The 144,179-nt window shown below is 41.5% G+C and overlaps 4 protein-coding genes, 1 long non-coding RNA gene and 1 pseudogene across 6 annotated transcripts; 4 read left to right on the top strand and 2 right to left on the bottom strand.

Annotated features, from left to right (window-relative positions):
• Positions 1 to 8,457: 8,457 nt before the first annotated feature.
• lmbrd2b (LMBR1 domain containing 2b) lies at positions 8,458 to 22,289 on the bottom strand. Its single transcript, XM_087843436.1, has 18 exons — positions 22,116 to 22,289; positions 18,758 to 18,967; positions 17,281 to 17,393; positions 16,778 to 16,876; positions 16,531 to 16,698; positions 16,129 to 16,339; positions 15,977 to 16,051; positions 15,771 to 15,884; positions 14,774 to 14,957; positions 14,414 to 14,595; positions 14,026 to 14,159; positions 13,562 to 13,667; positions 13,377 to 13,474; positions 12,883 to 12,986; positions 12,742 to 12,788; positions 12,074 to 12,188; positions 11,862 to 11,988; positions 8,458 to 10,791 (listed from the first exon to the last, which is right to left on the bottom strand). The coding sequence occupies exons 2-18, from the start codon at positions 18,929 to 18,931 to the stop codon at positions 10,728 to 10,730; spliced, it is 2,115 nt and encodes a 704-aa protein (XP_087699562.1). The 5' UTR covers positions 18,932 to 18,967; positions 22,116 to 22,289; the 3' UTR covers positions 8,458 to 10,727.
• Positions 22,290 to 31,127: 8,838 nt separating this feature from the next.
• ppp1r3b (protein phosphatase 1, regulatory subunit 3B) lies at positions 31,128 to 36,077 on the top strand. Its single transcript, XM_006782165.3, has 2 exons — positions 31,128 to 31,271; positions 35,031 to 36,077. Exons 1-2 carry the CDS (start codon positions 31,249 to 31,251, stop codon positions 35,902 to 35,904), a joined length of 897 nt encoding a protein of 298 aa, XP_006782228.2. The 5' UTR covers positions 31,128 to 31,248; the 3' UTR covers positions 35,905 to 36,077.
• A 4,865-nt stretch (positions 36,078 to 40,942) lies between these two features.
• Positions 40,943 to 42,125, top strand: LOC102791641 (uncharacterized). Its single transcript, XR_015719274.1, has 3 exons — positions 40,943 to 41,040; positions 41,186 to 41,212; positions 41,987 to 42,125. It is a non-coding gene; the product is annotated as an uncharacterized LOC102791641 (long non-coding RNA).
• Positions 42,126 to 57,067: 14,942 nt separating this feature from the next.
• LOC118453496 (scavenger receptor cysteine-rich type 1 protein M130-like) lies at positions 57,068 to 135,644 on the bottom strand (annotated as a pseudogene).
• On the top strand, positions 78,578 to 81,275 carry LOC148102044 (uncharacterized). Its single transcript, XM_087843435.1, has one exon. The coding sequence runs from the start codon at positions 78,578 to 78,580 to the stop codon at positions 80,987 to 80,989; it is 2,412 nt and encodes an 803-aa protein (XP_087699561.1). The 3' UTR covers positions 80,990 to 81,275.
• Positions 114,869 to 123,855, top strand: LOC102792213 (CD5 antigen-like). Of its 2 annotated transcripts, XM_035914860.2 has the most exons (9): positions 114,869 to 115,156; positions 117,876 to 117,908; positions 118,030 to 118,085; positions 118,242 to 118,311; positions 118,660 to 118,965; positions 120,931 to 121,212; positions 122,010 to 122,336; positions 123,114 to 123,211; positions 123,323 to 123,855. In XM_035914860.2, exons 1-9 carry the CDS (start codon positions 115,072 to 115,074, stop codon positions 123,335 to 123,337), a joined length of 1,272 nt encoding a protein of 423 aa, XP_035770753.2. In that variant the 5' UTR covers positions 114,869 to 115,071; the 3' UTR covers positions 123,338 to 123,855. The 2 variants fall into 2 exon arrangements, with proteins under 2 accessions (XP_035770753.2, XP_035770748.2); XM_035914855.2 differs by having other exon boundaries at positions 118,030 to 118,311.
• Positions 135,645 to 144,179: the final 8,535 nt, after the last annotated feature.

Raw genomic sequence — 144,179 nt, 5'->3', positions numbered from 1 at the left:
ACCTAGCAACTGGTGGAGTCCCGATGTTGCATGATGCTCGCTGGAGAAGAGCCAGAACTTTTACATGTTTTATATCAATCACAGAGACTGAGTACATTATTATAATACACACAACCTACATATAATATATAACATCAGTTCAGTTTTCTATACAGTATAATTCTTTTCTGTAAAATATAAACACACGGATATTGTCTGCAATTCTTATATTAGTAACACGGCCTTGTGTGTTTTATGTATTTATGTGTGTTTACAGTTTGTAAGCAGTTCACAAAGATCACTCTGATACCAAGAATTCGTTTGTGCCACCACAAACAAATACACCACCAGCCTCCTTCAATCGGCTACAGCTCAAAAGAGTGGAAAAAACTGCAAGACTGCAGAAACCACGAGCTCCTGGTTACTGAGTCTGCAATGAGCGCTTAAGTGACAGTGTGCACAATAAACAGGAAACATATGTATTGAATAGCTAATGACAGTATCACATAATATACAGACCCTTTCCAAAAAATTTGAATATCATGGAAAAGTTGATTTATTTCCATAATTCCTTTCAAAACATGAAACTTTCATAGATTATAGATTCAGGGCCCACAACTTAAATGATTTCAAGCACTTAGTTGTTTATTTGTACATAAGTTGGGCTTCCAGTTCATAAAACCCACAAAAACAGGATTTCAAAAAATTAGAATACTATGAAGACATCAGCCCAAATTTTACAGGGCATGAATGATTTAAACTGAGTGTCGCACATAATTCATCTACTAAACACAAAGCACCTGCACAGGTTTTTCCAGGTCTCATTAAATTGCTTCACTTTGATCCAATTGTCTCAGTTAGGTTCAATATGGGGAAGACTGTAGATTTGACTGACCAGAAGAGCATCATTGATACCCTCCATAGGATGGGTAGCAACAAAAGTTCATAGCTAAGGAGGCTGGCTGTTCACAGAGTGCTGCGTCCAAGCATATCAATGGAAAGTCTAATGGAAGGGCAAAATGTGGCAGGAGCAGATGCACCAGAAGAAGAGATGACCGTGGCCTTCAGCGGATTATCGGACAGAAGATCCAAGAATCTGGTAGAGATCCAGAAAGAGTGGAATGAGGCAGGAGTCAAAGCTTCAAAACCCCTTCTGAGCCTGAGCCAACGTCGCAAGGGACTCAACTGGGCCAAGGAGAAGATGGACTGGACTGTTGGCCAGTAGTCAAAGGTCCTCTTTTCTGATGAAAGTAAAGTGTGCCTTTCATTCAGGAATCAAGGTCCAAGTGTTTTGGAGAAACACAGGTGAGAAACAGAACCCAAGCTGCTTGAGGTTCAGTGTGAAATATCCACAGTCTGTCATGATTTGGGGAGGAATGCAGATGTTGGTAAACTCTGCTTTCTTAAATCCAAGGTCACCGCAGCAGTCTACCAGAATGTTTTAGAGGATTTCCTGATTCCTTCTGCCGAGGATTTGTATGGAGATGCCATGCCATCACAATGCTTGACTGGCCAGCCAACTCACCGCACCTAAACCCCATTGAGAATCTATGCGGTATTATCAAGAGAAAAAAGAGGTCCATCAGACCCCAAAACAAAGAAGAGCTGACAGCAAGCATCAAGGAAATCTGGGCTTCCAGGCAATGCCACAGGCTAATTGCTTCAATGCCACGGCGCATCGAGGCAGAGATTAAGGCGAAGGGATTCCCAACCAAGTATTGAAGATTGACATATCATTTTGATCAATTTGATGTGATCCTCATTTATTTCCTGCAAAAAATGAGAAGTAAATGTGATGTCTTCATAGTATTCTAAGTAATTTTTTGAAATCCTGTTTTCATGGGTTTTATGAGCTGGAAGCCCAAATTATGTACAAATAAACAACTAAGTACTTGAAATCGTTTAAGTTGCGGGCCCTGAATCTATAATCTATGAAAATTTAATGTTTTGAATGGAATTGTGGAAATAAATAAACTTTTCCATGATATTCAAATTTTTTGGAAAGGGTCTGTACATGGGATGATGCAACAACACGTAGAGGGAAACAGAGGGCTTAAATACACAGAGAGGAAACGAGGAAAGTGGAAACACTCGGAGAACAGCTGGAAGCGATTTAACATAATGAGGCAGGGAGGAAGCAAAACTAAAAAAAATCACTGAACACAGGACTTGGAACTGTGAAAGTAAAACAGGAAACATGAGACATTCACAAGGACGCGGACTTGACACTGTGACAGCGAGACTAGATGGACTAGAGGGAAACAGAAAGTGAATGTGGAGCACAGAGGCGAGAGTAACTAAACAAGAAACATGGAATACAAGAAGGGCACAGAGACAGAAACCTAAAGACTTGGAACTGGGAATCAAAACCATGAAAATCAACAAATCACAGTCACAGACTCAGTACTGGGACCCATGTGACTTCAGTAAAACTGCTAATTTACAGTAACAGATCCTTTAACAGAGAACAAACAGTAGACACATTCACAGGGGATGTATGCTGGAATCTAATACACACAGAGAACTGTATGCAGAATGAAAAATGTGTCATAACAAGTTAAAAATAGTGGACTTTCTTTAAGCTTTTCTTTGCATCTTGAAAGAATTATTGTTCCTGTATTCCAGCTAGTATACCTTTCCTGGAAACATACTTTGTTTAAATGTATTTTGTTTATGATACACCTCGCAGCACCTTCTACTGGACAGACTGCATTCTTTTAGAAGTAATTTAACCCTATACAAAAATATTCTACCTGTAAGCGGCCTGATAGTGAGGTAATAAAAAATATGCAGCTACATCCTGGCAGCACAGAGAATCAGGAGTGGCTTAATTTGCTTATCAGCATATTTTTAGTTTTGTTTTTAAATTACAAGTCCAATGAGACTTTATATTCCTCCCCTCACAGAAAACACCAGAGTGCGTCACTTCTACTGATTGCTAAGCATATGTCATAGACGAATTTTCCTTTTATTAATTTTACTTAAGTGTTACCAACAAAAAGCAGAAAGTTTCTTAAGCCAGACGTGAGTCACTGCCCCTGCAAGAATTACGTTTCTTTGGTGTCTTTGTGCTCATCATGCTGCCAGACTACACATTTGTGCATGCATAGATCTTCTAAAAAACAGGGCAGTGTTAGAAGATTTCCTGCAGGGACACTCTCCATTCTACGCTCTCATTATATCCATGCAAAATCAACAATGCATGCCAACATTAAAACCTAGCAAAAGAAATACAGGAAATGCATATAGTATGTACTGTTGTAACCTTAATAATACTGACTTTTTTTTAAGGAAAGTCAATTCCTAATTCCATGGGAAATAATGGATGGACTGTGTCACTGATGTTATTTAACTGAAGTGTTTTTTTATGTAATTTCTATGTTTAGATTTTGTTTTGCTATTCAAAGATATGTAAGTCTGTGTATTCAGAGCTTGAAAGTGATAAAGATTAGTGTGTGAAGTGGACTCTCCATTTACATGAACAAATTGGAATTTATTAGCCCGGTTACAGACTCAGCACCCGAGTGCCTTTATTGTGATCTCGGGTGACTTCAACCATGTATCACTGGACAATACACTACCAACATTCAGACAATATGTGGACTGTCCCACCAGGGGAGAGAAAATTTTAGACCTACTGTATGCTAATGTCAAGGATGCATACAGCTCCTCCTCCCTTCCCCCACTTGGTAGATCAGATCATAACCTGATTCACCTCACCCCCCGCTATGTGCCAATTGTGAGGAGGGAACCTGTGACCACGAGGAGCATTAGGAGGTGGTCAGAGGAGGCCTTAGCAGAACTACAGGGCTGTTTTGAGGTGACCAACTGGCAAACACTCTGTGAGCCTCACGCCGAGGACATCAATGGGCTTACTGAGTGTATCACAGACTACATAACTTTCTGCACCGACTCCATTGTTCCAGCTCAGACTGTTCAGGGAGGTGAGAATAGAGCTAACGAGTTGAATCTGTTTTTCAATAGATTCGACACCACAGTGTCTGCTCACACCCCCACAACCTCACCTGTGGTCAGCCTGGAATCCAGAGCCACACCACTGTGCCAGCCTCTCTCTTCACATGGTGTTGTTGCCTCCTGTGAGATTCCTGACACCCCTCCCCCACCCATCACCTTCACTCAATACCAGGTAGAGATGCAAATGAGGAGAATTCACTCCTCTTTCATAAACTGTTTATGCTGAGTCTGAGTCTGCAGAGGGTACCAGTGATGTGGAAGACATCATGCCTCGTCCCTGTCCAAAGTGGCCCCCAGGATTACAGGCCCGTGGCACGGACCTCCCACATCATGAAGACCCTGGAAAGGCTCATCCTTATGGAGGACCACAAGAGCCACGCGCATCGAAATAAAAAATCCTGTGCTTAATTAATGAATTGTAGAATAAAATCTGCATTTGTCAATTCATTTTAGAATTCCAATTTAATAAACTGATTTTTAAAATGCTTTTTAAGTCTTCATTTCAAAAACCTTTTTCGAATTGCACTTTAATAAACTTCATTTCAAAATCCATTTTCCTTTCCTGTTCGCTCAGGGATTAACATGTGGATTAGCAGTTGGATTAGCAGTTGGATTAACAACTTCATTTTAAAAATCCTGCTGCTATTCAAATTAGCCACACCGGGGGATGTAAGGAGCTCTCTGATTGGTTGGTCAGACACAGGCTGTCTGCCAGCCAGTGTTGCCAACTTAGCGACTTTGTCGCTATATTTAGCGAGTTTTCAGACCCCCTAGCGACTTTTTTTCTCAAAAAAGTCGCTAAAAAAAGATGTGAAAGCGCATATCACTTTTACTCTCAACAAGCAGCGGGTGCTGTAATGCAGTCAGTTCTTCTTTTACTCTTTTACTCTTATGCTGTTTTGTGAATCAGGTTTAAAACTACTTATAAACACACACACACAAAGTAACTCCACCAGAGTGCCTATTTCGGGTCACTTTTGCCGGTCCAAGCCCGGGTAGAGGAGCAGGGTTGGAATTGTGACATTAAAAAAACAATAATTGCTAAAATAAATTTAATTTGTAGTTCTAAATAAATTCTAAATGCATTTGGGACGTTTTTTACTCACTTTATGTCTCTTCCACTACATTATTTCTCTCTCCAACAACATAGATTACAATTAAATTAGCATGACCAATTATGCAAATTAGGTGATGACGTCATTTAGCGACTTATAGCGACTTTTAGGACAGCCAATAGCGATTTTCCTTACTGAGGAGTTGGCAACACTGCTGCCAGCCTGGATGTTTCTAGCTCATAGCTTCGCCCTGCTAAGAAGCTTGTGTGCTTGTACAAAGGCCGTTCAGCCTCGGGATTTACACTCGGCTCGACACGGATATGTGAAGAATGAAGGGACCCTGCAGCGAAACGGAGAGCCCAACCTCTGACTGAGTGCCTGTTTACAAAGTCTGACCACCTGTGAAGGTAACGTGCTAACGTGGCTAACGCTAGCATCACCGCACATAGCCCCGTTATTTTAAGGTCATTTTAGCTTATGAAAGTTTTACGTCGCAGCTGTACCGGCTAGCTACGTGTTTTGTAAGCTGCTGTGCTCTTCACAAATAAAGCTGGAAGCAGCTCAAACTATTAGAACCAGCACTGAGGCCTGTTACATTTATACAGTGTTAGAGCAACGGCTGCAGCCTACAGCCTTTAAACTAGCGATTAAAATGCTGACAGTAAACTCCTCAGTCCAGATGTTACCACATTACTTTGTGATACTTGTGAGTTAAAACAACTGAGACAGGCTGATTAAAATAACAGCTGTCAGTTGTCTCATTCATCATATAAAGACAGGAGATCACACTACTGATTTCAGTTCATTTAATATGTGAGTGCACAGATTCATTCTCAACTGGACATAAGTGATGATCAAAGGTTGTATATGTCATGAATTCATCAAATCCCAGCCTCTAACACAGTGTCTGTAACCGGAAGGTCGCCGGTTCGATCCCCGGTTGCTCTCTGTCCTGGTCGTTGTGTCCTTGGGCAAGACACCTCACCTGCCGCCTACTGGTGTTGGCCAGAGGGGCCGATGGCGCGTTATGGCAGCCTCGCTTCTGTCAGTCTGCCCCAGGGCAGCTGTGGCTACAACCGTAGCTTGCCTCCACCAGTGTGTGAATGTGAGAGTGAATGAATAGTGGCATTGAAAAGCGCTATATAAATCCAATCCATTATCATCATTATTATTAAAGTGCAATTCGAAAAAGATTTTTGAAATGAAGTTTATTAAAGTGCAATTCAAAAATGTTTTTTGAAATGAAGACTTAAAAAGCATTTTAAAAATCAGTTTATTAAATTGGAATTCAAAAATGAATTTACAAATGCAGATTTTATTCTACAATTCATTAATTAAGCACAGGATTTTTTATTTTGATGCGCGTGGCTCTTGTGGTCCTCCATACATTCTGGACCAGCTGCGACCCATAGTAAGACCACATCTGGATCCCCTTCAATTTGCTTATCAGCCTCGTCTCGGAACAGAGGACGCCATCATCTACCTGCTCAATCGTGTCTACACCCATCTGGACCAGCCGGCGAGCACTGTGAGGGTCATGCTTTTTGACTTTTCTAGTGCTTTCAATACCATCAGGCCGACCTTCCTGGGTGATAAGTTAGCAGCGATGCAGGTGGATGCTTCTCTGGTGTCCTGGATTGTTGATTACCTGACAGGAAGACCACAATATGTACGTCTCCCACAGTGTGTGTCTGTCAAGGTAATCAGCAACACAGGGGCACCACAGGGGACTGTCCTCTCCCCCTTCCTCTTCACCCTCTACACCACAGACTTCAGCCACTGCACAGAGACCTGCCATCTTCAGAAGTTTTCTGATGACTCTGCGGTGGTTGGATGCATCAGCAGGGATGATGAGACAGAGTACCGGTCTGTGGTCGACTCCTTTGTCACGTGGTGTGAGCAGAATCATCTGCAGCTCAACGTGGCAAAGACCAAGGAATTGATAGTGGACTTCAGGAAGACCAGGAAACACTTGACCCCTGTTTCAATCCAGGGGGTCAGTGTTGATGTTGTGGAGGACTATAAATACCTTGGAGTACACATAGACAATAAACTGGACTGGGCTACAAACACCACAGCACTTTACAGGAAGGGCCAGAGTCGTCTCTATTTCTTGAGGCGACTGAGGTCCTTCAGCATCTGCCAGAAAATGCTGAGGATTTTCTATGAGTCTGTTGTGGCCAGTGCGATCCTCTATGCTGTTGCATGCTGGGGGAGCAGGCTGAGGGTCGCAGATGCCAACAGACTCCATAAACTGATCCGTAAGGCCAGTAATGTTGTGGGGATGGAGCTGGACTCCCTCAAGGTGGTGTCGGAGAGGCGGATGTTGTCCAAGATAAAGACAATGTTGGATAACACCTCCCACCCACTCCATGACCTGCTGGTCAGTCACAGGAGCACGTTCAGTGAAAGACTCAGAGTACCGAACAGCACCACTGAACGACACAGGAAATCATTCCTGCCTGTGGTCTACTACAACTACTACAGAAATGGGGCAAGTGACTTTTATGTATATATATGCCTGTATATATTGTGCTATTCTTAGTTAGTGTATTGTCTGTCTTAATGTTTGTTTATAATGGAGCACTGTAACGAAAAATAATTTCCCCCAGGGATCAATAAAGTATTCTGATTCTGATAGATATGAAACAAACCACTGCAGCGCAGTACCTGTAATACCTACAGCGTGCTCTAATCTCTGTAATAGGATATTATGGTCAACAGTATCGAATGCTGCACTGAGGTCTAGCAGGACAAGCACAGAGATGAGTCCACTGTCAGAGGCCATAAGAAGATCACTTGTAACCTTCACTAAAGCTGTTTCTGTGCTGTGAGGAGCTCTGAAATCTGACTGAAACTCTTCAAATAAACCATTCCTCTGCAGACGATCTGTTAGCTGTTTGACAACTACTCTTTCAAGGATTTTTGATATGAAAGGAAGGTTGGAGATTGGCCTATAATTAGCTAAGACTGCTGGGTCTAGAGATGGCTTTTTGAGTAAAGGTTTAACTACAGCCAGCTTGAAGGCCTGTGGTACACAGCTGATTATTAGAGATAAGTTGACCATATTTAAGACCAAATCTATCTAAATAATGTGAGTAGACTAAAATAATTATTAGAATAGGATGTGCTTAGGTTTACTTAGCTAATGGGGTGTAACTGTAGATTAGAAGAACAGGAAATAACAGTGTTCTGTTAGGATGACTTTGTCAACTCCTGTTTAGAGGACAATAGTGGACTTTTGTTATATATATTTATTTATTTATGTATTATCACTTCTATTTGTTGTGTCTGCTCTTCTGGGTTTCCTTTTAACAGTGAGCGCAGCTATTTCATAAAGTTTTAAGCAGCAGATATTTTTGAAAAATAACAAGAAATAAATGAAGGAAACCAACAGAAGTCATGCGTCATATCTGAGACAATAACCAGGGTTAGACCATGTCTGACACCTCAATCATTTTTATTGTGTAACAACACGGCAGCAAAGGACATTTTTATTTTGTCCTGGGAATAAATCACTACTGTAAATCACAGGACTCAGATCAAGAGACGGTTTACTCCCCAGAACCAGAACAATGTGCTGCGATCATGGCGGACAATAAATATTCATCACCAGAATGATGAGACAGAAACACAGAAGAGCCATTTGTAAAGGCAGGAGGTCACTGAGAGAAGGTACAGTGTTAACAGGCTGCAAGAAATATATATACAAAGTCACATCTGTCTCTATCAGTTATTATCCCATATCATACAAAAGATATGATACATATGTACAGAGAAGTGTCCAGGTTCATCCTGACCATCAACCTTTCTGACTGAAGATCGTTTCTGCCAGCAGGATCTTCATCAACGCCACAACACTTAATGCTAACGCTATTTAAAGGACCAGTTCTGTGTTTTTAGAGTTTCAGCTCACTTCATATTAATGTCATAAACTACTGCTTCATAAAAATGTGACTAAAGAAATCCCCCAAAGCTCACTGTCATGGTTTCTTATTGTTTTTCCTACATTCCAGGCAGCCTCAGTCAGTCTTTCAAAGTCAATCTCAATCTTTAGTTTATAATAAATACATTCATAAGCAGCTTGGTTTAGGAATCAATACAAGCCCACAATGACTTCTGGGGTTCCTCGGGGATCTGCTCTCAGTTCTTTATATTTCCAGTTTATTTTAATGTAAACAAAAACAAATATAAATCTAACAGCACACAGATGAAACACTGCTCACTTTACATGAATAAGTCAGCAGGTTTAAACTTGAACTGCCTACTTAGGTTGAAAGAAACTAACGTTGGCTGCCTGGAAGGTAAGAAAGACCATCTGAAGCTCTAAAACATGACAACTTTGTAATAATGACCAGCCCAGCGGTTACATCTCCAACCTAAAAACTGCTTTTTAAAAGGTCACTTCTCTTTTTCTTACTTCTGTAATCTATGTATGAAGCAAACACCTGTCAATATTTCCTTCAACAGGACACAGTAATGTGCAAAAGTCTTGAGCTGTCCTTAATTTGTTTATAATTTGCTTTAAAGTCAAAATTTCTTGTAATATTTTAATATTTTCTGAACAGTATGTTAATGTCGCGTCCTTAAGAAACAGTTCAGCAGTGACCTGAGAGATATAATACAATAACACCGTCAGTCATGGTCTGATCTTCTCAGAGCACAGAACAACATAAAAAGAGTGGCATCATCATCATCATCATCATCATCATCATCATCATTATCCACAAAAGGGAGAAACATCCAAAGAAGAGCTTTGAATGTCCTTCAAGGAGCCTGGAGAAATGTTCCTGTAGATCCTCACAGAGTTCAGACAGGGCTGAAGGATGAAGGTCGGACCAAACATTCACTTTCAAGCTCATTAGAACTGTAAAAACTCTGTTTTTGCCTCATATTCTTTATTTTTGTTTTTAAAAATATTTGCACATATCAATGAATCGCTGCACCTATTTCCAGTTTTCCTGCAAAATGTAAAGAAATGGGGCAAATGAGGGCTAAAGACTTTTGCACAGTACTGTATATATATATATATATATATATATATATATATATATATATATATATATTTATTAAGTAAAACTGGATTCATTTGTGTTTAAACACAGTGAAGCTGTTGATGGTCGATCAGGTAATTAATCACAGAGTTTACAGTGATCACATGGTTTCAGATACCACCACCTCCCAATCAGCTTTAAATTACAGAGAAATACAGACTCAATTAAACTGCACATTAATCCCATAAACATGAAGCCCTGACCTCCTACATGACTGAAGGATTTCAGGTTTATCAGTGACTGAATCAGCGAATCCTAACAGCTCCCATCATGACAGACAGTTAAATAAATCTACAACATTAAAGAATAAACACTAGAAATTAAATATATTAGCAGGACCTCCATGAAACCTGCGGATAAAGTGATTCACATTCATGTGCTCTGACTGCCTCTCCTGCCTTCATGACATGCAGTAAATTGAGGGTTTGATCTGTTGAGAAGCTCAGGCCTGCAGTCTGTCACATGCTGAGTAAATTTAATATTCCTTCAAAAGTGCTTTCATGGACCTGCAGCTGCATACAGAAACGGATGCAAATTGTTTATGTAGATGTTTGCAGGTGAGAGAAGTTCACCTGAGCGGCTTTTATTCAGTGTGCATGCCGAGTGCTGAGAGATGGAGGTCATGCTGCAGGTGGACATGTGGACAGTGATTCAGACTTCTCTTCTAGACGTCGTCAAATATTCGGCTACGAGATGATGACATGGACAGGTACCGTCCTCCAGAGTGCCTGAAAACACAAAAACACACAAGTTCACACATCTCTGGATACGTCAGTGCAGACACATTAGAAACAGGTGTGCTTTACTCCAACACATTAAAGAGCACTGAGGTCAGCGCTGAAATGAACAAACTGACAGTTATTTATTAGAAAACTTTATAAAAAAAAAACTAAGTTCTTCAGCAAAACTATCCACACTTCTCTGTCTCCACTTCTTCACCTTTTCTTACTGAATCCACCCAAAAAACATCCAAACATTTAAATTATTATTTTTTCCTTTTGCTTTTTTAACAACATTTTGGCCTTAGTTAACCCTTTTTTGGCTGGTGCATGCAGACATCAACCCTGCAGGTCACAGATATTTTACATCCCGCCAACAAACAGGAGCTAAACATGAGCAACCAAAGTCAAGTTATCTGCATTTGAAACTCTATCCATCCATTCGCTTCCGCTTCTCCTTTTCAGGGTCACTGGAGCCTATCCCCTATCCCCACTAACTACATGTCTTTGGACTGTGGGGGAAGCCGGAATACCCGGGGAGAACCCACGCAAACACAGGGAGAACATGCAAACTCCACACACTCTTCACACACTTGCTGTGAGGCAACAGTGCTAATTTGAAACTCCTCTTTAAATTTATTGGGGCAATAAAAACAGCAGGTTAGGGGTCAGCAGGAGGATCTGATGAAAACTGCTTCACACGTACCACCAACACGAGTGTTTGGGTGTCACGTCTCTACTGTGCTGGCTTGGGGCCATTAAGTTATGCACTCTTGTGTTGTACTGTAATAACTTCCTGAATCTCATCCTGGATAATTATCCGTATAAAAAAAAAAAAAAGAAAAAAAAAAAAGCACAAAACAAACAAACCTAAAACTAAGTCCGAAACAAATTTTAAAACAATAAAATCTAAATTAAAAAAAAAATAAACACACTCTGAAATGAAACTGCAGTCAAAATGAAAACTATTAAAATACAAACTTAAAGAATTGAACATTACCAGCAGCTGAAAACAGGGAAACTCTCAAACGTGCATCCCAAACACAGTGGCGTAACCATGACGATGATACCATGCTTACCTTCCAGACTCAGCGTCCAGCGGGTCATCTGTCAGCGCTTCGGCGTTGAAGTCCAAGGGCTCGGCGTCCTGCAGCAGCTCGATGCGGTCCCTCTCTGCTCGGCTCCCAGACCGGGAATATTTAGCCTCTGTTCAAACAACAGGAAGTGCTCCGTCACCCGAAAACCACCAAAAACACCTTCAGAGAGCAGCGCCGACCACCAGCTGACTTACGTCTGCTGTTGCCGGAGCTCACGGTATCTGAGTAGCTCGTCTCCTTCATCTCGTGGCTGCTCCTGTTCCTCGCAGCGTAGTCTTCTCTCGGGTTCCCGTAGCGCTCCTTCCACTCCTGCAGCAGATGACACAACACAAACAGATCAGGACGCTTGAACAAGGATTTCACTCCTGCTGTTTCCCAGTAGACATCAGTTCATGTTTGTACGTGACGGGTTGTGTAACCGCTCTGACACGAGTCATCTGTGTCACGCCATGATTCCATTACTCCTGGCATCAGCTTTCTTTCACTCACACATTCATCAAACAGTCAGAAAAACAAACATTTCAGTGTTTTCACTACAGTTGCCTCATCTGCTGATTCTAAATGGCTGTCTCTGTTTTATTGGCCTGCAGGGACGCTGATGTTCAATCTTTAATCTTAGGTGGAAAACCCAGTGATGAGCATCTTCTGTACTTCCTGTTTCAGTGTTGTTTCCTCTCCCAGCAGCTGACTTTGTTATTTTGGAATATAATATAATATCTGAGGAAACCTGCTGTAAACTACAGTCTGTGCACTTAATAAACAATGAAAATAGATATTATTAAAATAAGATATACAAAGGGACTTTGATGCATGTGGTTAGTTTTCTCTGATATCTAAAAAGAAGAAGCAAACAGGTACTCACCCTCCGTCTGTTCTCACCATCTTCAATCCTCTGCCTCTTCCTTTTCTCTGTAAAAAATATTGTATTTTACTATTTTCATACTATTTTGCTACTTTCATGTTAAAAAGTCAAAGAGAATTCAGATGATGGTGGCAGTCTCACCCCGGCGAATCAGCTCCTTTCCCTCGTCGATCAGGTCAGAGGTCATTTCACTGTCATCCATAAACTGCTGGAAGCCCAGAAGATTCAGACAGCGAGTCCCCAAACTGAGGAGAACATTGATTATAACACAGAGTCACAAACATAACTACATATATAATCAACCACCTGATGGCTCTGTTTAATCCTGCACTAACCAGCAAAGAGAAGCAGGATCTAAAAGACTGCTATAAATGCTACAGCTCACCAACACCCCAGACATGCAAAGGTTTTAAAAATCTGAATTATTTAATCCGTCGGGATCTGTTCCAGTTTTTTGTTTTCAAAGACTTCAGTTTAACTCATGAACAACAAGGAAAAGCAGCAAATTCTGTATGTAAAACCCTGTTCTGGCTTTCAGCTGAATAATCAGTCATCAAAGACTATCTTCTGTCACATGACCAATCCACACTGTTAAAGAAGCGCCCAGCAGGGAAGACTCCAGAGACTCATCTCACCTGAAGTAGGTGGCGATGCAGAGGATGACGATCAACATGGGGTAGTAGATGTAGAAGCCATTAGCAATGAAAGAGAGGACGCGCATGGATCCCATGATCTGTTCCAACAAACAAACAACAGGTGAGTCAGGCAGACACTGCAGCACAGGTGTGTTACACAGGTTTCATACAGTGTGGGTATTTACAGAAGTGTAAGCAGTCTGCAGCTTTTCCTGGTGGGAGATGACCGAGTCCATGTGGATCAAACCCAGGAAGTTGAGACAGAGAGGAGGAGTCAGACGACAGAACAGCCTGCAGGAGGAAAACACGACAGAGTCACTAAACCTCCATCAGGTCAACTCCTCCATCGCCTCCAAGTGAACTTCTGCGTCACATAACATGTTGTTTAATAACCCTGACTCACTACACAACTCTCTGTAGTTTCTGTGCTTTAAGAAGATAAAGAGGAGATCCTTTCTAAAGAACAGGTATTAAAATTAAGTATTTTGAGGTTTTTTGAAACAGTACAAAATGTTCTTCTTGTATATGAGGAGGAACATTCGAGAAAGAAACACGTGTGCTCATGTCTTCTCTTGGTTTACAGCGATCTTTCCTGAACATGTCCCTTTCAGAATCCTTTCAAAATAAAAGCATTCTTGCTGTCTCTTACATGCCGCTGAACTGGAGGCTGTAGGCGTCGGTCTGGTGGTGAGAGGCCAGGTAATAGTAGTTGAAGACTCGGATGCGAAACACGGTGGAGTAAACACAGGTGCACAGGAAGAAGATTGTGATGAAGCACGCCATCTGGTGGAGAGAGAGAGAGAGAGCATAAGGTGATCAGAGGTCTGAATGAAGTGTGATCGTGTTTCAACAAAGAAACAGTGAAACTGAAACACGCATCACATGTCACGTTTCCTTCATTGTAAAACAACAAAGACTCAGCTGTGCAGCACTCCATCACACAGCAGCCTTTAAACACTTTTAGAGGCTCTACAGAAATATGAAGCTCTGTGTCTAAAGGTTTGTGTGTAAACCAGCGTCTGTCTTCTCAGGCTCACCTCGATGTACAGGTAGTTGTAGTCTCTCTCAGCCAACTGGATGAAGATGGCGAACAGCGAGAGGACGGGCCGTGTGCTGAAGAAGGTGCACTCGGACCAAACCACAACCACGCTGAACAGAGTCAGGACGATGGAGAGGAGGCGGTAAAACCAGCGCTTCAGGAAGCACTCCCAGTACCACTCTGTGACACACACACACACACACACACACACACACACACACACACACACACACACACACACACACACACACACACAGGGCAGTGTTTACTCTTCGACGTCACTGCCGCCAGCACCCAAAGGAAAACTGTAGCAGCACACCAGTGCAGGTGCTTACAAGAGTGATCTCATTACACCCACCTACAGTCGGGGTGTAGATGTATCTGCTGAACCAGCCGGCCGGCTCTGATGAAGGGAAGCTGTGGACAAACTGGTGGGTGGAGCTGGTCTCGTTCTTGGCCACGTCCTCCAGGTGGATGGCCTGCTGCAGGAGGATTTGCCACTGCACACGCGTCCGGTTGTGTCTCTGCACGGCGTAGATCACCTGCACACGACAGGTTCGGACATCAGAGCATGGAAAACAGAGTGAACAGGAAACAGAAAACTTCAGCTGTGTGCAGCGTGAGGAGGAAACTACGAGCATAAAGAGAAACGTCAGATTTTTCTTTGTTTCATCGCTTTTTACATCATCGTCATCTCATCATCATCCTCTTCTTTTTTGAAATCATCACCTGTACAGCATCACTGTAACTGTAAATGTTCTGCAGTGGAACGAGGACTATCTTCTCGCTCAGCTGACAGCAGTGATTACAAAGATTATGATTCATATCTTTATCACTTTGTCGATCTGAATCTTACAATCTAAGCCATTTCAGTGCAGCTCAGTTCTGCATTTTCAGGCACTTCTAATATTCTGGCCACCCCATGTATATAAATAAATATGAGGGACAGAAAAAAGAGACATCTTTAAATATAATGAACATGTAATGTACCATCAGCAACACAATTAAAATGGACATCAGAAACTTTGTTAAGGTGGAAATTTTGGGGGGCAGTGGGAGTAAAATGTCCATCCATCTCAGACAGACGGAGCCTGACATGATGGTTTGCTTCACTAGACTGAGCTTTGTAAGATTAGCTGATGCCCCCAACCTTCACTGAGCAGCTTTATCATGTGGATAAAGTTTAAGGTGGACGTGCTCTGTGCAGGTATTCAGGAAACACACAGAAACACTTTCACTGAACACAAAAACATCTGCCACCACATCGTCAGGAGTCTTCATTAGAATCTGTTTCATCTCTTTATTCCTCCAATAAGAAGGCAGCACAGTCTGATTGACTCGTCAAATCCTCTCACCTGTTTATGAAGCTTCACCAGGCTCTTCTCCGTCGGGTACGTATTCTGTTTGTCATCAAAGTCCTCGTAGTCGTCCATGTTCCTGCCCATCTTCTCCTGGTAGTCCAAGGGGCACTGAGGGAAACCACGAGCACGTTATCACACTCATGAACTTAAACATCACAGTTATCACCCATCACGTTCACGCTCAGATTCGCTCTACGTACTTTCCTGAGGATGGTGTCGATGTACTTCCTCAGCGGGTGGTTGTATTTGATGGATTCGCTGACTTTTCTCACCTCCTACAGCAAAACAGACGTCTCGGTGAAAACGGCAACATTAAACCAAATGTTTGTAACTGCTGGAGGCTGTCACTTACTTCCATGACATCCTCCAGGTTCTCTTCTGCATCCGCCTTCTCCGTCATCAGCTTGGATGCCTTGAAGTAGGTCTTGACGAGCAAGTGTCCGTGCCGGGAGGAGTTCCAGTAGGACCGAGGGATCTCCACCAGCCCGTAACCGAGCAACAGCACCAGCAGGAACAAACCCCAGGTGTTGGCGGCAGTGATCCCAATGGTCTGTAGCCCGTACCTGAGTAACACACAGAGCAGGTAACTCCATACAGCAGCCAATCAGGAGGAGCTTAGTAGTCAATTATGTGTTTATACAGCCCTCTGCATTTAATCGTCACAGCATGTCTTTGTCCTGTCTTTCTCTTCACAGACAGGACAAAACAAAACAAAACAAAAAAAAAAAGGGGTTCTTGCTCAGGGTCCACTCACCAGGAGAGGCGCAACTCAGGATGAACGGCCACGTAAATGAGCAAAGAGCCGAATATGAGCAGGTATGTCCCGTAATAAATAGCGTTCTCAATCAGTGCCGTTTTGATCTTCCCGGTGATGGAGAAGCCTCCGGAGCGAGCGTACGACTGCATGAAGGGCAGCAGCAGCCTGACGACACAAGAAAACCTTTAAAACACAAAACCTCAGCATGTGGAGGTTTCATGAGGAGACTCTGGCTCGTACTGACCACGTGAGGCACTGAGACGTCCAGTACACCACCCTCCAGAACACTGGCATGATGCCATCAGGGATGTAGCTCCACGGCTTGTGGCACAGCGTTTGTACACTGAGAGGAAACACAATCAGGAGTTCAGAAACCTGCTGATGTCATCTGGTTTTATTTACTAAGACAACACTTCTTTTAGTCACATTTTTTGTAACACACTCAGGTCTCTCTAAGAAAAGCCGCCTGAGTTTCAAAGTACATTTACTCAAGTTCAATAAGAAGGAGTCGCTTCAAATCCTGCTCTGTCTTTCTGTGTGAAAAGATCATTAATGACTTGACATGCCTTGATGTCCAGATCACAGAGGACATACTGAGTGGATGTGTTGTTTGGGTTCAGCTCTCTGTCCCTGAATTATGAATTATGTCAAACACTTCCTGTTAATCACCAACAAATTTCCAGAAAACTCACTGCAGAGGTTTCAACCTTTACCCTGAAATCACACACGCACACACAGCATTCAAACCTTTTTGTGGGTGCAGCGGTTGTGTTTACTATAGTGCGATTGGACAGCGGTGAGACGAGGGCGGGAACAGACGTCTGCTCCTTGTGGTCCTGCTCACACTGCCTGTAGATTGTCTGTAAGCAGCAGACAGACAAACGTACGCTGACACACATTCACTGAATGAAATCAAACATGTAAAGATCTTTTCCACACATATGGAAGTCAAAATCTGACATTTACATCACAGCCGTAATAAACAGTAATCTTTTGTTGTGTAACAGATGTGCTTGAAGTCCACAGGAGCTCATAAGGCTTCTCTATGAAATGTCATAAAAGTTAAAGATGTCATATTAAAAAACAAAAGAATCTCAAAAATGACAAAGAACAACTAGACAGTAGGGCTGCCACGATTAGTCGACTATCAAAATCGTCGACGACGACTGATTTAATAGTTGACGTGTCGTTTGAAGCTTTGTAAGATCACAAAAGACGCAGGAATAAGTAGTAGGACTTAAGAGTGTAAGAACGGACTGAAACAGAAGATGGCAGCACTGCATGTACAAGGATGCCAGCTGCCGTTAAACCCCGAAGAAGAAGTAGCTGTGTCCCAGAATTCATAGCGCAGCCCAGCTCAGTTTCCAACAATGGCGGCAGCTAGTTAGTTTTAATATTACTCTTATTATTCTTTCTGGGTCACAAAATAAATGTTTAACATATTTTCAGGCGAGAATGTAGCTGTGTAAACCTCAAATATCTGCTCAGTTTATCAAGACACCACATATTTTCAAAAAGCGCTCCGACGTTTTTGGAGACGTCTGTTACCCACTAGCTTGATAGCTAGCCGGGGGCAAGCCTCACTAGAGCCCGTGAGAACACCGGACTCCGGCAAATCGTTTTTAAACCCACCGCCATCTTTCGCTCCTCAGGTTAAATATATATAAGTCACTTAGAAAACTTAAAAATGTTATTGTTTGGCTTTTTTAGTATTTTATTTGTTCCTGAGTAAATTGGTTTGGCTGAGATTAAAGTTCTAGTTTTTACACAGCTGAATAAACGTCAAGCAGACAACTGATTATCAGAAGTGTGAGATGCTCGAGAATATACTCCGGTGTCCCGTTATATTTTAGATAACAAGGAGTTTATTAAACTTTACCGAAACAATCTGCAAATTTCATTAAAATTTAATAAACTATCATCTTGTCTTTATTTTTAGTTAGCACATACCTTGAACACTTAAACCTGTAAGCTAATGATAGTTATATAAGAGCAGATGCTGCTGGTGCAATAAGCTGTACGCTGTACATCCAATGGATGCATGATCTGATTAGTCGACTAATCGCAAAAATAATCGGTGACTAGTCGACTATCAAAATAATCGTTTGTGGCAGCCCTACTAGACAGAAACGATCAAAGTCCTGAGGAGCTTTGTGAATTGAAGGCTTGAACACCTCTGAGGACTTTGGAGAGATCTCAGTTTGATGCTGTGTGTCATACTGACCGTGCTGACGTCCAGAGGCAGGATGAAGACGATGAGGAAGCACAGGTACCAGGCCAGCAGCGTGCCGAACAGCACCATGCGCTGCTGCTTCTTGAAGTCTCCATATTGGTGCAGCAGGAACAGCGCCAAGAAAAACACCACCACGATCTCGATGCCGAGCGCCGCCCCACTCATCCTGCCGCGCTCCCGTCAGCAGGCACTGACACAAACCTGCAGCAGGTGGACAGAAACACCAGCGTGGTCACTTTAACGAAGCATTAATCACTTTTGAATCTTCAAACGCTACATCTGTGGGCTCTGTGATGGATTTCAGTCTCATTATTTGTGGGAGATCTGAAGCGCTCTTGAGCAGAGCACACATCTGTCAGGCTCGACGATCATCTCCACATTACCTGCAGAAAGCTGGAAAAATTAAAAATATTCACACTAAACCTCTGTGGGAAAGTCTGACTGCAGACAGTGACAATAAAGGAGCTGCTGTTGGCTGGTTATTAGGTTAGCTGCCAGTAACTGCTGTCTAACACAATAATGATGACCGCCATCTCAAAGAATCAGGACAGACGTGCACTGATGAGCAGAGGCACACCGACCTTCCCTGAAAGACTCTTTGTGTGGTTTCTTTAAAAAGTTGGGGGATGGAGGTTCCAACAAGCGACACGGGAAACAGCAGTTTTCCTCAGCAAGGGTTACGTAGCAGGGTCGTCAAACTCAGAGCCAGCAAGTCTGCTGTGATGTTTCCTCAGGATTCGGTCACATTGCAAGTGTGCAGAAGCCTTTGGACGAACCGTTGGGTCTTTATGCAAAGCTTTACATCATCTCTGTGTTCCCTCTAGCACCATCACTGGCTAACCCATCACATGGACTCTTCACCCTCCTGCCCTCTGGGAGGCGCTACAGGAGCCTCCGGACTAAGACCACCAGGTACAGCTTCTTCCCCACAGCTGTCAGACTCCTGAACTCTGCCTCCTGACATCTGACCCACGTTAAACTCATGGACTGAACATACACACACCCACAACCACCTACACACACACACAATGGACAACCGTACCCTCAAACACACAATAATAACATGGACTGAACCACCACTCACAACCACTAGCACTTTATATAGCCTCTGTAGAAATTATCCACATATCTCACTTATCTTAACTGCACTACTGTATAGCTCTGTGTAAATAATCATTCTGTACATACGATAATTTTTAATTCTACAATTGTTTATAACCTGCACAGTTCATATTTCTGTATAGTTTTTCAGATTTATATCCTGTTCATAGCCTGTACATAGCTTGTACTCACTATAGCCTGTACATACTTTTATACTAGTTATAGCATATTCATAACATACTACATACATTATAACATCCCATAATAGACCCATTTCTGTAATATACTCACATATCTATATTATTGCTAATATATATTGTAATATATCTATATCATGGCTAAAGCACTTCTGGATGGATGCAAACTGCATTTCGTTGCCTTGTACCTGTGACATGTGCAATGACAATAAAGTTGAATTCTATTCTATTCTAAATGACATCACCTGGGTGAGCTGCTCACTTTTGACTCTGCCTCTTCAAGTCAAAGTTTCTGAATTACAGAATTCGGTTATTACAACAAACAGCTGGATTCCACTCAGGTTTTTTAAGCCTAACCCTTATTTTCAAAGTTCAGTCCCTGCTAAAGCCGACCCTTCCTTCCAGCTTGGTGGTCAGGTTGCTCTCAGTCTTCTTCGGTGGATAAACTCCACCAGGACTATGCTGGGTGATGAGCTCCTGTATTGAACTCACAAAGAGCCACAAAGCAGTGCAAAGCTCATTGCTGCCTACTGCAAGCCCAGCCAGGGAGTTGGATTCTGTCTATGGATGAAGATTTAACTTTTGATGCAGCGGATTATTGCTCCAGAGTTTCTGTCAGAGGTTTATTTTTTAATTTACTCTAAGAAAGCATGGAGGCCCATCCTGTCATCCACACATGTGAGGCCACCTAACACTATTAGTTACCTCACACCTCTCTGACTTCTGTCCAGGTTCAACTGTTCAATCATGAAAAACATATTTTCCTGTCAGTGCTGACAGGCACTGCCTGCAGATGTTCCTTTTAGCTTGCTTTGTATTTTTTTTTTCTTTTACAGCATGTCTAATGTTCTGACGTCCTACTGAAACAAACACACCTGCTCTGCCTCACGTTTCCACTCAAGCTGCAAACATCTGCCACCTAGCCGCTTCTGTTTTAATAACCACAGATCCATTCAGAAACTTTGACTCTGAGGAAGAAGAGGCAAACACTTTAAGAGGAAGCTGGGCTTCTCTGTCTGTGGTCATGTGATACTCCTCGTGATGGTATAAAGGTCAGAGATCTTCTCTCAGATGAGATTACCATTAATAAAACCAAAGTGCCCACACAGCTGTGACATCAGTCTGTGCTGCAGGACTTGTGCCTCTCTTGATGTTTCTCACACTTGCACTTCATTTTATTTTTATTTCTACAGATTTCTTCCTTATGTGAACAGCTGAAGGACCAGGGGTAACATGTGAAGATTTTTATCTGTCCCCAAAAAGACCACTGCTGTTGTGAAAAGTCACATGACCAGTGATGAACCAACAAGCAGGAATGAGCTGAAGGAATGAGCTCAGACTCAACCACTGTAGCCTCAGTAAATGTGTTTTTAACATATCACTCTTGTTAAACAGGCTTATAGTTTGTGTGTCCGGCCTATGTGTGTGTTAATGTGTGTGGGCCCTGTGGTTTTACAATTGTGTCCACAGCCCACCCTGTAATGCCGGGAATGCCTCAGTGACCTCCCAGAAGAGTAAGGAGAGTGGATATGCTATTGCAGAGGCTCAGACTCGGGTAAGTAGCAACCATCACGGTGTCAGGCCTCACTAACATACAGTTAACCTGTGAGGGAGTCAGACAGTCTGAGTGACTGTTCTTGCCTCTGGTCAGGTCACACATGTGCTATGCTACAGAGGTGTGTAAACAGCTCCCAGGGATGATACAGGCTCTCAGTGTGTCGCAGCTACAAGGAGCTGTAACCGCAGACCCAATCACAGACAGAAAGTCCTGACTTCCGCCTGACAGCCGCGGACATCTTCATCACCGTTCCCGGCTGATGAGGAGGATTTCACACCCGGAGGAAACTGCGATTCCTTAGGTGTTATGATGTAGATACTCGGGTGACCCACAGCTGACCTCACAGCCGCGCGTGAACGCCCGCCGACTCCTTATCAGCCTTGGGGTTGTTCGCGGAGACGCGCAGAGCGACAGCTGCCGGATCAACCAGGAACTCCGGCTAGCTGCCGCCGTGGGTTAGCAACCTTCTCCCAGCAGCCCCATCAGCTCTTACCGTGATTCCTGTGTGGGCTCCGGCTCCTCTCGGAGTGACGTCAGAGGCCACGTTTATCTCCGCGAGCTGCTCCTGTTATTATCAGCCACCGGTCTCCGAGAGAAACCTCTTGATTTCAGCTCGTTAGCTCAGTAGCATCAGCCCGTCACATCCCGGCCCTACCGGGAGGAGCAGATGACGTCAGAGCCAGTCTGCGCGTGCGCAAACATCATGTCATTCTGCTGCTTCTCTTAGCGCTCTGTCGTTACTGCCCTCCACCGGATAGATCAGGAATTACCTGAGACAGAAGATTGAAGGTTCCAGAACACAAGATGACGTCATCGGCGTCAACACACCTTATCGTCACACCCTGCTGAGCACAGCTGCACGCACAAGTGCTTTCAGCGGTGCTCTAGTTGAATTTAAGCACTAATCTGGATCTTCACCTCCTAAGCAGGTGAAGACAACACAAGGGCTTTAACGAAGATGTGAACACATTGATGCTTCACTATTAGGTATTTCTGTGTGCACAGCTATTTAGATTCGATTATGAATCAATAAATTGATTTTTATGTTGTTATCTCTCCTCAGCCGGTCTTTCACAGACAGATGAGCTCCTCCATATTTTTAAATCGCACTTGGCCTCTATGTAGGTCTGAGGACTGAACACAAAGGCACTGACTCAGGAGAGCAAACTAATTGTTTTCTCCATCAATGAGGCTGAAGGGATCTTTATTGTCTTCATGTGAATGGAGGCTAATGAGCCTTATGAGGGGGCAGTCTGGCAGTAAGACTGGTATTCAAATAATTTTAATGAGGAGGTGGCCAAGGGGCTGAGGGAAGGTCTGAATGGGTCCCAGTTTGCCGGAAAGTTGCAATCTCTTCGTCAATGTTCCCTCTAAGCTGCGCGCGTGCGCAATCGCGCACTGCCGGCATGGCCTCTGCGCAGAAAAAATCTAACCTGAATTGAAATTAAAGTAAATATGGTAACAATTCTGTTTTGCAGTGTTAGTCAGTAAGTGACTGGCTGCTCCTGTATGGGATTAGAACGATGCCACTGTTGAGACAACGCCGGTCTCTGCGATTCTTTTGGTCCTGGTAGAGATCACGCTGTGATGTTTCCATGTTTTACACAATCCTTTTATTACCCATTATTCTTACAGATGCATCTGTGAGAGATTTGCGACGTTTAGCGCAAATCTAGTTAGTGTGTAGTGTAGTCAATAGTTTTGTTGTGTGTCAGAACAATGAGGCGACTGCTGAATGTTACAGGTGTTACAGGAGTGATACACCTCCTGTTGTCAGGCCTGCAGGTATCAGGCTGTTGTTCTCCTTTATCTCATAGTGGACAGAAATTATTTTTTGGAGTGGCACAAATAATTTGTGTGGCATCAGATTTGATGCAGAACAGCTGATTGTTCTGTAAATAGTTTGAAATGTTTATTTAAAAAAAACTTGGCTGCATTTTTAGGTAAACAGCTGCAAAAAACTTTGTTGTTTACAAAACTCAGTAACTTTTTTTAAGAAGTAACTATATATTTAATTGCCCATCACTGGTCATTATATACTGTATTTTGCAGACAGAGTTACAGGACTCTCTCCCAGACCACAGACTCATAATACAAGCTTTATAAAAATAATAATAATAATAATAATAATAATAAAAAGTTGTGTTTTCAAAATTGGAGTTCAAGTTAATTTTACTTCCAATAGTGTTAACATCCTACACAGGTCATGAACAAGATTTTTTTTTTTTTCATTGTAAGTGGGCTGAAGCAGTTAATTAAAAGTAGTCTAACATAAATATAAATGATGTAATTTGATTATTTTAATAAACCATGTAACTTGGATGGATTCAATGCTGGCATGACCATAGTGCACACGTCTGCTGTTGCTCACAGTGGTCCAGGAGACCGCTCAAGGAGTTTGTGCGTTCGCTCAGACACGTGAAAAATTAGAGGGAACATTGCTCTTCATGTCCTTCTGAAAGCTGCTGATGCTGATGATCCCCACTTCCGTTCAAGTATTCATCAGAGAAAGTTCTCACCACTCTGCTATACCGAGAGTTCAAGAAATGAAATAAAGTTTAAATAAAGAACAAATAAACAAGAAAGAAGAAATTTTAAAAAATAGTTAATAATACTGAGGAAAAAACAGACCGTGAAAAAATAACATTAAATAAATAAATGATTCAAGCTTTAAAGCTTGAAGTTGATACATTTTAAATCCCATTTATTTCATAATTCATAAAGAAATTTATTTTTAATTTCACATTTTGTTGAGTTTAGGGAAATGTGTGAGCCACATGATGAAAACAGACGTTAATGAAAACATGAATAAAAGCAACAAAGTGCTGATTATGAATCAGCCGTTCAAACACATCTGGAGTCTTTTTTTTTTGTCCTTGTCAGCTGCTGTTATTTAGCTTCTATAAAGTTAAAAAAAGTGAAATTATGAATTACATAATTATTTAACATAAATTAGACATTTCGTTTTTTTATCTTAATTAATTATATCAGATTAATTAATTTTTAAACATTTAATTAGAATTATCCTTCAAATAAAAAATTCACTTTTGTCTTTTTAATTAACAGACCAACAAACACATCCAAATAAATCCACAGAATCAGGACAGCAGAGCTACAGGAACTGTATCATAAATGTTTTAAAGTGATACGTCATGTGAAAAGGATCAGCTACCTCAGTATAACTACACAGAGCTGAACCAGCAATAAATCATATACTGTGTGTGTGTGTTTGTGTGTGTAGCTAATTAAGACATCCTTACCTCTGTGCTCATGCATTTTGCAGCTTTCATATGTAAATTAGGCCCATTGTTATTTAAATGTAATAATTTCTTCTTCGGTATTGTTCACTGATCGTTAACGTGGAGGAAATGGAGCAATTATTCCCACAGCTGGTGGAGTTTAGGTGTAAATTACAGATGCGTGCGCTTCTTCTGGTTTTTGCGAGAATAAAACTTAAACTAACGAGAGCTTTCACAGTTCCCCCAAGCTAGACAGAGCAGGTTAAAGACATGAGTACATCCATGTACAGCTGAGGTCCCATAATGGCCTTAAACAAGAAGCACTGATTGATTTGAAAGGTTCAGGATCAAAGCCAAAGCCACTGCACCTCGTTGAAATCACGCGTTGAAATCACGCTTCACCTGATTTCAACTTTTAGCTGCAGAGTCCAGAACACAACTCAACACAGCACTGCACATATACACAGTATGTATACACTGTATATATATATATATATATATATAAAACACCCAGCACGCCCCTGCGGGCGGTTTATCCTTCAAGCTCGGGTCCTCTACCAGAGGCCTGGGAGCTTGAGGGTCCTGCGCAGTATCTTAGCTGTTCCCAGGACTGCGCTCTTCTGGACAGAGATGTCCGATGTTATTCCCGGGATCTGCTGGAGCCACTCGCCTAGCTTGGGAGTCACCGCACCTAGTGCTCCGATTACCACGGGGACCACCGTTACCTTCACCCTCCACATCCTCTCGAGCTCTTCTCTGAGCCCTTGGTATTTCTCCAGCTTCTCGTGTTCCTTCTTCCTGATATTGCTGTCATTCGGAACCGCTACATCGATCACTACGGCCGTCTTCTTCTGTTTGTCTACCACCACTATGTCCTGTTGGTTAGCCACCACCATTTTGTCCATCTGTATCTGGAAGTCCCACAGGATCTTAGCTCGGTCATTCTCCACCACCCTTGGGGGCATCTCCCATTTTGACCTCGGGACTTCCAGGTTATACTCGGCACAGATGTTCCTGTACACTATGCCGGTCACTTGGTTATGGCGTTCCATGTATGCCTTGCCTGCTAGCATCTTGCACCCTGCTGTTATGTGCTGGATTGTCTCTGGGGCATCTTTACACAGCCTGCACCTGGGGTCTTGCCTAGTGTGATAGACCGCAGCCTCTATGGATCTTGTACTCAGAGCTTGTTCTTGTGCTGCCATGATTAGTGCCTCTGTGCTATCTTTCAGTCCAGCTTTGTCCAGCCACTGGTAGGATTTCTGGATATCAGCCACCTCCTCTATCTGCCGGTGGTACATACCGTGCAGGGGCCTGTCCTTCCATGATGGTTCCTCGTCTCCCTCCTCTTTCTTGGGTTTCTGCTGCCTGAGGTATTCACTGAGCACGCTGTCAGTTGGGGCCATCTTCGTGATGTATTCTTGGATGTTCTTTGTCTCATCCTGGACTGTGGTGCTGACACTCACCAGTCCCCGGCCCCCTTCCTTCCTTAGCGTACAGCCTCAGGGTGCTGGACTTGGGGTGAAACCCTCCATGCATGGTAAGGAGCTTTCTTGTCTTTATGTCAGTGGCTTCTATCTCCTCCTTTGGCCAGCCTATTACCCCAGCAGGGTACCTGATCACGGGCAGGGCGTACGTGTTGATGGCCCGGATCTTGTTCTTACCGTTCAACTGACTCCTCAGGACTTGCCTGACCCTCTGCAGGTACTTGGTGGTTGCAGCTTTCCTAGCGGCCTCTTCATGGTTCCCATTCGCCTGCGGGATCCCCAGGTACTTGTAACTGTCCTCTATGTCTGCAATGTTGCCTTCTGGTAGTTTAATCCCCTCAGTTCTGACTACCTTCCCTCTCTTTGTTACCATCCGACTACACTTCTCCAGCCCGAATGACATTCCAATGTCATTGCTGTATAGCCTGGTAGTGTGAATCTGTGAATCGATGTCTCGTTCACTCTTGGCATACAGCTTGATGTCATCCATGTACAGGAGGTGGCTGACAACTGCTCCATTATGTAGTCGGTATCCATAGCCAGTCTTGTTAATGATCTCACTGAGGGGGTTCAGGCCTATGCAGAACAGCAGTGGGGACAGAGCATCTCCTTGGTAGATCCCGCACTTGATGGTGACTTGTGCTATGGGCTTGGAGTTGGCCTCTAGTGTTGTACGCCACATCCCCATTGAGTTCCTGATGAAGGCTCTTAGGGTCCCATTGATCTTGTACAATTCTAGGCATTCCAGTATCCAGCTGTGGGGCATTGAGTCATAGGCCTTCTTGTAATCAATCCAGGCAGTGCACAGGTTGGTCAGTCTGGTCTTGCAGTCTCAGCTGACTGTTCTGTCTACCAGTAGCTGGTGTTTTGCACCTCTGGTATTCTTGCCAATTCCTTTCTGTGTCCCGCTCATGTATTGACCCATGTGACCCAGGAGCTTCCAAGTAGTACTGAGGCAGGTTATTGGTCGGTAGTTGGAGGGGACTGGTCCCTTCTTGGGGTCCTTGGGGATCAGGACCGTCCGACCTTCGGTTAGCCATTCCGGGTGTCCCTCGTTAACTAGCAGCTGGTTCATTTGTGCTGCCAGACGCTCGTGGAGTGCAGTCAGCTTCTTTAGCCAGTAGGCGTGAACCATGTTGGGCCCTGGTGCTGTCAAACTCTTCATACTGGAGACCCTTTCTTGGATATCTGCCACTGTGATGGTTACTGGACCCTGTTCAGGGAGGTCGCTATGGTCTGCCCTCAGATCCACTAGCCACTGAGCATTGCCGTTATGGGTTGCGTCCTTCTCCCATATGCTCTTCCAGTATTGCTCCGTCTCCAGCCTTGGTGGTGCTGTTCTCTTATTATTATTGTTCCCTTGCCACTGAGAGTACACCTTTGCTTAAGAGTACACCTTTGCTATATATATATATATACTGTACATACAAGTTGCACAGGGACAATACTCTTTTTATTTTCAGGATCACTGCCAACAAAATCTCTTCTGACCAGTTGAGATCACAGAAACAAACTGCTATAACTTAACATGACATCGCACATAAATGTTTAAATATTACATGCAGTAAACAAATTTGCACTATTAGTCAAAATCATGTGAACACAATCAAATTTTTGTGTTCAGTCACTTTAATATTTATGTCTATTCACAGCAGATGTTGTTCTCTTTTGCTCTGTTTCTGACTTCATTTAAATTCTTCCACACCGAGAATAATTACTCTTATTATTCCAGCTCATATAGTGCTGATAAAAGACCCCTCCTCCCAACACACACACATGTCCAGCACAAACCGACTCTAAACTGGAAGTGATTGGGAAGCAGATGATGGATTTCTGTATGTTTTATAATTTATTCCCTGAACAGTAAACTCCATTTCATTTTCATCAGCTTCTGACTGAATCCACAGAGAGTTAGAAGCCTTAGAACACAGCGTGTTCAGCTGTGATCGACTGCCGTGATTAACATTTCACCTTTGTCACAGCACAGCTCGGTCTATTTTCAGGTCATGTGGTGCTGCGTTCAGGGTCCTTATCAGAGAGCAGAGAGCTTCTCTTTCTGCTCTTGAACCCCAGCGTTCAGTAGGTTGAGTTCTGAACAATTATTTACATGATACTGTGCCAGAACAGCAGCAGGTTGTTTCCTAACGAGGCTGGAAGGCCACCATTCGTGCTGACATCATTTCATGCTGCAGCTGCTGGAACACAAAGTATCTCTGCAGGGACGTCCTGCTGCTGTCTGAGGTGCTCTGCAAAGACTGTATTTGTGCTTTATGTGATGTTTGCAAAGATGCATAAAGAACAGAATTAATAAAGTTCATTTTTCAGCTGCGGATATCATTCAGAGCCACGCTGCAGACACCTCAGAAATCTATAAGAGTTTAATCTCATGCTTCAGGTGTTTTAGGTTAACGTGTACAGAGGGGAGAGTTTAAGGCTGATCCTGATTTTTTGAGCACTTTACTTTCGGTGTTAAATGTAGTTTAGGTTCAGTTTCATTTTCCTGTATTTGCTCAATTAAGTTTTTTTTTTAACATGAAGGGTTTAATTCAATTTTTTTTTACTAATTTTGGTCTTTGTGATTATTAGAATATGAAGATTATTTATCAGAGTTAATAAATAAAACAGGCATTAATTCAGTTTAATTCAGTGTTATTTATATTGCCCTAATTCACAACAACGTTCAGTCAATATGCTTTATATTATAACATAAAGACCAAAAAAGTGTGAATTAAAAGTATAAACACGAAATGTCAACAGTAGTAGTATTACTATATTTGCTATTTTAATATCTTCTTCTGATGGAATTAATTTAATAATAATAATCAGATAACTTTATCAACAACAACAACAAAAACACAAAAGGTTTAGTTTATAAAAACAAAGAAATTTACAGTCAAAGATGCCAAAAGTGATAATAGTTAATATTTAAAACCTTTAAATACGTGAAGATCCTCACTAAAGCTGCAAGAGCAGAGCAAGGGAAGGTGGAGGAGTTTAAATAGATGGGGTCAACCATTCAAAACAACAGGTGGTGTCTGAGAGTGGAGGCAGGGTGGAGTGGGTGGAGACAAGGGTCAGGGTGATTTGTGAGAGAGTGAAAGGGACGGTTTTGTAAAGTCATAAACTTCACCAGGAACTGTCTTCTCAGATAATCAATCAGCTGTTTAGATTAAAAAAAAATTAACAATAAGTAAAGATTATAATCTCAGAGCGGATGTGGTGATGTTTTCAGATCTCCTGTTTAATCACACCACCAATGCAAACTCCACGCACCTCACTGACAGCACTGAGGTGTAACCTGTGCCTGTGTGTGTTCCAGCTGTGCTTCATGTGCTAAGGTGAAGCACCAAAATAACACAGCCTGTTCTCTAACCTGGGATCGATTCCCGAATCAGAGCTGCTATTTACAAAGCTGTCAGCTGTTCAGCATCGGGAGGTTGTGGTTTCCTACAAAACACAAAGCACTGTTACATGGACACAAAGTGAGCTCATGTTAAAAGAAAATCAATATGAAAATGTCACGTGTGTGTTCATGTTTTTAGAAGAATTACAGAAAAAACATTCAGTGTGTCTGTGATGGGTGTAAAGGTCCAGCTGCACATGCAGCCCACAAGTGCTGCAGCAATGACCCCAAGACCGCCACTCATCCTAAACCCACAGATGCAAACAGAGGCAAAGAGACCCACAGACATTGCAGACACAGTTTGCTGTTACATGTCTCCAGCTGTCTCTTACAGATGTTATTATTTTTTTTATTCTTTATTTTTTTTATTCTTTATTTCAGATATATACAACAAGCCAATATATAAAGATATGTATTCTTGCATTTACATGTAGAAATACAAATATATATGTGTGTGTGTATGTGTACATGCACTCATGTATGTGGTCAGGTTAAAACAAAACAAAGATATATATACAGAATCTAAATGACATGAAATGTTATACATGTTCACACGTGTTTTGGCCCAGTGAAGACTTGAGTCTTTCCTCTTTTTTGTAAGCAGGTTTTGCGTCTCACTTTAGTTTCTTCTCACATAAATATACAAATTTTATTGCTCCTTTTTAAATTTTACACCAAAGAAAATCTGAAAAACAAACATGCACATATTGAAAACTTAAGAGTTTAAACTAAAGTTTTAAGTAGAACTACTTCACAGGCCTTAAGAGAAAACTGTTAAAATCACGAAAATATGAGCCTGAACTCTGTAAAACAGCTGCATCATATTTAATCCAGTTTGAGTTTTTTAGAGTTCTACGTCATAAGTTTAATTCCTCCCGAAAAATAGGTAGTAATAATAATAATAATAATAATAATAATAATAAATAAGTTTCACATAAAGAGATAAATAAATTGGAAAACAATGTCGGATGTAGCAAATATGATATAAATTATAAAATATACATGCAAATTAATATATTTTTAATGTATTTATTTATTCCAGGTATTTTTGTGAAGTTTTACCTTTACAGGGTTAATATTCATGCTTCCAGGTAGTAAGCGGATGATGTTTTATTTAATCTACATTTAATTTACTAAAACAGCACGAGGCGCTAAACTGGGCCCTACGAACCACGATAAATAACTCGATAAATAATTACGGCTTTCTGTCAATCTTCACACGGAGAGACGGCTCTGACAGCAGGGCGCCACGCCGCCGACCACTCCGTCAGTGCACTCTCTGATTGGCTGTGGACGCGTGTCCACGTGAAAGCGGCGTGGCCGTTTGAAGGCACGAGAAGAAGAAAAGCGGCTCACCGGTTTTAGTGTGAGCCGAGAGTTAGCGCCCGAGCAGAGGGCTGCTGCTGCTGCAGAATCCTCAGAGATCTAGGACAGAGACCCGGAACCAGGACCAGGGCACAGCGCGGTGACGGCACAACGGAACCGGACAGACCGCAAATGGTTCTCGGCAGCAGCTCCAGGTAAGACCGTGGTGCTGAACGCTGATGGTACTGAAGTTCTGGTGTGAACACTAGAGTCCAGAGCCTTAGAGGCCCGGTTAGGTTCTGATGACGTCATAAATGAAGCCTTTAAGAGGCTCTGGAGCCATCATGCAGTTACACTGGGAAGTAAAAGTTCAGATACAGCGAGTTTGTGTGTCTGCAGTTCTTTTTCATGATTGAGGTTAACAGTGTACTGCTTTGAACCAAACTCTTTAAGTTTCAAGTATTAATATTAATGGTTTTCAGTGTTTAAAGACTTAAGACTGCAGTTTATTTATCTTCTCTAACTCTGTAGAACAAAACTCAGACTGTTCATTTCTTTCTTCGTTCTTTTAATTTCTTCCTGTTTGCCTTAACCTGCCGGTTCTCTCATCAAACATCGATACGTACTCAGGTGTGTGTGTGTGTGTGTGTGTGTGTGTGTGTGTGTGTGTGTGTGTGTGTGTGTGTGTGTGTGTGTGTGTGACGTAGCGTGGGCCGCAGAAAGCTGTGGTTTTACAAACGTTTTCACGCTTTTGGTAAATGAATGAATGAAACCCACGGACATGGCGGAAGGTGACCACAACGTGGTGACCTGGAGGGTGTGTGACCTGTGGCACCATTTATCTCGCAAGACAGGGAAGTGTGACGAAACTTCCGCTACACCTGAAGGTGAAGCGTCAGAGTGAGTGTGCTGCTGGTGTTGACCTGAAGATAAATGTGTCTGTGGTGTGGAGCTCCTGCTGCTCAGGTGTTTTCACTGAAGTCCGTTTCACCTGATGAGCGGGGGCACCGTGAATGCAACTGTGTTAGTGTAGGTTTTAAGTTGGCGTTTTACTAGGTACACCTGTCCAGTCTGAGTTAAATACAACACGAAGAGACTGTTAAGGATTTATTTTTAGAAATTTAAAGTATTTTCAAGTATTTTTGGCAATTCAGCCATGTTTATCACAAACTCATAATTGAAGTTGATATTAGAGCAGGGTGATATGACCAAAAATATTTATCATGATATACTATGATATATTTGAAAATTTGTGATAACGATATAACTGACGATATAATTGACACTAGACAAAATACTTTACAACTCCACAACGTTATTAGTGCAAAAAAAACAATGTATTTTCACTTAAACAAGCTGCTGTTTTTTATGTGTATTGAAGTTATATAAAAATTTAACAGTGCAAATGCAAATTCCTTGCTGACAGTTTAACCAAAAGGCATTCCAGTGGAACTTAAAAAGAGGTTATACACACACAATACGGTAATATTATGTTGAAGCACAGTACGTATCACTCCGCGAGGCTCCTGCCTACAATCGCCGTAATGCTCCGACAATCCATCAAGCGGTGCGGGTTTGTAGCTTAGCAAATTCGTACTCATTTCGAGGTCAGTAAACACAACCAGAATTCATACATAAGGCACACGGGATTATAAGGGGCACTGTCGATTTTCAGAAAAATCAAAGGATTGATTTTAAGTGTGCCGTATTTTCCAAAAAACATGGTAATAACGACGGTCCGCTAGCATGCTCTACCAAAAAAAGAGCTTTGTTGTGTATCTGACGAACGAAAGCCAAACCAGTGCCACACCACTGAAGTTGCAGCATTTTTACAAACCAATTCTGGTTCATCCGTTTCATTCAACAATCCGCTTTCGCCCTTCTCATTCTCCGCCATGCTTTTTCCGCCATGTGCGTATGAAAACAAAGGCCCTGCGCCTTTTACCTGTATTCTATCACAATATTTCATTTTCTTATCGTTGCCCAACATTATACCGGTATTACCGTGAACGGTATAATATTGCCCAGCCCTAGTTGATATTAAATATTGTCATTCATTGTTTCTTATGTTGTACTTCTGTGTACATAGACTAGGGTGTCAGAATATTAGAAACACCTCAATAGTCTGTTAATATGCATCACATTCACAGTGTGATTGTTTACTAACAGTCGGTGACAAACACTAGTGTTACATTCGTTCACATCAGCCGATTATTCTCATGGCTAACTGATGTTGCTGTTTAACCGTCATGTTTGGAGGTTTAAAGGACACTTATAATTAAAGTGCTTCTGTGCTGCAGTCAGATTTAGAGGTAAGCAGATTGGAGGAAGCTAAAGTTTCCCTCCTGATGGATAACGTTTGTTTCACTGATGCTGGTTTGTAGATGCTCAGTTTTGTTTTCTTCTTTTACCTTAAGCTGTGCTACTGGAAAAGAAATTCTAATGCTGCTTTTGCATTTCTGTATTTTGAAAATATATCATGTTGTGATTCCATATCTCATCATCTGAAGTCTGCTCAGACTCTAAATGTTTTCCCATTAATGAAGGTCGCCAGCACAGACACCTGTGTACAGGTCGCCACCTGGATGACTGGCTGTATGTGACACCAGACTCTAAGTCAGTCACTTGGTCAAAGGTTTCTTCCTGTGTGTTTTAAAGACTTTAACAATGAGATGGTTTAGGTCACAGCTCCTGATTGAGGTGTCTGTCTGTGTGAGAAGGATCAGAATCCCATTGTTGTCCTGACGTGGATTAACGAGGGTCAGATTTACTGCAGGGGCTCAGGCAGATGAGCTCCACCTTTGTCTTCACTGACCTGATTAACTGTTTGTGCAGATAAGATATGCTGGATATTTACAGTCTTCACTGCTGTTGTCACTGTTTGCTTTGCTTCAGATGTTGTCAGACAGAAAATTTACTGGATGTGATATCAGAGACTCAAGAGAGAGACTCTGCTCCCCTCTTCCCAATATGGGCATAATTCATGACAGATATGAGGATTGTTGCTGTTATCTGTAGTTTACACCTGTTTCGTGTTTAGCCTGAAATTTTGACAATTTCACTTTTTTTTCTCTTTAAAAGAAATATATAAAATACATCAGTAAGTATGGCTTTTGAGTTTGAATCTTTACAGCATCGTCGGGTCAAATTTAGGAGCTTAGAACTGGTGTTTTTTTTTTTACTGCATCTTAATTATAATTTTTAAAAAGGGCTATTATCAGTTTGCAGTAAAATGTGGTCAAGTTGGAAATTACATGCACTACAATAATACAGCGATGAACTAACACATAGGAAACTCACATTAAAGACTTGTATTCAGAGCCTCAGGGACAGAACACACTGACACAGTTGCTGCAGGACTTAAACCGCTAAAGGAGCTTTTATACAGAAATCTAACCACTTACAGCATCGTGGGTCACCTGTTCCACAAACATGCATGACATACATTACCATACAATTACAGGTAAAATGTGGTGAAATCTGTAGTGGTCTCACCATGACACACTCTGTTCAATCTGCATATAAATGATTTGCACTCATTGATTTTCTTTATGTTCACTTTTGTTACAAAAAAATGATCATAAAGTTTAAACTTTTAAAATGTACTTTTTGAATATGATACAGACTGTGATGACATTCTTGTTGTGCTGAGAACTTTGTACTGTGACTTAATCACATCATTTACTGTAAATGATGGACTTGCACTGTTTTTCAGTTTGTCCATATGACTTAATTTGGATATTTGTCACCTGTAATAAAGTGAGAGTTTCTAATGTGGAGTGAGCAGCAAAAATTAAACCACTTATATTTCCATAGAAGAATCCAGGTTTATCTGCATTGATTGATCCCGTTGCTCTGTAACTAACGTCCTGGTGTTACAAAGAGCATACAGTTTGAGTCAGCTTTCAGTTTAATGATAAATATTAAAATGGAGTAAGATTATTTTAACAGAAGTGCTCTTTCCTGTGTTTCAGTGTTCTGTGCGTGCTTCCTCCAGAGCCCACCATGCCGATCGACATGACCCTGCCCCTGTACCTCTCCAAAGAGGACTTTTCCTACAGGAAGCCTCGGAAAACCTGTAAATCTGCTCTGAGGTTCCAGCACTCACACCTCCTCGATCAGTCCGAGCTCCAGGACGACAGATCCATGAGCGAAAACGGGACCAAAACCAAAAAGCGCGTAACCTTTGCCGACCACAAAGGCCTGGCTCTGACCCGGGTGAAGATGTTCTCTCCATTCAGTGACCCCATCGACATTCCCGTGAACATCCAGGAGCAGCTGAGCTCAGCTCTGTCACTCAAAGCCGAGGAGGACCGGCTGGTGCTGGGCTTCGCTCAGCCTGCTTCAGACTACCTGCTGTTCCGTCAGCGCTTGGAGGAGAACCTCGTCTGCCTCGAGCACTGCCTGTTGAAAGAGAAGGCGTTCGCAGGAACCGTCAAAGTCAGGAACATGTCTTTCGAGAAGTCAGTGAAGGTGCGTGTGACCTTTGACTCGTGGAAAAGCCACACGGATGTAGACTGTGTGTACATGAAGGACTCCTATCCCAGCCTGCACCACGACACCTTCTCCTTCGAAGTGTCTCTGTCCGGCGAGCTGAAGCCGCATGAGCGCATCGAGTTTGCCGTCTGCTACCAGGTGGATGGCTGCGAGCACTGGGACAGCAACCAAGGCAACAACTATAGCATCACGTGGTCCTTGATGAGGAGGGGCCATCAGCAGGCCTGGAGCAGGCCCTCCTTTAACTATGGGGTTCACTTCGACCGATATGGCAGCCCCACGTGTTCACACGGGATCTTCCCTGATTGGCCGGGCTATGCCGGATATGAGAACATCGGCCCGTACTACTGAGCGTGCTTGCTCTGTTTTTAAAGCACGCACTGCCATGCTGCACATACATGCAGAGTCACTTTTACAAACATGCATCTGTTAATGCCAATGCTGAATCACATTAGATTCACATCAGTGCTAAGGAGGGGGAGGGGTGAGGAAGTCTTCCAAGAGTGGATCTTTTTTTTGGGGGGGGGGGGGGGGGGGCTTTGTGGTTTTAGGTGATTCTTGGCTTTAAAACATGAACTTTAGAAATGCTTCAAAAATAGAAACGGTTCAGAAATTGCCAGAGAAACTTTGTGTGTTTGGGTTGTCTTCTGTTTTCTTACAATCTTCATCATGAAGTTATCTGCTTCACTAATCAAAAATTTAAAAAATAGGAAAAGGAAACAAAAAACTGAAGCAACTGAAACAAGTTTAAAGATGAAAACTAGAAGCTGCTTAACTTTAGGATGACTCAGATTTCCTGGGGGGGCTAATCTCAAGTGATGTGAGGGAGCATGTTTGAGGTCAGGTGGGCGGGGTCTCAGCTGCACCTTCTGGTAAGTTGGATGATTTAAAAGAATGATTTGTGAAAGGATGACCTGCCTGCAGATAATCATCAGTTTTATTTCTCACTGAATTAAGTCTTAATGACAGATTTTTGTCTGGGTGACAGAAATGAGCTGCTTTTAGAAGCTGACAGTCGGTGGGTGGTCTGACTGTGGGGTGGATGGCTGCAGCTTTAATGTTTCTGCTTTCTTTCACAGTAATGCAAAGATTTGCACATCAGTTTGCAGGAAAGTGCTTCTGACATCGGTCACTGATTAATTTAGCGTCTGCTAAGAGCAGCTGGTAAGGACAACATAATTTATTTTTTTAAGAAAGGTGACCTGGAAAATGTGATTTTTACCACCTGTGCTGTGATGAGTGATGTTCATGGATTAGTTCTCAAACTCTGTTTAAGCTACATGTTCATTTAGATGTGTGTAAGTGTGTGCATCGATTTCCTGTTTTTAAAAAGTATTTTTGTACGCACCGATCAGTGTTGGAGGGAATCGTGTGTCTGAAGTGAACAGTGTGTGTTAATGAGGGTTTTAAGGAAAGCCGGTGAATAAAGTTGAATGTTTAAAGTTGGTGTAATGTGACGGTGAAATGTTTTCTGTGGCAACAGCCTTCTGTCTTACCCCTGAGTGACAGAACAATAAAATGTGGATGTTTTTTAGCTGGAGTCTGGTTTATGTTTACACACACGCGCACACCTTTCCAAAGAGTTGATGACCTGCAGCTAAAGACATTCACTCAAATCTGAACAAAGAATCAGTGAAAAGTGAACAAAGTCTCACCTGGATTTTATATTTAAAAAAACAAACAAAATGCGTGTCAGCCTGCGTGATCTATAAAACAGTATTCAGCATCATGACCTAACAAGATGTTCAATGTCACGGGCGGGGAACCCCAGGCCTCAAGGATCGGTGTCCTGCAGGTTGTAGATATTACCCTTTCTTCAACATTTATTAAACATGGGACATGGAAGCTTCTCTGCATAGATGTCACAGTTGCATCATTACACAATGAAACCTCTGAAAGAGACGCTTCTGTTTTGCAAGCTTTCAGGTTAAGCTCTCACAGGTGTAAACAGCCATTCACACATTCCTGATGAAAGGTTATAACATCTGTGCAGGCCAGTCTCACCTCCTAGCACGTCTTGAAGGACCTCCTGGCAATTATTTTGGTAACTTTACCACAAAATAAGTTTTAATAAAGCAGTCAGGTGTTTGGTGGATACAGACAAGGAAAAGAAAATATAGGGTGTGCCATTTATATGAATACACCGTAATAACATTTGAATGGTTGGTGATATTAAAGTCCTGTTTGTGGCACATTAGGATATGTGAGGGGGCAAACTCCTTAAGATGGGTGGTGGCCATTTAGAAGTCGGCCATCTTAGATACAACTTTTGTTTTTTCAATAGGAAGAGGGCCATGTGACACATCAAACTTATTGGTAATGTCACAAGAAAAACAATGGTGTGCTTGGTTTCAGCGTGACTATATTCTTTCATGAGTTATTTACACGTTTCTCTTTGTTCACAGCCATTGACATGTCGAAGAGGTTAACATGTGAGGAGCGGATCGAAATTGTGTTGATATCTGGTGAATGCAGTAACCGGGTTATTGCAGCAGATTTCAATGCAAGACACCCTACGAGACCACCCATCTCCCATGCTACAGTCGGCAAACTGCTTGCTAAGTTTTGTGAAACTGGTTCAGTGTTGGATTTGCCAAAATGTGGACGCAAGAAAACTGTCACTAATGAAGAAACATCAGTGGCTGTCCTAGCTTCATTCAGCAAGAGCCCACAGCGTAGCACTCGCCGCATGTCACTGGAGAGTGGTATTAGTCGAACATCCCGTCGGCAGATATTAGCTACTCGCAAATGGCACCCTTACAAACTCCAGCTACTGCAGCATCTCAATGAGGATAACCCAGATCGGTGCACAGAATTTGCAGAATGGGCAAAATAAAAATTGGAACAGGACCCTCAGTTCACGCAGAAGATTTTGTTCAGTGATGAGGCAAACTTTTATGTGAATGGTGAAGTTAACAAACTATTGGTCTGACACTAACCCACATTAGATGGATCCCTCCAAGACTGCTGGACCAACAAAAGTGATGGTTTGGTGTGGTATATGGGGTACCATCTCTACTTTTAAGATTAGGCTTAAAACTTTCCTTTTTGCTAAAGCATATAGTTAGGGCTGGACCAGGTGACCCTGAATCCTCCCTTAGTTATGCTGCAATAGATGTAGGCTGCCGGGGGATTCCCATTGAGTTTTTCCTTTCCAGTCACCTTTCTCACTCACTATGTGTTAACAGACCTCTCTGTATTGAATCATATCTGTTATTAATCTCTGTCTCTCTTCCACAGCATGTCTTTTATCCTGTCTTCCTTCTCTCACCCCAACCGGTCGCAGCAGATGGCCGCCCCTCCCTGAGCCTGGTTCTGCCGGAGGTTTCTTCCTGTTAAAAGGGAGTTTTTCCTTCCCACTGTCGCCAAAGTGCTTGCTCATAGGGGGTCATATGATTGTTGGGTTTTTCTCTGTATCTATGAAGCGCCTTGAGGCGACTTTTGTTGTGATTTGGCGCTATATAAATAAAATTGAATTGAATTGAATTGAACGATAGTGGGTCCATTCTTCATCAATGGAAACCTCAAGGCCACTGGATATTTGAAATTGCTACATGATGATGTGTTTCCCTCTTTGTGCACTGAAGCTGGCTTTTCCTTGAGTTTTTCCAGCAAGATGGTGCACCACCACATTATGGGTGCCAGGTCCGAGCATTCCTAGATAAACAGTTTCCTGGAAAGTGGATTGGTCGTTGTGGGCCAGTTGAAAGGCCCCCAAGGTCTCCCGATCTGACCCCCTTAGACTTTTATCTTTGGGGTCATCTGAAGGCAATTGTCTATGGTGTGAAGATACGAGATGTGCAGCACCTGAAACTACGGATACTGGATGCCTGTGCTGGCTTTTCTCCTGCAGTGTTGCTATCAGTGTGTGAAGAGTGGGAGAAGAGGGTTACATTGACAATCCAACACAATGGGCAGCACATTGAACACATTTTATAAGTGGTCAAAAACTTGTAAATAATTCATGAAAGAATAAAGTTACGTTGAAACCAAGCACACCATTGTTTTTCTTGTGACATTACCAATAAGTTTGATGTGTCACATGGCCCTCTTCCTATTGAAAAAAACAAAAGTTGTATCCAAGATGGCCGACTTCTAAATGGCCACCATGGTCACCACCCATCTTGAGGAGTTTGCCCCCTCACATATACTAATGTGCCACAAACAGGACTTTAATATCACCAACCATTCCCATGTTATTACGGTGTATCCATATAAATGGCCCACCCTGTAGTTTCAGTAATCAGCTGATTTTTGGATGTCATGTGATGGGCATGTGGACAACCTTTAACCCGTCTGCTTGTACCATCCTCTCGTTATCGTGGCCCTGCAGTGTCCTTCAACTGGCCCTGCTGTGTTTGTTCTGCAGGTTCACTTACATAACCACACTGACCCAGGATCATAGCCAGCAGCTGCTCTTTGCATCTGCCACAAACATGCAAACTTGATCATGAGAGTCCTCTGAGGGGAACAACAAAGCTCTTAATAAGGGGTCATCCATCTTTCCCACAATCATCTTCTAGTCCTCCACTAAAACCACCTGCAGTCGTTTCCATTGCTTACAACTAAAAATCAAGAGGCTATAGTGTAAAGCATAAGTGTAAGGTTTACACCACAGAATAAGATTCATTCATTTCACCTGGTACTCAAAACTGTGGAGCAAACAGGTGTTATGTTACTGGTTCAGAATAACTGTTGTTGTTTTAGGCATGTTTGCACTTCAGTCAGCTCTCTCTAAGACAAACATTCACACATTAAGAGACATGAACATGAACAAACCTTCATTCAGTCATCAAGTCAGTAATTAAATCAGCAGATGTAAAAACGGTGACGTGCTTTCTGAGCCTCTAATGTGACCAAAATGTACAACTTCATGTTTGATCCAATAAGACTCAAAATAAGCATCTCAGAGAATAAATTCACCAGGAGAGGGTTTACTGACGTCACAGTGAGCAGCAGGATCATTTTTTCATGGGCTTTTGTACAATAAGGCTTCTTTAGAAAACCGGAGGAGTCGTCCCCTGCTGGACTTTACAATGAATAGCAGTCTAAGGCTTCAGTTTTCACTGACTAATAAAGCTTTTATTGGTTAAATTAAAAATATTAAAGTAAAGTAAAATGTTCCTGAGTGAAGACTGAAAGCATTTATCTGCTGTCTAACCAACGATGTGTTAGAATAAAAACCTTAGAAGGTTTAAAAATGAAATGAGTGTTTCAGTGTTGGGCTTTTTTCAGGTGGACTATGAACCTGCAGCTCAGATTAGACCATCTCATTTAAGGAAGAGCGTGTTCAGCTGAACTTTGAGCTGTCCCACCTTCAAGAAGGCGGAGTGGACCTTAAGCTCGATTCATATCACATCTTTACACGTAAGTGTGAATGAAGCAAACACAAACAGGTCACTTAAATATTCCAGCACAGGGCCGGGAACAAACCTTCATCCAGAACCAGCAGAGCATCCTGAAAGTGTCTTTACTCAAATACTACATGTAAGTACAAACTCTGAAGAACTGTAGCTTACTTTAGTCATTCAGTTTTATTCCATTTAATCTTCAGCATATTTACCTGCAGAGTCACATGCTGCCAAAAGTCTGCAGACTACTGACATTTATTTTCACAATTTATTTCTTACAGCTTTTGTTGCATTTGGATCCATTAAGGGTGAGTCAGCATGGTGCCCTCTCAGCAGTCATGTGTATATTCACTGCTGTATTAAAGAAGATGTGCACACGCTGAATTAGCTGGATGGATTTGAGAATGGATTCAGTAGATTTGGTTAGGAAGGTTTCTGACTTAGTAAAGTGACTCTGAAGTGTGTGTTTGAATTCTCTAAATACTAAAAGAAGGTTGCCTGGAGAAGTCAAAGCTCAGAGTGGGAGTTCTGGGTTCTGCAACAGGGGGCGCTGCTGCTCTGTTTGTGTGCAGCATTGAAGGCGCTGCTGTTGTTTCTTTAGGACAGCGGTCCCCAACCCCCGGGCCTCGGACTGGTACCGGTCCGTGAGTCGTTTGGTTGAGGCTCAGGTGTGAAATGTATGGTTTTCAGGGTTTGTATCGGTTTTCAGCATTATTTTGTTATCGTTTTTATCGTTAACTCGGTTTTCTTGGGTCTTTTCACGTGTGTTATGAATAAATCTTTTTTTTCGGTACCGGTACTAGTTTTATTTTGTTGTATTTATCCGCGACACCTTAAAGGCCGGTCCGTGAAAATATTGTCGGGCAAAAACCGGTCCGTGGCCATATCAGACCATATCAATCAACACATTTCCTTTATTAGAAAATAATAACAGATTATTTAGTTTATTTTTTGTTTTAAATCTTCTTTTAAAAAAAGGAACAGTAATATCATCACCTTCACCTGCTGCACCATTAAAAGTGATGAATATGACTGCAGCTGTAATTAGAAACAACAATAGATTTGACACTTGTTTCTCATAGAGCCCTGATCGATGTCAGCAGACTGCAACACAGTGGAAAACATTCACTTCAAAGGACTTCCAGAAAATGGAATCAAGAGTGAGGAAGAGTGGATGGAGCAGAGAACTTCCTACTACGTTTTCAAACATTTTAAAGACACTTCCTGACTCTGCATCTTCATTCATCCAAACGTTTAAAAGGATGTTGATGATAAAAAATAATAAAATAAGAAATGAATAAAATGAAAACAGACAGGGTGAATGAAAAGAAGGATGGTTTTGAATCTGTCATCATGCAAAGATCTAAAGACTGAAAACAAGGAGCTGAGCATTAACCTGCAGTCAGTGGGCTCCTTGTCAGGATCACAGTTTTGTGCTTCACCTTGAGCTGCTGGAGCTGTTGAGTTTAGACAAAGTGGATCAGTCAGACTGTCCACGTGTTCACCTGCAAAGAGATTTCAGTCTTTTTTTTTTTTTTTTAAACAGGGTTACTTATATCACTGTGCACATGAAAGCACACACATAAAAACCCAAAATGATTCGAAGTGCTGTGAAGAGCAGGCCAAAAAAAAGCTAGCTATATAACCCTAACCACAAAGAAATGCTGGCCAATCAAAAGCCTTCAAACAATGACTTCAAAAAAGGTTTCCGATCATCTTCATGTTGGCTGAATTTCTGCTTTCAGCGATTTAAAACGCATTTCCGTCAATGATGTGACGTGTAAAACTGTCCAAGTTCAGGGGCTGCATCCTTTGAAGGAACTGGCCTACTTGAAGATTCTTCATTATGCTAACATCTGTTCTACTGGATATTTTTAGTGACATAAAAACCCAGTACTTATATTTAAAAGTTTATTTTTGGACCGCTTAGACTGTCTGCCATTTTCCCCCAAAACATTCTTCAGCCTTCGATTCGCAATGAATCCTGAGATAGGGTGGGCCACAAAGGATACGCCAGACCCCTCCTTCAAATCTGGGGAAAAGGAGGACGCATTTGTGGGCCGCATTTGGAGCAGCCTTCAAATTTTGGACAGCCTTTGCTGTTGTCAGGTCATGAAAATGTCATTCTTTAAAACAATGATTCAAAAAAATAAACCCTGCATAATTCTAAACAGGAGTATTTATTATATGACGGTATCAATTCAATTCAATTTTATTTGTATATAGCGCCAAATCACAACAACAGTCGCCTCAAGGCGCTTTATATTGTACAGTAGATATATCAGGTATGATTGACATGTTCAGCAGAAATCAAGAAAGAAAAATGTTCAGATTATTAAAGACTAACTGTGAGCAGCGAACCTCAGCAAAAATAACATGAATGAGGTTTTCAGCTGTTTAGTAACTCAGTTTATACATGAAATAATAATGTGAGAAAAAAGCTGCTGTTTTTGTGATGACCTCACAGCTTTTCAGGTTTCGAAGCGCTGAATAAACAAACTCAAATCCCGAATGTCTCACGGACTTTCTGTGAGTTCACGGTCATGATGTTTGTTTTACACGTTGTTAAACAAAAAAAGCTGCCATTTGTTTAAAAAAAAAAAAAAAATTCAATTAACTCAATAATAAAGACTTCAATAAAAGACTCGATGTGCTGTCGTTCTAACGCCCCCATCTGGGTTAATTATGACCAATCACATCCGCCCATTTCATACTGACAGATATCTAATCAACCTGAGTAAACACATTCCTCAGCAGAGGATGAAACTTTTTTTTTAGCTTTACTCTTTATAATAATAATAATAATAATATTAATTTATTACTGCCACAGTCTGAGGGTGTGCTTACACTGAGGTGTCAGAGAGAGTAAAACTGAGAACCGTTAGAAATAAATCTTATGTATATGAGGATGTGTTTATTTTGCTTTCTGTGCGTAGCAGGAATAATCCTTCAGTTTCCGCCCATACAGCAGAAAAAAAAAGCGGATGATGAGAGTTACAACTCAAACTTTCTGCATGTTTTTTTATGTTTGAAACCACGGACATGTGACCACTGTCCATAGGCACACGGTCACGTGACCACCGTGTTTTGAACCACACTTCTGAGCTGTGTTTCGAAACATCCGTCCTTCGGAAGTTCTGCTGAGTGTTGAAACGTCAGTGTCGACCATCTTATTCTCAGTTAAGGTGTTTAAAACCAAAGAACAGAGAAAAAGCTGTGATTACCTAAAACACCTGTGTACCTGTGCAGGAGCCTTTTTTTTTTCCTGATGCAGGGCGCCTGCTGCTGTGATGGACATTAACTGACCTGTAAGTGAAACTTCCTGTCTCTAGCTTGGATCTGAACACTAAATCTTTAATTCATATGTATTAAGCTACATTTTCTATGATAGCCGGGCAGAGCTGTGGCAGTGTGGAAATGAAATCATTAATATGAAACATCAAATCAAAATTCAAACTGAAACTTCGCTGCAAAGCATTTTGTTTCTTTTGAAGTGAAGCAGCATTAAGAAATCCTCACATCCTGTTGCAGAGGACAGAGTGAAAGAGCAGCTCAGGGTGGAGGTGATGAAGTAGGAGCATAATGACTGAAACTTAAGTAATCTCATAAAGTGATTGTAGTCCACCATGTGTAACAGGTATAAAACTGTGCAGGGCATAAGAATTCACACAGAGAAGTGTGCAAACAGTTTCAAGGGGACAATGCAAAGCAAACGTAGCCTATGTTTTACCCGATGGGTACAATGTTGCTGTTGACATGTTGCTGCTGTTCTTGCTAGTGCTGGAGGGCAGGGCTGTGTTGATTTGAGACTGTAGACTGTAAAAAGTCCACAGGAGAAATGGTCGCTGATTAAACAAGTGTTATGAAATAATAATAAAATGCAAAGATTGGTGACAGCGCTTGGAACCATAAGGCAACAAAACTGTGAGAAATAAACTAGGCTCCTCCTGTGAATCACTCTTTGTCTCTCTTCCTCCATCTCCTCATCTCAGCTATCACTCTCCACTCACTGTGAATCTGAGAAAAAGGCACAATTTGCTATTGCATCCATCTATTATTTAATTATCCACACTTAAAAACTCTTCCACTTAATCCACAAGAAAGTAATGATAGAAAATGTTGTAGAACCAAAACATTGCAATTGTGTTTATTATTGTTTTTTATACTGGAATAACTCTGCAATGCAAAAACTATTACATATGTTATTGCTACCTGTGCTCTTTATATTCCAGCTGGTGAGGGATCCACTGCCTTTAGCAGCCTCACACAGCTGCTAAACATCTGGACACATTGTCCAGTCTGGACACATTGTCCTTACAGTACATATGGGGACAATGTTATATCATGAGTAAAAACAACAAATCTATATACATAAAGTAATACATAAAAGTATTTATGATGATTCAATTTGTTTGACTATCCACTCTGTGCAGGCAGAAAGCTTATTAAATTTTTAAATTGTAGAGATACAGTATTGTTGCTGCTGTAAAATAAGCATATTGTCCTATTTGAAATATGAATCTAATATAATCTGTTTCTTAATGTATTTTCTTTAAAATACAGTGTTTAAAAAATAAATAAATCCATAATTATGTGGATATGCATATTAAATATTTTTAGTGAAATATAAGCCCTCCAGAAAAGCAAGGAAACGCCCTGGAAGTTACTTTAAAACTAAATATCTTCCCTAAAACAGTGGACAGCGCTACAGACCCATGACACCCTTACCCAGTGAGCTATCAGCTATGACCAGCACTACTTGTGCAGTTACTTAAAGGACAGGTAATGTTTGTCGCGCTGTTACACACACAGCATGCTCATTTGTTTCCATTCATCATTTGCCACAAGCCAGCTTACCACTCTTGTGTGCTATAGACTACAGTGTACGCTGTAAACCCTACTTACTGGTTTTTGTTGCATCAGTCTGCGTCTCCCAACTAACTGTTTCTCCTACAGCTCTGCACCGCCCAGACGGCAAAAAATGTGCGTACTCTTTGAGAGCTCTTTCCCAGTACGTAACCAGTGCGGTCAAGGGCGATCATTGGTTAATGGCAGTCAGGTGACTGATGGACTCCGGATCCTTTTATTTAGCAAAATGTGATTAATAGTTAAATATTATTGTTGAGGGGCACAGGCAGGACTCCACACGCACACACACTTTAAAAAATAAAATAAAATAAATAAATAAACATTTACCTCAAGAAAAGGGCACTTGGGGCACCCATCAGGAAAGGGGCAGGTGATCAACCCCCTTCCACTCCCCCCTCTGCATGTGCCTGGATATACTGCATTATCATAAGCAGCCCATTAAATGTGTGAACAGCATCCGTAAAATTCGTTTTCCTGATTCCAGTCAGACGTCCTGATGTGTTCATACAGTTTCCCCCTGCCGCTTCACTTCCATTGTTTCAAAGGTCAAACATTCAGTGTATTACTTTTGCATTTTTTCATTTTTTTCCTAGGTAAATCTGTGAGGGACTTTTACTGTGATCCTCAGAGTTTCACTGGTTCATTTCTTTATTTTTTATTAGATACTGTATCGGGAGTGTCAGTATTGGTTTATATCAGTACGAGGTTTGTGACTCTTTAACATCTAAAGAAAACATAACTGAACACTGGACCTCTCGACCGTGTTTGTGTTATTGGTGCACAATGTAATTATCTGACTAATATTATGGTTTGCCTTATAGTTAATTGTACTACCAATCAAGATGTCTGTTCTCCAGTTTTTAGGTGATAACTTAGTGTAAGTTTATGCAGTCATAAACATGGAAGGACTTTCGCAGGCTAGGCAATAGCAACCTGCTACTGTTAGGTGTCGGTCCAGGGTTCCTCCTGGTGCACAACACACGTGCATGTATTAATACCCTTACGCTCAAATGTGATATTCATAATGGACAAACTGTGGCTGGCACAGAAGTCCGTCACTGGGGCGCTGTTGTTTGGTAATTGAGTACAAACAATAGTCACTACCCATTCCACAAACCAAAGACACAGGGGGAAAAAAAAATCCTTTATCCACCAGGAAACCCCCAGTTTACAGGCACTGAGCCAGGGGGACACAAGAATGCCTGTCACTGCTTTCCACCTCTGACTGAGGGCATCTCTCTCTGTGAAGGTGAGATTCTATGTCCTAAGAGCTAGGTTCAACAGCTGGGGTCAGATCACCACGACCTCCATCTGTGACTGCCATCACACTGCACCTACCAGTGGCAAAGCCCCCAAATAGACAGAGGGGACAATATTCTCTCTCTGGGAGAGAGAAGACAAAATTCAAGGATGTTCAGTGGTGGCATGTAAACACATCAGGATGGAAAAGAGGGGATGGAGGGGAAGTGGTGAATGCATCATGAGAAGCCTGAACCTATACAAGCACAACTACGTTTTGGTTCAGCTTTACATAATTCAGCTCTAACTATACGTTTATCAAAAAATAAAGTTTTAAGCCTAATCTCAAAAGTAGAGATAGTGTCTTTCTCTTGAATCCAAACTGGGAGCTGGTTCCACAGAAGAGGGGCCTGAAAACTGAAGACTCTGCCTCCCATTCTACATTTAAGTACTCTAGGAACAACAAGTAAGCCTGCAGTCTGAGAGTGAAGTGTTCTGTTAGGATAATAAAGTACAGTGAAATCTTTAAGATAAGATGGGGCCTGAGTATTTAAGACACACTGTGCAGGAAGAATTTTAAAAACGTCCTGGTCAAAAAATGACTTCAAGAGACCTCAGTGTTACTGGAGGCCAAGGTAATGCCACCCAGAGAAAGCATCTAATTAGTCACCATATTCCTGAGAGTGCTAAGGCCAATTTAGTTTATTCAGGCCTTGATGTCTTTAAGACAGGGGTGTTGCCAGGATCTTGAAAATTTGTGTGCTTAGTCCAGTCATGAAATCTTTTGGAGTTTCATTCAAATAACATTTCTTTAAGTTACTTAATATATCTAGCTTTGTTGGATTTAAACATGTAGCAAATAAACTCTCACATGATGTGAGAATATGAAATTTTGAGTTCCTCTCTCGCCCTCTCTGTTCCTCTCTCGCCCTCAGTGTTCCTCTCTCGCCCTCTGTTCCTCTCTCTCCCTCTCTGTTCCTCTCTCGCCCTCTGTTCCTCTCTCTCCCTCTCTGTTGCTGTCTCGCCCTCTCTGTTCCTCGCTCTCCCTCTCTTTTCTTCTCTCTCTCTCTCTCTTCCTCACTCTCCTTCTCTGTTCCTCTCTCGCCCTCTGCGTTCCTCTCTCGCCCTCTCTGTTCCTCTCTCTCTCTGTCTGTTCCTCTCTCGCCCTCTCTGTTCCTCTCTCTCCTTCTCTGTTCCTCTTTCGCCCTCTGTTCCTCTCTCTCTCTCTCTGTTCCTCTCTCTCTCTCTGTTCCTCTCTCGCCCTCTCTGTTCCTCTCTCTCCCTCTGTGTTGCTCTCTCGCCCTCTCTTTTCCTCTCTCTCCTTCTCTGTTCCTCTTTCGCCCTCTGTTCCTCTCTCTCTCTCTTTTCTTCTCTCGCCCTCTCTGTTCCTCTTTCGCCCTCTGTTCCTCTCTCTCTCTCTCTGTTCCTCTCTCTCTCGCTGTTCCTCTCTCTCTCTCTGTTCCTCTCTCTCTCTCTGTTCCTCTCTCTCTCTCTGTTCCTCTCTCTCTCTCTCTGTTCCTCTCTCGCCCTCTCTTTTCCTCTCTCTCCTTCTCTGTTCCTCTTTCGCCCTCTGTTCCTCTCTCTCTCTGTTCCTCTCTCGCCCTCTCTGTTCCTCTCTCTCCCTCTCTGTTCCTCTCTCGCCCTCTGTTCCTCTCTCGCCCTCTGTTCCTCTCTCGCCCTCTGTTCCTCTCTCTCTCTCTTTTCTTCTCTCGCCCTCTGTTCCTCTTTCGCCCTCTGTTCCCCTCTCTCTCTCTGTTCCTCTCTCGCCCTCTCTGTTCCTCTCTCTCTCTCTCTGTTCCTCTTTCGCCCTCTGTTCCTCTCTCTCTCTCTCTGTTCCTCTCTCTCTCTCTCTCTGTTCCTCTCTCTCTCTCTCTGTTCCTCTCTCTCTCTGTTCCTCTCTCGCCCTCTCTGTTCCTCTCTCTCCCTCTCTGTTCCTCTCTCGCCCTCTGTTCCTCTCTCGCCCTCTGTTCCTCTCTCTCTCTCTTTTCTTCTCTCGCCCTCTCTGTTCCTCTTTCGCCCTCTGTTCCTCTCTCTCTCTCTCTCTGTTCCTCTCTCTCTCTCTGTTCCTCTCTCTCTCTCTCTGTTCCTCTCTCTCTCTCTCTGTTCCTCTCTCTCTCTGTCTGTTCCTCTCTCGCCCTCTCTTTTCCTCTCTCTCTCTCTCTGTTCCTCTTTCGCCCTCTGTTCCTCTCTCTCTCTCTGTTCCTCTCTCGCCCTCTCTGTTCCTCTCTCGCCCTCTCTGTTCCTCTCTCTCCTTCTCTGTTCCTCTTTCGCCCTCTGTTCCTCTCTCTCTCTCTTTTCCTCTCTCTCTCTCTCTGTTCCTCTTTCGCCCTCTGTTCCTCTCTCTCTCTCTCTGTTCCTCTCTCTCTCTCTCTGTTCCTCTTTCGCCCTCTGTTCCTCTCTCTCTCTCTGTTCCTCTCTCGCCCTCTCTGTTCCTCTCTCTCCCTCTCTTTTCCTCTCTCGCCCTCTGTTCCTCTCTCGCCCTCTGTTCCTCTCTCTCTCTCTTTTCTTCTCTCGCCCTCTCTGTTCCTCTTTCGCCCTCTCTGTTCCTCTCTCTCTCTCTCTCTGTTTCTCTCTCTCTCTCTCTGTTCCTCTCTCTCTCTGTCTGTTCCTCTCTCTCTCTGTCTGTTCCTCTCTCGCCCTCTCTTTTCCTCTCTCTCCTTCTCTGTTCCTCTTTCGCCCTCTGTTCCTCTCTCTCTCTCTGTTCCTCTCTCGCCCTCTCTGTTCCTCTCTCTCCCTCTGTGTTCCTCTCTCGCCCTCTGTTCCTCTCTCGCCCTCTGTTCCTCTCTCTCTCTCTTTTCTTCTCTCTCCCTCTCTGTTCCTCTCTCTCTCTCTCTGTTCCTCTCTCTCTCTCTCTCTGTTCCTCTCTCTCTCTCTCTGTTCCTCTCTCTCTCTCTCTGTTCCTCTCTCTCTCTGTCTGTTCCTCTCTCGCCCTCTCTGTTCCTCTCTCTCTCTTTTCTTCTCTCGCCCTCTCTGTTCCTCTTTCGCCCTCTCTGTTCCTCTCTCTCTCTCTCTCTGTTCCTCTCTGTCTCTCTCTGTTCCTCTCTCTCTCTGTCTGTTCCTCTCTCTCTCTGTCTGTTCCTCTCTCGCCCTCTCTTTTCCTCTCTCTCCTTCTCTGTTCCTCTTTCGCCCTCTGTTCCTCTCTCTCTCTCTGTTCCTCTCTCGCCCTCTCTGTTCCTCTCTCTCCCTCTGTGTTCCTCTCTCGCCCTCTGTTCCTCTTTCGCCCTCTCTGTTCCTCTTTCGCCCTCTGTTCCTCTCTCTCTCTCTTTTCTTCTCTCGCCCTCTCTGTTCCTCTCTCGCCCTCTGTGTTCCTCTCTCCCCCTCTCTGTTCCTCTCTCTCTCTCTCTGTTCCTCTCTCTCTCTCTCTGTTCCTCTCTCGCCCTCATATAAGAATAAAACTCATTCAGGACAGACAATTAGTTATTCTAAACTTTTCTAGCAGTCCTTCACAAACAGGGAACAGTCTGTCTATTCTCTCCATCTGTCAGCTGCTGCTGGCTCTTCCTCCTCCTCTTCCTCACACACTGCTCCACAGCATGTCTTTCATCCTGTCTTCCTTCTCTCACCCCAACCGGTCGCAGCAGATGGCCGCCCCTCCCTGAGCCTGGTTCTGCCGGAGGTTTCTTCCTGTTAAAAGGGAGTTTTTCCTTCCCACTGTCGCCAAAGTGCTTGCTCATAGGGGGTCATATGATTGTTGGGTTTCTCTCTGTATCTATGAAGCGCCTTGAGGCGACTTTTGTTGTGATTTGGCGCTATATAAATAAAATTGAATTGAATTGAATTGAATTGAACTGCTGAGTTTGTCCTGGTGGATCATCAGGGGTGCAAAGCCTCACAGATGATGTGCAGCAGTGGGTCCCTCAGTCTGTCCTCACTCTGGACACTTGCAGTTGTCACACATAGAAATCAAATGTGTGATAAGCTGCAGGATTCAAACACAAGCGTAACTTATAAATACATGTTCATACTTTTATTCCACAATCAGAGAGAAAGAAACAGAGAGAGAGTGCAGGACAGACAGACAGGTGACAGTCTCAGGTGTATACACTGCTACAAACAGGAGGATTTAGTGTTTGTGTTATTACGAGTGCTAAACAAGAAGAGTTCCCAGCTGGTACAGTGGACACATGTGTGACTCCTGTGATTAAAGCATCTTTCTTTCAGCTTAACGAGTGAACCGTCAGCTCGTTCAAACACACGTTAAAGTCCGTTTGGCTCGACACCACCGAACAGAGGCAGCAATATAACATAGCTAACATTAACAGTGCAGTGAATCCTGCTTGTGCCGTGATATTCAGGACTGCAAACCGAGCAGCATCACTGACTTTCAGCCTGTTGTGTTTGTGGATATATGACTGACTTTAATTATCCACAAAATCATCACATTCTCTGTAAGATTAAGGTCGACTATTGTATTATTATATTTTAAAGGCTTTAAAACCAAATTAATGCTGAACGTACAAACATCGCTAATGGCAAATAACTTTGCCGACATGTGGCCAACAGTAATGTTTTAATGTTCCTCATTATTAAACATTTGCACGTAAATAAGTGACATAATATTCAGTACTTACTTTTATCAGTTTACTCTTCGGCCGCTCCGCTTCTGCCGTCTGCGGCAAAATTATCCACACCGACTGCCGCGCTATGAATTGTGGGATATGTTGGGCCACGAAGTCTACACTGCCACAGCCTTAAAATTCAGGGAAATGAAGGACGCATGTGAGGGCCGCATTTCGAGCAGCCTTTGAATTGGGACAGCCTTCGGCGCGCCGCTGTGACGTAATCGGCCTTAAAATGCAGCCTTTAAGGCTGCAGACCCTGAATTGGGATACAGACATATACACACACAGAAGGAATGGTGGACAGGCAGGGAACACAGCTGAGACTAATCAGACAAGATGAGACAGAGAAGAAGCAAAACTCCAAAACACTGAACAAGTCACACAAGACTGTCAAAGGAAATACATGAACGTCCTGACAAGGATGACAAGAGGTAACACAGGGGACACAAGGGAGGCACAGTAAAACCTAAACACTAGAAATCATAACAAAACAGTGGGCTTTCTAACACATAACAAATAACCAGAAACTAACCAAACTGAGGAACATTAATAATCACAAAACATAAAAAAGGAGGCACTAGACAAATGAGATGACATAATAAATCATGACTTATTTAAACACCTGAAACATTAGACACAACCTGTGGTAAAATATCTTAAATAAAGCAGAATATCTCAAAAGAAATACAGCAGAACAAATATATGGTAAATGGCCTGTATTTGTATAGCGCTTTACTAGTCCCTAAGGACCCCAAAGCACTTTACACAACCAGTCATCCACCCATTCGCACACACATTCACACACTGGTGATGGCAAGCTACATTGTAGCCACAGCCACCCTGGGGCGCACTGACAGAGGCGAGGCTGCTGGACACTGGCGGCACCGGGCCCTCTGACCACCACCAGTAGGCAACGGGTGAAGTGTCTTGCCCAAGGACACAACGACCGAGACTGTCCAAGCCGGGACTCGAACCGGCAACCTTATATAAATATATAAAATCAGAAATTCCCCACTTTCCCTGCGGGCACTCTGGGCCCTTGAAGCTCGGGTCCTCTCCCACAGGCGTGGGAGCTTGAGGGTCCTGTACAGTATCTTTGCTGGACAGAGATCCTGGATGTTGTTCCTGGGATCTGCTGGAGCCACTCACCTAGCTTGGGACTTCAGGAGCTTCCTTGTTTTGACGTCAGTTGCTTCTATCTCCTCCTTTGGCCAGTTTGTCATCCCAGCAGGGTATCTGACCACTTCACTATCACACTATTTTATCCTCCACAGGTATTTGGTAGTTGCAGCTTTCCTAGCGACCTCTTAGTGGGTCCCATTTGCCTTTGGGATTCTCAGGTACTTGTAGCTGTCCTCGATGTCTGCAATGTTGTATTCTGGTAGTTCAATCCCCTCAGTTTGGACTACCTTGATACTCCATAGCAGTGTGGATCAGTGAATCAATGTCTCCTTCACTCTTGGCATACAGCGTGATGTCCTCCATGTAGAGGAAGTGGTCAGTTAGTCAGTTAGTCCATGTGACTAACTGACTTTCCAATTAGTAGATGATCTGCTTCATCTCCTGAGGCACAGACACCTGCTCTTAAACCTACTGCTGTTTATTCTGCTGATCAAACAAAATGAGACTTCATTTGAAGATGATGTTAGTTAAATATGACGTGTTTATGGGTAGGACTTTGTGCCATCAGAATCTGAATTTGAATAAGTTAAATTTGAATTTAAATTGCTTAGACTGAATAAAAGCTTTTGAAACTGAATTTGAATTAGCCTAATTTGAAATCCAATGTATTGGTTTGAAAATGATCATCACTAAATTGAAACTGAATTTTATATTTTGAAAATGAATAATTTAATTTGAATTGCATTCCATCCTTCTTTAAATTTAGCTCTTAAATGGTTTCAGTTTTACTTCGCACCATTCAATTACAGCTCTGCAGTTCAGTTTTTGTTCAGGGTCATACGAAGTCATTCGAGAAAGCAAAGAGTAATCGAGCGCCAATTAAAAGAGCTATGTTTTACCTGCGGACCCAGTGTTACTGAGCGGACCTATAGCATCTTGAGCTGGAGCGAGGATCCGATTAAGTATTCACAAGTCATTTGTCAAATTAACCCTCATCCTCCATTTTTACGCTGCTAATTTGTTTATATTTGCCTAGCCAAAATGTTGCACATCCTTATATATCAGCTAGCTGAGCTTCACTAACACTCCAAATGTTCCTGCTATTTAGGTGACTCTTTTTTTTATAGCGTCCAACGTGAGATTTAGATTTTTAGGAAGACTAAAATCAGAAACTGGTATATCATCTTTAAATGGAAACTAGAAAGCTAACTTCCTGATAACTTCTAATTCCACTAAAATATTTAGATGCTCATTTTCATTGATGTTACCTTTTTAAGTCTTAAGACGTCATATGGGAGAACAACACAATGATTATTCTAATTTAAGAATTTGGACAATTTTTAAAATGTCAGTGAAACCTTAGAATGTGTTTGCTTTGCGAGCTGAGGAGCCTTTGGACCTGGAAATGAGTAATGTAGTCAGAATCAGCAACTGGTTCCATTGCTATTCACATAGGAGATGTCAGTAACTGTTTCATCTCATCTTATTCAAACCATTTCTGTCCTTGAAGACTGTCAGACTAGACTTTTTCCCCATACCTGGAAAGTGTTCAATTGTACCTGAACTGAATCCTTAAGGCTAAGCAGTGTCCTTTAGTGATGTGCATGTCTACAGGCAGGAACCTTGTGTTTTGTATTAAATGTAATTCTCGTAAATTCATGTGTTTACATTTTTAAACCTTCCAAAATGATTGAAAACTCTCAGTGTGAAGACACCTTTGCTGTCACTCTGCTGCAGCCGAGTCCGAGCAGGGCAGCACAGCAGCATGTGTCCACTGGTAAAATGCTGCCCCCTGGTGGGGAAAGGTTTAATTAAATTCTGCAAAAAGTACCTTTAATGAAGTAGGCATGCATAAAAAAAGAAGAAAAACACCATCTTACTTACAGTCAGCAAAGCATTAGCTTTATAGGAAACTAGTACACCTCTGAACTCAAATCAAAAGAAATAGTTCCTTTGTTGATCCCAGCAGGTGGTGACAACATGCAGCAGCAATATATATTTAATGGCATTTGACATCGGTAGCATAAGTCATGGCAGACAGGAAGGAGCACTGTTACATTTGGGGAAGAAAGATCATACAGTGGTAGTTTACATGTCTTCAAAATGATTATTTCAAGTAGGGATGGAAACGGCAGCAACATTTTTATCATGTTCTTCTTAAAATAAGTTAACCAAAAAAGGAGTTTTCTGAGGAGGGGGGGGGGGGGGGGGGGGGACGACAATGGTTTGGAAATGTATAACTGCATGTTTGCATTCCATTCTAAATATTCACATCTGTAGGGAGATCACTAAGACCCTAAACTCAAAGTATAAACCCCTGAGGAGAGAGAGTCTAATCACCCACCTAATCCCTGCTGGCGCCAGGGTGAAAAGGACAATTTAATAAAATAAGAATGTCTCAAAGGCAGCGGACAAGCCTGCCTCTGGACCACAACTTCATGTGTTCCATATTTGGTTCAGTCTTATTCCCTTTTTAGTAAGAGTGTTGGAATTGTTCAAAGGCTACTTTCTTGTATTCACTTACTCTCAGTGTTGAAGACAGTTTAAGAAAAGGTGCATTAAAATTTAACATGATGCAATGAGCCAACAGACAGACTGAGACGTGCTCAGAGCTCTGTGTAATCTGTAATCTGCACTGAAGTCACTGACCTGTAGGAAGTATTCTGTTCACGACATCAGATAATGAAGCAGATGTGTTGACACTGAAAATCTGCAGAGATGAACTTGTTTCTTGTTACACAGCTGAGTCAAGATAAAGAACTGGATCAATCAGCAGAATTAATAATGGATTCCCAACCCTAATCTCAGACCACCAAGGCAAAAATTCTTCTGCTTATTAGTCATCAAAGAAAAAGACTCAGAATATTTTGTGGTAAACAAAAGGTTCAGAAATTTAATTTGATTTTTTTTAACAAAATAATTTGTGGCCACTGAGTGAAGTTCTTTACAGGTGATATTTGCTGACGAGTGTAAAGGTGATGGTTTGTTTTAAGCAAGCTTCAGTAACACTGCTGAGAGGAACATGATTCCTAATAAAGGTTTTAAATCACAGATTTGTGTGTGACGGGTTTAAATATGCAGAAACCTTTGATTATGAACAGAAATCTGTCTGAAACACATCGGAGCTGCTAAGTTATTAAAATGAATTATAAATATGACATGAGCAGGAGCCATGTACAGATTTAAAGAGACCTACATAAAGAAAAGATTCAGAGGAGGAAATCAGACTTTTTGTTTTTGTAATCCAAGAGGGGGTGTGGAGCATTTTAGAGTGAACAGCCCAACACATTGTTCCAACTGTTTCACCCTTTAAATATTCAATAAAAACAAACAAACTTTGCATCTTGGTTTGACCTTCAGGTCTCAGTGCTAACGTCACTGTGCTGGCTTTGTTCCAGTGTTCTTCCTGATGGCCCTGGGTCAGTGTGTGCCTCATTATTTGGAAACAATCAAAATATCATCCATTAACATCGTTGTGATGTCTCTGCACAGGATTTCTTAAACATTCAGTTTAACTTCCTGCTTTTACATCCTACATTATCTCTGTCCTCTTATCACCTTCTGTTTCCTTTCCTTCCCCTTTTACAAGTTAAAGGTGTAGAAAATAAAACATTTACATCCTTTTCTGTCCCTTTTTCACACAGTTCAGTGATGATTTTATTCAAACTCTACGGTTTCAGTCACATATAACCTTTATTCATGTCATGACACGAGTGATTTAAACCTGACAACACATTAATGCTTCAGAAAATATTATCTCAACAGTTATTTTTCCTGAGAGTCAGCTCTGGGGATGTTTCTGATAAGATGGTTTACATTACTTAATCACTTGTTAAGTTCCAGGAATACTGCCCCTTTGAATTTCTCAGATTTATGTTATTATCGTATTTACACTGTTTGCAAATCTTATTAATTCACCCTGCAGCAGGAACTGGAAAGGACGAAAGTAAAAAACATATATAGGTTTTTCCTTGTTTTCATATTTATTTTCTGTTTTCTTCCAAAACTCTAAGAGAACAAAGAACCCATCAACCAACTCTTGAGTGAGGACGGGTACTTTCTAACCCTCCTTCTTTCCTTCACTTCCTATCTTTTTCTTTTGTCAAGCTCCTTCTTCTCCCAAGTTTTACGGATTTGGTTCCGCTTTGTCCTCAGACAGAGAGGAGAGACCTCCTCTACCTCATCCAAGCTTACCACTTTGCTGGTTTTCCAGCTTTCCTTCTCTGCATCCTAATCTGTAAACTGATCTTATCAAGATATCAGAACAGATTTCTACTTTACTAAGTCTGGCCTCAAGGCTTACACCATATATTGATATGTAAATAGACAATAATCAGTCCAGTCCAATCCAATCCAGTTAGCTTCTCGTAGACTTTCCAGTGTAGTTTAAGATCAGATTTGTGTCCAATAGAAAACAGCTGTGTTATTCAACAGGATGGACGGCTGTGTGTCAGCTAAGAAATTCATCTGGATGTGAGATGATCTCAATGGAGATCCTCCTCTGCTCTCTGAGCTCCTTCCTCTTCAGTCGGCCCTCCTTCAGCTGAACAAACACTGAAGTTATAGTAAACCAGCTCAGTGCTGTCAGGTGCACTTGGCTTCTGCCCCCTGCTGGCCTGGATAGACATGACAGCACAGGTCAGACTGAATGCATTGATCATGTCTTCAATGCAAGAAACAGGCTTCAGATCTTTTCAGTACCTTACAGCAGAAATATAGAGCAGTGATCATAAACAGCACAATCACCAGCAGGACGACCACAGTGACGGTAGAAGCTGCAGGATCTGTTGGAACTGACAGAAAACAGTCATCTCAGTTTCATGAGTCCAGTCTCATTTAACAGATGGTTTCATTCAGTCCCAGTTATGCCAGCTCATTACACTGAACCAGAAACATTTTATTGACCCCTGATAGGAAAAGTGTTATGCAGTTTAAATGAATGAAAAATTAAAGAAAGAAATATACCACTGTATAAATGTGCTTATGTCTACATAAAAATAATAAGTGAGAACAGATTACTGTGGGATATACATCACAGCAGAAAGAAGAAGCTTCTTCGTGTTTGGAAATTTCTGTTTTCGTCTGGAAACAATAAAGCATTTTTTTTGCTTCCTAAGGAACCGGACCCAAAAAAGACCATGAACTGTAAAACACATAATCCAACCACACCTGCCAAGGTTTAAAAACTTAAACCGTGAACTAGTGGACTGAACCCAGCTGGGTCCAGATTCTCAGCTTTCTGCTTTGAACAAGTTCAGATTCATTCACAAGTTATCAAAGCCAAACTTTGTGTTCTTCTTTTTTTCTTGTAGGGTAAAACAAGATCACTAATCCACTCAGTGTCTCAGATTAAAAGTCCACTTGTTGTCATAGTTACTGATGGAAAAATGCAGTTTGTTAGAATCAGTCTTTTTACTTCCAGTAAAATTAAGAAATCTTTGACTGTTTCCTTTTTGTATTACATTTTGACACATTAGGTCACTCTTTATAAAAAAAAAAATCCATGAACTTTGTAGTTCAGCCCACACGAGATCACCGACTGTTTCAGTGACAGAAAACATGACTGTCATAGAGGAAATCAGTGATCAGCTTACCTGAGCAGGTGAGATTCAGGATGAACAAAGTCTTTTCTGATGTTGAGCACTCCATCAGAGCAGATCCAGCCTGAACGGGTCTGATTTGCCACACAGATGTTTGTGAGGACTTTATGAGTCCTCCATAATCAAACGGGCCACAGTGCAGATGTTCACAGACTTCATCTGCTGTTTCGTCCAGGATCCTGTCAAACACAGACACCCGTCTCCACTCTCCCAGATGTTTCTCCTCCAGTGTACCTGCACAGTGACTAGCTCCTCCCACCAACCTGACATCATCAGGCTCTGGACACAAAGCAGAGAGTCATCAGCAACTGAAAAACATGATTTTGAACGAAATCAAAGCTGCACGCTGTGAACGGCACCTGACGTAGCATCTAAAACATTCTGCAATAACTGATATAAGAGCAAATAGATCCCTTGATTATAATGTGACCAGAGAGGAGTTTCACTAGTTCTTTGACTTCCTGATACATCCTGATGTAGCTTCGCTGTTGAAGGAATGTGATTTATATATTCAAACAGCCACAGCAGCACAGACTGTGCATCATATTATCACTGACACTCGCATGTATTTGGTCCTAATCTACTGCTAAATCTCTTTCACATAGTTGAAGCTGCAGATACTGGAATGCACTTTAAGCCTCTGATAATGTTTAAGTGTAGTTTAAAGTCTCACAGCTGTAATGTGCAGCTGTAATGTTAATGTAATGTACTGAGAATATGCTGAAGGCTCAGATCTCTATCAGATTTATTACATCTAAAACTTTCCCATTCTCGCTGAGGGCGGTCTATCCAGCTTTGGGGTTATTACCACTGGGCCCACTGTTACTCAGTGTAAATGTATTTACCATTTATCACAAATATTTATGTTATGTATGCTGAAGGCATTAGGAAGGGTAAAAGTATTTCTGGAATGACAGTTTGTGTACTAGTACTCATAGTAAAAACAAACAAATCTATGCCATGGTTATTTAAAGAAACAGGATTGTATTGCAAACAAAATAAGCACTAATAACACAAGGACATGGGAATAAGAGAAAAACTTAAAATTAAAAATACACATAAAAACTCATTGTTGGAGAAACTGCGGTGAAAGAAATTTCTTTTTATTGTGGAGTGTGTGTGAAATTCTTTTATCACATAATTTATATTTTTTTTGGCAAAATGTAAACATTGTTTATGAGATGAACTCTGGAAAAGAAACAAAAATGCCCTGTTAGGGTTTTAGGGATCTTATGACAGACTAGGTGGTAACGTCTGTGTTTAGTATAGCAAAGTCCCTCACTCGATGAAGTATTTGGCTGTCTGTAACAGTAGTTCACTGCAGTTTGAGATGATTGTCAATGATTGTCTTTTCTTAAGCTGTGTGTAAACAGAGTGTTTCAGCTTACCTGACACAGTGACGGTCAGCTGGCGGCTCTCAGAGGAGAAGTTATGAGAATAAACGTAGATGTGATAAACACAGCTGTAGTTTCCTTGGTGGGCGGGCTCTGCAGCAGGAAACAGGAAGTGGGCAGAGTGATTGACAGCTGGCTGGCTGCAGCTGTATGTTGTGTTGGAGGAGGTAAAGGTGAGCTGGAAAGAGCCTCTTGGGTACTTTGGCTGGATGGAGCAGCTGATGGTGAAGCTGGAGCCCCTGGACACCTGAAGCTCCTGCTGCTGAGCCTTGAAAACCCTGTCCATGGAGAATGCATGGATGTTTGGCTGAACCAGCAGGTCTGTAAATACACAAGATGGAAGGTGAGCTAACATCAATCCTCCACACAAACTTCCAGATATCCAAGACATGAAGTGTTTACGAGCCAAAATAAATGAGGAGTTTTGCATCAGGAAGACCTCGAGCGTAAAATCAAATGTCAAAAATCAACCCATCACACTTTTATATTACACTCAAATTAAACTTATAATTTCACATGAGGATTTGTCTAACATGTGACTGTTTTTATTAGCAGACCTACGCACACACAGACACACACATACACACTACTCCATTATGTTAATAATTGTTTTTGCTAAATAAATGGAGTAAAGCTGTGTTGATTCCTCTACCAGCAGCAGTGTCAAAGTACAGAGATCAATCATTCAGATGTTTATGATTCCTTTTATCACTCAAACTGAGTGATAAATATATATATTTGAAAAATATTGTAATGTGATTTATGGTCCTGTCAGTTACTAAAGCCTGTTCCCATTGAAATGCCTCTGGTTGCCACCTTAGGCCTGCATTTAACATACACATGTATATTTACATGCTTTAAAGATTAGAGTTAACAAGAGCAACTCCAGCCCTGTTGGTAAATTACCTGAACATCATCTCTTAGTTTGTCACTTTGCTCTAAACTGTGTGGCTCGTGGCAGATTAAATTTGTGATATTAAATTAAATGGATCCGTCTTTGTTTAGCAAACAGCACAATTTTGTGCAAAATAAGTGCAAAGATGGAAAGAGGTCAGTGGACCCACAAGTAAAGGATGTCTAAAGGTAGAAGAGGAGAGATCTGTGGAGAGCAATGAGATGTGAGAGAGATGTAGTGGCTGATTAAGATGGTCAGACAGATGATCTGGTGATGAAACTAGTCTAGGGTTTGAATATGTGCTAACATATGTAAAAATGCCACTCTAGTGACAAAACCTCAGAAACTAGACACAACTCAAATGAGCATATGTAAGTGGTATGTACCTGCACAGGTGTGATTAATGTGCTTCAGTAACACACAGAATTACATCCCTACAGAGCTCTGTTCTAGTTTCTGCTGTCAGCCCAGCTCCTCCCACTTCCTGTCTTCTCTGTTCTGTAAGAACCCGTTAACCAGTTTCACCTCCACCAGACTTTGTGTCTGTACTTGTCTATAAACAGCTGCTGGTGCTCTGACATGTAGGCGGCTGTTCTAGCTACTATCTGTCACAGCTTTTTACATCTCTGTCATATATGAAGTCATAGATGATTTCATCAGTATGATCACCTGAACAGATGAGTTTAAGGATTTTGTAAGAATAATGTTTTCTTGTTGCACAATTCCTCAGAGGAGATCTGGACAGAACACAGTCAGGTGTGATCGACCATGCATGAGCTAAGCGTGAGAAGTCTGCCTTTTCTATAGAAACAGCTGAGCCACAGTCCAGATGTTCACAGAAAACAGCTGCTTCTTTCAGCATCCAGGAATTATCAGAGGCACACAGTGGTCTCCATCCTCCCTGATGTTTCACCTCCAGTGTACCTGCACAGCGATTGGCTCCTCCCACCAACCTGACATCATCAGGCTCTAACAGAAAGCAGAGAGTCGTCAGTAAATAAGTGAATTTACTTTTTCAAATTTAAAATTTGAAATGACTGCTGATCTGTGATTCTTCATTTCACTCTGATTTCTCTTTTTACCTTTAGATCTCTGTTTTCCTTCAGCCTGAACTCCTGAGGAGAAAACAGTAACACCATTCAGTGTGAAGAAGGAATTTGATTGGAGCTCACATGAGGACAGAACAACCTCCCTGAAATTTACACCAGCTCAAAAATACCACAGTAAGCCAATATTAGACTCATTGATTTGTTTTCAGTGATCCTAAAACGAAATAATGTCAAATTTTAAAAGTCCAGAGAGTGCTTCACACATGCTGAATGGAGCAGGAAGCAGGTTTGTTGATACATTTTAGAAAAATGTCAGCAACAGATTTACTTTTAAATTCATTCAGTTATATATAATCTTGGAACTAAGAAAAAAAAAGTTCTGAAAATAATTGTGAAAATCAAATTCAGAATTTGAAATAGCAACTTAGAATCCATGACTCACTTTAAAGGTGATTTAATCCTGAGGAACAACCACTACATGAACTGTCATGCAGACAGTCTCAGCAGGCAAGGCCAAAGATGTCACGGTCTGCGGAGACAGGCCGTGTGGTGGTATGTGTGATGGACCCAGGTGCGTACACAAGTGAGTAGACGGGAGTGAACTTAACAGAAAGCGAGCCTTTATTATGGCTGAAGACAAAGTGTACAAATACAGCAGGGATAGCGTGACTAAACTAGACTATAACTAAACTGGGAAAACTAGTACTGTGACAAACTAAGACGACTCAGAGACTATGGTGATAACTGCAAAGACTGACCGTGAAAACATGGAGGTGGGAACACAGACGACGCGACACAGACTGCATGAAACACAGATACTCGCTGTGTCCCATTTCAGGGTCTGCACGCTTTTTTTTTTTTTTTTTTAACTTTATTTATCACATTTTAGACATACAGTCGAGTAAAACAGGGATCACATAAAATATGACATTGTGGTAGTACAATGAGGAACAGAGAGAGTGACAAGGACAGTGAGACAAAAGTGAGTACAAAAAATAAAATAAATTAAGGGGAACATAAATAAACAAAAGTTTGCAAGAGCCAAAATCAAGTTAGCAGTTTCAATCGGTTAAGGGTCTGCACGCTTGAAGTACGCATTTTAAGTGCGGTTACGTCACCGCCACGCGACGACGGCTGTCCCAATTCAAAGTGTACTTCAAATGCCTACTCCAAATGCGCCGTCGATTTCCCCAAATATCAAGCGTAGTCCGGTGCACGCTTCGTGGTCCCATATATCCCACAATTCATAGCGCGGTGGTGGGTGTGGATAATTTTGCTGCAAAATACGGCAGAAGGGAGCAGCCGAAAAGTGAACTGTCAAAAGTAAGTACTGAATATGACGTCACTTATTTATGTGCGAATGTTTAATAACGAAGAACATTAAAACATTGCTGTTGGCCACATATCGACAAAGTTATGTGACATTAGTGATGTTTGTACTTTCAGCCTCTCTCTCTCTCTCTCTCTCTCTCTCTCTCTATATATATATATATATATATATATCATAATAATCTGACAATACTATAATATTGGCCATATTATATTTACATTACCACAGTGAGATGATTTTAGTCTCATGAACAACAAGAGCTAATTGTTATTTACTCACTACTCTTGAAATGACTGTTCAGTACAGATATGAAGCCCAACAATCATGTTTTACAGTCCCATGGTCTCAGCCTCAGATACTCAACTAATCAAAGTGATGTCATGGCAAAAATGAATGACCAACAAAACATTTTTTTCTCCTTCATTTATGTCACACAATCTCGCGTTTCTCGCGGTTAGTATCATGGTTGCTAGGCAGCCTGAACAGCGCGACGAAGGCTAGACCGTCCCATTTCACAAGCCTCTCACTTCCTCACTTCTCGTACTTATAGTACGCACCGTACGTAGTACGCGTACTTCAAGCGTGCAGACCCTGAAATGGGACATAGCCTAAATACACATGAGGGATGATCAGGGGAAGTGGCCACACATGGGAGCACAGCTGACACACATGAACCTAAAGACAGGACAGGAGAAGTGAAACTAAATACACTGACATTGAATACAGACTTTCAAAGTAAAACAGGAAACATGGAGATTAGACATGACATGAACTAAACATAACCACGCAGACATGACTCATGACAGGTAGACGCACGAACCAGGGAGACTGAGTACAGGGGAAGATGACAGAAACGACAACATGAACTTGGCAACATAAGACACACTGACATAAACACATGAAGGGGAAGGGAGACTTAACACAAGGGTAATATAATTACAAATGAGCTAGAATAACTTAATGAACCTAAACAAACAATAAACATCAAAATAGACTAAAACTCAAAACACTGGGTCGCACGACCCAGGACCATGACAAAAGATCCTTATGTCCTTTGATTTTTCAGCCACTGTGATTTTATGTAAGCATCGACGTGTGAACAGATCCAGACACCAACAGGCCACAAGGCCCCAGGTAGTTATAAATCTCCATCTGAGCTGGCCCAGCAGTATCTGCCATTTTTATCACTTCAGGGAATGAGGCATTTTCAGGAACATGTTCCTGATATTATGACAGTAATTTATTTTTGGTTTGTTAAAAAAAAATATGATGACAAAATGAGGACTAAAGTTCATGAGTTGATTGTTAGAGATTAAAATCAGCTCCAGCTGGTGGAAACAGTCTTTAGTGTGTTCAGCTGGTTGTTCAGTTCCAGCTTTAGAGAAAGATGAGATTCCCTTTAAAACTGGATTACAGGCGGCACACTTCATTCTCATTTCTCAAACTACTACTAATACTACTACCCGTCTCCCCTCCCAGGGAATGGGATGCCAAACATTTCTCATGAGTAAAATTAACATGAGTCTGAATCATCATCACTTAATATGAACTCATCTGACACTGAAGGAATATCAGGATACATAACTGTGAAAAGAATAAAATCTAAATTTTCTGAAGGATCTTTTTTACCTTTGTGTGTGTCAGAGTCCTACCTGTGCTCCACAGCAGCAGCAGCAGCAGCAGGTGATCCATGTCCAGGTAGATGTCTCCCTGTCTGCTCTCTGGTCTGATCATCAGCTGTGCTGTCCTCAGTGTTTACCTGCTGCAGGTCCACAAAAGTGCAGAATCACAGACAGTTATCTCTGATAGATGATCAGCTTCTGCCTCTTTTGCCTTCCTCTTTGAGCTTCATAACATTTCAATAAAGTTGAGCCACTGAACCCTGAGACACATCATCAGTCTGTGAGGAAAACCACAGGAAAAAAGAGGTGTTACTGTTGATCCATGACGTGGTCACGAGGGAAATACCATGATGTGTTGTTTTTTGTTTTATTTTATTATATTACATGAGCCAGCCCATTGTTTCCTGCTTCCTGTTTAAAAGCTCACTAACTGTGCAGCTAAGAACAAGAAAGGTTGCTCTGTGAGTGCACAGCTGAAGATAGAGCTTCAGAGCTTTAGCTTACTTTCATGAGGACAAACTCTGAAACCAGCAGATACGTCAGCTCTTTACTTACATCAGACACTTTACAGATTTAGACTACAGATGAAATAAAATTCAACCTTTGAGTTTCTTTTTGTCTTGGTGCAGACTCAACATGTGCTCCATCTATCAGTGAGAAGACACACTCACACTTCTGAACACTACAATCTACCTACTTGTAGATGTGTGTCTACAACAGACACACATTATGCCCCTATCGTCGTCAAAACCTCTGATTGGCCGTGGTCAAGACATTCCTGTGGTCCTTCGTATGTACGTTTGAAAGTGCAGGTGGCTAGAGAGAGGTGAGTAGCTTGAATAAAGTGACGTCGATTCATTAAATCCTGAATCAACTTTTAAATGTATTTTGCCAGAAACGCCAGAATCGCTTTGTGGTCTCTTTTTTTTTGCTCAATTCTGAGCTGCAGGTTTTGTCTCTCTCCAAAATTCACTGAACCAGCAGCAAAAGAAGATCCAAACTACGATTCACATTTGAGAAATCTCATCATTAATTTCCTCTTACTTTTGCTTTTTTGCTTCCACCACGATAAAATCCCACGTCCTGCACTGCTCTCTCTACTTCAAGAACACTCTCCCATCTTAAATCTCCATTTTCTGCATTATTCATTCGCCTACCTGCCAGTCTATCGTTATTTACAGCACTGTCGGTCGCTGTCTTTTTTTTTCTTTTTCTTTTTACTTTAATGTCTTCAGACAAGAAAGCCTAATTTCTGCTGTTCAATACTGAAGAAATGTAAACTTTTTAAAATTATGCAAATTTGCAGAATATTGCAGAACATTTTAAGGTTATCTGCTATAAAAAGCCAGACCAGGAAAATCTCCTTCATGTTTTTCTGTGTTTTATTCTCAGTTACTTTGACACAAAGGCATCTGCTGTGATGCTCACAATTCTGATGAAGTGTCACATGGATCAGTACTGATAAATGATCAGAATTATAATATTTATGACTGTCTGAGGCTAAATTGAATCAAATCGAATTGTGACCTTGTGAATAGGAATTGAATGGATTATAGAAATGCAGTTGAAAAATCTGGGTGCGCCTAACTTTTGGGCTGATGCGCCTAAGAAAAAAAGTTATGCGCACCAGTGCAGCCATGGCAAAAACTTAGTCTAGAGCCCTGCTAAAGTTAGTTTTTCTTTAATAGGCCAGTTTATTTTTTTCTTTCTTTGGCCACATAAAACAGTCAAGCTTCTAACATGTAAACACAACTGTCCGCCATCTATAATCCAGTTTTGAGATCCCTTCCCAGACGCCTTAACGCCCACTCACATCATGGGCCATCTGACCTCGGGAAATCACATGATAGGGTGCGGTTGGGTTTCACAATGAGCTCACCCAAAACCTTGGCTGGTTGTGACCTACACTCGTTTTCACACCTTGGCTCATATGATTAGGTAGAGGATCATTAGGGGGTCCATGTCCGTCTTGGGTTCACTCCCATAGGGCTTAAATCTGGGACTCTCCACCATTTGACCCTAGAACTGAAGAAGCTTCTCAGATGAGAGGTGAAACGTCTTCAAGCAACTTTCCAAAAGTTGACTCTGTTCATCTGGACGTAGCGTTTTGAGGGAGAAACGTTTCGTCACTCATCCAAGTGACTTCTTCAGTCTCAGCTGACTGTAGGTTTCCCCGATCTTATAAACAGTACATTTGCATAATGACTGAAACCAGCCCAGTGAACAAAGGGCTGGGAGGTCAGTTCCTTAATCTTAATTATGCAAATTCTTATGACCATTGATCAACAACCACTGACCAAAACCCACTGATCAAAGACCACTGATCAATGGCCATGAGTACCATTCACAGAGAGTTGAGGAATGGCTGCAATCACAGCATTGTAAGATGGTGAAAGATGTACCCTTAGGTCCCCTCCTTGATTCAGAGATGGTCTTTCCCTTTTCACATAAATGGCCTCCTTGACTCCACGCTCAAACCAGCGTTCCTCCCTGTCCAGGATGTGAACATCCTCATCCTTGGACAGGGAGTGTCCACTGGCCTGTAGGTGTAAATATACTGCAGAGTCCTGGCCTGACGAGGTGGCTCTTCTGTCTTCAAACAACCTAAGTCCAGACGCTTTTCTTTCCAAGCTACTTAGACTACGATGACCTGGATGACTGAGAACTTTCACAGACAAACAACTTGTTGTGGAAATGTCTTTTACTCATTACTTTTTTGTTGTGTGGTTCTGCCTCATTGCTATTGTCTGTAAAAACAACTTAATCTGACCATGCTGTGTGTGTGTGTGTGTGTGTGTGTGTGTGTGTGTGTGTGTGTGTGTGTGTGTGTGTGTGTGTGTGTGTGTGTGCGAATTACCCTGTATTTCATTTCTGTGAACATAGTTTTTTTTTAATGTTTTTATCTTTGATATAAGGCACTGCTACATAGAACAAACCAAAGAGCTTCCTTAGTGTCTCACAGTGAAACATTGAGGAGCAGTGTGTCCTGGCAGCTTCCACAGCCTGAAATGAGCGAGTTCAGATGATGACAGTAACGTGTAAAGGAAGTAGTACTACCTGCTGATTTAGCAGGACCCTGAACAACATGCAGTGTGTAAGAAACATGTGGAGTGGAGACCAGATGCTGTTTTTGTCAGATTACAGAGAAAGATATTGTAAGAAAATTACATTTAAATTCAATAAATGTTTTAACCTCAGAGATAATCTGAGTTTTGTTTGAATACTATTAGCATTACAAGATGCAGTGTCTAACTACAGGTAAGAATAACATCTAATAAAATGATAATATTTGTTCCCATGAAGCTGAGGCTTTCATCACACAGGAGATTTAAAACTCATCACATACTAATGGTTATAAGTTGTTATTTAAACAGTGCCAGGTTATTTTCCTGAGAATTTGTTCTGAGGAACTTTGAGATAACATTGTTAACTTCTGTCCTACAATCCAGGAACACCACTCACACCAACTTCCTTTGTTTTCCTATGAGTAGGGTTTTTTTTTTATAGTGGTCACACTGTTAAAATTCTTCTGGTGAAACTCCGTAAAATGAAATGGGAATATAAAGAAAAAGGATGAAGGTGAAAATTGATTTGATATTTAAGTGTTAACAGCAGTGAGTGAGTCTTTATATTTCCACAAGTTTGCAGACAGTGGCAGCTCGGTGCTGCAGGATGCAGCTGCTCTCAGTAGTGACACCAGGGCTTTGGAAAATGTGAAGGAAAGATTAAATGTTGACCTTTAAATGTATTTTAAAAGATTTTACAGGTTTTCATACTGCTGACGACACCCCTTGTGTCCATTCACACTAAAGTACTAAATAAACAATTAAATGGCAGAAAAGGTCCTTTTTGTGATCTACCTTAGAAATTCCTGGGTTTTGTTTTAATGTTTTCACACTAACTCCCCCCCCCCCCCCCCCCCCCAAACTTTCTCTTTTATAATTAAAGGATAGTCCAAGCAGTGAGCAACCAGAACTTTAATTTAATGTAATTTAATACATTTATTTTATAAGGTTTAAGACCATAGAGTCAGACGCTGAAATATGTCTCTCATTTAGTATAGAAGTGTTTCTTTATCGTGTCAGAAAATTGAGCTGCTTATATATTTAAATATATTATTAAATGATCGAAGTGCCCTGTATGGACCCCACGATGTAAAATGAGTTTGATATCTCTGATGTAGGTGAAATAACAAAATAATTCAAGATAAACCTCAAAATAAAATCAGTCACTATCCTTTCTACATATAACTTTACTGTGTCACTTCCACGGTTAACACAAAGGGTTTATAAAGCGAGAGCTTTAGTCTAGTTTTGTCTGTGGGGAGTAGATTTCATCACAGTAGCTGTCTTTCTGAAAGGACATAATTCACCCACTGGCATCTTCTTCTATGCTTTTTATCAACACACAGCAGTCAGGCTATTTTAAAATATATTGACTGAATTATGATATTCTGGACCTTTGTCTGAGGAAATTTTCTCCTTAAATTATAATTGAACACCTCAGAAGTATAAGCTTAGTGAAATGATGGTTATAAGTGATGTTCTTTAGAACCTGTAAGAACCTTGATGCAGATCCAGGTGAGTATTCTGTACTGCCATGTCTTGCTGCCTTTGACACAGTTGATGACGGTATCCTGACTGAAAAATCACGTTGGCCTCTTTGGATCATCTCAGGAGTTGTTCTCTTCTCATTCACAGTAGTTTTTTCTTTTTTGCTGCTAATATTGGATCCTCTTCTGCGGTTCCCCCGAGGTTCGGTCTTTGGACCTATCTCGTTGGTTCTGTACACACTGAGTGACATTGGCCTCATGAACAACCCAGGAATGGATATGTGGAAAAACATGAAGGATAGATATTTTGCCTTGTATGTTTATTTCTAATGATTTGTGAAGTCTGGTTCATGTTGTACTCAAACAACTATGGAAAAATAAGCAGTCTTGGCCTGTGATGGCTTGGCTGAGCTTCATTCATGAAAATCACACTTAAAACTGTAAAAGTTAAATCTAAAGCTGTTATAGAAGTTAATGCTTCCTTTGTGTTTGTACGCTACTAAAATCAGCCAAAGCACTTAGAAACATGATGATAGTCATGGCTGTATAAATGATCCACGTTCCACGGTTACTTCAGCTGTGCATTATTTTTAGCTCAACTTACAAAATCAACTTATACATGAAACTTTTGGATATTTTTCAGTGACAATTCTTTGATTCACATTCACATACTAATGGTCTCATTTGTAACGAATGTGTTAGTCAGGTATGTTTACAGATTTGTGTCTTTGGTAGAAAACTGAGTTTGACTGAGCTGATCTTAAGCTGTCTATGATGGGAATGTGAATGAAAGATGAGGTCCTCTTCTGCTCCTTTAGCTCCTTTCACTTCAGCCATCTCTCCTTCATGTACACAAACACTGAGAATGGAGCAAACCAGCTCAGTGTTTTCCCGTCTGCTCGAGCTCTGCCTCCTGCTGGCCTGAGGAGACATGATAGTGCATAGATCAGACTGACTTCATCACATACTGAGGGCTTCATTGTCAAACGAAGCCCTCTTTTGCTGCTACCCCATGTTAGCTCCAGATAAGCAGATTTAAATGGATTTAAATCTCAAACTCATCAGAACAATCTGTCCACTTCAGACAGCGTCTCCCTGCCCTCCAGCTTTGGCATCTGATTCACCACCCGTATGCCTAGCTCAACCTTCCACATCTGGAAGCCCACTCTGGTGATTTAGGGAAGAGTCAAAGGTTTCTACTACATTGTCATCTGGTCACCAAACCCAATTATTGAATAAGGAGTGTAATTACTCTAACTCTGAGGAAGAATCGTCCCTAGCGTTTGATCATTCTCTTATCCCCGACGACACTTCTGATAGGTTGCTAAGTTTGAGACAAGGCCAGTGGAGCACTGATGATTGTGCTGAAGACACATCATGAGGTTTGTTCTGCACAGTTTAGATGATCAAGTGAAGAATGAGGTAGCATCAAGTGATGACACAGAAACATTTGAAACATTGGTTTCTCTGCCTATCAAGACAGACAACTGCCTGCAGAAAAGAAGAGTAGGTGAGAACTCCAGATCCCAGCTTTCCTTGAAGACAGGAAGTGGCATCACCACAAAGTGTCAAATCGTGGTGTGTGGAGAGAAGGAAGAGAGGACCTTCACTCGCAAGCTGGTGAAGGATGGTGTTTATTGTGGAGATAGGATGAACAGAGCAGGATAGAGACTGATTGAATGACTGAACTGAACCAGAAACACACACAAATCGATGATGACAAGCAAGGGCGTAGATTTGGTTTTGGCATTGGTGGGGACGAGTGTTTCAACCACCGAACCCTGCCCTGTTTCTTTTTTTTTTTCCTTTTTGTCTTTGCTTCTTGATAAAAAGAGGAGAAATATACTTGCCTACATATGCTATTCTACATGCTATTAAACCATTTAAAATTACAATTCATAGTTTTATATGTGAATTATATAATGTTAAATTACTATTAAACAAATGGCTGACTAAGTATTTTAGACTTACTCCATATAAATCAGGCATCATACAAAAATAAAAATAGCTTCAAATACAGTCAAGACAATAAAAGAATATGACTTTAAGGACTTAAATGTGGGATGGAGCGATTTTGCAGGTCTTTCCTCCCCACTTCTGTCAGACTCCACAACAAGGACTTTTGCAGCTGATCACACACAAACCCACACATGTGCAATAAGACTTACAAAAATACTCAGAAAAGAGTATTGCACTAAGTTGTATTTTTACTCAGTTGTATATAACATTTGTATTCTATTTTTATCCTAATGTATATTTTATTCTATTTTATTCTACTATTTTATTCTATTCTATTCTGTACAGTATATTATTCTTATTGTATTCTAATTTTTGCAATATAATTTTGCACTGTCCACTTTCTGCTGTGACAAAACAAATTTTCCACGTGTGGGACTAATAAAGGTTATCTTATCTTATCTTAACAAGATTACTTCAGTTATAGTACACCAACTTCTCTTATACATTAGCACTAAGGGAACACTAAATGAGCTGGTGGTTTTTGTACAAAAAAACTACTCATCTAAGATGACCACAAAATTATTATTATGTGCTTGATGTGCCTTCCCTTTGGCCCTGGCTCCTCCCCTCTGACTGCACTAGGACATATTGCCACCTGATAAAATAACACATTGATTCATGCCATATAAAAAGTGAGACATGTCAATTCAGATTCTTTGTCAAATGTACACTAATGAATCAATTTACATCAGCAGCCTAACAATTGTAGTGCAAACTGCACCACAAGGTGGAATATTTGCAAAATCATGACTACCTCGTGATATTTTGTGTCACAAAATTAACCCTATGAATATGTCAGTGCCATTAGGATGAAATTATTGTGTCACCAACATCTTAACGTTAGACATATAATTTTAACAGCCTCTGTAAACTAATATCCTGGCCTGCTCGAGGCTGCTGTTTTCTCTGACAGTTTCAATCAAAATTAGAAATGATGCTCTGGGAGACTGAGATAACTAATAGTGCTGCCTGTTGTGCTGTTAGTTTCCAAAACACGTTATTCATGGTTACATACAGTTTTAGACTGATGTGGGCCAAAGCCTAGCATAGCCTGTAACGTTATTATGACGGACACATTTTATGAGTGAACTTACAGGTTTCTTTGAAAAATACTTTCTTATATCCAGGTTTTTCCTTTTTGCTGCCGTCCACCTCTCCTGCTCGCAGCGCAGGTTTGCCGCTGCTGAAACTAAACAGAGCTCCCTGAAAGGCACGGTCAATCACATTGGCCATATTTGTCACATGACGTAGGACTCCAGTAGAGAACGTAATTTAACTCTTTCTGCACCGCTGGGTGAATGAGACGCTGACAGATCTTCTTTTTTTTTTTTCTTTCTATCGGATTTGTTTTTCTTTACAAGAAGCGATCGAATTATTGGTGGGGACAATTCAATAATTGCTGGATATTGTTGGGGACATGTCCCTTCCGTCCATGCCAAATCTACGCCCTTGATGACAAGACAGAAAAGGAGGACTTAAATACATAGGAGTGATGATGATGATAAGAGACAGATCAGAACACAGCTACAACCGAATGGCAGCTACAGCTACAACCGAATGGCTAATTCGGTTTCTGGGGAGCTTGCAGGAGTGCTCGCAGACATATTCAACCTGTCCTTGGCCCACGCTGTGGTACCGGCCTGCTTCAAATCCACCTCCATCGTCCCGATACCCAAAAACTCCAACCCATCTTGCCTCAATGACTACCGCCCAGTAGCACTCACCCCCATCATCACTAAGTGCTTAGAGCAGCTGGTCCTAGCACACTTCAAATCCTGTCTCCCCCCCACCCTGGACCCCAACCAATTCGCATACCGCCAGAACAGGAGCACAGAGGATGCAGTCTCCATCGCACTGCACTCTGTCCTCTCACACCTGGACAACAACAACACATACGCCAGAATGCTGTTTATAGACTTCAGTTCAGCATTCAATACAATCCACCCCTCACAACTTATCAGAAAACTGACAGACCTGGGCATCAGTCCCCTCATCTGCAAATGGTTACTGGACTTCCTGACCAACCGCCCCCAACATGTCCGGCTGGATAACCGCTGCTCATCTACAATCACAATGAACACCGGTGTACCACAAGGCTGTGTGATGAGCCCTTTCCTCTACTCCCTCTTCACCCACGACTGCAGACCTGCTGATGGTTCCAACACCATCATTAAGTTTGCAGATGACACCACGGTGATTGGCCTCATCAGTGACAACAATGAGGCCGCCTACAGGGAGGAGGTGGATCGTCTGGCTGAGTGGTGCGACAGAAACAACCTGCTGCTTAACACAGAGAAGACCAAGGAGCTCATCGTGGACTACAGGAGGAATGCTGACCCACATCCACCCATCCACATTAAGGGGACGGCTGTGGAGCGTGTGAGCAGCTTCAAGTTCCTGGGAGTCCACATCTCCAAGGATCTCATCTGGATGACCAACTGCTCCAAGCTGGTCAAGAAGGCTCACCAGCGCCTCTTCTTCTTGAGGACTCTGAGGAAAAACCACCTGTCCTCAGACATCCTGGTGAACTTCTATCGCTGTACCATCGAGAGCATCCTGACCAACTGTATAACAGTCTGGTATGGGAACTGCTCTGCCTCGGACCGGAAGGCGTTGCAGAGGGTCGTGAAAACTGCCCAGCGCATCGCCGGAGCACCACTTCCTGCCATAAAGGACATCTACAGGAAGCGGTGTCTGAAAAGGGCTGGGAAAATCATCAAAGACCCCAGTCACCCATCACATGGACTCTTCACCCTCCTGCCCTCTGGGAGGCGCTACAGGAGCCTCCGGACTAAGACCACCAGGTACCGGAACAGCTTCTTCCCCACAGCTGTCAGACTCCTGAACTCTGCCTCCTGACATCTGACCCACGTTAAACTCATGGACTGGACATACACACACCCACAACCTCCTACACACACACACAATGGACAACCGTACCCTCAAACACACAATAATAACATGGACTGAACCACCATTCACAATCACTAGCACTTTATATAGCCTCTGTAGAAATTATCCACATATCTCACTTATCTTAACTGCACTACTGTATAGTTCTGTGTAAATAATCATACGATAATTTTTAATCCTACAATCCTACAACTGTTTATAACTTGCATAGTTCACATTTCTGTATAACTGTATATCTCAGATTTCTGTATAGTTTTTTTATTTTTTTATTTTCATATTTATATCCTGTTCATAGCCTGTAAATAGCTGTACATAGCTTGTACTCACTACAGCCTGTACATACTTATAGTTATAGAATATTCCTAACATACTTCATACCGTGTACATTATAACATACCATAATAGACCCATTTCTGTAACATACTTACATATCTATATTATTGCTAATATGTATTGTAATATATCTATATCACTAAAGCACTTCTGGATGGATGCAAACTGCATTTCGTTGCCCTGTACCTGTGCATGTGCAATGACAATAAAGTTGAATTCTATTCTATTCTATTCTATTCTAATAACACACAGGAAGTAGAACTAAACGCAATGCATGGAGAGAGATGACTAACACAATAAATCAGGAAACATGAACATATAGAAAATAAACAGAACATGAACAAACTGAAAACACTGGGTCAGCGATCCAGGAACCCTGACAGAAGGGAGGCAGTTGTCACTTCCAGGTGACTGTATTGAACCAGTGAAATTTAGACTTGACAAGCTAATAGAATTGGAGTGGCAGCAGAGGAGAAAAGCCAGTGAATCCTGTATTGTAGAAAAACTGGTCATTTAGTTGTTGTCGGGTGAAAAGGGGTGTTTTACTTCATTTTTAGCAGTAGCATCATCATTATATCAGAATCATTTAATAAGCATTGCATTAAACATTGATTGAAGCTATTGACATTACATTTAACATTTGTATTACAGTGATTGTTATAACCTGGTGTTAATCTTTTATTTACAGGTGTCAGAATAATTATATGATCTCTTTCTTGCAGGTGTAAACATGATCACCTTATACATATGGCAGTTTGTTGCTCATTATAGAGTTGTGCCCGAGTTAATAAAGGTCAAAAACTTCAGTCAGCGTTATGACTGGCTGATCCATGGTGTGGGATCACTTTGGGCCCAGGAGGTTGCACGCGCTTACGTAACACTGATATCATGTGATTCTTTGTGATTTTTATTCAGTTATATCTTTTTACTAAGTTTTTAAGTAGTGGTAGTTCATTAAACCAACCTTCATTTAATATTGTATCCCTGACTCAGCGTATTATATACAGGTCAACTTGATAATTTGGAAAACCTTGCAGCTGTAATGTTGTGTCTCCGTAGGGGACAGTTCGCTCCAAGGAGAGGCGCTGGAGCCAGTGTCTGTCCTCGAGACGAAGAGAATGTTTTTCTTGATGTGTCTAAAGTTGTCAATATTGACTGTATTGTACTATCTGTACGCATGAGGGGGCGTTCTAATACCCTGATTTTCATAAAACAATGAGTGTGTGGAGTTTGTATTGAGATCTGATGCTGTCTGATGTATGGTGTCCATCTCCCACGCGTGTGTTCATTAAATCATCGTTTGACTTGACCCGGCCGGACCAGTGTGGTTATTTTGGGTTTTCCTCCTGTATCCCTCCTCAATATTTGAATCCGTAACAGTTTTGGGGGCTCGTCCTGTGGTATTGAGGAGGAAGGTTTGGAGGTTTGGACGGTCCGAGGTGGTCGAACGGGCAGGCACGAGCCAGTGGTCTGACGTGAGTGGGCAGGCCAGCACATCTAAAGGTAAGGCACAACCTGTTGAATGTAAATCCAAACTGTGCCAAATTGGATTGTATAAATTAAAAGTCTACTCACTGAAATTACTGGTGAAGGCCTGTTTTGATTTTGATGAAAAATCTCATGAGTGTTGAAATTTGAAGTAAGGTTACAAGAAATAATACTGAGTTAGAGGCTCAAGGTAAAAGAAAATAATACTGAGTTAGAGGCTCAAGGTAAAAGAAAATAATACTGAGTTAGAGGCTCAAGGTAAAGGAAAATAATACTGAGTTAGAGGCTCAGGTAGTTTGATAGGGAATTGGTCAGTTTGTGAGTTAGAGGCTCCATTGGTTTAAAGGATTGCATCTGTGTTGGCCATGTTGAGAGTTAGAGGCTCCATTGTCCATAACTTTGCATCTGCGTCAGTCATACTCTTGTTTTAGAGGGTTGACGGCGGTTTAAAAGTATTATAAATTTTGTGAGAACGGTGGTTAGAGGCCACTAAGAGGCGCATAGCCCGGAGGTTACGCTCCCTCCTGGCCGCGGACGCGCGACCTTGACCTGTCGGCGAACAGGGTTAGTTCAGTTGGCTTGACTGTGGGGTACAGGGCATCCTGGAACAAGCTAGGAGTTAGAGGCTCCTTATCTGCGCTTTTTTGGACACTTTAAATTGAGTTAGGGACTTTAGAGATGAGGCCAGATACAGTTAGAGGCTGATACTGGTTAATTGATTACAAAAAAGTTGGACTTTCTTCGGTTGGACCCGTTATCTTAAATTTGTCAAAATTGTCTAGGCGCTAAAACTTTCAGGCCTGAGAGTGAGTGTAAATATAAGACGTCTTTGTAAAATAAGATAGAGAGTTGAGTGTGAAACGAGGCTGTGTGTGACGATAGCGTGCTGCAGCGCTGCGAGCTATGTTTGGATTGTGTGTGTGAACATGCAAATGACGTGGCTGCTGTGAGGTACACAGAGGACGTTCATTTTTGTTTAGAGTGTGATTGACTGTTATAAGTATTGTTAAAGCCCTGTAAATAACATGCTGGTTTTGTGTATTATGATAATATAAATGAGTTTTGAATATTGCTGTGAATATATGATTAATGACTGTGGTTGGCATATTTCTCTTGTGTTGCATGGCTGAAAATTGGAAAGTTTAAAATGCTTTTGATTCAAGCAAGATATATATGAAGTTATAAGACTGTGAGCGTCTTTTTCTTTCAGTGTGAGACTATAGACAAGTATGCTTGATTAACCCAGTTGCTTTCTTGTGATAATATAAGATATAATACATATAACTCTGAGTTATTGTGGTGTATGGGGAGGTGAGTGTTTACAATTTGGATCAAATTGTAGTGAATTAATTTGAGACAAAATTTAAGTTTACTTAGAAAACCACACATTTATTCCCCTAGAAGAATCTTAATCAATAATACCTTTAGATAAAATTGTTAAAAGGTTATGAGCTGTCTTGATACAGAGAAAGTGGAGTTTGTCACCATAAAAAGGATGGAATGATGCTCTACCTCTGTGTTCAAGTCTAGACATAAGTTTAAGTACATATGAGCCACTAATAAGCGTGACATAATCCATAAGGAATAAATAAATAAAAATATATTTGTTGAATAACTTTAACAGAAGTGAATCTATGAGCACGCAATAAAGTGGACTTGTGAAAAGTAAGAAATTGATTTACATTCACACACATATTTGAAAGAAAAAAACCCCACTCAATATTGATAAATTCCTGTTAACATAAAGTTATATAAAAACCTAATAATGTTGCGATCAGCGTCCTGTCACATTGAAGTTACAGGGGTAGAGGGGCTTCTGGAGGTGAATTGTGACTGTTCTGCACAGACAGAAGAGGGAGATGCCCCTTATGAGGTGTCAGTAAGTTCAGAAATAGATCTGGACGACTTAGATCTATACATTAGTCGGTGTTTACTTTTATTTAAAGGGGTGATTGAACTAGCCATACAGGCGGATGACCCCGAGTATGAAGTCACAGAGGCGGCTATGTTTGTTTTCTCAATGGTAGAAGCGGTAATAACCGGTACTGATTTTAATATGCTTTCTTAAAATTTGTGGAGTTAGTGGTGGAGAAGTCCAGAAATGAGAAATTATTTAAAAGGAGATAATTGGCTTTTTGAAATTGTGTGGCTGACATGAATTGTTTGTGACTGTATGTTTGAAATGGTTAATGGTGTCTGGAGTAAATGAGACTAAGTGGAGTTTGATTGTTCAGTGTTGAAGTAAAATAAGTAAAATGGTGAACTCTTGAGGAGTTTGGGTTTGACTGGTTCATCACTCTCCCACCGGTTAAAATAGAATGGTGTTTATTTATCATTATGTGAGGTTGATAGCGCCTTGACGCAGGTTTGTGGCGACTTGGTGTGGTGAGAATGTGTTAAACTGTGTGGCTGTAGCGTGCACAAAGTACAGCACACAATGAGTTTGGTTTTATTAAATTAAATGGGAGAGTGAAACATTGTGATTGAGTGTGAGCATTAATGAAACCACGGTCAAATCTTTGACGCACTGGGTTAACTGTGTGTCACCGAGCAGGTCAGGAGGAGACTGTGACCGTTGGAGTGGTGAGACTAATTCTGAGAACTCTCAAGGAGACATAGTGGGGTGACCCAGGAGGAGGAGTCGAGTAATGTCATTGAGAGGGAGGTAAGCCTGTGTTTCAGGAAAATGGCAAACAGCTCCAGCGCGACATCTAGTGGGTCTAGGGCATTTAGGCCTCTGGAGGAGCAACTGCAACAGCTAAAAAAAGCCATTCGCTTGGCTTTCCCTGGATCATTAAAAATAGCGGAGAAAGAATGCGAATTGATGGATGTGGAGGTAAGGAAAATTATTGCCTCCCAACAGAGAGGGCTGGAGGAGAAGATAGCCCTAAACATTGTGTTTAAAACGGAAGGAGAGAGATGCGAGCAGAAACTGGAACAACTGGAAAAGGAAACAGAGGGACGTTCAGTTAACCGGAAAGCCAAAAAAGAAATCAAGAATTTAAAGGAGACCCATGCAAAGTGCTGTAAATGGCTGTTCCTGTGGAATGGAGCATCATCTTGGATGATGGAGGATGTCATGGAGGAAACAGGAGACATGGAAAATGTCATGGAGTCATTGAAACAGCTGAAGGAGGAAAATAAAAGGATAAAGAGCCAAACGAAGGATTTAATGTCAAACCCAGAAGATGCTAACAGACATCACACACCAAAATTATATCCTTGGGCCGCAGTAACACTTAGTGCCCCACCACATTCATACATCATGCCTGTGATGACTCTTAGTGGGGGACAAGTTCATGGCCCAGATGGACAAACTGGAGTGGTTCTTGGAGGAATAGCGGACGTTGAATATACCAGCCCACCTACAGTTCGTCCCAAGGAAAGGTCAATGACAGTTAAATGTCAGCCCCAAAGTGGGGGAGGGAGAATGGTAGCCTCAGCTGCAGATGAAGGCTTAACCTCGCCTCCCCGCCCACTAAGTAAAGAAAAAATGTCAGACTCAGAAGTAATAATGGAGGAACAGCCAAGTTACAGTGGACAGACTGAACAGACCCTTAAAAGGGAGGATACAATGTCAACGGAGGATGGAAGTGAACGGTCAACCTTTCAGGAGTTGCCAACACCAGCAAGAGAAGGGCAGACCAAAACCAGTAGGTCGGAGAGACCTGACACAACGGCCAAGGACGGAAGCTGGAGAGGAGAAGTCTATGGCCGGATGCATGAAAATCCAAATGCATTAATGGAACTAATAAAAACGCTAAAAGACGTCAAGAAAAAACTGACTGAAGCTAAGCCAGAGAAGGAGAGTGAAGATGGTGCGACTTCATCAGAAGAGGAGAGTGATGAGGAAAAAGACAGAGTAGTTGAGTCAGAGTCAAATGTAGGCAGAAATTTGAGACCGAGACGTGGAGGAATAGAAGCGAGAAGGCCCATGTTTCAAAGTTCAAGAGGAAAGGAACAGGTGGTTCACTATAAAAAAGTGTCCTTAGAGCCAGGAGCTGCTGGCCCTAGTTATAATCTCCCTTTAATAGCAGGTTCAAAAAATGAACCACTGTATCGCCCATATAAAATAAGAGATTTGGAAGCATTGGTTAAACAACTTCCACCTATAACTGAGGGAGGAGCGAGTTGGTTAAGAACATTAAGTAGATTGACCGAAGGCCAGGAACTTGCCATTGGCGATTTCCGTGCTATTGCTGGCCACTGTATGCTCGGTGGTGGGCTAGCTGATGTAGAGGCTATAGCCCATACAACTCGGTATGCAAATGATCTGCCATACCATGAAGTGCAATGTGCCTTATCTGACGCAGTCCGTGAGAAGTACCCAACCCCTAATATTGGAGCTATACCTAAAATAAATTGGGACCCCCAACATACACCTAGGGAGTTTTTAGCAAAAGCCAAAGAGCAGTGGTTGTCAGAAACAGGTATCCATCCAGGTAATGAAGGTGAGCATCGTGCGTGGTTCCGTTCTGCGGTGCTGGCAGGGCTGCCCAATCAAGTAAAAGCTGACTTAGAGAAAAATCCAGATTTTGCTGTAGCAGACTCTGTGCAGTGGGATACCGCGAACAGACAAAAAAAAGAGTTGGAGGTTAAGTTACAGCTGACAGAGGCGAGAAATAAAGTTGGAGAGAAAAAGAAGGAGGAAAAGGAGAACACAAAGAAAATAATGATAGCTGGGCCCCAGCCTGGTCTCGTGCCTGAATGGCCAGAGGGAGACCCGGGTCCATGCCCTGATGACAGGTGGCCCGTCAATGCACCAAGGCAGCGTCAACCCATAGGGAATTGGGGGACTGGCGGTCCGCAAAGAGGGCGTGGTGGATCAGTGAGGGGAGTGCAAAGAGCTCGGGGAACAGGGAATCCCAGCAACGTGCCTTGGAATGTCTGTTGGAGATGTGGAGCAGAAGGACACTGGACTAGAGATTGTCCAGGAAATGTTCAAAGCTATCAAAGGCGAGGCTATCGACCCCAGGCACGTGGACCTCAAAGAGGAGGAAATGGGTATAGGGGAGCACATCAAGCCCCAAACCCAAGTGCAGCACCAGTCGCTCAGTACCCAGTGGCTGACTGGGGCTGGGAACAGGAGCAGTACTGAAGGAGCCCGGAGAGACCAAACAGCATGGGGATGGCAGACCCTATGCTGTCAATGACCGTGGAAGGGACAGAATTGCCCTTTCTAGTGGACACTGGAGCAACATATTCCACATTGAGAGCAACACCAGACTGTGCCACACTTTCCTATCACACAGTTAATGTGGTGGGTTTTTCCGGGGTCCCAATGACTCTGCCATTGACCGATCCAGCTGTGACAAAGCTGGGAAAGCAGACTGTGAAACACCAATATGTGGTGTCACCTCAAGTGCCAGTGAATCTCATGGGCAGGGACCTGCTCGTGAAGCTGAGAGCTACTATCATGTGCTCTGCAGATGGACTGTCTGTTACTCTGCCAGGAGGACAGCATTTCCCGTGCCTGGGAACAAACTCAAAGACTCAGTATCTGCTTCAGAACTGTGAACAACCCAAAGCCGACATTTACTGGGGAAGGCTGCTGGAGGAAGGCATTCTAGGTCAATTCCAACTGTGGAGACCCTGGATAATGAGCTTGGCAGTTTACTCCCCACCACGAGATCCATACCACGTCACTCTTTTTTATGACAGGGAAAATGATGACACCTATCGTGAACTATTCCAGTCTGATCTTGAGGGTCAGATCTGGAATGTGCAAACAAATAACATTTACATTGGGCCAGAAGGTGTAGCCGCGGCTGTAAAATTAACTGATGAACAACTGCCTTGGTATAATGTGGGAGAAAATTCGGCCCCTCACATTACATTGGCGGTCCACGAAGGTCATGGAGCAGGTGATCTGGGACCAATGGTCAGGCGGGCGCTGGACGACGCAGGGTGGCAAAGCACCCAAATTCCAAATTTATGTTATGCACCAAATTCTAAAATCTATCGTATAACTTGTATGTCTAATGATGTAGTGACCCTTGAACATCAAGAAATTTCAGAAACACATGGAAGAGAGAGAGCAGATCACCCTGATGCAGTTGCTGAACTGTCAAAACTGCCTGACAGTTTGTGGTCCAAAGGGCCCGCAGATGTTGGCCTGGCCACCTGTTCGCCTATCCTGTTCCACCTGAAATCAAACACACCAATCAACAGACCGCAGTATAAACATAAACCTGAAGCAGAAGAGGGAATTGCAGAAACAATTGAAGGGCTGTTAAATGTCGGAGTGTTAGAGCCATCTTACTCACATTGGAACACACCAATTCTACCGGTGGAGAAATCTGGAACAGGAAAGTATCGTATGGCACATGATTTGCGTGCCATTAATGCCATATTGCACACTAACACTGTACCTGTTCCAAACCCCTACACTGCACTATCAGATATTAAGTGTGACCAAAAGTGGTTCACTTGTATTGACCTAGCAAATGCATTCTTTTGTCTTCCACTGCATGAGTCACTCAGAGACATTTTCTCATTCACATACAGAGGCAAAAAATTCAGATACACACGTCTACCACAAGGTTTTGCACTTTCTCCTGGCATTTTCAATCAGGTGCTCAAAGAGGCCCTGTCAACATGTAATTTGCCAGATGGATGTACATTGATTCAATATGTCGATGATCTTCTCATTGCAGCCCCGTCAGCAGCGGATTGTGCGGCAGCCTCGCTTGTCGTGTTGAATAGATTGGCGGAGTGTGGCTTCAAAGTGAGTAAAGAAAAGTTGCAATTGGTTCGACCTGAGGTAACATTTTTGGGTCGGGTAATCGCACACAAATCAGTGGGTTTAATGAACACACACAGAGACCAAATTCTGACACACCCAAAACCGCGAACAGTGAGAGAAATGCTTTCTTTCCTTGGTTTGACAGGTTACAGCAGAAAGTTCATTCCTGACTATGTAGGTAAAACTGCCCCTTTAAGGGGCCTAATGAAGCAAGTTGGCGTTCAAAATCTTAAGGCTGAATTGCCTTGGACGTCTGACACTGAAATCGCGTTTATTGCATTAAAACAGGATCTGTCAAGAGCATCTGATTTGGTTACACCTAATTATGATGAGCCATTCTATTTGGATATTTCCGAAACAAACTCCGTCGTAAACGGGGTGTTGTTTCAGAAAAAGGGGGGGAGTAGGGATGTTCTCATGTATGTTAGTATAAAACTACATCCAACAGAAGCAAGACATCCCACATGCACACAACATGCAGCAGGGGTTGCCAAAGTCATTCAGAAGACAGCACATGTAGTGAGAGGACATCCACTAAAAATACTCACTACACATAGTATAGTGGCGTACGTGAACTCACAAGCATTTAGTATGACACCACGGGCGCAACAGAAATTGAGTAAAGTTTTGGAGGCTCCAAATTTGACATTCACACATGAAGGAACTAACATGGCAGATTTAATGGGAGCAGGGGAACCACATGACTGCGTCAAAAGAGCACAGGTTGAAGAAAAAATTAGAGAGGACCTGAAGGCGGAACCTATACCTGGAGCTGAGGATTGGTTCACAGATGGATGTTGCCACAGAGATGAAGAAGGACTAAAAACCGGGTATGCGGTGGTCCGTAGAGTAGGAAATGAGTATCAGGTCAAAGAAGCAGGAAGGATTGAGGGACAGCAGTCGGCCCAGAGAGCTGAAGTGACAGCCCTAGCTCGAGCTTTGAGGTTAGCTAAGGATATGAGAGTGAACATCTACACTGACTCAGCGTATGCATTCGGAGCAGCGCATGTGGAGCTGCCTCAATGGAAAAGAGCAGGATTCAGGACAGCAACCAACGCACCTATTTGCCACAAGAAGGAAATGGAGGAACTGGAGGAGGCCTTGGGCGATCCAAGAGAGGTGAGTATCATAAAATGCAAAGGGCACTCACAAGGAACCAGCATGGTGGCAAAAGGAAACCAGAAAGCGGATGAAGCCGCAAAGGAGGCGGCAGGTTACAAAGGACGGAGACAAATGATACAGGTAATTGCAGAAGAGGAAGGGCCAATTAACAAACGGAGGAGGTCAAACAGGCCCAGGAGGAGGCATCCCCAGAGGAAAAGGGGGTGTGGAAAAACAAGGGAGCCTGGCAGGATGGAGGCTTGTGGAGGGGGCCAGACGGGCGTCCCGTGCTAACAGCCGAAATGGCGAAACAGAAGGTGAGCGAGGCCCACGGGCTTGGACACGTCGGAATAGCACAGATGGAGAGAAATCTGTGTCACTGGTGGCACCCTAACCTCAGAGAAATGATAAGGGAGAAGGTCAGAATGTGTCTAATCTGTGGAGCACACAATCCCAAGCCAGTGATCAAACCAGAATTGGGTAAGTTCCGGATGCCTGAGAGGCCGGGAGAGGAGATTGTCATTGATTTCACTGATATGATTGATTCAGGCCCTGGTGGTCTTCGTTATTTGTTGGTGTGTGTAGATGTACTGACCGGCTGGCCAGAGGCATGGGCGACTAAAAAGGAAGATGCGAGGACCGTGATCAAATGTTTAATTAATCATTATATTCCTCGACATGGGTTCCCTAAAAGAATTAGATCAGATAATGGAACCCACTTTAAAAATCAAGATTTGGCAAAGGTGGAAAAAATGTTGGGAGTTCAGCACAAATTTGGAACAGTGTATCATCCTCAATCCCAAGGGAAAGTAGAAAGGATGAATTTAAATTTGAAAAATAAATTAGCTAAAATCTGCGCGCAAACAGGGCTCAATTGGGTCGCGGCCCTGCCGATTGCGTTGATGACCATAAGATGTTCTGTTAATCAGTCCACAGGTTTCACGCCATACGAGCTGCTAACTGGGAGACAGTTTCCGGCACCCTGGACGGTGGGCCCGGTCGAACGGGGCATGAGAGGGAACAGGTCTCACGCAGACTATTGGAACGAGTTAAAGGCGCTTGTGTCCAGCTTCACAAAGCAGGTGGCTTGTGAAAGACCCCCAGGAGAAGGAGAGGTCACAGACGCGAGAGTGGTGTGGCTGAAGGTCATCAAACGCAAGTGGAAGGAACCTCGTTGGACTGGCCCATACGAGGTGTTTGCCCGGACGGCGAAAGGGAAAGGCGACAACTGGTATCACTGGCCGCAGTGTGCACCGGCACACAACAGCTGGGTGGAAAAAATTGCAACTCCACCCAATACAGGTGAAAAACAGAGGCAGAATAAACCCTCACACCTGTGCAACGGGCCGACCGGTAGTCTACCTGGGAGGCCGAAGAACGAAGACCAGCTTAGGAGGAAGTCACCGCGACAGCAAAAAGGAGCGGTATCAAATTGAAGATTTCACATAAAGGCTTTGATAAGAAGAGTTTTGAACTTGTATGTAAAAAAAAAAAAAGAGAAAAAAACAAAAACAAAAAAAACAATTCACACATAATACAATGCCATCACAACAATCAGAAACCTGTGATGAGAGAGAAGTTACAAAAATTAACAAAATGTTACTTCATTTGATGTTGACTATGTTATTAATCACCGCTATATGTTTTTTGGTTTATTTGTTGCAGACCGGCCCACGCAGACTGTCTGAGCACGGAGGTCATTCCAGCCCAGCGCCACTCGATATACCACTCAGTGAACTCAAGTCGCGGGCGAGAATGAAGCGCGAAATCTCTGGTAAAACAGATGAGTGTCTCAGCACTTATGGTGGTTTAGAATTAGATTATGTTAATGGCTCCACAACCTCTTTTACGTTTGATTTGTGTGATGTTTTTAACTGTAAGGGCGCGAGCAGTAATTGGAGGGGATACAATGTGTGGATCTGCTGGGACTACTCAGTGAGTACACATTGCGAAAGGGGAAATTGGCCTTATGATGGGTGGTGTAGGAATTGGAACCAGGTAAAGGGTTATACTGGGGAAAATTGGGAACCGTCAGAATTAGGACCAGGAAATGAGCTTAAACTTCAAAGGGATTACAGTCCATCTAAAAATCTGTTGACTTTGTCATTGGGGAATTGGCAGCGGGAAAAACCTGTATATTTAGTTGTGGGCGTGGAAACTGTAGGAGTTGATCCAAAAAGGTTAATTAAAGTTAATTTCTTAGAAAAACATAACCTAGTACAGTCAGTTAGAAAAGAAATGGCAACACACGTGACTTTCAATCCAATCAACTCTGTTACTTCTTTTACAGGCCAGAAGGGAAGCGGGTCGTCGGAGGCGGTACCAGAGGAGCAGGAACCAAACGGTAGACGGGTCCTGTCAGTGGACTATAGCATACTAAAACCTCGAGACTTGATTGAACGCGCCACCGGGTTCAGTGACAGCAACATCTGGCTGGACTGGATGGCTCAAAATGCTAGAGAACAAAAATTGTCTAATTGTGTAGCTTGTGCTTCCGCTAGACCGCGTTTGTTCACAGAGCCTGCGCCACTGCATCCAGAGGATCAGTGGGGCTATAATTGCATGTTGCGAATGATGAGAGAAGTAGTGAATAGTGGGAATTGCACTGTTTTGTCCAGTTTATTTCCCCCTATCAACAAATACACCCAAGTAGGACCGTTTATGCCTAGAAAGGATAATTATACGTGTTTTAAGTTCTCCACGGATAAAGTAAAGTATAACTTGGGAGAAATTGATCCCAGTTGGTGTTTTGTTACATACCGGGGGAGGACCACAAATAATGTAAGTGATGCATCTACATTAATTGGAACCTGGGCCAGGAGCGGGCTGTATTATTATTGCGGCCACAAGACTCTTTTGGTTCGTGTTCCTCTGGGAAGCGTGGGGACGTGCGCGATGGTGAGACTAGGAGCGCCACTTATGCTAATTGGAAATCAGGTAAAAGCGATCCCACAGCGCAACACACGCACATTGGCAGCCAGACGCAAGAGACACATTTTGCTAAAAAGACAAATTGATGGAACACATGTTTATGACCCTAGAATGAATTCACCAACCTGGATCGACTCCATTGGAGTGCCCAGGGGGGTTCCAAATGAATATAAACTTGCTGACCAAATAGCAGCCGGTTTTGAAAATCTTCCAATAATCTCTGCTTTCTTTCCAGTGACCCCAAACAAGAACGTAGACAGGATTAATTATGTTCATTATAATGTGCTGAGACTCTCTAACCTGACCAGAGACGGGATGGAGGGGTTAGCGGAGCAGGTGGGTCCCACCTCATTAATGGGTGTGCAAAATAGGATGGCCCTTGATATGTTATTAGCAGAAAAAGGGGGCGTTTGTGCCATGTTTGGAGATCAGTGCTGCACCTTCATTCCAAACAACACCGCTCCGGACGGCTCAGTGACTCGGGCTCTTGAGGGCTTAAAGAGCCTGTCTGAAACAATGCATGATCACTCAGGAGTTGACAATCCGCTGGAGGGCTGGATGAACTCGGTGTTCGGACGGTGGAAAGGGCTTGTGCTTTCGGTCATGCTTACTTTGTCTGTTTTGGTGGGTATTTTTGTTATTTGTGGGTGTTGTCTCATTCCTTGTGCCAGAGCATTGTTAGAGAAAGTGATCACAAGGGCAGTGGACCCTAGAGTTGTGACTCCGATGTCCATGATGCCATTGATGCACGTAGAACAGACTGTATAGGTCAAGAATTGATATAACATTTGGTGTTGTGACCTCTGGATTCTCCTAGAGGTCAACAGAGGGAATTGTCGGGTGAAAAGGGGTGTTTTACTTCATTTTTAGCAGTAGCATCATCATTATATCAGAATCATTTAATAAGCATTGCATTAAACATTGATTGAAGCTATTGACATTACATTTAACATTTGTATTACAGTGATTGTTATAACCTGGTGTTAATCTTTTATTTACAGGTGTCAGAATAATTATATGATCTCTTTTTTGCAGGTGTAAACATGATCACCTTATACATATGGCAGTTTGTTGCTCATTATAGAGTTGTGCCCGAGTTAATAAAGGTCAAAAACTTCAGTCAGCGTTATGACTGGCTGATCCATGGTGTGGGATCACTTTGGGCCCAGGAGGTTGCACGCGCTTACGTAACACTGATATCATGTGATTCTTTGTGATTTTTATTCAGTTATATCTTTTTACTAAGTTTTTAAGTAGTGGTAGTTCATTAAACCAACCTTCATTTAATATTGTATCCCTGACTCAGCGTTTTATACACAGGTCAACTTGATAATTTGGAAAACCTTGCAGCTGTAATGTTGTGTCTCCGTAGGGGACAGTTCGCTCCAAGGAGAGGCGCTGGAGCCAGTGTCTGTCCTCGAGACGAAGAGAATGTTTTTCTTGATGTGTCTAAAGTTGTCAATATTGACTGTATTGTACTATCTGTACGCATGAGGGGGCGTTCTAATACCCTGATTTTCATAAAACAATGAGTGTGTGGAGTTTGTATTGAGATCTGATGCTGTCTGATGTATGGTGTCCATCTCCCACGCGTGTGTTCATTAAATCATCGTTTGACTTGACCCGGCCGGACCAGTGTGGTTATTTTGGGTTTTCCTCCTGTATCCCTCGTCAATATTTGAATCCGTAACATTGTTCACTGCTCTTTTCGTCCATAGCAAAAAGCCCTTGACTCTGTGAAGGGTCAACTTTAAGATTTATGCTAAAATTATTTATATAAGCAAGTCACACTGGAGTTGCAGGCCCTGACTGAGAGACAATGTCCATTTACTTCTCTGGAAATCCCTATGATACACTGTGGCATGTGACAAGATCTACATATCACCCAGGTAGGGGGGATGACATGTTTTTCTTGGTATCATTCACGGCATCCTAATGAATATAGTCTTTGAATGTGGCCATCAATTTACATCACAGGTATGGAAAGTTTTCTTTTCAGCCTTAGGAGCACGACTGAATTTATCTTCAGGTTTTTACCCCAAATCGAAATTAGATGAAAGAATATATGGATTAACGACTTATCTGTAAATCCTTGCAAAGTAATCTTGTGTGAGAGACTGAACATAATCCATGTAAAAATTACTCAAGTTTACCATGCAGCATTCTGGGTCGTTTTGATGCAATAAACTCATCTTTAACCTTTGTGGAGTGTCTGCTCTGAGGTGAGGTCACATCCATCCTGTATTCAAATAATGGGTTAAAAACAGTGAGTACACAGCTTTCCCAGGTGTGTCCTGCCAGGTAAAGTCTATCAAGGGTTTTACCAAAATAACCACTAACTGTCAGTGTGACAGAGGGAACACTGGATGTTATAGATGACCTACCTGAGCAGGTGAAATCGAGGATGTTGAGAGAATAAACTGATGTTACACACTCCCTTACAGCAGAGAAAGACTGGACACACTCAGGTTTGATCCTTGTTGGAAGTCTGGCTAAGGACTTTGTTGTTATTCTCAAAGAAACAGCAGAACCACAGCCCAGATGTTCACAGATAACAGCTGCCTGCTTCAGGTTCCAGTTGGGGACAAAGACTGGTTTCCAATCTCCCAGTTTCACTTCCAGTATACCTGCACAGGGACTGACTCCTCCCACCAGCCTGACAGACTCTGAACAGAAAGCAGAGAGTCATCAGTAAAAGAATAAAGTGAGTTTGAACCACATCAAAGCTGCAGCTCCTCTTCTACCTGAGCAGGTGAGTCCAACAGCTTTGCCAGGTGAGCAGCTGTTTCTAGCTGAGCCTGAGCTTCTACAGTCCAGGAGAGCAGACTCATGGCCTCCACACTGGAACTCTTTGCTCTACACTGGAGCCTCCACTTCTCCATAGAGCGCCCCCTGGAGGACCGAAGGAGGCCCACAGCCGAGCTCCCTACAGACCACCTCTGCATCCTGCTGGTCAAAGTCAGCTTCACACACTGAGGACCAGCTCTGGTTAGACTTCACCTCCAGTCTGCCTGAACACAGACTGGAACCATTCAGCAGTCTGACAGTCTGGAGACATCAGAGACGATCAAACAGAGAGATCAGAGACAGCAGACACACAAAAAAAGATGGCAACAAACAACTATTCACTGACTCAAACTCAGCACAACTCAACATGACTTCATCATTAACAACAGAACTCCTCTTTCTAACAGGAGACATGTTAGTATCACACTTGACAGGCTGGACAGGCTCTCACTGATTTCTGATGTTTTACAAATGATGGCAAAACAGCGGCAGTTCTTTGTTGTGCTCTTCTGATACTCAACAATTATTGCTCTACACATACAACCTATATACAAATCTTCGATTTAAAAAATGTTCTAATGATTTTAGAGAGACAGGATGGAAAAGTAGGCCAATTCACTTCCATTGCTGAGGCAGATTATCTATGGTTGTAAGGTCTTCAGTGACAGATGCAGCAGTCACTCCTGAACAGACTGTGATAATCAGACTTAAAGTGAACGGAAGAAGGAGTCCTATTGATTGGTTAGCTTTGGTGCCCACGGGGAGCTGGGAGAATCACTGGGGCAAGCTAAGGGTAGATTTAGTGACTAAAGAATCAAAAACCTAGGTGTGGTTAAAGGAACAAAAATTTTGGTCAGGCTGAAAAAGATCCTGGAGAGTTGGGTCCATCTAAGGAGAGCATGCCACTTTTCTGTACACAATCTAAAGAGTGAGGAGTTGGCACTTGGGAATACTTTGAGGATATCGCAAATCTCACTGACACACCTTCTGTAAATGGAAGCATAGTCTGGAGACAAGGGCACAACTCACTTTAGCTGCTGTGTGCTGCAAGCTGTTACTGTGCCATACATGATGTCATAAATATTTATGCCTCATTGGCTTACCTGAACAGGTGAGATCTAGGACAAAAAAAGACAAATTTGAAGAGACACACTCCCTGAGAGCAGATCCAGACTGAACACAATCAGGTTGGAGCTGCCACACCAATGTCAGTGACTTCTGTCTCTGTTCTACTGAAACAGCAGAGCCACAATCCAGATGTTCACACACAACAGCTGCTGCCTTCAGTGTCCAGTCAGATTCTTCCACTGGTCTCCACTCTCCCAGGTGTTTCACCTCCACCGTACCTGCACAGAGATTAGCTCCTCCCACCAACCTGACATCATCGGGCTCTGAACAGAAAGCAGAGAGCCATCAGTAAAGAAGTGAATTTACTTCTGAACAGATTAATTGAACTTTCATTCTTTATTCTCTCTGATTTCATCCTTTTACCTGTAGCATTGTGTTTTTCTTCAGCCTGGAGTCCTGAGTAGGAAACCAAAGAAGAAAAAAAAACCCACATATTTAAGGCAAAACATTGATTGGAGCTCAGCAGAGGACAGAACAAAATCTCAGACCGGTTTGTGAGGAATTTGCTATCAGCTCAAAAACATTATCAAATTCACCATGAGTCATTTTATCACCCTGCTTTCAGAGAGATGAACATGTGAAAGAACAGACCAGAGAGTGCTTTACACAGACACAGAACAGACCAACAAGTGAATTTAATATAAAAGTAGGTAGACCAGTCCCTTGACCTGATCCAGTTCTCCACAGGGCTTTTGTGAATCACTCTTTATCTGACACCTCAATCAGAACCAATCTGTCTTTGGAGACTCTATCAAAAGCCCAGGAATATATCACTGGGACACCCCTACCATTCAACAATGGTAATGTGGCAATCCATAGAGGGGTATTGTCACTATTATTACTATCATCAGTAGTCGTATTAGTAGAACCAGTTGTTAATTTCCAGTTCTTTAACATTGGAAATCCTCTGTGGTTGATAAATTGTTAGTCACATTCAAAGGAGATAAATTAAACTCATGCCTTGATATTTTTACTCAAGTTGCCTATTGGCTTAAAAGTTAAAGTTATGTTTGTATAATTACTCTTACTTCTAATTGAATGTTCAATATAACAATGATCAGCTCAGAGAATATGTCACTGTTGTTCTTACCTGAGCAGGTTACTTTCAGGACATTGGATGAATAACCTGATTTTGCACATTCCCACAAGGCGGATCCAGGTTTGACACAGTTAGGTCTGATTAACCACACATTTTTTTCTGTAGAGTCTTCAGATTGGGCAGAAACAGCAGATCCACAGCCCAGATGTTCACAAACAACAGCTGCTGCCTTCAGGTTCCAATGACGGATAAAAACTGGTTTCCAGTCCCCCACATGTTTCAACTCCAGTATACCTTCACAGTGATTGGCTCCTCCCACCAACCTGATACGATCAGGCTCTAACAGAAAGCAGAGAGTCATCAGTAAAAGAATAAAGTGAGTTTGAGCCACATCAAAGCTGCAGCTCCTCTTCTACCTGAGCAGGTGAGTCCAACAGCTTTGCCAGGTGAGCAGCTGTTTCTAGCTGAGGCTGAGCTTCTACAGTCCAGGAGAGCAGACTCATGGCCTCCACACTGCAACTCTTTGCTCCACACTGGAGCCTCCACTTCTCCATAGAGCGCCCCCTGGAGGACCGAAGGAGGCCCACAGCCGAGCTCCCTACAGACCACCTCTGCACCCTGCTGGTCAAAGTCAGCTTCACACACTGAGGACCAGCTCTGGTTAGACTTCACCTCCAGTCTGCCTGAACACAGACTGGAACCATTCAGCAGCCTGACAGAGTCTGGAGAAATAATATTAAATACATTTTTAAAAAGGAGGACTTTGTGTTCTTTGAAAAGGTAAACAAAAACATCATACTATAAGGGGAAAAAAACCTTGCCAGATTGTCTTTTACTTTTTGCTGTTAAGCCTTCCTGTAATGTCTTGTGTTTATTCTTTGTTTTTCCATTTTTACAACCTTACTGGCGCAATTAGCACTCTGACAAAGTACCAAAACAGTGACAGGACTAGTCATACAAGGTGAGGGAAAATTATGAATCAAAGAAACAGCAGAGTAATGAAACACGTCTCAAATTAATCAAGACAATCACACAAAGGAAGTAAAACTCAAGACAGTACACGATAGACATAAACTCAGTCAAACAGGACTAGAGACCAGTTGACCACCACCTCACAAACTCTGCACCACTGGGAAAAATGTGTATTTCCTAAGTGACTGGAATGTGGTTGCTGGAGGTGATGATTGCACTGGTTATCCCCAGATTTTAGTAGTCATGCATAGTTTGTATGAAATACACGAATTTTTTTGGAACTACTGTCTGTATTTGTGGCACCCCTGTGAGGGAATGACCACATTAATATTATTTTGTAACAGGGATTCATTTTATGTTAGAAAGCAGTGAGGGCGGAACTTTGGTGGGTGCTCCGGAGTTTCGGGGTGCAGTAAGTGGAGCCCACCTTCCGCTGCTTCCTCAGACACGTTCTGGAGGTGTCACTACCCGATCCGTACCGGAAACCCGATCGGTATGGAGGACCACAAGAGCCACGCGCATCGAAATAAAAAATCCTGTGCTTAATTAATGAATTGTAGAATAAAATCTGCATTTGTAAATTCATTTTTGAATTGCAATTTAATAAACTGATTTTTAAAATGCTTTTTAAGTCTTCATTTCAAAAAACATTTTCAAATTGCACTTTAATAAACTGCATTTCAAAAACCTTTTTCGAATTGCACTTTAATAAACTTCATTTCAAAAATCTTTTTCGAATTGCACTTTAATAAACTGCATTTCAAAAACCTTTTTTGAATTGCACTTTAATAAACTTCATTTCAAAAACCTTTTTTGAATTGCACTTTAATAAACTGCATTTCAAAAACCTTTTTCGAATTGCGCTTTAATAAACTGCATTTCAAAAATCTTTTTCGAATTGCGCTTTAATAAACTGCATTTCAAAAACCTTTTTCGAATTGCGCTTTAATAAACTGCATTTCAAAAACCTTTTTCGAATTGCACTTTAATAAACTGCATTTCAAAAATCTTTTTTGAATTGCACTTTAATAAACTGCATTTCAAAAACCTTTTTCGAATTGCACTTTAATAAACTGCATTTCAAAATCCATTTCCCTTTCCTGTTCGCTCAGGGATTAACATGTGGATTAGCATTTGGATTAGCAGTTGGATTAACAACTTCATTTTAAAAATCCTGCTGCTATTCAAATGAGCCACACCGTGGGATGTAAGGAGCTCTCTGATTGGTTGGTCAGACACAGGCTGTCTGCCAGCCTGGATGTTTCTAGCGCATAGCTTCGCCCTGCTAAGAAGCCTGTGTGCTTGTACAAAGGCCGTTCAGCCTCGGGATTTACACTCGGCTCGACACGGATATGTGAAGAATGAAGGGACCCTGCAGCAAAGGGAGAGCCCAACCTCTGGCTGAGTGCCTGTTTACAAAGTCTGACCACCTGTGAAGGTAACGTGCTAACGTGGCTAACGCTAGCATCACCGCACGTAGCCCCATTATTTTAAGGTCATTTTAGCTTATGAAAGTTTTACGTCGCAGCTGTACGAGCTAGCTACGTGTTTTGTAAGCTGCTGTGCTCTTCACAAATAAAGCTGGAAGCAGCTCAAACTATTAGAACCAGCACTGAGGCCTGTTACATTTATACAGTGTTAGAGCAACGGCTGCAGCCTACAGCCTTTAAACTAGCGATTAAAATGCTGACAGTAAACTCGTCAGTCCAGATGTTACCACATTACTTTGTGATACTTGTGAGTTAAAACAACTGAGACAGGCTGATTAAAATAACAGCTTTCAGTTCTCTCATTCAGCATATAAAGACTGGAGATCACACTACTGATTTCAGTTCATTTAATATGTGAGTGCAGATTCATTCAACTGGACATAAACGATGATCAAAGGTTGTATATATGATGAATTCATTAAATCTCAGCCTCTAACACAGTGCGCTGAATCTTAGCTTTGAATGTCCAGTATATTCTAATCAGTGCAATCTAAGCATTCACTGAACCTACAGTATCTACACCTGTGTGGCAAATGTGTGGTAAAGCTACAGATAATGAAATTTAATTATTAATACAATATACGTCATGAGAAACGAAAGCTGAAATTGATTCAGTTTAGTACTTTTCTCTGTATGCTGTGTGATCATAAAGGCCTTAAATTCTATGATATATACTGCAAATGATTTTCACAGAGGTCTTAAAGTACTTAAATCACTGCTGATAGTCTGGTTGTTTATATTTTCACATTTTTGTGTCTGTAGGGCTGTTTGATGACGATTTGGACTCCTCTGGGAGATGAGGACACACCCACACCTGTTCCATACTGCAGCCATTGATGGTGTTACGGCTCTGAGTCAGCTTTGGGCCATCAGACGCACACACTGGAAAACCAGCACCTGGACTTCATGCAGGAGAGACGGCCTCAGTGATTTACATTCATAAGCAAGTTCAAACATTTCTGGCCTCTTATCACTTAGATTTCTTAATCTTAAAAGTGAATGCATTTAAAGCACGAACTGCACACCTAGCCATCAGAAGTGTGGCAGCATGAGTACTGTAAAGTTTTGTAGGGTCCTTGTTAAAAATTCCACAAGCACCACACATTTGTCATATAAAGTTCCATTTTTTACAGTACAATGTTGAAATTATAAACTATATATTCTAGTTGTCCACTTGTCAGTAATTTTTGAGTAAATGGATGTCAGTGATAAATCAGTGGTGATTCACCTGCAAATGTTTTTAACAAACTTTGTTTTTTGTAGAATTCATCAGCAGCTGTGGAGAGATGCATTTGAATATCTTCTGGTTCCACTTCTCCTTACCTGGAAGCTGAGCATTGCTGATTTCTGACAAGGACATACACCTCAGTGCTTATCATGGGTGTTACATCCTCCGTGCAGCAATTCCAGAGAAAACAAGAGAGCAACGACCACTCATTAAGACCAGCCAGAAATCTGTCCCTTTCTGGCAGCTGTGGAAACTTCCAATAAGAAAGTTTGCATTCTTAGAACAATGCTGGGTCATGTGTGATGTGTCATCATATTACATTTTGACCTAATTCTGCTCAATCTGTTTTGATCGTTGATCCAGTATTTCAGCTTTGTGTTGTGCTGCAAGTTTAAAACCCATTGTCCTCATGAGCACAGCATCTAACAACTCTCCTTGAAAAAGTCGATTGACTTTAACTGGACACAATGGTTTCCAGTGGGAGATATTTTCATCACTCATCCGTGACACTGGAGCAGTCACCTGAGTGAGTGATAAAACAATTTTCCATGGAAAATCCAGAGGGACTAAACTTTGTTGTTTCTTTGGGCTCTATTTCAGCTCTAGCAGCATCTCTCAGAAGAAAACTGTTTTCCCAATAATCAGATGAAAAAATTGAACCAGGTGGTATTCTCTGGAGTTTAAGACCAAGACTGAACTCAAACAGTGAATTGACATTAGACTGGAATTCATAAGATGAATAGAAATACTGCTGAAGCTGAATGATTCATTCATATATGATTTTTTTTTTTCTCCAATTCACCAGGTCTGTCTAGTTCAGTATGACTGTGGTACATGATACAAAAGAATAAATACAGAAGAATAAAAACTTTGTGAATAACTTTACTCTTCTTAAAAATAACTAATAAAACAAGTAAAAGTAGAAATGTGTACAAGTTAGAGACTTCCTCACTAAGATTTTAATTGTGTGTTAAAGAGAAAGAGATTAGGAGGTAAAGTAGAGGATGCAGAGTCCATCATCACTGAGGCCGTCTCTCCTGCATGAAGTCCAGGTGCTGGTTTTCCAGTGTGTGCGTCTGATGGCCCAAAGCTGACTCAGAGCCGTAACACCATCAATGGCTGCAGTATGGAACAGGTGTGGGTGTGTCCTCATCTCCCAGAGGAGTCCAAATCGTCATCAAACAGCCCTACAGACACAAAAATGTGAAAATATAAACAACCAGACTATCAGCAGTGATTTAAGTACTTTAAGACCTCTGTGAAAATCATTTACAGTATATATATATCACAGGATTTAAGGCCTTTATGATCACACAGCATACAGAGAAAAGTACTAAACTGAATCAATTTCAGCTTTCGTTTCTCATGATGTATATTGTATTAATAATTACATTTCATTATCTGTAGCTTTACCACACATTTGCCACACAGGTGTAGATACTGTAGGTTCAGTGAATGCTTAGATTGCACTGATTAGAATATACTGGACATTCAAAGCTAAGATTCAGCGCACTGTGTTAGAGGCTGGGATTTGATGAATTCATCATATATACAACCTTTGATCATCGTTTATGTCCAGTTGAATGAATCTGCACTCACATATTAAATGAACTGAAATCAGTAGTGTGATCTCCAGTCTTTATATGCTGAATGAGAGAACTGAAAGCTGTTATTTTAATCAGCCTGTTTCAGTTGTTTTAACTCACAAGTATCACAAAGTAATGTGGTAACATCTGGACTGACGAGTTTACTGTCAGCATTTTAATCGCTAGTTTAAAGGCTGTAGGCTGCAGCCGTTGCTCTAACACTGTATAAATGTAACAGGCCTCAGTGCTGGTTCTAATAGTTTGAGCTGCTTCCAGCTTTATTTGTGAAGAGCACAGCAGCTTACAAAACACGTAGCTAGCTCGTACAGCTGCGACGTAAAACTTTCATAAGCTAAAATGACCTTAAAATAACGGGGCTACGTGCGGTGATGCTAGCGTTAGCCACGTTAGCACGTTACCTTCACAGGTGGTCAGACTTTGTAAACAGGCACTCAGCCAGAGGTTGGGCTCTCCCTTTGCTGCAGGGTCCCTTCATTCTTCACATATCCGTGTCGAGCCGAGTGTAAATCCCGAGGCTGAACGGCCTTTGTACAAGCACACAGGCTTCTTAGCAGGGCGAAGCTATGCGCTAGAAACATCCAGGCTGGCAGACAGCCTGTGTCTGACCAACCAATCAGAGAGCTCCTTACATCCCACGGTGTGGCTCATTTGAATAGCAGCCGGTTTTTTAAAATGAAGTTGTTAATCCAACTGCTAATCCAAATGCTAATCCACATGTTAATCCCTGAGCGAACAGGAAAGGGAAATGGATTTTGAAATGCAGTTTATTAAAGTGCAATTCAAAAAAGATTTTTGAAATGCAGTTTATTAAAGTGCAATTCGAAAAAGATTTTTGAAATGCAGTTTATTAAAGTGCAATTCGAAAAAGGTTTTTGAAATGCAGTTTATTAAAGTGCAATTCAAAAAAGGTTTTTGAAATGAAGTTTATTAAAGTGCAATTCGAAAAAGATTTTTGAAATGCAGTTTATTAAAGTGCAATTCGAAAAAGGTTTTTGAAATGCAGTTTATTAAAGTGCAATTCGAAAAAGATTTTTGAAATGAAGTTTATTAAAGTGCAATTCGAAAAAGGTTTTTGAAATGAAGTTTATTAAAGTGCAATTCGAAAAAGGTTTTTGAAATGCAGTTTATTAAAGTGCAATTCGAAAAAGATTTTTGAAATGAAGTTTATTAAAGTGCAATTCGAAAAAGGTTTTTGAAATGCAGTTTATTAAAGTGCAATTTGAAAATGTTTTTTGAAATGAAGACTTAAAAAGCATTTTAAAAATCAGTTTATTAAATTGGAATTCAAAAATGAATTTACAAATGCAGATTTTATTCTACAATTCATTAATTAAGCAAAGGATTTTTTATTTCGATGCGCGTGGCTCTTGTGGTCCTCCATAGATCGGTACCCCGCATGCGCAAGTCTTACGTCACTTCCTCTCTTTGCCAACATTGCGACATTCAATATATTCAAATGATACGGTTAGCACCCAGTTAGCTCCTAGCATTTCTCAACAGCTCTGCCTCCTTTTCGACTGCCCGGGACATTTAAACAATGGATAATCCGTATACAAACAAATTCATGCTTTTCTCCTCAACAGAGAGCGTTCCCCGATTGAACAACAGCGCCGTAAAATAAGAAGAATGGCGCCTTATTACAGACTTAATAATATTGATTTAGCAATGTGTCACGTGAAGATTCATCAGCCAGATTAAGTGTTTACTGACAATTGACAGTGATAGCGGACATCATCATCACTATTCCAGTCAATCCTCTCCACACAGACAAGCATAAACACACTCGACTATCACTAAATCAAATTTAACACACGTTTGTAATGACGCCAATTCATTTTACAATGGGGTTCATTCGCTCGGTCAGCAGGTGGCAGTATCCTCGTACACTGGGGAGTACACTGCCATTAAACGAACAGAAGAAGAAGAAAACATCTGCACATGCGCGGTACGGATTGGGTAGACCCTATTTGTACGGTCCGACTTTGCACATGCGCAGTAAGGATCGGGGAGTCCCGATCCGTAACTATCTTTTTATTTTTCGTTTTTGTCTACATTGTACTGAAATGCTTCATTATTGCAAACATTTTAAGATATACTTATTATTCTTAACATCTTAACCGATACTCTGACCCATAACTATCGTAAAACGCTACGACCGGAAGTAGACACCTTTCGCGCATGCGGGGTACCGATCGGGTTTCCGGTACGGATCGGGTAGTGACAGGAGGAAAGCAGAGACGCATCGTGTCTTCCTTACTCCGCGCTTCACCTGCTTTTACAGGTCGGTAAATGGTGCTCGCACCGAAAATGTTGTTTATTGTTACCATGGTTACTCACGTTAATGTGAACGAGAGAGTTAAGGCGGTCCGCCCAAGTTATTTATATGTAAACACGGGAGAAACCGGAGGGGTATCCCGCGCGACCGCACCGCGAGCCCGCTCGTTAGGTGGGGCGCTCGTGAAGCAGAGTCAGTGCACTCCTATGCTCTGTGCAAATGTGTTGTAATGCTCCAAACAAATCAGTTTTGTGAGATGTGAATGTTAATAGTTATGTTAAAGTGACTGAGTAGATTAGCTAGTGTAACACAAGCACTCTGAGCAACTCTGTGTAGCTAACAGAGGCATTCACAGGTTAATTAAACAAGCTGTGTTTCATGATGCACTAAATAGTGATTTTGCCAGTAAATTACTGAAGGCAACAAATGTGATGTATTTACCAATGCTGTTATTGAATATAACTGTTTAACCAGTAAGACACTGCAGAAGACAATGTGATGTGTTTATTGATATGATAAAGGAATGTAAATGCTATGGAAAGAAGTGTGAACTTGAGAAACTGAACCAGTTAAAGAGAGTATATTTCACTGAGGTTGTGAAATAAGTAAATTGATTGATAAGTAATTGATGTAAATGAGAAACCAGCTGAACAGTATATTGAAAGCTCATGTTTAGTGTTTATATAGCATTTATTTGTGTGAAATAAATCAGACTCAGACACGTTCTGGAGGAAAGCAGAGACGCATCGTGTCTTCCTTACTCCGCTCTTTACCTGCTTTTACAGGTAACATATTTGTCATCGTGGTCTTCATCCTTGGGACCCGTAACATATTGTAGTAAAAGTAATAAAAAATCAGCACAAACATGAGATGGAGAATGCTCATCTTCAAAGTAAAAGTTGTGTCTTATGATTGCGAGCATGATTGTAACAAATATACACACCGGTTTTGTTTATGCAAAGAATTCATCCTCAAAAAATGCAAAACAAAAAGTTTACTTACTGAAAGTTTAGTTTGGCTCAACAAAGCTCTGACCCTCTCTGAGCCTGGCAAGAGTCTAAAAAACCAAACCTACAACAAAAACTATTTTTCAGGCCAAACGAAGGTCTTAAAATGAGTGAAATGTAATTAGGCGTCATACACAGTAAGTATGTAACAGTATTAACTATACAACCAACTTCTGCTGGAGTAGAGTTTAGGTAGCTACTCTGCATTTTATTGTCACATGACATCGTTAAAAAATGACAGTTAAGGGATGACTTCTTTAAAATGTGCTACAGCACGTAAGTTAAAATCAGAGTTGTAAATCTGTCACCCAAATCCTGTCCCGATTAGAGACTGTAAATAACTCTTTGTACCAGCTCCTCATTTAGTAAGCAAATACAATTTCAGGTGTGTATCACTTATTTCTCTTTACTAAATAGCTCAACTTATTATTCAGTCAGCACTTTTGTGCTCTGAACTTATTTTTTTAACCGGGCTTACCTTGGCAGGTGAGATGCTGAATATAGAAAAAGAGATTCAGTCTTGCACACTCTCTCACAGCAGATCCAGAATGAACACAGTCAGGAGTGATTCTCCACATAGATCTGAGTGAGACCACCTTCCTCTGGTCTACAGAAACAGCAGATCCACAGTCCAAGTGTTGGCAAACAGCAGCTGCCTCCTTCAGGGACCAGTCTGAGGAACCTACTGATCTCCACCCTCCTTGTTTTACCTCCACTGTACCTTCACAGTGATTGGCTCCTCCCACCAGCCTGAAAGGCTCTAACAGAAAGCAGAGAGTCATCAGTAAAAGAATAAAGTGAGTCTGAACCACATCAAAGCTGCAGCTCCTCTTCTACCTGAGCAAGTGAGTCCAACAGCTTTGCCAGGTGAGCAGCTGTTTCTAGCTGAGGCTGAGCTTCTACAGTCCAGGAGAGCAGACTCATGGCCTCCACACTGCAACTCTTTGCTCCACACTGGAGCCTCCACTTCTCCATAGAGCGCCCCCTGGAGGACCGAAGGAGGCCCACAGCCGAGCTCCCTACAGACCACCTCTGCATCCTGCTGGTCAAAGTCAGCTTCACACACTGAGGACCAGCTCTGGTTAGACTTCATCTCCAGTCTGCCTGAACACAGACTGGAACCATTCAGCAGCCTGACAGAGTCTGGAGACATCAGAGAAGATCAAACAGAGAGATCAGAGACAGCAGACACACAAGAAAAACATGGCAGCAAACAACTATTCACTGAATCAAACTCAGCACAACTCAACATGACTTCATCATTAACAACAGAACACATCTTTATAACATCACACACTGGACACTTGTTAGCATGACATTTACATTTAACACTGGAGCAACTCTCACTGATTTTTGAAGATGTTCAAAATGACGCCACATCATTACGACCTGCAGATGTCTCTATTATGTTCCTTCCTTCTCAGCAATAATTTCAACAATTTCCATCTTTTGCATTATTATGAAAAGATTAATAATTCAAAATAAATAATTTTAGTACAAACTCCCAAAAATCTTAATCTAAATCTAAAATTCACTACATTAAGGAAGTGCCCAGAGTGAAAGAGGTTGTCTGTGTGTGGAGATACTGATGAACTCTGGTTGGACAGAATTTCTGTCTCAGATTTGTGTCCAGGTGTTCTTTGGTGTCTTTTATGAAGCTAACCAACAAGTTTCATTAAGTTAAAAGAGGAGTTCTCGGCTGGCTGGTAGTTAGCTCAGAGGAACTCTGAAGCTCTGTTCTTCATGGCTTCTGGGCAGTCTGCTGCTAGTCTATCTAGTGTGTGTGTGTAAACCAGGTACATTACTACCAATCATTGACTCACCTGAGCAAGTGAAATCCACTATAGAGGAGGAGGATCCTGATATTACACACTCTCCCAGAGCAGCTCCAGACTGAGCACAGTCAGAATTGATCATCCACACAGATCTGCCTGCAGACTCTTTTCTCTCTTCTACAGAAACAGCAGAGCCACAGTCCAGATGTTCGCAGAATATAGCTGATGTCTTTAATGTCCAGTCAGACTTGTCTATGGGTCTCCACTCTCCCAGATGTTTTATCTCAAGTGTTCCTGCACAGCGACTGGCTCCTCTCACCAGCCTGGCAAACTCTGAATAGATGGCAGAAAATCATCAGTACAGACATGAATTTAATTTTCAAAAGGATGAAGTCAAACCGTCCTGCTTATTTTGCTTCTGTGGTTGTTTACTTCTTTTTAGGATGATTACCTGTTGAGTCATGTTTTTCTTCAGCCTGGACTCCTGAGGAGAAAGTTAGATGAGAACTATCAGTCACACTCAGCTGTGGACAGAGCAAACTGCATTCCAGCTGTATACAGTGCAAGCAGGAAGCCTCTTCCCTTTCCTGAATGAGGTTGACTGCTTAGCATGAGACAGCAGTGTGTGCTACATTTTTTTCATTCTGATAAACACACTTTATCTGACATATTACTGAACATGAACCCATGTGATGCTGCTGAATAAGGGGCTCTGAAGTGAATACAAATTCCTTTGATATGAACCGTGTGTTTGGGTGATGTAGATGTGTAGGCCAGTCCTACCTGTGCTCCACAGCAGCACCAGCAGCAGCAGCAGTGGATCCATGTCCAGGCAGGCGTCTCTGTGATGATACTCAGTGTTTATCCACACTGAGAGGAGGAGCTTCACTGGGATCTGATCTGATTTTTAAAAAATTGGTTTAGTGTCACATGATCAGTTTTTCCTGTGTGTCAGGACTGAATGAAAGTTCACCTCATGAAAAGTTCATGAGGTGAACTGCTGGCTGCTGTTCACCTTTGTACACTAGGTATACCACTAATACTGACTACAGTTCCAACCAGTCTTTCGTTATCCATTGATAACTCTGTTGTCACACCCTCCCCTCAGGTTAAGAGTCTTGGTGTCATCCTCAATAGCACTCTGTCCTTCACAGCACATATAAATAATATCACTCGGTCTTCCTACTTTCATCTCCATAATATTAACCGTCTTCGTCCCTCACTCACACCACACAGTACCGCCATACTTGTCAATGCTCTTGTCACATCTCGTCTGGATTACTGTAATTCTCTTCTCTATGGTTTACCTCATAAATCCCTCCATAAACTGCAGTTGGTTCAAAATACAGCTGCTCGTATTATTTCCAGAACTAGATCCACTGAACATATAACACCTATTCTTAAACAGCTCCATTGGCTCCCAATTCACCTCTGTGTCAATTTCAAGATCCTGCTTCTCACTTTCAAAGCGCTTCATAACCTTGCTCCTCCATATCTATCCGATCTTCTCCATACATACTCGCCCCTTCGTACACTCCGCTCTTCTTCAGCTTTCCTTCTGTCAGTTCCACCTACTCGCCTGACTACCATGGGACTCAGAGCCTTTAGTTGTTCTGCCCCAAGACTTTGGAATGCACTCTTACTTGCTCTGTGGACCACACACTGCCTCACCACTTTTAAATCACTACTCAAAACCCATCTGTTTAGAATTGCATACACCTGATCTCTTTTAGGCCATTTTTAACTTGCTCAGTTTTTATATTTGCTTTTATACTTTTATGACTGTTTATGTCTGAATTTTATCTACCATGTTTGCTATATATACATTTTTCTTATGTTTTTTATGGTATGTTTACGTGTTACTGTAAGGTGACCTTGAGGGTCTGAAAGGCGCCTATAAATAAAATGTATTATTATTATTATTATTATTATTATTATTATTATTATTATTATTATTATTATTAATAATAATAATAATAATAATAATAATAATAATAAACACAGACACTTAAAAATGATGTGTTATTAAAGCTAATAACATTGGTTATTGTACTCGGCCCTGAAAATCTTAGAAATATGGTATCTAACCAGATTCTTACTCTGGATGGCATTACTTTGGCCTCCAGTAATGCTGTGAGGAACCTAAGAGTCATATTTGACCAGGAAATGTCCTTCAACGCACATATTAAACAAATATGTAAGACTGCTTTCTTCCATTTACGCAACATCTCTAAAGTTAGAAATATCCTGTCTCTTAGTGACGCTGAAAAACGAGTTCATGCATTTATTACTTCCAGGCTGGACTACTGCAATTCATTATTATCAGGATGTCCAAAAAACTCGCTGAAAAGCCTTCAGCTAATCCAAAATGCTGCAGCAAGAGTACTGACAGGGACTAGAAAGAGAGAGCATATTTCTCCTGTTTTGGCTTCCCTTCATTGGCTTCCTGTTAAATCCAGAACTGAATTCAAAATCCTGCTCCTCACATACAAGGTCTTAAATAATCAGGCCCCATCTTATTTTAATGACCTTGTAGTACCATATCACCCTATTAGAGCACTTCGCCCTCGCTCTGCAGGCCTACTTGTTGTTCCTAGAGTATTTAAAAGTAGAATGGGAGGGAGAGCCTTCAGTTTTCAGGCCCCTCTTCTGTGGAACCAGCTTCCAGTTTGGATTCGTGAGACAGACACTATCTCTACTTTTAAGATTAGGCTTAAAACTTTCCTTTTTGCTAAAGCATATAGTTAGGGCTTGACCAGGTGACCCTGAATCCTCCCTTAGTTATGCTGCAATAGACGTAGGCTGCCGGGGATTCCCATTGAGTTTTTCCTTTCCAGTCACCTTTCTCACTCACTATGTGTTAATAGACCTGTCACGGTCTGCCGGGGCAAGCCGTGTGGGAACTATTTAGGACCCGGAAGCGGCAGCTCAGGTGCAGATGAGTATTTATTTACAAAAGGGAATACAACAGCAATGGCGCAGGTGAAGCTGAAACAGAAAACCTAAACTGGGCAAACTAACAAAACAAACCAGAAACGTGGAAGCAGGGAAGTCCGGGGATATACACACAGAGAGACGGATGGAGAGACGCAGGGAGACCGAGGGGAAACAACACAGACGAACCAGCAACGACTAAGACAGAAGACACAACTTAAAAACACAGGGAGATTACACACAGGTGGGGGACACAGCTGGGAGTGATTAACGTGACGAGACTAGGGAGGCAAACTTAAAAACACTCACATAAGACGCAGACCTTCACAATAAAACAGGAAACACATACACACAAAGACACAGACTAGGAAACGCGGACTTAACACAGGAATAGATGGGCAGAACAGAATACACTAAACAGGAGGAACAACAGAACCAAAATCACTAATAGAAAACACAAAACGCTGGGTCAAAAGGACCCAGGATCATGACAAGACCTCTCTGCATTGAATCATATCTGTTATTAATCTCTGTCTCTCTTCCACAGCATGTCTTTATCCTGTCTTCCTTCTCTCACCCCAACCGGTCGCAGCAGATGGCCGCCCCTCCCCGAGCCTGGTTCTGCCAGAGGTTTCTTCCTGTTAAAAGGGAGTTTTTCCTTCCCACTGTCGCCAAAGTGCTTGCTCATAGGGGGTTATATGATTGTTGAGTCTTTCTCTGTATCTATTATTGTGCGATCTACTGTACAATATAAAGCGCCTTGAGGCGACTGTTGTTGTAATTTGGCGCTATATAAATAAAATTGAATTGAATTGAATCATACTGATATGTGTTCTTTTTGCATCCTCGGACACAATTACAGTTACAGACTCTCTCTCTGCCCACACTTATCTTTTGATCATAAGTGATTTACCTAAAAAGTGACAAAACAAACTCAAAGTTCATTAATTTGACTGAAATGGGAACACTAAATATGGATTTTCAATGAAGAAATATAATTGAAGTGATTTTTTGGCCACAACAGCTGTAGTAAATTCTGATATCATGACATCTCTCAACCACACGAAGCTGAAAAAAATGAGCAGCCTGATGCTTTATGAGAATGAAGTTTAATTCTTGGCCTGAATTATTGATCATTGTGTTCTTGATCTGAGTGTTCACTGTTAAGTGGAGTCAGCTGTGTCACTCCACACAGCTGCTCCATCAGGAAGCAGGAGGGTGGAACAGGACCAGAGAGTACCAGCGCACACACCCAGCACCGCTTCACTACTGCATCAGCAGATGAAACATCAGCTCACATTTCATGGACTTACTGCCTAAAGCAAAGAGTCACAGCAGCTCAGTGCAAAGTCGTCCTGAATGAGAGAGAGCTCTTCTTCCACAGGTCAGCTGACTCACTTAACAGTTTGATGAGTGTGACAGGTGACATGTTGTGGCCTTCACATTCAGCAGAGCTCACCTGTGGGCCACGCTGGAGCTTGGTGGACCCCACTGCTGGTTCTGATACTAGTCTGTATTTTAGATATTAGGCTGTTGGATTTTAACTGTGTCATATTGGCGTGCGCACTTTGGATCAGTAACATTAAATACAAAATATGACCTTTTTTTTTTTTTAGCAATTTAATATTTGTGAGTATTAATAATAAAATTATAGTTAATTTTGTTTAGTAAGTGTTTATTAAATGTTTATAGAGATCCACTTTGCACAAAATCCAGTGAGGAAACGAGACATTGGACATGTAGATGCAACACACCATGCAAAATTCATAACTTTTTAAAAGTTATATGAGCCTGTGTTATGAATAAACATATTTTAGAAAATTGCAACTGATTTGCAAACATGATCATTTCATTGTTAACAATAAAACAAAAAGTACTATAATTCCAAAAGATCTCAAAAGTATTGATCAGTTCTCTGACTGGTACAATTTAAACCAGCATTATTTAACTAACTGTAACCTTTTACTTCATTCCACAGGAGTGACGACCTGGAGTTACAATGTCTGAGGCTGCCGGACAACTAAAAAACAGACAAAGCCAAACTCTTCAACTACTCACCTGTGGAAGCAGAGATTCAAGGAAAAGAGATCAGGAAATATCAGAGTCAAAGATTCAGAGCACTTCTAAGGTTTACGGGGAGCAGATGAGTCTTTGTCCTCAATTTGTATTTTGTCTGTTCTCTCTTTGTCTGTCTCTGTGCTGGATCTGTGGATCTTTCTGTTCACGCAGCAACAGAAGAACACCAAAGCAAAGTAAATGGACTGATTCTTATATAGTGTTTTTCTACTCTCCTGGAGTACTCAAAGTGCTTTATACAACACGCCGCATTCACCCATCATATAAAATTGAATCAAATGAAAAAGTCTCTTTTTAAAACTTGTTTTATTAGTTGTAATCTTTTAACTTAATGCACATTGCATCAAGCAAAAACTAAATTATATGCAACAGTCTTTGCCTTGAAGAAATTTGTTTAACATTTAAACCTATTTTCTGCATATTCTGGCATATAAAATTAAAATATTGTTTTGTGTTTACACTCACTTTAAAAAATAGATGCAAATAAAACACAGCAGCAAATAAATAAAATCAAAGATTCAGGGGGACTAAGTCCTGTCGCTCTTAAATCTATTTTCACCTGTTTAGCAGAAGTGGGGCGGGTGGAGGTTTGCCCGGTGCCTCGGCGGTGATGTCAGTGGGGGGGATCCAGGGGTTTCTCTGCGAATTTCACATTCCTGTGCAAGGTACTTGCTCAGACGGTGTGTTTTTTTTCTCTGTAAAAATAAGTTTTCTTCCCACAGCGGACGCTGTCACTTTTCATGGAATCAAACTCAAAGTAAGGTCAGCACTTCCACGCTTTAAACGCTGCACAGTCATACTCTCGCCCGCACTCGATATATTATCCATTTTTGATCTGCACACAGCTGTTACCACGAAAGTCGCACGCGCTTACATCACTGTCATGAGACACTCTCAAAAACAAAATCACAGTTTAGTAATGCAGTAACGCAGCGTGCTTAATCTAATTACTTTTTCGCAACAGTTATCCCTTACTTTACCTGTTACTTGAAAAAAGTAATCAGATTACAGTGGCACGTTACCTGTAACATGTTATTGCCCATCTCTGCCAAAGAGTGAATGACTTATCACATTTCTCTTTTTCTATGTCTACCTTACAATATAAAGCACAAGTGACTTGTTGTGATTTGGCGCTATATAAATAAAATCAAATTGAATTGAAAAATTAATTAATAACTGATGAACATATTGATTTATTCCTCCTACAGTTACCTGGTCACAGCAGGATGAATCTGCTAGTTTAAGACGAACACATTTCTTTTCAGGTCTGTAGTCAGGCTGACAAAGAATCGGAGCTCTACTGAGGCAAGGATTCCTTTAACTTGTGATAACTTCATGAATTTCTTTAGAGTTAAAACTTCATGCTGTGTGTTCTCTTTTTTCCCTACTTCCTACCTCTGCATGCCAGACTTTTGTTTTTTGGGGGGAATTCTTGCAACAAAGCTTTTTGTTGGGTCCATCTTCCATCTATCTTCATTACATACCACAGGCTTTTGAAATGGTGATAATTAAACTTTTAGATTTCTAGCCTTTTCATGGCAGAAATCCTTTAAAGAGCAGTTGTCAAACAGCTGACTGATAGTTAACAGTTTATGTGAGGTGTTTGGAATACAGCAATCCGAGCATAGAGGCGGCTTTAGCGAAGGTTACTAATGACCTTCTTCTGGCCTCTAGCAGTCGACTCTGAAACTAGATGAATACCCCAATTAGTTAAACGGCAGAAATGTCTTACAGACATAAAAAACAGGACGACCTCTAAAGTTCTGCTTCTAAATTCAGATAAAACTGAGTTAATTGGACTCAACCCTGAAAATCTCAGAAACATGGCTTGCTGTGAGGAACTTTGGAGTCATTTTTGACCAGGATATGTCCTTCAGTGCACATATTAATCACATATGTAGGACTGATTTCTTCCATTTGCACAATATCTTGAAAATTACATAACCATCTAAATATTTATTTTCCTCTTTGCCTTGGATGTCGCCTGTAAAGAATCATAGAGTCTAGTTAATAATGGTGGGGAAACACAGACTATGCTGGAGACCAAAACCATTTTTTTGTTCGTTTGTTTTTTTTATATCAGGTGGTAAACATGATATTAAACTTGTAGCATTGGAAATTTTAACATGGGAGTCTATGGGGACTGCACCATCTGGCACTGTCAGGATGGTCTCCTACCCAGGGGATCATCCCACCTCTTGTGAACACACCCTGCTTACCATGAAAAATGATTCTCTCCTTCTGAGAGTGAAAAAAAGTCTGTTGGCTGAGTGTGAACAGTTTTGGTTCCCTTGGGTGGATGTTTCACAGATGAAACCTTTAGCCTCTGATTTCTCTTAGAGCTCTGAGTGGGATCATCGGTAGCTGTTTAACATCCTGCAGTTTCTCAAGTATGTCAAAGATAAAATGAAGCCCTAAAGCTTTTCCTTCACATTGTAACAAAAGGCGGGCACAATGCACAGCTATGCCTTCAGCAGGAATCCACACCAAAGCTCAGTTGAGGCTCATATGAAACTTCTGTGGTCACACATAAGTGGGTGGTGGTTTTGCCCTTTTTCTGTTGCAGTATGAGTGGAAAGGTCCACATTAAGTGCAGAAGCCTGAACATGAGGATTTTCTCTTTAATCTAAAAAACGTTGTGCTCCATTGAGCTCGGTCTGTCTGATTTTGATGTTTTGCTGATAACTTTCTCATTCTTGGGTAAGTACTGGTTCTATTTTGTCAGCCTTCTCTGTGTGTTTTGTTCCTGGTTTGTGCAGAATGTGCACAGTTAATACAAGCTGTTACAGGCCAGGGTCTGAAGAGCATTGCAGTTGGTTAAACAAATAACACTGAACTTGAAGAAAGATCTCCAACTAGTTAGGTCAGGTCCTTCTTAGTAACAGCAGCTTTATAGCAGCATTATAAAACCTGTGTGTTGGCATATTCAAGTTCATGAACTGCAGCCTCAGACGTTTAATGTATCTGCAGTGAGAACTTCACTGAAGTTGTTCATAAAGTTCTGGAAACAGATCCTTAATATTTTATGTACCTTTAAATCTGCAGGTCCTGCTAACTTTACCCTCTTATTTTGAGTTCCTTAAACTTAAACTGCATAAATAACAGAGACAACAGCATCAGGCTCTCCCACGCTGCCTTTATTTCATCTCAGAGCTGACAGATGAAAGCAGAGAACATATTGCAGTTATTACCAACAGTATTTCTCTGCCTTATTATTATTCCTACAATATTTATTTGTTTGTTTTTCCAGATGTTTTGGGGGGTGGCACATGGGGACTATGAATTTCACTGTGGCAGAGGTGGCAAGACAATTTTATTTCTAAAGCATCTTTCAGAGCTAAATTAGATGCTTCAAAGAATAAAACTGCATTAAGATTTTCTAAAATACATAAATATCAATGAGAAAGGGGTAAACTCAAACAAGTTTAACCTGCCCAAACAGCACTTTTTTATGTATGCCTGTTGTGTAGTGATCCAACCTTTGTCTAACAAGTGAATATTCCCTGGTTTGAGCCTAGGTGTTGACACAAATCCCTCAGGGTTTGCATCAGAGAGGGCAGGTTGTGTAAAAGTCGACCAAATCGAATATGTGGGCTGTTTGCTCTGGGGAATAAGGGACTAGCTAAATACAGCCTTTGTTTAAGTGAGGTTTTGCACCAATATCGGTGCTTTTCACAAAAAACTTGAAAAATTAACCAAAGGGTTAAAACTTGTACTGCTAGTATCAGTCTGTTACCAGTATCAGGATATGGATCTAAATATTAATAGCTCTTACTCCTACTGGGGAACAGTAGGTGGGATATCTGGAAAGGTGGGGCCAGTGTTGAAATAAACATTGCTCATGTCACGTTGGGTTAGGCAGGACTCAATTGCAGAACTCATAGCTGTCCAATCAAAGGAGAATTTATGTACAACACCATGTGAGATATGTACATATAAACAGTGATCAAGGGAAGAGGGCTCCAGGGGTTCCAAAGGAAGGGTGCAGGGCAGTGATTCACACGCTCACACTCCTCTTCATACAGACCATGACACCAACACTCAATCCAATTGCACACAGTGACTCACTCTCACTCACGCTCATCCAAGTAAGGTCCAAGGGAAACAGGCAAGGGTTCAGGGAGATCTGTACAGGGAGATGGAGATAGGAGCTAGAAGAGAACCAGGAAACACAAGGAAATTTGCTAGAGAGAGCACTAACACTAACAGAGGTACGTACAACGGTCCAGCAGGAACAGTACTCCAACAAGGCTTTAAGTACTGACTGGGACAATCAGAGGTGATGAACAGCTGGCGACTAATGCGTGAGTGTGGAGATCAGATGGAGACCGGAAAACAGAAGCCTCCCTGGCAGGGAGGAAGACAACACACCAGAGCCAAAAACAGAAGACCATGACAGCTCATCACTTTTCTTAAAAATAACAGCGTAGCTCTGTTGCTAAACCTCTTCGGAAGTGCTGATTGTTGGATCTTTTTTCTTATCACATATGGTCTTTACCCCAATGTATAAAATGGTTTAAAATGAGAGTTCTGTATAAATAAAACAGAAGAATGTCTGTGAAGGTTCTATGTATTGTTCTATGTATGTCTATCAAAGATAAAAAAAAACAAAAACAAAAAAAAACTATGTACACAGACATGAGATACATGTTATCTCATACACACGGTCGGATCCATTTATTTTTTACAGACAAGAGTTATGAATAAAAAACATTTCCACAATATGTTGTGTGTCTGTGAAGGTTCTCAGTCATCCAGGTCATCGTAGTCTAAGTAGCTTCAAAAGAAAAGCGTCTGGATGCTTGAAGATGTTTCACCTGTCATGCGAGAAGCTTCTTCAGTTTTGGGGTCAAATGGTGAAGAGTCCCAGATTTAAGCCCTATGGTAGTGTACCCAAGTGGCACACGGACCCCCTATTGATCCTCTACCTAATCACATGAGCCAAGGTGTGAAAACGGGTGTGAGTCACAATCAGGTGAGGTGAACCCATTGTGAAACCTAGCTGCACCCTATCATGTGATTTATTGAGGTCAGATGGCCCAGGATGTGAGTGGGCGTTAAGGCTTCTGGGAAGGGATCTCAAAACTGGATTATAGATGGCAGACAGTTGGTGTCGTAAGCCACCGCCTCTGTTCAAAGATGGTTGTTCACACTGCCGAACAGTTACACAAACTCCATGGCATTATAGCATACACTGACACAAACCTCTAAGAGCATCTTTTCAAACCGTTCCAAGATGCCTTAGTCTTAAACAATTACTCGCTGTCTCTGCTGCTCAGTGTTTCTTTCACCACCATTCTCAAAAGGTTCAGACGTGCATATTTCAGTGCATCACTATCAAACACTAGATTTCTGTTCCTGGTAAAGAAGCATTGTTAGTGTTGTATTGGAAGTGGCATTATCTTACTGTGTTTTTCATATTGGCCAACATTTTGTTTTGGTCTTCATTTTCTGGCATGACACCTGCATTCAGGACATCTCCATGCTGAATTTTTGTACTCTCCTGAGAATTTTTAAGCCCCAGCTAATGCTTTGCATGGACTCTTGTGGCTTTCTTCCTGGAAACATGATTTCAGTTCTGGATTTTTTACCAACATGTGGGATGAATTATTGGAGTGTGACTCATTTTATCTGAATGTGCTGTCTTGTGTTGTTTTCCTCTTGCTATGTTTTATATTAGGCATGTTGGATGGTACTTTTTGATCCAGCTAAGGCTCCTTGATTTTAGCAACTCGTCTTATTTCAGCTCAGTTGTTTTTCCTTTAACAGTTATTGTCCTTTTCTGTTTGCTTCCAAATCATTTTCTGTGCTTTAAGATGTGCACAAACACAGACACAGAAGACTTTCTTCCATAAGCAGAGTTTTGAGACTTCCTAACCTTTGACATGAGATATGTTTTCATTTATCTCATATATGATTCTCAGTCTCATGTATCTTTTATTGACTGTTTTTTGCAAAACCAAGTTACACTTTATTAACTGTCAGCAGTGAATTTCACCAGTGTGGTCTTCTTCCTGTTTAAAAATTTTCAACTGGACTGGGGGATAATCAGAAATGCTGACCTTTTACGGGGTGGGTGGAGTTTATTCAGCCCACACAAATCACCATTTTTACAAGAATATTTCTGCTGCTTTGAAAGAACTCAGTGCTGTTTCCTCTGTCTACATTTTTCCATCACTCAGTTCCAGTGTTGGGGAGTAACGGAATACATGTACCGCCGTTACGTATTTAAAATACAAAATATGAGTAACTGTATTCCGTTACAGTTACCGTTTAAAAGGGTGGTATTTAGAATACAGTTACTTTGTTGAAATAAATGGATTACACGGCGGTACTTCCGTGTTTCATGTTGTGGCGGGTCAGGCCTGTTTGGGTTTTGTTTGACAGCTACGTTCTGTTGTTAAAGGCGGCAGCGTTACGGTTGCCATGGTTACACAGTGTTTCCTGGGTGAGAGAGGCCTTTTTGTTGTTGTTGTGCTAAGCTAATAGGCAGAATGCTACAGGTATAGCTCTAAAGAATGTAGCATCATAGGCAGTGTAGTCCGTGCTGCTGGGAGAATGGACTGCCATACACGTTATGTGTCTGTGAGCGAGGGAGGGAGAAAAAGGAAAAGTACAAGTTGTCATCGAGCAAAAACGGGAGCTGGAAGCATGTAAATATAATAATAACCACTGCAGCCAAGAAGAGTGCCTGACAAGCCCAGGTGTAAGTAAGCTATTAAGACTCGACTGTACACCGTGTTTGTGTTTTCCTCCAAAAACAATAAGTTCCGTTGGAGCAGCCTTTCAACGCCTCTCTCTGTCTCTCGCTAGCAAAGTTGACCCAGACAACAAAGTAAAGCTAGTTTTCGGCTACGAGTCCGACACAGAACCCACCATATTAGCCAGAGGTCCCTTTACTACGGTTCGGAGCCGCGGACCTTCAGTAACAGTAATAAATCACAGCAATAGTACATTCATGTAGTTGTAAACAGCATGATAATATATTAAGTAATCCAAAGTATTCAGAATACGTTACTGTCATTGAGTAACGTAACGGAATACGTTACAGAATACATTTTGGGGCATGTATTCTGTATTCTGTAATGGAATACATTTTAAAAGTAACCTTCCCAACACTGCTCAGTTCTGCATTACACGTGGCTCTGATTGGTCAATCTGCTCTGAGCAGTCCAAGTGACTTTTACTAAAAGCCTCCTTCACTTAACCACACACAGACACACATATACTTTTATTTATTCTGCATCTATGTGCCTTGTCTAACATTCACATTTACACTAACACCCAATGACTGCATGAGGAGAAACTTTCTTTGGTGACTGTTTTTTACCCACTGTCACCCTTGTGTTAATGAATTCAGCAATAGCAACTGAACAGATGTGTATTCACTGGTAAAGGTTGGAGATTTACACCTTCAACCAGCTGCATTGAGAGACAGTTTCCTCCTGGATAAGATTGGTTTGGTGGTTTACTCGTGGACTCTGGCTGCTGGATTCTTAATAATTTCAGCATTAGTAATAACTGAGTTTATGTTTTGTCAAAAGATTTTACCTTATTACCTTCATGTATAGCCTTATTTGAATTTTGTAGTAATGCCTGTACATAGCGTGTCAGCAAATTCTTTAGCTGGAACAAAGTGATCATATGAGGAAGTTGCTCAAGTTTAGACAATACCCACATGTATTGTTTTAACCCACTACAAGATCGTTAATCAACTTGTTCCTCCTTGTCTTGCAAGGTTGCATCCTGTGTAGCCTCGTATGCAATCACCAGATAAGAAGTTGTTTTTTCCTAACTTGTACTCCACCCATGAGTGTTACGTGAGTAAAGCAGTATATAAAGCAGGCGCGCTTTGCCTGCACGTTTCTGTAGTCGACGGAATGTGGTTAGGCAATCGTCCATGTACATGAATTAACTCTGGGCCCGTGATTCTTTGCTTTCCTGAGTTTTTTTTCCTTACATGTTTTTACTCTTGTGACAGACTCATACAGAGCAGAGAAAAGTAAACATAAATGATGGGAATTTTGATCATGTGATGAGTAAGATGAGATTCTCTTGGCAGATACACACTGAGGACAGCATGTGATGAACATAGCAGAGCACAGACAGAGACACGTTTATCTGGACATGGATCAGCTGTTTGTGCTGCTGCTGCTGCTGTGGGGCTCAGGTAGGACTGCTTTGATTTGTTTTTATTGTACTAATGAAAACAAGTTTGAAAGTCAATATTTGGTGTCAGCAGCTTCATACTTCAGCTCAGAGCTCTCTGAGCAGTTCTCTGTCATCTCTTCTTGAAGGACATTCAAGGCTCTTCTTTGGGTGTTTCTGCCTTTTGTTTTGCTCTCTGTCAGGAATATTCAGGCTCTGGGGAGTCCAATCTATGACTGACAGTGTTCCACTGTGTTAGTCTGTCTAGGTATGCTTTTACTGCAGTGTTTCTGATCGTTGTCATGCTGAAAAACATGTGCTTTTGTCAATCAGATGCTTTACAGATAGTATTACACGATAGATCAAAGTTTGATGTTACATTTTGCATTTATCATTCTCTTAATTTTGACTGCATCCCCAATATTGTGCTGCTTTCGTTTGAATCATAACTATCTATGCTCCATTTTTTAAATGTAAATGAGGAGTCTTCTTCACATACTATGTTTAATAATTCAGTTAAGTTTAATTTAACTTTAATTGTATAGCACCAAACTACAACTAATAATAACAAGTAGTAAATAATGGTGTCATTTCCAGTTTGAAACTGTTCATGCTCTTCAGGGATTTGATTCAACATCAACATGTGTTTAAAAAGGTTTACAAGACTGCATCTGTGAAAAACAAAAACCATGCAGCACCTTGAGGCGACTTTTATTGGGATTTAGTTGTCACTGCTATATAAATGAAAATGAATTGAACTAAATCTTATTTGATCACGTGGTTCATGATTGTAAATAGTGGTGCAACGGATTACGGTTGATCCGTAATCCGAACCGATCCCACTCCACGGTTCGGCACGCACGTGATCCGAAGATTCGAAAAAGAAGAAAAAAGTGTGTGGTGCCCTGGTCAGTCTGTCAAGCGATAGCTATGGTCAGCGCTACCGGTCCAAGTGGAGGAGCAGAGGAGTTTGCGGTATTTAAGCAGCCCTTTGCTGCCCAATCCGACCCAGCTAAAGCTATTACAAAGGCTATCCAGTCGTTAAGTCTGACGTCACTAGCCGTGTCTGGGCCTAAACTCCGCTGCAGGTCCATATATCAAACGATCACTATGGCATTACTGAGAGTTGAAAAACTGTCTAAAGTCTTTCATCTTTAATAAAATGATCAGCGTTCTGCTCTACCAGGTGTAACAATTGAGTTTAACATCCAGGCATCAATGAAAACGGAATTTATGACATTTAACGGAGTTAGAAGTTAGCAGGAAGTTAGCTCACTAGCTTCTATCTAAATACAATATAGTCACTTCTTATTATGACTGCGGGGTTTTGGAAACAAATTAAAACATACAGCTCTGTTATCACTTCCAACAAAAATGAAGACAGAAAACTAAACAGCAGTGACGTTTGTAGGGTTACTGAAGTTTGGCTAGCTGGTATATAATGATGTGCTACGTGACCGCTAGCAACACAGCTATGTTAGCATAATATAAACAAGCTAACTTTTTTTCCACTCGATAAAAGTTAACGTGAGTGTTAACACAGTGTTGGTCAGGAACAAATGTAATCGCGTGGCAGGATGCTGTAAAAGGACCAAACTTCAGCCAGGAGAACAACTGAGATAATCCATCCACAATACGAGGTTAGTCATTCATATACTGCTGCATGGGCTGGGCTGTAGTTACATCCTGTGGTTTTAAAAACTGAGCTTAAATAAATGATTAGCGGTAATAAAAGCCGAGGGAGGTCAACAGTAATCACTGACTGTTGTAGGAGCTTTTTGAGATTAAATATTAAATTAAAGAAAATACAAAACATTAAACATGTTAACAACACAAAAGCCATATTAAACGCAGACTACTTTAGGCCCGGAAGTAGGATTTGTCACGTCCTCACTTAACAACCGGATTGGGGTGTTTAGCTGCAGACGGGAGGCCGTATTGTGTTTTGCAACACAAGGGGTTTAAACTAGTCAACGCGTTAGTTGACGCATTGACGCTGTGCAGCCCCACGCACGGGGCAATCCATGGTAACTAGTTAACGGAGATTTGCCGCGTTAATGCAGTTATGGCATTAACGTCATTTTAACGAGATTTACGCTGACAGCACTAGTTTAAACTGTGATAAACGTGCTTGAGCCACGCTATGATATCCCATTGCGCGTCCAATACAGTGACAAGATCGCTCCAAGCATGTATGAGCAGGAAAAGTTTAAAGTTATGGCTGAGCTGTCCCAGGCATCTTCGGTTGCCCTAACTACAAATGGGTGGACCTCCAGGGCAACGGAAAGCTACGTGACCGTGACCGTTCATTATATCACATAAGTGATATAAGTGGTAGATAGAAAGCGCTGTACTGCCCTATATTGCACCTTAATTTTTTTCATATAATTGCGTGGAATGAGTCTTGAGTTGAATGTTTTTTAATAAACATTCAACTTAATGGGCAAAAAATACTTAAATATGTAAATGGCGAGTTAAAATTTTGTCTTCTTTTTTTCCCCTGCTGATCCGAAAATTGATACGAAAAAAACGTGATCCAATCCGAACCGTGAGACTTTTGATCCGTTGCACCACTACTTGTAAAGCAGTCTTTGACTTCTGTACTCTGCACTCTGGTTATATAGATATTACATAAGATACTGGCAGAAGATACTAATCAGACAAAACCTGAGAGTCTGTCCACAGCTGAGCTCCACGAAATATCCTGCTTTATGCTGATGGTTCTCTGATTTTCTCCTCAGAAGTCCAGGCTGAAGGAAAACAAGATTCAACAGGTACACAAAAAATAAAAGTGAAATAAACAATCACTGAGGGAAAATCACGACTCGCATTTGTCTCTCATCGTTTCAGAAGTAAAATTGCTTCTTTACTGATGAGGCTTTGCTTTCTGTTCAGAGTCTGATGATGTCAGGTTGGTGGGAGGAGCCAATCACTGCGGAGGTACACTGCAGGTGAAACATCTGGGCGTGTGGAAACCATTGCAATTCATTGACTGTACCCTGAAGGAAGCAGCTGTAGTCTGTAAACATCTGGACTGTGGCTCTGCTGTTTCTATAGAACAGTCCTCACAAAGCTCAGTGTGGGGGGTCAATTTTACCTGTGCTCAGTCAGGATCTGCTCTGAGGAACTGTGTAACAACAGAAGGCTTCTCCTCTGCCATGGAGCTCACCTGCTCAGGTCAGCCCATCAGCGACACTAATGTACCAGACACAAAGACCAGGTAGAATAGTAGCACATCATCTGCAGCAGCAGAAAAGCCTGAAAAGACTTCTTCTATCAGTCCATCTGTGGTTCATCAGTATCCTGACACCCAAACAGCCACCCTTAGTCAAGGCACCTATTTAAAGTAACCCTTTTGAATCTTTGGAGCATTCTCTAAAATAGTACACTTTAATTTCTCAGAAAATGTTGAAAATTTAGCAAATATTTGCTGATATTGATGCACCACAAAAACAAATCACTGACAGCTGAAACATGTGTCTGCTGTCTCTGATCTCTCTGTTTGATCTTCTCTGATGTCTCCAGACTCTGTCAGGCTTCTGAATGGTTCCAGTCTGTGTTCAGGCAGACTGGAGGTGAAGTCTAACCAGAGCTGGTCCTCAGTGTGTGAAGCTGACTTTGACCAGCAGGATGCAGAGGTGGTCTGTAGGGAGCTCGGCTGTGGGCCTCCTTCAGTCCTCCAGGGGGCGCTCTATGGAGAAGTGGAGGCTCCAGTGTGGAGCAAAGAGTTCCAGTGTGGAGGCCATGAGTCTGCTCTCCTGGACTGTAGAAGCTCAGGCTCAGCTAGAAACAGCTGCTCACCTGGCAAAGCTGTTGGACTCACCTGCTCAGGTAGAAGAGGAGCTGCAGCTTTGATCTGGTCAAACTCACTTTATTCTTTTACTGATGACTCTCTGCATACTCCCAACACATATTATGTACATGTTGGCAGTATACCTCTGCTGTGAGGTCCCTGCATCCACATGCTCATGTAATAAACCAGGGGATAGGTACGTTTAAATGTAATATTGTAATGTATATGTATATTTTTATACATTATACACATAAATGATCATACCAATCATTTAATCCTTTGTAATCCACTGGATCAGGCACCATAAAAGTGACGAATGAATCTTTGGACATCATTGATCACCTCACTCTGGCCAGACTAATGAAGCCTCGACACTGTGCGTCTGAAGCACTGTGTAGTTGTTTTTGCACATATGCCAGAGCTTCAGCACTGATTCCTTTAAGCCTGTTTGAATTGAAGAACTCTGTCATTTTAACTCGCCTACGCTCTCAAGCTGGTTACCTCATTTGTCACTCACCTGCCTGCCCAGAGACAAAGGCAGAAAGACAGAGGCAGAGAGACAAGCCTGTAGACAGATACAGTCAGTTTCTTGGACCTGCAGCTTTTAAAGCCCCATTTATATAGGCTTAAAATGTCCAGTGGAGACGAGGCTACAGTGTCTAAATAAGCGTTTCCCAGTTTACCTTAATTGTTGCAGACTGCAGGAGGAGAAGGAGGAGAAAAGCAAAAGACATTGAGGAGAATGCAGAAGAAGGGAGAAGAAGCGAGGAAGAACGTCCTCCTCACACAAGAGGTGGATGAAAGTGGACTCAGAGAGCAGGCTGATGGTTCTTTGCTCTCTCAGAGTGTTAAATAAGTAAACATCAAAGAGGTTAAATACAGATTTACTTTTGTCCTTTTCTTTAAATTTCCGTGCTGCAGTGTTTCATCAATAAGGTTTCAAAACTTTTGTGTGGGGTAGAATTTAAGAACATTTATCTCATACTTATACTGAACAGATTCTCAGGGAAAATAACTCGGCACTGTCAAAATAATGACTTATGTATAGGGATGGGTATCGTTTAGGTTTTATCCGATAATGGTGCAAAACCGGTACTTTTGAAACGGTGCAGGTGCTTAAAGAATGGAGAACACAAAATTGGTCCAAAAACCTCTCATGTTTTTTGTAAAAAGATAACAATGTTAGCCTTTTCTGCAGCTATGGGGCATATATGGTATCACTCTTGGCTGGAAGCAGTGCTTAAACAATGGAAAAAACACAAACTTTGTCCAAAAACCTCTCATGTTTAACTGTTTTCCACTTTTTCTTTGGTCATTTTAGCCTTTTTGGCCAGGGTGAAGGGAGTATCTGCCATCAAACAAGAAGACAGCTGCATGTAGCTATGATGATGTTTGCTAGTTCACCTTACATGCATTAATTTAATAACGTGGTTAGCCTACTCAACGTAAATTATACACGAACAACATTAAGCTACTCACGCAGAGAAGAACGGCTGCTGCTGCTATCATTATCCGTCATCATTTCTGCTACACTGGCAGGGCTAGGGGCCAGGACTCTACTTTTCGGGTTTTTGGGGGATGTTGCAAACTCCGGTCCGATAACAGGCACCACACCCGCAGTAGATGTGCCCGGTGTGAGGTCTCGCAGCAAGCTATCAAATACAGCGCATTTCTCGGCTTATAAAAAAAACGCTATGCGTCGCCAGGTGTTTCATCGGATTTTAGGTGTTACCTCCTTTGACAGTATCATCCTAAAGTACTTGTTGCAGGCTGCTGAGTTTGCATATTTTGCTGTGAAGTACAGCCAGACTTTTTAATCTGTAGCTTTGCTCTAAAAGAACGTACGTACCTGGGCCTGCCTACTATCCTCGGAAACGTAAAATGATTGGCTAGAATCTAAAGTGTATCACAGCTCAGGAAAATAAAGCATCGAAATGTGCGCTGCTTTTCAGTCTGGTTACTACCGTTTCCCTACTTATGTAACAACTCTGCTTTCTGTTCAGAGCCTGTCAGGTTGGTGGGCCAAGCCAGTCGTTGTGCCGGCATGCTGGAGGTGAAAGTGGGAAAGTGGAGAAGAATCGATTATTTTGACTGGGATCTGAAGGAGGCACATGTCGTCTGTGAACATTTGGGCTGTGGCTCTGCATTTTCTATACAATGGAAAAATGAGCCTTCTGAGATTTCTGTGTTGAAAATTGAGCCTGATTGTGTTCACTCCGGATCTGCTCTGAGAGAATGTGCAAAATCATCTTCCTCTTCCCTAACCCTGAATGTCACCTGCAAAGGTAAGCAGAATCATCTATCACATATCCTTATGTTATCCACTTTGCAGGGTTTAGTTCTTGTTTGTCACGATCACTGCTCTTCTCAAATATGTTCATACTTTCTGGGAAATTTTATCAAATGCTTCATTCCATTTTTATGCAGATGTCAGTTATTAATTATATGCTTCACCAGTAAAGACACCTGAATTCCTGTATTTCCTTTTGCCTGTCTCATTTAACTTAACCATCTCAGACTTTTCTTAAATGGCAAAAAGAGTTACCGTCTGAACCCCAAAAGACAAAAACTGCTCAGTTAGCTGTTACTGAAGTAGCAACACCAAAAAAGTATCTGAACATAATTAGTGGAATAATTTGTAAAATTGTGACATGAAAACTTTGCAAACTAAAACTTAACACATATTAATACCCAATGTCAAAAGAAAGCCATTTTACCTTGACAGTTGCATCTGTTGTAGACAATCAGTGTTCACCAGCAAAGCAGCTACTAACTTAAAATGTACGTTCATCTCCAAACTGGATGGAAATAAAACAGACAAGTCGGGATGAGAAAGGAGATAAAGAGCTGCTGTGACTAAAAAAACGTGAAAACTGAAACAAATTGCAATGAAGAACACAAACTGTCCACCAGACAGGAAAACTGGAGGTTAATGGTTTGAGAGAGGGCTCGAGGAGCAGACATATGCTCTGCTGTTTACAGTAAATGGTTCTGGAGAGAGTGCATCCAGCTGAGATCCTGCTTCATTTTTTTTAACAGAAGGTGGATGTGACCTCACCTTGGATCATCTCTATGTTTACAGACCTGCTGGTTCAGCCAATCATCTCTGTGTCCTTCATGAATGGGGTCTCCATGGCCCAGCAGCAGGGGCTTCAGGTGTCCAGGGGCTCTAACTTCACCATGAGCTGCTCCATCCAGCCACAGTACCCGGGGGGCTCCTTCCAGCTCACCTTCACCTCATCCAACACGGTGTACAACTACACCCAGCCAGCTGTCAATCATTCCGCCCACTTCCTGTTTCCTGCTGCAGAGCCCGCCCACCAAGGAAACTACAGTTGTATTTATCACGTCTATGTTTTTTACCATGAATTGTCCTCTGAGAGCCCCCTGCTATCTGTCACTGTGTCAGGTAAGTTGAAGCAGAGGCTGCTGGGTTTGTGTTCAGGTCAGCGTTAAATAACAGAGAGGTTCAGGTTATGAGTTATGGTACTACTACTATGATGCATACACTGCAGTATTCTGAGATACATAGAAATATTAGCCATAAATATGCAGTAAGTATTTTTGTACTTTACCACATGACCACATGTGGTCTTGAGCCACAGGTCTTCAGCTTTTTGAAGGTCTTTCACTGTTTTTCTTTGGACATTAGCTGCTTTATCATGAATTTTCAGTCCAGTCCTTGTACCTGACTGATCAACTAGTGTTGTGTCTACACATAACAGATAACTTGGCAAGGACTCAATTTTTAATGTTGCTTTAATCAATATTGTACTAAAAACCTGCCACCAAAGTGCAGCAATTTTGACATGTCTTAAGTTAAATCTATGAAAAATGCCAAATATGATAGTTTGAAAAGCATAAAACCAAAAAGGTTCTATGCCTTTTTTTTCTTGCCTTTCAGTGTCATCCAAAAATCTGATGAGACTGGAAAAGCAGAGGGAAAAATAAAAAGTGTGGCTGGCCTAACAAATTATCTACAGTAGATTAACAGTATCTGAATGCCATGTTATTTTTTCATTTATGTTTCCATGTGTTTCAATGAATTGCTGCACTGCATTTGTTTAGCAAAATATAAAGGAGTTGGTGAAAACTTTTTCAGTGTACTGTACATGTAATAGATAAGTCCCCTGGACTGAATCATCTCTTTAATGATGCTTGATGACTGTAAATGTGTCTTTATCAGATCCCAATCAGTCAGACGTTGTTAAAGTTGTTGTCATAACACTGGTTGCCCTGCTGGTCATTGTACTCATCATCCTTGGTCTTCATCTCTACCGTCAGGTACTGAACATGTTTGTAGCTGAGAATGAAGCCTTAGCCTGTTTGTTTTTTTTCAACTGAAAAGAGGAATGATGTAGAAAGCCTGATTGCTGTGCTGTTATGTTTCTCCAGCTCAGCAGACAGTAGAACAGTGAGCTGACTGACCCTACATGCTCTGTTTGAGCCATTCGAGGAAGGCCAGGAACAAGTTCAGCCAGCAGAGGAGGACTTCCAAGGAGCTCGAAAGCATGTTTGGACGGAGCATGGTCTCATTTCTACACCATCTCTTTTGTCCTCCATCCCCCTGATTTTGAACCAGAGGTCCGGTCAAAGCTCCATCCTGAAGAACTGTCAGTTTTCTTTGGCAGCTGTAATCAGCAGGGCTGTGCAGAAATTTTGCTCAAAGTCAGGGGCGGATGTAGAAGGGTGGCATGGGGTGGCAAGTGCCACCCTAAAATGATCTCTTGCACCCCAAGTGCCACCCCAGTTTTGCATATGACAGTGTTGTTTATTAAAATAAGATAGCATTAACAGTTTGAGTGTAGTTACAGTTAACAGTGAATATAAATGCTAAAACTGAATATGTTGCATACACAGCAAATCCAGCATGTCCAAATTAACACTGTCAGATTTGATTTCAACACTATTAAAGTGTCTATATGGGTCCACACCAGAGAGTGTTAATTTAACTCTTTTTGGAGAGTTGGTACGTTAACTCTGATTTAGTGTTAAACACCAAATCTGTCTGGAGTTGATAATTTAACACTTGGTGTTAAGAGTTTATATATTAACTCTCAAAGAGTATTTTAGTTTAACTACGTAAGAGTTATCTTCTAATTAATTCTAAAAAGCGAGAATTTTACTGTTCTGAACTTCTAGAAATTTCTTTTGGAAATAAACATTTACTAAACAGATGCAATGGTTTTTGAAAAACATTTTCTGAAAGATGTAACAGTGTACATGTTTTCACTTTCATTAGAATTTTGTTTATCAAAAGGTCTGACATAGATGAGCTGGTAAATGCAAATAACAGCATTCTCATCACTTATTTCAATAAATACAAAATACAATATGCATGTCCTTCATTCATCACTTTGTGGAACTTCAACGCACTTCTGCTCTCCCCCATATTCCATCTTCACAAGCATATCCTATGTGGAGATTGAATAAAAATTAGTTGACACTAATTAATGGCACAAATCAATTGCAGCACAGTAAAAAAAAAAAAAAAGGAATCCTTTTTGAGCCATTACTTGTGTAAAGTATTTTCCCAAAAGACAAGGACACAGGCAACAGGTAATACTGAACTAAATGTAAAACCTCAACCTTTTTCATTTTTACCTAAACCGTGTGCACAAAACTCTGGAGGGATCTAAACGCTAACGTAGAACCCAGTCAGGACATCTGCTACTGCTGTTTGCTCGTTTTTTTATGGGAGATCATTTTCAGGCTTCAAGTAGCACCATTATATCAACATTTCATATTCTAGACATTGTTTTAGGTGTATTTGACCAAAAAATTTAACTGAAAATTCACATGCAAGCTTTTTTTCAAGGCTGTGGTATTTTCCCGCAAACAATACCTTTCAGCTAGCTAAAACAGAATATTATGCTATCAGCGAGCAACATGGCTAATGCCTTTCACACAGCTTTGTCTCAACTCCAAAGAGCCACAGGAGTAAAAGCTAATAATAATAATTGAAACAATCTTTGAAAAAATGACTTACCAAGCATGGCAAACAACTCAAATATGTAGAGCAAAATGTTCTGAAACGGCTTCACTTCAGCTTCGATTGGAGCCGTGCTGGGGGCGGAGTCTGTGAATTTACTCTATTAGTGTCATAGCCCCTGTAGGAGTTCAGAGTTAAGAGGTCAAGAGTTAATGTTTCCATTGTAACACCTCCAGATTTGAAATAGAAACACTCATTTTTAACACTCGATTTTAACTACTGTCATTTTACACCTTAGAGTTACATTAAAATAATGTGACTCTACTTAGAGTAAAATTAACTGTAAGACTACTAACACCAAAACATTTAACACTTTTGAATTTGCTGTGTAGTTTTCCCTGCCTCTGCCATTAACAAATAGTTCGGCCCATAGCGGGATGGCTTTTTTCTTGTTTTCAGTAGCTAGCAATGCTTATGATTGTGCCGGAGCACATTTTGAACAACACCATGGGAATTTCACATTTCACACAGGTGGTTGGTTGTTGCACTCTGGAAATGGAATGAAGATGAGTGTTATTAACCCTCTGTGGTCCACGGACACGCTGCACTTCCAAATCACATGATGGATTTAAGGCCGATATAGCAACAAACTGCAGCCACGCGGAGTATTTCAGCCCGTGTTGAAAGTTTGCACTTTAAAGTATCACTGGTTTTTACATTTTAATTACAGGCCAGTAAATATATATATATATATATATATATATATATATATAAGCCATGCTTTTTTCTAAATACTGTCGTCACGTTTTTCATTTTCTTTTTTAAGTGTTTTCTAAGGAGAGTGCAAACACAGTAAAGAAAGGGAAAAAAAGTCACCTCTTTCCTATCAATGGAAAAATGTACCATGTCAACCAATTTATTTTTTTTTAAAAAGTCAACACATGGAATTTGGTTGTTTAGGAAGAGGGGCAAGTTTTGGGAGCGACGGTAACGGGAGCGAGACAGAGCGAGCGAGTGAGAAAGAGAGAGAGCCTTTAGATGTGGGAGATTTCTGACGTTTAGCGTGGAGTGTATAGTTGGTCTGTTGTGTAGTCGTTGATTTGTGTGGTGTGTCAGTGAGGGCACTAATCAATGTCACAAAGGCAGATTGCAATGAAAACACTATCACCAAGTAGCAAACCAGCGGAGTGATACACCTCCTGTTGTCAGGCCTGCAGGTTTATCCCTGTGCTGTTCTCCTCTGTCTTGTGGTGGACAAACATTTTTTTCTTTTTACTGGCACACATAATTTGTGGGGCATCTTATTGCAACACCTTATTGTTTTCTCATTTTATTTATAGTAAAATTTTTAATAGGTTGTACATAATAAAAAAAAACGGTGGGCGTATTGACTGCATTTATAGATAAACAGTTGTATATGTTTACAAAATGTGTGCATACATTTTCAAAATGTGCAATTTATAAAAAATAATTTACTCAACATGTCTGTGGTTTTTACAATAAAAAAAATACTACTAGGATTTTATGTTGTTTGTGTGCTTTCAGATCAGTAATATTAATACAGTATGTCAATGAAAAAACAATGAATTCAGACACGTGAGGTTGAGCTGAAATGAATGATACCAAGCAAGGCAAGGGGAAAAAATAAAATAAAACAATTTGAAAGTGAAATACAAATGTAAAATCAAAAGGTGTCAAAAATGGTTATATTTTCGACCTCAGAGGGTTAATCCAACAAATCATGAAAAATTAGGTTTAAATTTTTGTTGTGTAGCTTTCTGGATTTCATACTTTTTGGGCTACATATTTATTTATTATACAGACTATACAGTACATAAAATCTTTTTATGTAACTAAAGTGTTTAATTATGTGGGCTACAGAAAATAATTAAGTTATAGACTATATTTATATAAAAATAAATGTGTATACTTACTGCATTTGAATCATTTTAACCATATGTAACCACCTGCATATGTGTTTGGGATAAAAAGGCTCTGATTTTGCCACCCTATTTGATTTCTTTGCCACCCTCATGCCACCCTAAGAAAATTTCGCTAGATCCGCCCCTGCTCAAAGTTAAAAAGAGGCACATAGAACCAGGCTGAATAACAACAACCCACATTCATCACAAATTTAATATGGAATTGCATTATACTATATCACTGTCATCAGGTGGGGGCAATGCTAAGTAGGTGTTTTACCTGATGGGGTACAATGTTCTTCAGATCACAGATTGCTGGCAGCAGACATGTCTGCACTCTGAGGGCGAAAGAAAAGAAACCATCATAGTTCAAATTCACTTTATTTTTTTTTAATTTTTTTAAAGTATCAGTATTGAACTAACATGTGTCTATCTAACGTTTAGAGTTATTGCTTGGGATATTTTCTTTCTGCACTCAATTTTCTACTGGTTCTTAAACAATGTGTGATGGACATTTTGGTCCCAAAAAACTGCCAAATCTGAGCCTAAAAATAAATAATTTTTAAATAATTTTTATTTAAAATGCATGCACTCACTGACAAACACGTTGTGTTTTCTCTCACTGCTTCACAATAAAAGCTTCCCTCTGCTTATCTGTTATTCTGAAAGAGCTACGGGACATAAATAGTGTGAGAGCAGGAAGTGATGAATAAACAGTAATGATAACAGGAAGTGATGAATGAACAACATTAAGAGCAGAAAGGGATGAATATATGTTAATGAGAGCAGGAAGATATGAATAAACAGTAACAAGAGCAGGAAGTTTGGAGTTAGTCTGAAATCCAAAGCACAGATTGAGTCCACAGTTGCCACAATGAGACTGTTTCAAACAGCAGTTCAGTGTTTCTATAGAAGATCTGTGGTAACATGAGCAGATTTCCATAGAACCAATGTGACTGTAATGAGTCAGCATGAAGCGAACAGAGTGAACTGAAAATTTGTGTAGAAACAGGAAATGTGATCAGCTGCACTTCTGACTGTTGCTGAGAGAAACCTGATGGACTGATGGTGAGTCTTCTTTTAGAGACAAACAGGACTTGACTGCAGCTCTCCTGCTACTCTAATCACTTTAACTTTTACTTCTTAGAAATGATGTTGAACTTTTTGTTTTTCAGTTATTGTTCATCCTCTACCTGCAGCTGTGTGTCTGGTTTTGGTGCCTCTTCCTTTGGAGGAGAAGGAATCAGCTGGTTTATACTATGTAACAGGGAGGGAGCACATCTACCATAAATTCATTCCTTTAGTCATGATATTGTCAGTGCTACATTGAAACCTTTTGCCTCATGTGATGCATTCCACCTGCATTTCACATTTCTGATTTGTTGAGACTCATGTGACTCTCTCAGGTGACTCCTCTTCTCCTACTGCACCTGAAGCAGCTGTTCTGGTTCTCCAGACTGCTCAACCTGAGCTGTTCCTCTTATGTCCTCATTTCTAATCTTGTCCTTCTGCTCACTCCCAATGAACACCTGAAATCGTTTAACTTAATTGTCTTCAACTACCTCAGAGGAACCAATTACAGGACTTGGAGACAGACTGAAGCAAAAAAAACAAAACTAAACAAAAACCTTTCACTGAGGTTGGCGTCAGTTGAAAATAGCAAATTCATGAGGTGAAAAAACAGGCAGGGAACACACCGGGCAGGTTAACAGCCGCTCAGGCTGCATCCACGGGTATTTTTGAAAACACAGCTTTTTCTGTGCGTTTGGGCCTTTCATCCGCACGTACACAGCATTTTAAATCACTAAATAGAGATAGACATAGAGATTATTAAATAGAAATAGATATTATTAAAACTCCTACAGGGTGGAGATTTTTGAAAACTCCCTTTTTGCGTTACGTGTGGATGAGGAAAACGGAGCTCTTGTCACGCAACATCAAAGGTGTGCATATGTTTTGATGTGAGAGTGAGAGCCAGTGAGACAAAAACCAAAATATTGTCTTTAGTTATTAACATTTGAAATGATGAAGGAACTTGAAAAGTGACATGAAATTAGCTGCCTTTCCAGAAAAAAAAAAAAAACTTTTCAGAAGTACTTCAGGTTTTGTTCCACACAAAACCCTGTTTACTCTTTCCCTCCCAGGCTTCTAGACTTCTGATTGGCCAACATTTCTACAGGGTTAGGATTTGGCATGTTGTTGACAGTGTTTGACTTAGTTTTTTGCATTTACGTGGCAATATCATCTGAATTTCTGGAGCGGGACCACTCCTCCTTCATGCCCCCTCTGGCCTCAGGCTATAAAAGCCCCCCTTCTCCAATACCTGCTGTTCTCATTTTCATACCCCACCCTGCCCCCCTTTTTTCTTTCCTCTCTTCTCCTGTCCTCTCCTCTCCTCTCTTCCTTTCTTCCCTTATTTCTCGTTAGTACAGGGGGTTCTGCCCGGCCCGAAAGCTGTCGCCAATCCCCTTCAAGGCCTTCCCCAAACCGCAGCACTATTCACACTCACACAGGGAGTGGTCCCTGCTAGTGAAATGTGGATGGAGATATTTTTCCAAAACTGCACGTGTGGACAAGATTTTTTTCTTTTTTAACAAAAACAGAAAATGTCAGTTTTCAAAAATACCCATTTACGTGTGGACATTGCGAAAGACAAAGAGGAAGCTCTAAACACAACAAGTTACAAGGCGACACTAATAACCTAAAATACAAGACTAACAAACATACTAATGGTAATACATTCATAAAGCACTAATATCACTAATCAGTAACGCGAGTATCCTGAACATAGAAAAACAAAATCAGAGCAGAATACAAAGATTTCTTCCTTGGCTCCAGCTTCTGTCTCTTTGTATTCTTCAGCTTATTTTGTAACACACAAAGGAGTGATACATACAGCGTTCTGATCTTTATTTTTGTTCTGGATTGCTTTTCTACTGCTCAACACACAACACAGAACTCCCGGTCAGATCCCAGCATCCTATTCATACAAGTGAGGCATGATTAGATGATGGAGATCAGCTGGTCAGCCTCCCCTGGCACCACACCCTGAGCCCACTGCTCTACTCTCCAATGTCTTCAACTTCTACTTCAGCCTCTTTCTCCTTTTTGTTTTTCTCCACCTCTCAATCCTTCATTTAGAATTCTTTTGTTGGCTTTTGGGGCTCTTATTGGTTTTAGACCTGACTGTTTAATAATTTTACTTCTGCTCACTCCTTTTAACTCACTGTAACTGTGTTGTTTTTTTTTATACATTGTGCTGTGTTGGCTTATTTATCGACTGGAAGTCCAGTTTTTTATTTGTGTAGTACTGAGAAACACAGATGAGTAGTTAATGAAGTATGTTTTATTTATTGCCTCACTACTTCTAAAATGTTTAGAATTAATAGTTCAAGTAGGATTATTAAAAGCAGAGCAGTGTACAAAATATATTTATCACTGACTGAAGTCAGCTTAAAGTAGTATTTGTAAGTGTGCAAAAGCATTAACATTTAATTATAAGTGGGGCTCACAGACATATCAGAAATGGAACTCACAGAATCACATCAAAACATACTTTAATGACATGATTTAATGTAAACTGCATGTTTTACTACCCTGTTATAAAATCCACTGACCTCTTTAGGGCCTCATAATTAAAACAGAAACTATGTCAGTTGCTGAAAAGCTTATTTGTATCTCTAAAACTGTTGCACTGCCCGTTACTGCAAACCTGCATGCCCAAACGTATAGTTAGCATGCACTCATCTACAATACACAGTCTACAATATCTTCAATTCCCACCTCCATTAGAACTCTGATGATATTCCTAGGGAGGCAAGGGACATTTACTGTGAATAAACCATACTCTGCACCTGCATTGTTGAGGCGGCTGCACAGAGCTGTGGCAGCACAGTGGTTGGTGCTTGTCATAGTGGTAATCCCCAAATCAGATAGTGGACACTGGAGGTGAAGGGAACCATTAAACTGAAGATGGAGTCTTATTAGGCTTGTTTAGCCTGTGGGAATCCAGAGTCAGTTGATGGGTACCCCCAGACCAAGCAGAACTCAGATATGGGAGGAATTTGGTGAGTTCATGGAACCAGACTTTCAGTCGGTATCTAAGCAATTCCAGCAAACCGTCAGCTGACTCAGAAGGGGAAAGTGGTGCACTACACAATGTATAAAGCAGGTGGGGTGCGGTTGAATTTAACTGAGGATATAGTTGGGTGGGGTGGAGATCTGGGGTGGGGCCTCTGTATTGGTAGTATGGGAAGGTGGTTCTAATCTTTAAGGGGACTGGGGGATGTACTCCAGTAAGGGGGGGGGATCACATTGCTCAATCTTCTTGGGAAGGTCACTGCCAGGGTACTGGATAGAACAGCTCATTAGTTAGTCTAGCATCAGATTCAGGAGGAGCATTGCAGTTTTTATCCTGAACGTGTAATGCTGGAAATTTATTCCCTTAAGGATATTCAACGGGTATCTTGTTGGAAGTGCTTCTGGAGAATTTGGTTATTTAGCTTTGCTACTCAGGTGAGAATCAATAAACTCAGAGGGTTTTAAACTTCACCAGGGCTGCTCTTTGTCTCTTACTCTGTTCATAATTTTTATGGACAGAATTTCTAGGTGGACCCAAGCAGTGGAACTGGCATTAGGATTTCATCTTTGGTGGTCTCCAGCTCACACTGGAGGAGCTGAGCTTTGCAATTAAAGGCCATGGACATTTGCCATGAAAGGGTGGAGAATTACTTGAGGGAATATATGAAATACTGATTTAAAATGAACAAATTAGCTGTAAATTGTTACAAACAGCAGCTCAATCCACTACTTCAGAATATTCTATTTAAAGGATGACACTGCCCTGACTTATGTTTTTGTTTCAGAACCAGTTAACATATACACCAACTAATACTTTATTTGTTCTTTTAAAACATGAGTGATTTCTATCCATCCATTTTCTTCAATCTTTCAGTCTCCCGCTCCCTTCTCCTCACACTCATGAACAAGACTCTGAGAGACTTAACTCATTAAAACCTACAGTACCAAACTACCATAACTCTTAAACCATTGGTGTGATTGTAGAACTTTCCAATGGTTCCTGAAAGCATCATCTCTGTGCTTTTTCAGTGATATTGGGGTCATTATGATCATCCCAGGCAGGGCACCACATCCAAATCTTGGTAAAAAACACAGAAAACAACACAGCAAAAGGAGTTGATTCTTATTCCTGCCACTTCGCATTCAGCTGGAAACCACTCCAATGCAAGCTAGAGGCCACCGTTCTGTATATAAAAGCTATGAACAGTAACAAAGGGCAGCCCTGATGCAGTTCAGCATGTCCTACTTATTGTCAAACAAGGATGTGCCTTGAATGCCTTGAAACAAATAGGAGATGGTTAGGAGGCATCCTCCACCTAAGACCAAACCAACTCATTTGGGTACTTTAATAGAAAAGGGTAATGGTTCTATGGTGAGCTTCTTCTAAATGAGTGAGCTCCTCAGTCATTTAGGTGGAATCCAGTTTCTGTAGCATCTGTGATATGGTTCTTTGGACTTACTCCTTTTCAGAACTGTAAACAGTCTTCAGAGTCTCTGCTTCAGCTCACCTGACACAGTGACAGGCAGCAGGCGGCTCTCAGAGGAGAAGTCATGAGAAAAAATGTAGACGTGATAAACACAGCTGTAGTTTCCTTGATGCGCAGGCTCTTCAGCAGGGACCAGGAAATGGGCAGAGTGATTGACAGCTGGCTGGCTGTAGCTGTATGCTGTGCTGGAGGAGGTAAAGGTGAGCTGGAAGGAGCCCCCTGGGTACTGTGGCTGGATAGAGCAGCTGATGGTGAAGTTAGAGCCCCTGGATACCTGAAGCCCCTGCTGTGGGGCCATGGAGACCCCATCAGTGGAGGACACCGAGATCATTGGCTGAGCCAGCAGGTCTGTAAACCCAAAGTTGAAAGATGTGGAAGGTGAAATCACACCCACTCTATGTGATGGGATAATCAAAGTGTGTGGAAAACACTTTACTACAGGCGTGTTCCGTCAGCAGTCTGTGACCAACAGAAATGAATGTCACAGTGACAGAGGAAACATTATCTGGCATAGATGACTTGTACATGGTATCACCTACCTGAGCAGGTTTAGATCCAGGTTGTAAATCGTATAAGCTGATGTCACACAGTCCCTCATAGCAGATCCAGGCTGAAAACAGTCAGGTTTCACATACAACACACTTCTGTCTAAGATTTTGTGGGTTTGCTTCCCTACAAAAATTGGAAGGCCACAGTTCAGATGTTCACAGGCAACAGCAGCTTCCTTCAAGGACCAGCCAAAGAAATCCACACATCTCCAAGATATTTCACTTCCACTGTTCCTGCACAGCGACTGGCTCCTCCCTCTAACCTAAAAGGCTCTAACAGAAAGCAGAGAGTCATCGGAAAAGAATAAAGTGAGTCTGAACCACATCAAAGCTGCAGCTCCTCTTCTACCTGAGCAGGTGAGTCCAACAACTTTGCCAGGGGAGCAGCTGTTTCTAGCTGAGCCTGAGCTTCTACAGTCCAGGAGAGCAGACTCATGGCCTCCACACTGGAGCCTCCACTTCTCCATAGAGCGCACCCTGGAGGACCGAAGGAGGCCCACAGCCGAGCTCCCTACAGACCACCTCTGCATCCTGCTGGTCAAAGTCCGCTTCACACACTGAGGACCAGCTCTGGTTAGACTTCACCTCCAGTCTGCCTGAACACAGACTGGAACCATTCAGCAGCCTGACAGAGTCTGGAGACATCACAGAAAATCAAACAGAGAGAGATCAGATATTTCCATTCAGAGGGGAAATATTAAAAAAAAATCGAGGGGGCCAGAGGCAAGGTAAGCGACTCATGTTCTAACTGACATCAGACGCTGGAGATTTTGGCGGAAAATTTATGCCAATGGTAGCTTAGAATTGAACAAATTCCTTTTAAACTTCAATTTTACCAAATACACTTATCAATTCTCTTATAACTAACAAAATTTGTCTAAATGATCTCCAACACCCTGGAGAACGACGGGGAGAGTTTAGAGGCTCTCCAAGATTACATTGATCAGTGCTTCCAGGATCTCGTAACGAAGAAGGCTCAAAGTGCATCTTCCCCGGCCAAATCTGAGACACCGTCATCGAAAAGATGTCACCTGGCAGATTCCCCCAGCACAACATCGCCAGCCGGCAAAGATATTGCAGACATCCTAGAGTCAATTGACAAACGATTGTCCAGTGCAAGGCTGTCCTTGGTGGAGATTCTACACCGGGAATTTAAATCTTAAATCTTTGTGAAAATCCCTGGAGTTCAGCCAGCAGCAGGTGGAAATGCTCGCTGCTGAAAATGCCATGCTAAGGGAGTCCGTCAAATGTCTTACTGAAAATGTTACCCAGCTTAATAGAGAAAATTAAAAAAATAAAAGAGACAGTTATTGATCTACAAGCTCATGGCATGTGAGATAATCTTGTATTTTCTGGTATTCCAGAATCCGCTGGAGAAGACGCGGAGACTACGGTGAAAAGCTTCATCAATACCCACCTGAAGCTGCCGGAGGAGCTTCAGGTGAAGTCATATTTTGGCCAAATTCAGCCACTTCAAACAAAAGGAACAGGTGAAAAGTCGCGGAAGGGAAATAAAAGGAACGGACTTCAGCGTAAATGATCAGTTCCCCAAAGAGATCCTGGAACGATCCGAACCGGCTTCATCCAGAAGGGCTCCTGCACTGTCATCGCTGTGGACCGGTGTTGTGCCAAAAAGTGATTGTCTGCCAAAAACTGATTGCTCGTATTTAAACTGCTATAAGTAACTTGTTGGCAGAGGTGGAAAGAGTACTCAAAATTTGCACTCAAGTACAAGTACTGTTACACTGGTTAAATTGTACTCAATTACAAGTAAAAGTACTGGTGTTAAAAAAAATACTTGAGTAAAAGTACAAAGTACTCTTCTCAAAAATTACTCTAAGTATTAATCACTTTTTAACAGACTGATGTTTTATGTTGTTGTCAATAGCAGGCATTCGACTTGATTCACCAGTATAAATATTTATGTTCAAAGCACATTTCTCAGATGAACAAGGTAAAGAAAGGTAACTTGTTTTGTTAATAAATGTAGATATAAAAGAAGGAATTTTGTTTGTTAAAACAATGACAAAAATGTTTCTGAACATGTGTAGAACCATTCAAACTTTTCCCCATAGACTGATCAACAGTCAGGTAAGTGTCTTAAACTCTTAGCATTTCTTTCACACTTTACTTTCTGAACCTTTTGTTCAGTTTCAGCAAGAGCTGGTTTTCTAAATTAACAGAGGCTATCTGACTTTGTTTGGCTGTGAAGAGTAGACCAGCACAGCTAAAAAGTCGTTCACGCGCAGCAGAAGCAGGCAGAGCTGTGTTCAGTTTAAGAGAGAGGTTTTTGATGGCTGAGAAGGAGTGCAGCAGCTCCATGGTGTCTGTGGCAAAAGCAAGATAACCATCAAGCTCAATTGCACTTCTGGAGATTGGTCTGGAGAAGAATTCATCTTCATCAGATGACTCTCTTTGCTTATCCTGAATCTCATGCTCCGTCGTTTCAAGATGTTGTTTGATGTTTGTCAAGGCTGTAATTGCAAGTAGATAACACAATTTTGTTATTTAAATTTCAGTGATTATTCTTGAACACAAATTTAAAATCGGCAAATTCTTAAAAAGAATTGTTTAGTATTCAGGACAGACCATCAATAACTTCCAAGCATGTGTTCAAATGTAAAAATACACAAAAATGGGATCACATGAATCCTTACCAGCTTCTATTACATCTGCTCTGTCAGTCCAGGAAGACTTGAACTTGGGTAAGAGGACTGCAGCTGCAGCCAACTCTGGATCCTCCATCATCGGTCCAAAACGCTTTTGAAGGCCATTTTGCAGGGCTCAGATGAGTGGCATACATGTCTTGCTTGATGTCTCCAGCCTGCTAAGTTTGGACAGTAGTTGTTGGATTACTGGCAGGAGCCATCCCATAATGAAGTGGACTCGGACTGAAGGATGTCTGAAGCTTTCACCAGCGGCTTCATGGTGGTACAGTACTCCCTTAGGAATGCAACTTCTGCAGGACTCAACCTGTAAGACACAACAACAAAACCCACCATGACTATAATAGGGATCTTCTGATTTAATATTAAGAGTCTGCTCACGTTTTTAACCATCCATTAAGGAAAATTCACAAAATTTGCAACGATATTGGTAGGTGTCCAATTTTACTCACATTTTCACCTTGAACTCCTCACAAATGCTCCTGATGGCATCTTCCCCCTTCTCATCAATGATGCGTATTATCCTTTCAATGGCAAGGTAGGTTGAATTCCACCGTGTTGCATTGGGATGAATGATCTGTAGCTCACACGTTTCCTCTACCACTTCATTAGCCAAATGAGATTGGCCAGTTTTGTTCCAAATGGCCTGGCATTTTGCGAAGGTTGCACTGGAGAGCTCTCTGCTAGGGCAGCATCAGTTGTTGCCACAAGGTTTAGCAGGTGACATGCACATCGCTGATGAGGTGGGAGTTGATACTCCAAATCAGAGTCTTCATCAAGAATTGCACTTGCCTTCTTTTAAAGAGAGAAGATGGCGGCGCGTACAGACGCAGCGGCTCGCTGCTCCTCACGTTCGGTGTTTTGTTTTTTACTTTTTCTACGTGTATCTGTGTGGATGTGTGTGTTTTTTATTATTATACATCGAGTAGAGTCCACTTAGTCGTCAGGACCTTCTGAGTTTGGGATTACGCTGTGCAAGGAGCATTACGTCAGACTACCACCACTTTCACGGCATTCCGGAGGAAATAAGAAGAGCTCCAGGGTCTCCGTGGTTGGTTCTTCCCAGCGGCAAGACAAAGAGGAAATGTAAACAAAGGAGGCAAAAGCGTGGCTGCAGGGCGGGCCCACTAGCTCGGCTAAAGAAACAGCCATTTAAATACTTCAACTAATGCAGATGGTTAATCAAATAACATCATCAAAATAAATCTCTACCTAGAAGCTGGTCTAAACAAAAGAATCAGAATCAGAATATTTTATTAATCCCGAAGGAAATTAGGGTTACAGCAGGCAGCACACTAATGGCGCATGCGCACTTACAAAGGAACCTTCTGACCAACTTTACACAAACATCACATTGGGGAGACATGTCAGAAAGGTAGGCTGATAGGAAACAACGAAAATACATAACATGAGGTAAGAGGAGGAGAAAAAAAACTCCACTCAGACTGAGCTCCTAGTGGGAGAACAGTTTGATAACAGAAAAAAACACGTCAGCACAAAAAGCACATGACTATCAATACACCATAGAAACACAAGACAAGCTAACAGGGGCGGGTAAAGGGTAAGAGAGAGCCGGTGTAGACAGCGCATCCGGTCCTGCAGCATGTCTGCGCTGGTCCAGTCGACTGCCATCTTCCCCGGTAGGGCACAAGCATCGAAGTGTGTGTCCAGAGTTCAGCTGAGACAGTGTCCTTCGCCCCGCCAGGCTAAGTAAACAGTCTTCCAGCCAACCCAGGTGGCCTTGCATGGAATGGGGGGAACAGTCTAAACACAGTCATTATCAGGGTGTTTTGTTCAGCTCCAGCCTCGAGGGCGCAGCTGGCGCCAAAGGGGTCTCCGCATGAAGTGATGGTGGTTTTTACTTTAGTGCGAACAACTCATGAATTTCAAAGCTGTTCTAACAGTCCAACACTGGTCTCTCAATCTCCCGTTGGAGAGCCGTGAGCTTTCTATGATGTTATCCAAACTTACGTTCTCACGACTGCAGTGCACTTCCCCAAGATGTGATCAAATTTGCGCTCAAAGGTGTTATTCGAGCTAGCCCCTCCAGATGTAATCCAGTTTTTCACTCAGAAGTCTTGTTCTGATTATTCACGGCAGCCGTGCGTTCTCCAAGATCTTCTCCATGCTGCACTCAACGAGCCCATTTTGAGAAACTCACGCCTCGTCCCATCATTTCAATCCCAGCGGGCAGCCTTGTGGGGGTTTGAACAGCCGGTTCCGCTTCCTTAATTCTTCGATAAGCCAGGGCCAAGCCAGCTCCTCCTCAACATAGAGCACAAGGAAGCAGCCGTACAGTGCAGTACAGAGACTGACTGTGTCCCAAAACCTCAGCCGCATCCTTCAGAGAACCCAGCCTTTGCGGTCGAAGTGGGCTGGGCCCTTTGCAGACCGAGAAGGCAAGAAGTGAGAGGCTGTAAAACTGGACGGTCTAGCCCTCAGATTTGCGTCACCAGCTGTCTCAGTTGAGTTTAACAAACTCAGCCGTCTGCTCGTTGCTATCTAAAATATAACAGGACACTGGAGTAAATTCTCGACCATTTCACACTTCTGTTTAATCAGTTTTCTGTTTGACATTTATTCAGCTGTGTGAAAACCCCGGAGGATTAATAAAGTTTTATTTAATCTAAACTAACTTTAATCTCAGCCAAACAGATTTACTCAGGGACAAATAAAACAATGAGAAAAAGCCAAACGATAACCTTTTTAAGTTATCTAAATGACTTGTATATCACGTTTAACCTAATCAGCGAAAGACTACGGGGGGGTTGACAACGATGTGCCAGGCGTCTGCTGTTCTCAACGGCTCTAGTGAGCCTTAAAATCCCAGCTAGTTATCGAGCTGGTGGGTAACAGACGTCTCCGAAAACGATGGAACACTTTAGCAAATATGTGATGTCTTGATAAACTGAGCAGATATTTGAAGTTTACACACCTACATCATTGCCTAAATATAATTTTAAAGTTTATTTTGTGAACCAGAAAGAGTAATAAGAGTAATATTAAAAGTAAGTCGCTGCCGCCATTGTTGGAAAATGGAATTGGCTGGGCCGTGCGATGAATTCTGGGATAGGTTGGGCCATGAAGGATACACCCGACTCTTCCTTCAAATTCAGGGAAATGAAGGACGTATTTGTCGGCCACATTTGGAGCAGCCTTCACATTGGGACAACCTTTGTTGCGTCGCTGAAGGATACAGCCTAATTCAGGGTCTGCATCCTTCAAGGTCACATTTGAAGCTTATCACACATTTGATTTCCATGTGTGACAACTGCAAGTGTCCAGAGTGAGGACAGACTGAGGGACCCACTGCTGCACATCATCTGTGAAGCTTTGCACCCCTGATGATCCACCAGGACAAACTCAGCAGTGTGTGAGGAAGAGGAGGAGGAAGAGCCAGCAGCAGCTGACAGATGGAGAGAATAGACAGACGGTTCCCTGTTTGTGAAGGACTGCTAGAAAAGTTTAACATAACTAATTGTCTGTCCTGAATCAGTCTTATTAGGTAATGTTCAAATAATTTTTATCATCCCAGTGTTTTCAGTGTGGGAGAAAGTACTCAGGGCCTTCAAGTTACACACTATGAAAGGCAGCAACAAGTTTAATGTTCAGAAACCTAAAGTATGTATCAGCAGCAGAATGGAGCTAAAAATAAATGTTTGTTTCAGTTCTATGAAGCTTTGAGTATTTTGGATTAGTAGCACTGCTGTGTTTGTTGCATCATATTGCTGTAATTGTTTATATGTTTTATATATTCTGAGGTAAGATGATCTATAGTGTTACATCATGTTCTATAAGGATGTTATGTGTTTGTAGACTTTCTGCCCAGTTTGACCCATTTAACAGAAGTCAGCCTGTTTAAGGCTCTGTTATCTATTCTGTATGACTTAAAGCAGTTATGACATGGTCTGATTTTCTCACCCAATAAAGGAATATTTAATATATCAGTCTACTCTTCATTCTATCAGAAACAGTTTTCACATCTCGTACATTTTCATATATGTAAGCACTGAGCCAAATTTAGTAATGCAAAGATATTAAAAGAACAATATTTGTGTCCTGTATAGTACACATTTATATATACACACTGTAAAAGATACTTGTCTTTGAGTGAAGATATAAGAAGAAATAAATAACTGCAACTTAAATCTTTACTTAAGCTCATTATTTGAAACAGAGTTCAAATTCACTGCTGTAATAATTAATCATGATTAATATGTGACAAAGTGGGTGAGAACCCCATTTGTCCATAGTCTTAGTTAACATTCTTGTTTTGATTTAACCATATTTCAGATGTATTCTGTAATAGACAAAAATCTACTATCCCGGATTTGTTTATGTTTTGCACTTTTACAGATTATATAACATAACATCTTTGTTTAAATCAATTCTGACAAGTGTGTTAAGTTAACATGTTATTTATTTTAACTGTTAATCTGTGTAGTCTGAACTCACTTACCTGTGTTCCAGGAACAAATGGAGAAAATATAGTTTTACTTCCTGTATTTATACCTTCCCGGTTAATCTGAGGTCACAGGAAGAGACCAAGTGAAGAAGGGGGAGAATCTTTGTAATTTAATAAAGTTGAAGTTTTTATACTGTGTTTATACAGAAATGGATTTTTTGGTGCAATATGTATCGACTATACACTGCAGAGTTTTATTTCTAGGAAGGAGTGGCAGTATAGGTTTGAGTATTGAAATTTTTGTCTCACCTACATATTGGAATAGTCCAGGGGTGAATGGACTATTTAAGCAGATGAATGCAGGTGTTCAGGGAAAGGACCAGGTCAGTGTAGCTGTGTGCATTTTGTCCATAATTTCTGTTGATTTAAGTTCAGTAATGTTTATTTGAACATACATAGGATTCACTGCATGAATAAACTTTCTGAATCCTTTATCATCTGCAACTGAAAATAATTGTGGATGATTACTATACCTTTCTAATGTGACGTTGTCTCTTGTTGTTGTCCCTGGCTGTCTTTCCCTCCAGCTCTGTTCCTGTGCTACTGCGAGTGTAAATACTGCTCCTCCCCCCTCTGCTCAGCACAAGCACAAGGCTCACGTGCAGAGTGAAGAGAAAAAAAGTGCAAGAGGGAAAAGAAACAAAAACAAAAAAACACAGTTCCCAATAAGGAGCGTTCACTTCAATGCATCGGCTCTAAGACGCATTGGTTCGCTACCGACACATAACTAATACAAACTCTGAAGCACGTGAAACCTCCAAAACAGATACAAATTCCAAAACATAATGGAGGTGTTCCAGGATGCTAGGGGCAGTGTTGAGCTTTGGTTACCTAGTGGCTACACAAGCCAGGACGTATAGGAATATATATGAGTGTTTGTGTATAAATACACACACAATAGACATATGCTTCCAATTGTGTAATTTAAGTGATCTACGTAGCTCTGTTTTGGAAGTTCAGTTAACGCTAGCAACGTGTTTTGGAGTTTGTACGAGTTTGTACGTTTGTGCAAGTTTGGGTGGCTGTAGCTCAGGTGGTAGAGCAGGTCATCTACTGATCGGAAGGTTGGTGGTTCGATTCCTGGCTTCCCCTAGTCTGCATGCCAAATATCCTTGGGCAAGATACTAACCCCAAATTGCTCTCCGATGCATCCGTCGGAGTATGAATGTGTGTGAATGTTAGCTATAAAAAGCACTTAGAAAGATGTGCTTGTGCGAATGGGTCTGAATGGGTGAATGCACAAGTTGTGTAAAGCGCTTTGAGTGCTCAGATGAGTAGAAAAGCGCTATATAAGAACCAGTCCATTTACCATTTACCATTTACCATTTGTCTCTAGGGGCCACCATATATATTTATATAAACATATATAAATAAAACCACATTTGTTTACATTAGTAATTCCTTTGGTGCACAATTTTATATTGTTGTCGATAATAAATTAATTGTGTGTGCTGTGATGTGTGGCTTGGAGATAGTTGCACTGACAAAAAGACGGAAGGGCGAGCTGAAGATTTAGATATGAGTTCATCAGAGGGACAGCTCAGAGTCAGAGAGGCTGAAAGGGTCTGGACATGTGCAGAGCAGGGAGGGTGGAAATACTGGAAAAAGGATGATGAAGATGAACGTGCCAGGCAGCAGGAAGAAAGACAGCTGAGAGTCTGAAACAAGAGAAAGTTGCTACTGGCTGAGGCTGAATGTATTCTTTCTTCTCAGCTTGGATGCTCTGTTCCATTCCTGCTGATGAAACCTTCATAGAATCAGCCTTTGTTTTCTCTCAGAGCTCCAACCAGCACCATCAGCAACTGTTTGACATCAGAGGCAAAATAAAACCATGAAGCTATTCCTCCAGAGAACCTCAATACTTTAAGAAAGGGGTGCAAAATGCACAGCCATCCATTCAAACGTTCTGCTGAGGCTCAGATGACACACTATATACGTCTCACATAGTTTCAGTGGGTGGTGCTTTGGTATATTTCTGCTGCAGTGTGAACAGACAGGTCCACAGCACAGCGGTCTGAGGAAGGAAGCGAGCAGTGCAGACAGAGACAGAACAGACAAAATACAAAATCAGGTCCAAAGACTGATCTGTGAAGCAGCTCTGTCCTCTACAAAGCTCTGCTCTGAGTATCTGAGTCTGTTTGCTGATCTCTTTTCCTTGAATCCTTCCACGGGTGAGTCCTTAAACTGTTTGGTTGTTTTTCAGGTTTAATTGTGTTTCTGTGTTCCCATATGGTTCCCACAGTTAACCCATCACTCCTCTGGGACTGAAGCAACAGATTACAGTTACTGAAACAGTGTTGATCAGTGTTGAGACTATTTTTTACAAACTGGCATTTAATTACTTTACTTTGTAATAGTTAAACTGATGCTTATTAAACTTCTGTGCGGCTTAAATTGCAGCAGTCAGAGAAAAAAAAAGGCAAAGGAAAGCCAAAGAAAACATTAAGTAAGAGGAAATTCATGGCAGCAGGTCAGATTCTTATAAATGTTAAACTATAAAAGGTCTAAATCCATCACTTAAAACCATCAATTCTCTAAGTTTGTACTTGATTAAACTTTAGTACATTTTTTACTGTTAACTCCACCAAAATCAAACATGTGGATCTGCTTGTCGACCCTGCAGCTGAAAGAAGCTGAATTCCAAAACAAAATCTTTGCAGAGAACAAACCTTCTCAAGAGACCTCAGAGTATTTTCCTGTGTAGGTCATTAATTTCCTTTCATGTCAGTAACAGCTGCACAGCTGTGAGGCCAGAACACACAAGAGGGCTCAGGGACACTCAGGAAATCTTTAAAACACAATAAGTACCTTTATCCTGAAAAATTCCAGTAAGTATTCTCACGTTCATTAAAAATAGTCAGTTAATAACAATCTTAATAAGAGTGATGTTACTCAGTAATGAAAAAAATGTTTCTGTTTTTTGTTTTTGGATTCTTGTATTTCTGGTGTTTGGAGTTCTGAGTTTTGTATGGCAGCAGTTGTTTCCTGTTGTTTAGTCTCTGTCTCTGCATCATGTTGCTTATCCTGACATTTGCTGTTCTTCCCTGTTTTCTGGACTTTGGATCTTCATTAACCACAATGAAAGTGGATTTTTTTATCAATTCAGTCTGTCACAGAGTCTGAATTTGTGACCTCATGAAAGTTTTTGAATTGATAAAAAAAATGTGTGAGTAGAGGCAGAAAGTAAAGTGATGTCATATGTTTTTAAAGTCTATTTTAAATTCCATAATACACTTGAAGGTTTTTTTTAGAGCAATTTATCACACCCAGCCATTGTGAAACATTGCAGTGAAACATTGTTGTGAAAGTAAAGTACAATTGTTGTCCTTTAAAGCTTCTCTGGTTTTTAAAACAGTTTGCACATGCATAGCCATATTTTCCTCATCCATTTCATATTTTTGCATTATGCGGCCTTTGTTACACCCCTCTGCAGCCACTAACTTCCTAAATGTGTTTGGCTGGTGCGAATTGACCACACCTAATCAGGTTTGGATAAAAGCATACTTGTTTAACACACAGAAGAAACCCCAGTGACAAGCTTGGAGCTTCCTGTTCAGGCTGTAATCACAAGAACATTACGTTACAGCTGTCGACCAATTGCTTTGACAAACCTGTGAGGCAGAAAAAAAATAGGGAAGGAGAGCTGCCTGACTGTTGAATGTGGTGTAGCTTGTTGCTCACAAGGGGCTAACTGATTACTGGGCTTCTCTCTCTAATGCTGTAGGGTCTTTATCTTACAATATGAAACACCTTGAGCTCACTGTTGTTGTGATCTCATGCTGAAGGTACTCCAATCATGTAGTCAGGAAAACAACATCATCAACAAATGATGAAATTTGTCTGGTTTAGCAAAACTGTATAGATCCACAGTTTTGCTAAACCAGACAGACTATCGTGAAAACATTTTTTCACTGCTTAGCGACAAAATACTTATAAGCACCTGAAACAACATCCAAGTTGTAGTTACAGGAAGAGGGCGATAGATTGAAGCAGTTAGAACAGGACAACACTATTGACTAGAGATGGACCGATCCGATATTACGTATCGGTATACTGACGTAAATTACTGGATCGGATATCGGAGAGATATAAAAAATGTAATCCGATCCATTAAATATCAAAAAAGCACCTCACAAAACTTGCGACATGGCG

Source organism: Neolamprologus brichardi, chromosome 7, assembly GCF_056152115.1.
Source record: "Neolamprologus brichardi isolate AB-2024 chromosome 7, ASM5615211v1, whole genome shotgun sequence".
Lineage (NCBI taxonomy): Eukaryota > Metazoa > Chordata > Actinopteri > Cichliformes > Cichlidae > Neolamprologus > Neolamprologus brichardi.
The sequence above is the reverse complement of the archived record's forward strand: the minus strand, read 5'-3'. Positions and strand labels throughout refer to the sequence as shown.

Excerpts from the sequence above, each read along its gene's own strand:
- lmbrd2b (XM_087843436.1), bottom strand. The coding sequence starts at position 18,931 with ATGAGTGGGGCGGCGCTCGGCATCGAGATCGTGGTGGTGTTTTTCTTG. Across the intron at positions 16,340-16,530 it reads CCTGAGTTGCGCCTCTCCTG|GTACGGGCTACAGACCATTG; the intron begins GTGAGTGGACCC and ends TGTGTTACTCAG. Across the intron at positions 11,989-12,073 it reads GAGCTCCGGCAACAGCAGAC|AGGCTAAATATTCCCGGTCT; the intron begins GTAAGTCAGCTG and ends TTGTTTGAACAG.
- ppp1r3b (XM_006782165.3), top strand. The coding sequence starts at position 31,249 with ATGGTTCTCGGCAGCAGCTCCAG. Across the intron at positions 31,272-35,030 it reads GTTCTCGGCAGCAGCTCCAG|TGTTCTGTGCGTGCTTCCTC; the intron begins GTAAGACCGTGG and ends CCTGTGTTTCAG.
- LOC148102044 (XM_087843435.1), top strand. The coding sequence starts at position 78,578 with ATGGCAAACAGCTCCAGCGCGACATCTAGTGGGTCTAGGGCATTTAGG.
- LOC102792213 (XM_035914855.2), top strand. The coding sequence starts at position 115,072 with ATGAACATAGCAGAGCACAGACAGAGACACGTTTATCTGGACATGGAT. Across the intron at positions 117,909-118,029 it reads AGGAAAACAAGATTCAACAG|AGTCTGATGATGTCAGGTTG; the intron begins GTACACAAAAAA and ends CTTTCTGTTCAG. Across the intron at positions 118,312-118,659 it reads CATGGAGCTCACCTGCTCAG|ACTCTGTCAGGCTTCTGAAT; the intron begins GTCAGCCCATCA and ends TGATGTCTCCAG.